The following is a 106,791-nucleotide window of genomic DNA, read 5'->3' as shown; positions in this document are numbered from 1 at the left end:
TTCACACAATTCTTCCCGTTTTGACACACACAAACACATGGACACACCATCCTTTCAGGGTAAAATCTCTCTCTGCCGACCACAGACACACACGTACACATATTCCCAGAGTCCTCTCTCCCCAGTGAAGTCCTAGCCTGTTTCTCACAGGTTCACAGGTGTACGTGCACAGTCCTCGCACACTCACAACTTCACAGACACACCCAACTCCCATGCTCCAAAAAGGCCACACACCTTAAGGCAACACATACCCCGGATTACACCCACCCTGCTCACCCCAAAGCCCCCTCCTTCCTTTTCCTATGAGGTCAGTGTGGTTATAGCACACCACACTGGCACTCAGAATGCTGCTTCAGGGTTTGTGGGCTGATTCCAGGTCCTAGAGAAGCCCTGGGACCCCTTTCCCTTGGGGAGGGGGCAGGACTCCCTCAGAGTTCAGAGTTTGCCCCAGGTGCCCAGCCTGGAGGTGGAGGTGAAGGAAGGTGCTGGCCAGACCTGCCCTGATCCCTTCCTTTGCTCTCCTTCCCTCCTTCCTCTCTTCTTAAGTTTCTTTCCGTCTATTTCTCCATCTCCCCATCCCACCCCCACCTCCCCAGTGGCCCTTGGCCCAGAACCAAGCCCTTCCTCGTCTTCTCTTCCAGGTTCTGCTGCTCTAGAGGGTATTTGAGGCCCTTGTGACTCGCAGACAGACTAACAGGCAAACAGACATACCACTTGGGACCAAATTAAGAACAAGCAAGAGGTAATTTTCATATTCTGAAGGCCCAGGAGGGAGAAAGCTAAATGGGCCAAGAGAAGGCAGAACTGATTGGCCCTTGAGCCAGTGTGCACAGCAGACAGCTGGGAGGGAGCCCTGCATTCTAGTCCTAGTTCTGCCCTGTGACCCTAGGTCAGTTGCTACCCATCTCTGAGCCTCTTTTGTCTCTGTACAAAGAGGAAGGTGCAGTCGGTGATTTTGAGGCAATGAGATTCTCAAGGACATTTCAGCAGTTGTACAAACAACAGGGATAGGGGCTGAGAGTCTTGGGAGCCTGGTTAAAGCAATCAAAGCCCCTCCCCAGAGGCCTTGCTCCCTTGAGCTTCCTCCACCTCCCAGCCTGGTCTCTAGTCTGGGTTGCACCAGCAGCCAGCAGCACCCCCTGCCCCCCAGCACATAAAAACACATGTGCTTCCCCAGCCTCAGGCACCTACTGTGCCCTCTCTGGACCTCAGCCTCCCTGCTTGTGCATTTAGGGGCTCACATTTGGGCACTGTGCCCATGAACCAGTCTATGTGTGCACTGTCTGTCTGTCTGTCCTTCTGCCAGCAGCCTTCAGGCGCCAGGAGGGGAGGCAGCAGTCGGGGAGGTGGGGGTGGGGAAGGAGTTAGCACTGACAAGTTCCAATGTCTGGCTTTCCCTCCTGGAAACCCCAAGCTAGGGCTGGCTCCCCCTTCCCTTCCTGTCTCTCTCGCTCAAGCACGTCCCCTCTAAGAGCCCCTCTCTGCAGACACCCCCAATGGAACCAAGCCCAGATTTGCTGCCAAGAAGGCCGACATTTCTTAGAGTTGCCACGTTAAAGGGGCCTGCACAGGCACGCAGTCAAACCCCCCTCCATGTCCCCCTCCTGTGCACATTCAGACGACCCAAAACACACAAAGACACGGTTGGACACAGCGGCCACCTGTGCACACAGGAGGTAGCACATGGAGTGCATCTGACCCTGGGCTCACAGACAAGTACAAACACAGCCATGTCCGCCCTCCCTCTTCCTATGCTCAGCTCACCACAGACTCTGAAGCACAAACAGTCTTCGGCACACGGTGTTCACAGACACGCACAAACACAGTCACACGCAAGGCCACGCCAAACAGAACAAGTGCAGACCCATCACACAATGTCCCCTGTCTAGCACCACCACCACCCCACTCCATGTAGATGTAAACACAGGAACACAGTGCATGTCCCTTCTGTCCCCTTGCACACGCGGTCAAGCAAATAAAGTCACTACGGTGTTCCCTGCAGCACCAGAGATAACCACACTTACAAAAGTCTCTGGGTACAGAGACACAACGTGCCTGCCCCGTGGATATTTGGCCTAGCCCAGGCGGTCACACAGTATCTTCCTGGGCACGAAATCACAGCATTCCCTTATGCACACATAATCACTGTCCCTTGTGCGCACACAGACAAGCTCAGGCTCAAGCTCAGTTATATCATTATCCTCTTGTACACAATACCAAGTTCACAGGGGGTCCGCCAGCACACACAGGCATTCACAAACCCAGGCACACATACTGACACTTTTGTGCACACACAGATTCCATGTCACTGACAGTCTACTTCTATGTGCACATACTGCTAAACCCAGCATCTTTCTGTACAGTGACACGAGCTCCAAACTCAGGACACGCACAGCTTTCCCTTGTGTTTACACAAACACACAATGGCCCCTGTGTGTGCACCAAACAGCACAAACTGTCACACACAGTATCACCTGTGCATATTGAGGCAAACACAGACTCACAAATTGCCCCAACACTCTCCTCCAGGCACACACATATGTGTGCATGCTCCCATGGACAGACCCAGCTATCTGAATCTCACACACAAACACCCCGGGTCTCTTGGTCCCTGGCAGGTGAGGGTGGGAAGGTTGGAGGTTGGCTCAGCCCTTGTTCCCTCCCTCTGCCGGCTGGCTCATTCCTTCCCCGTCTGGCGGAGTCAGCCAGCCCAGCCCCGGCTCCGGCTCCAGCTCCGGCAGCCCTGGCTGTTCTGGGCAAACTCTTGGCGGGTTGATCTCGGCTGATGCCGCATCAGGAGCAGCAGCAGCAGCAGCAGGAACGAGAAGGCTGCGGGCGGCTGCCAACGTGGCAGACGGCGGGCAGGGCGGCAGGAAGGAAGCTGGGCCCGTTCTGCGCCCACTCACTGGGGGAGACAAAACCCAGGGGGCTGGATGAGCAAGAGAGGCAGCTGGGCAGGGAGACCTCATGTCCAGTCTGGGCTCCGGGCCCACGTTGGCCCCAGACTCACTGTGTGACCTTGGGTAACTAGCTCCCCATCTCTGGTCCTGTTTCCTCCTTCAGCAAGTGAACAGTCTGGACTGGATGCTTCCTCCAGCTCCAAAACCTTGTATCCAACTCAGAGCAGGGAACTCACAGGAAAGAGATATGGATTCAGGCTGTGGCCTTGGGCTGGTCCTGTCCCCTCTCCAAGTCTCAGCCTTTCAGCTGAGCAATAAAAATTCCTCATATCTGTACAGCTACCACCATTGATGAAATGGTCCTCACTCAACAAAGGTAGCACCATTTTACAGATAAGAAAACCCAGGTTCAGAGAGTGAGTGGCAGAGCTGGGACAGGAATTCAGGGCTTCTGATATAGTCTCTAAAATCACTGTGGCCTCCTTCATCTTCCAGTCATCCCATGCCCCTGCTGGTACCGACTGCCCCTCAGAGTCCCCCCCATCCTGAGCCCAACCACAGCCACCTGGTTCTGCCCTGGGGAGTCAGGGTGCAAAGGCCAGACAGGCCTCCCACCAGCATTCCAGCTGCCACTGGGAACACAGCTGTCAGCAGGGCAGAGAGAGCCAAAAGCCGCCTCCCAAGCAGGCCCACATAATTGGTACATTGTCAGCTCAAAAATGGAGCTGCTGTGGGATCTGAGCAAGCCACAGCCCTTTCTGGGCCTCAGTTTCTTCATCTGGCTGTAGAATCAGTGGATAGAGCTAAATGATTTCCAGGGCCCTTTCAGCTTGGACAGTTGCCTAGGGAGTGAGCAAGGAAAAACACAGTGCGGGGAGGCAGCTGTGTCGAGGTTCCTGGCCAGCCATGGGTGTGCCTCGGGTCGCTGGGCCTAGGGAATCAGACCCCTGCCTCACCTGTAGACTGGGGTTACACCTGCGTCCTCTCTGAAGCCATGCAAAGGGAAGGGACTTGGGGGGTGTTAGCAGGATGGATGGATGGATGGATGGACAACAAATGGATAAACAAAAGTATGAAGGAGAGGAAGGAAGAGAGGCCCTTAGCCAGGGCTCCAGGGGCTGAGCAACCCCTAGAAGGAAAAACAACAAAAGGCAGAGAGGCTCCCCCTACCCACCTGCTTTATTTATTGGACAAACTTCTGATGCCCACTCTGCCCGGCCCTGAGCTACACATGGGGAATCCACTCTATCCCTATAGGGCTCAGTCTGTGGGGAGACAAATATGGGATGACAATTACAGGATGGTGGTAAATGCTGTGGGTCAGTCCATCGTGGAAAAGGCACCCAACTTGTCTGTGGGGTGGAGGGGGAGGTGAAGAAAGGCTTCCTGGAGGAGGAATGACAGTCATTGAGATCAGTCTTCTAGGATGAATCAGAATTCGTCTGGTGGACTGTACAGGCTCACGCGTGTGTGTGCGCACGTGTGTGCATGTTTTTATGTGCAATTGTTACCCCATTTTACAGATGGGAAAATCAACACCCGGAGGTAGAGAGACAGAGCCAGGTCTTGCACCCAGGCCTTCCTGACTGCAAACCCAGTGTTTTTTGCTATGCCATGCTGCCTCCTGAAGGAGTGAATTGCTAATGGTGGCAGACGTAGTGACAGTGAACTGGGGGCAGAGGTTCTGGACAGATGGTTCCCAATCGGGCCACTGCCTCAGGCTAGCAGAGCAGAGGGTTGTCAGGGCAGGCAAGCGCCCCCCTCCACTCTGCTCATGTGTGGGATGCGGGCAGGTCCCCTCCCGACTCTCCTCGGCATCCCCCTCCAGCCCTTTGGCCCTGCCTGGATGACCTGCATGAGCTCAGCTTCCCAGCATCCCTGCGGAGGAGTCACCCAGGCAGAGGCAGCCTCTGCCCTCACTGCTTGGCAGTGCCAAAGGAGGCGGGGCACGAAGGGGTGGGGGAGACTCCCAGCCACTGGCCTCCCTCCTGTCCCCCAACTTGGGTGCCCCTGGGTTTGCTGCTGAGGCCCAGGCTGGGATGGGGCAGTGCGGAGCTGGGGAATGCTGGTCAGGCCCGTCCCTTGTTGCTGCAGCCTTGTTGAGCTGCCATTAACAAGTGGCCGGAGGTTGCCGTGTCTCCATGGAGACCAGACAGTCAGTGCAGCTCCGGGGTGAGGGCCGTGATTAGTGAGTGTCAGCTTTGCCAGCCCTGCTCTTCCCACAGCCCGCCGCTGGGATCAGAGACAACAGGCCTGGCTGGGGGTGGGAAGAGATGGGAAGGGGGCTCAGGGCCCTCACAGGCAGGGGGGCTCACAGGCCCAGACCAGGTGCTGCGTCTTTATCTCCCCTAGTGGCTACTCAATCCTGTCCCCTATTCCCTCTCCCCGCCGGCCCCCACAAAATCCTGCCTACCCTCTTCAATCCATCTTCTACACGGGGTGAGTTTTCTAAAACACAGGTTAAATCCTGACACTGCCTTCCTTAAGAACTTTTCCATAGCTCCCCATACCCTTGAGGATAGGAGTCAAATTTCTTAATCATGGCATTCAAGGCCTTCATTCATTCATATGATGCCAACTATGTGCCAGGGAGCCTGCCAGATATATATGTTTAATAAAACAAGTGCCATCCCTCCCTTCATGGACCATCCAATCTAGTAAGGAAGATAAACTATAAACAAAATACAAATCAATGGATATACAAATCATAATAAGGCCTGGGAAGAAAATGAAGAGAGTGTACTGGAGGCAAATAATTTTTGGCATGGGGGGGGATGTGGCAACCTCTCTAAGGTGGTCAGGCTGGCTGCTCTGAGGAGGCAACATTTTGACAGAGTCACAAACATTGATAAGGATCCACCAGTGGCCAGATGGAGGGAAGAACATTCCAGGCAGAAGGAATGGCCTGTGCCAGGCTCCAGTCACCTGCCATGGGAAGGCTCTGCCCTGCTCCTTCCTCTGCCCTACCCTGCCTCCCACCCCAACCATCACTTTCCCATGATTCCTATCACTTGGTTATCCCAGTGAGAAACCTCTGAGTCATCTGTGCTCACCTCCCATCATTCCTGTATCCTGTCAATTCTATCACTGTCATAGATTGAATTGTGTCCCCCTAAAATATGTGTGAACTTGGTTAGGCCATGATTCCCAGTATTGTGTGGTTGTCCTTCATTTTATGATTGTAATTTTATGTTAAGGAGGATTAGGGGTTGCATCCCTGGTCCAATGTAAAGGGAGTTTCCCTGGAGTGTGGCCTGCACCTCCTTTTACCTTACAAGAGATAAAAGGAAAGGGAAGCAAGCAGAGAGGGGGGACCTCATGCCATGAAGAAAGAAGCACCGGGAGTACAGCACATCCTTTGGACCCAGGGTTCCTAGGAGGAGAAGGTTCTAGTCCAGGGGAAGACTGACGAGAAGGACCTTCCTCCAGAGCCTACAGAGAGAGAGAAAAAAAACTTCTCTTTGTTAAAGCCATCCACTTGTGGTATTTCTGTTACAGCAGCACTAGATGACTAAGACAGTTACCATCTCTTCCCTGCCATCCCAGCCAAAAGACCAAGCCCATTGCCATCAAGTCAATTCTGATTCATAGAGACCCCATGTATTTCAGAGTAGAACTGTGCTCTTCAGGGTTTTTAATGGCTGTAATTTTATGGAAGTAGATTGCCAGGCCTTTCTGCCATGGTGCCGCTGGGTGAATTTGAACTGTCAGTCTTTTGGTAAGCTGAAAAAACTCATTGCCGTTGAGTCAGTTCTGACTCATAACGACTCTCGAGTGCCAACTGTTTGCATCACCCAGTTCCCATCATTTTTGCTGGGACTATGGCACCAGCCCCCTAACCGTTTTATGCACTCTGTCGCTAGTTCATTCCTTCATCCAGTCACAGATTGAGGGCCCTGTATAGGCAGAGTACTGTGCTGGCCCATGTGGAGACAGCCATGAGCAGGAATCAGAGGGTCTCCTCGGCAGAGTCTAGTTCTGTTACAGAAACAGATGAGTACGCAAGTACAGAGAAGGGGCAGAAGAACCTAATCTAAGCTGGGATGTCTAGGAGGGCTTCCAGAAGGAAGTTCTGGCTAAGATGAGATCTGAAGGAGGACAAAGAATTAACCAGGCAAAGGGAGGAGGAAAAAGTTCCAAGAGCATGAGGAAAGGTGGGAAGGAAGAGAGGTCACAGCCTGATCCAGAGTCTGGTAGGGAACCAGTGGAGGATTTTAGCCCACAGGAAGCATGATCAGATTTGCTCCCCGACATCCAAGCTCTCCCCTTCTGGTTCACTCTCCACATTACAGTTAGAATCATCTTTCTAAAATAGGCACAATCATGTCCCTTCTCAGCTCTTAAAATCCTGCTCTGTCTCCCTAGTTCTTTAAAGTCTAAACTCAGCAGCAAGGCACTCAGGCCCTTCAAGTCTCATTTCCTACCACCCCTCCCAGCTAACTCTGCTCAGCCGCACCCAAATAGGGCATATCCTTCCACATCTCTGGGCCTTAGTTCACATCGTGCATTCCTCCTGAAGGGGCCTCCCCCACATCTCCAGGTGAGTTCTTCATCCTTCAGAGCCCAGTACAGACACCACCTCTTCCTAGAAGCCCCTCCTGATCCCTGTTCCCTAGCAAGAATAAGTTTCTCCTTTATGCTCCCATTATGCCTAAATTGTTGTTGTTGTTAGCTGCCGTCAGGTTGGCCCCCGACTCGTGATGACCCCATGCACAAGGGAACAAAAAACAGTCATATGCCATCCCCATGATTGGCTGAGGATCAGACCATTGTGAAAATTCATAAGGTTTTATATTTATTTATAATTTTTTGTTGTTATTGTTGAAATCCATAGGGTTTTCATTGGCTAATTTTTGGAAGTAGATCACCAGGCCTGTCTTCCTAGTCCATCTTCACCTAGAAGATCTACTGAAACTGGTTCAGCATCATAGCAACATGAAAGCCATCACTGACAGACATGTAGTAGCTCCACTTGGTTGGGATTCAAATTCAGGTCTCTCACATAGAAGGCAAAAATTTGACCACTGAACAACCAATGTCCCCCACACTTAAATCATGGATAGCTAATACTCATTGGGGGCCCTGGTGGCGCAGTGGTTAAGAGCTCAACTGCTAACCAAAAGGTCAGCAGTTCGAATTCACCAGCAGCTCCTTGGAAATCCTATTGGGCAGAAGAAGTACTCTGTTCTAAACCCCTGTCACGGTAGAGTTGATTCCCACTCATAGCAACCCTGTAGGACAGAGTAGAACTACCGCATAGAGTTTCCAAGGAGTGGCTGGTGGATTCAAAATGACAACTTTTTTGGTTAGCAGCTGTAGTTCTTAACCACTGCATCACCAGGGCTCCACTCTGTTCTGTAGGGTTGCTGTGAGTCGGAATCAACTCGACGGCAACGAGTTTGGTTTTGGGTTTTAATACTCATTGAATGCTTTTTTCTATGTACTAGGCTTTATATAAGCATTTCTTTTTTTTATTGTGCTTTAGGTGAAAGTTTACAGAGCAAATTAGTTTCTCATTAAACAATTAATACACATATTGGTTTGTGATATTGGTTGCCAACCCCATGGTGTGTCAACACTCTCCCCTTCTCGACCTCGGGTTCCCCATTTCCATTCATCCAGCTTTCCTGTTCCTTCCTGCCTTCTCATCTTTGCTTTTCGGCTGGTGTGCCCATTTAGTCTCGTATACATGGTTAACCTATGTGTGTAACTTCAGGAGTGACTTCAGTAGTGAGTTAAAAGAGTGTCTGGGGGCCATACTCTCAGCTTTCTCCTGTCTCTGTAGCATTTCATATTCGTGATTTTATTTAATCCTCATGACTATCTTATCAGGAAGTATCTTATCATCATCTCCATTTTATTCATGTGAAACAGGCTCAGAAAGGTTAAGTGACGGGCCCAGGTACCAAAGGTAATATGTGACAGACCTGAGATTTGAACCCAGGCAGTCTGTTGCCATAGTTCACATGCTTAATCCCTATTCTTACGCTAGTAAGATTTTCTAGCCATGTATCTGCCTCCCAAGGAGACCTGGTGGTACAATGGTTAAGCACTTGGCTGTTAACCAAAAGGTTAGTAGTTTGAACCCACTAGCCCATCCACGGGAGAAAGACGTGGCAGTTAGCTTCTGTAAAAATTTACAGCCTTGGAAACCCTATGGGGCACTTCTACTCTGTCATATAGGGTCACTATGAGTTGGAATAGACTCAGTGGGAATGGGTTTGGGTTTATCTGCGTCCCTCAACAGACTACAGCACATGGAGGACAAGGTCCAAATCTGATTCATCCAGGGCCGCCTGGGCCCAGTCTGTGGCTCGACATGAAAAAAAACAAAAAGGGTGTGCAAATGTGTGTGAAATGAATAAATAACTTTAGCTAGAACCCTGTAAGGTTCTACCCAGTAAAAACTCGACGGCACTGGGTTTTTACTGGGTGGAACCCTATAAGAGGGTTGAAAGATGGGTTCAGGGCAGGTTTCTGAGGGTGAATTAAACCCTATCTTGAGTGGGTCTGGTCACTGTCCTGGGACAGACACTATTCCTGGTCTAGTGCCTGGCTCCAGGCCAGATCTGACAAGGATCTGTTGGTGACCTTGAGATTCCCACCCTTGGCAAGAGCAATTCTTGTGGATCTGACAGCTTTGAATCTCAGCTCTCCCCTGAGGTACAGCATTGTGAACCTGAGCAAGTGACTTCAGCTCGTTGAGCCTCAGTTTCTTGATCTTCAAAATAAGCTCAATAGTTCCTGCCTTTCAGGGTTGTTGTGAAAATAATGATAGCCATTCTTACTATTTCTCCAGTGTCTACTATGTGCTATGCCAAGCTTTGTCACTTATTCTTACTCAGTACCATCCTTAACCCAGGTAACCAGGGCCCCACTCTAGGTGCCTGTATTTTAGAAGGCTCACTCTATCGCTCCTCCACTGGGCCTTTCCCCAGGTAGTAAGGGTTCAAAGAGGCCAAGGGGACTTGCCTACCTAGAGCCCAGACCAACCCCTTGTAGACCACCTCTGAGTACTCAGGATCTTAGAATCTTCTAAGCCAGCTTCCAAGGCCTGGGTGGGCCTCTTTTCTAGTCCAAACCACACTGCCGGAGTAGATTCCTAGGCCTGAGGAGTGGCCAAGGGGCAGCTGTTTACTGGGGGTGGGTGAACAGAGCTTGAACATGCAGTGATGGGGGAGGGAGGAGGATGTAGGAAGAGAAGGGCCTCTGGTCTACTCTTATTAGGGACCAGCTTACCCTTACTAATCTTCCCAAATGCCCTGAAAGTCGAAATTATTCATCCCATTTTAAAGATAAAGAAACTGAGGATCAGACTAGAGAAGTAACTCTAAAACTTGTTCATATTACTGACATTTGAGATGGCAGCACTTTATGTCTGTTGTCTCATTTAATCCTCACAACAACTCTAGAATATAAATAATATTATTATCCCGCTTTATAGATAAGGAAGCTGAGGCACAGAAAGGTTAAGGGACTTGCCTAAGGTCACATGGCTCCTAAGTGGAAGAGCTGGGAGTTGAACGCTAAACTCTGCTGCCTGTTTTCCCTGACATGGTTATAACTCAGTTCCTTAGCCCCTCTGCCTCAGTCATCTGCCTGAAGAATGGGATACAGTTAAGGTGCTCTGGGTGCACTCTGGAAACCCTGCTGGTGTAGTGGTTAAGTGCTAAGGCTGCTAACCAAAAGGTCTGCAGTTTGAATCCACCAGGCCCTCCTTGGAAACTCTATGGGGCAGTTCCACTCTGTCCTATAGGGTTGCTATGAGTTGGAATTGACTTGGCGGCAATGGGTTTTTATGGGTGCCCTCTAGTTGTAAGGCCAGAAACAGGAAGAAATGTGATCCATGCTAAAGGGGTCTGGGTGTGTCAAGTGGAAGGACCGGGACTGGGGCCATACCCTGCCCCTAGCTCTCTGTCCTGCAGCCCCATGACAGCCAGGTAGGGCCCTGGGGACTGCTCAGAGAGAGGTCCCTCTGGCCTGAGCTCACGACAATGTCCTCCTTCCTATACTGTGGCCTGAGAAGATGGCGCCTTCCCAGGGCTAAGGCAGGACTGCACCCCGCTCCCCTCCAAAGCCCAGCTGTGAGGCAGCTGCCCAAGCTCCCACCAGCCCCGCCTCTCCTACTCCCCGGGCCAAGCTACTGCTCTGTGGTCACCTGGACCCAATTTCCTCCTTCCTGCCTCCTCCCATCTCTGGGAAGCACCCCTTGACTGCTCTGCCAGTTTCCAAAGGCTTCTCCCCCAGGAAGCCATCCCTGCCTGCCCTCCACCTCCACCCCCGGGGTCTCCTACCCCGACTTGGCCAGATCTCCAGCCCCCTCCCTTCAGCCCCACACGTAGCGAATCACTTGGACCATTAGCCCATTTTCCATTTGGTTCCTGGCTGAACATTGGGTCCCCCTGGCCAGACTGCGAGTTCCCTTCCCCAGGGCGGTTATCACATAGTATGCTTCCCTCTCCCCCCACAGTGCCTGGCAGGGAGAAGCCCAGAACCAGAGCTGCCCCCACTCCAGGAAGTGAACCTTGGTGCTTAGGGGCCTACAGCCAGCATGGCTGTTCTTCAAGTTTCTGAGGTCAGCCTACCGCTCATTTGATAGGTGAAGAAACTCAGGAGGCTCAGGGAGGGGAAGAGACTTGCCTGAGGTCACCCAGAGGTGGGCCAGGACTCAAATCCAGGTCTTCTGACTGTCTGGTCCAGGCTTCTGACACTGTACGTAGAATAAATTTCTAATCTCAGGTCCTCATTTTCACACAGGAAACCAAAGTGGTTCCCGACAATGGAGTGCTAGAACCCCGGGGGTTAATTATGCCCCAAATGGCATATCTGGAAAAGCCCCAAAGAGATTATTAGTCCAACCTTCCTCCATCTGCCTCCATTTCATAGACAGAGAAACTGACACCCAGAAAACAGAAGGGACCTTCTCAAGGTCACACACAACTGGGACTAGAGCTGAGACAGGATTGTAATTTACACATCAACAATTAAGCACCACCAATTTATTCATTCATTCGACAGAGCTATTTTGAGACTCTACTAATGTCAGGCTCTGTGTTGGGTGCCAGGAATATAAGGGTTAAAAAAAAAAGTCATAACTGTAAGAGACTTCTAGATGCTGCTTCTTGATCTGGGTACTGGTTACATGGGTGTGTTTACTTTGTGAAAATCCATTGAGCTGTACATTTTGGCATGTGTACTTTTTGTATGTATATTTCAGTAAAAAGTTTTTTTAAAAAAAGATAGTCACAAGCATTGAGGTCATGGAACTACAGTATAGTGGGGAGATGAGACATTAAACAAGTAATTATACAAATAATTATGATTGCAACGAGTGCTATAATAAAGTAGAGGGTGCTATGGGCTGTGGAGTGGGAGGATCTGATCTAACTTGGGAGTAGTCAAGGAAGGCTTCTCAAAGGAGGTAAGGTTTAAGCTGAATGTAGAGAATGAGCAGAAATTAAGAGTGGGAATGATTCTCAACCCCTTCCTCACATCAAGCACAAGAGATTATATCCAGATGAATCATGGACCTAAATGCAAAAATTAATACTATAAAGCTTCTAGAAGAAAACATATGGGAGTATCTTGGTGACACTGGGATAGGCAAAGATTTCTTAGAACATAAAAAGCACTAGCCATAAAACAAAATTAACAGGGGATGGGGAAAAGCATTCAAGACAGAGAAAACAGTATGTCTGAAGACCTAGCAGAGGAAAGGGACAAGGTATCTTTGAAGAACGAGAAAAGGCCAGAAAGAATGAAGGCAAGAGGAGAGTGAAGTGAGAGCAAGTCTAAAACCGCAGGCAGGGGCCAGACCATCTAGGGCTTTGTGGGTTGAGTTAGGAGTTAGGACTTTATTCTGAGGGTACAGGCAGCCTGAGAAGGGGTTTTAGTACGGGGAGTGGCAGAAGTAGTGATTGAAGCAAAGGTTGGGGCTAATGTTACCTCAACCAGGGTTTGCAAAATCCAGTGTTACCTTCTTTGGTGTACTCAGGATTGCAAGGTGTTGCCTACAAAGAAAGGAGAATAAAAGGAAACACCCCCCACCCTCCCTGCTCAGCAACAAGACAAGGCCAGGCTGAGATTCTGCTTCCCTGCAAATCAAGACATAGTTTTACAACTTGAAAAGTCACTTAATCCAGGTGCCAGGGTGAGGTGGGGCATTGCAGGCGGGGACTCGGGCTGTGAGGCCCTGTCCTGCCTGGCCCAGCCCTGGTCTTAGAGGAGCTGGAGTCTGCCAGCTCCCTACCACCCCCCACTGCTGCTAAAGCCACACCTCACCCCTTCTCAGCACCTGGGCTTCCTCACCTCCCCTTCCCTTTCTCCCTTCCCTGGAGAGCTCAGGAGTCCCACAGGGAAGAAAGAGCCCAGAGGTCAGTTTTCTCCACCAACTCCCACACATGTACCAATATACCTGTACGAGATCTGCGGTGGGACGTGGACAACCAGGTCCCAGCAGACCCCAGCTGACTCACTGCTCAGTCAGGCCCCCTCCCTGCCGGGCACTCAGGGAAAGGCACTGTAAGTAGTGACTGTCCAATCCAACCAACATTTACTGAGCACCTGCTGTGTGCCGCACACTGTGCTAGAGTTGAGGGTGTTGTCCCTGCTCTTTGGGAACTCTCAGGGTAGTGGGGGAAGGAGACCATACGCAATCAGCGATATTATAAGTGTTTTATAGAGGTGCAAAGTGCAATTGGGTATAGCAAGTGAGACTGATTTCACTTGGGGAAGGAAGTGTGCACAGCAAGGAGAATTTCCTATACGAGGTGACATTTGAGCTGGGCCATAAGACTGATAGTAAGGAATGCTCTTTATGATAAAGTATAAGACTTGTAGTGACTTTTGAGAGTGTCAGGTACTTTATATATTGATTTAATCCTCACAATGACTCTATGAAGTATTATAATTATGCCCATTTTCCAGACAGGGAATTGATTTGTTTCAAACTCCCATACAGGTAAGTGGCAGAGCCAGTACTTGAACCTAGGTCTATCAGCTTCTATGCTCCTAACTTCTATTACATAGAGTGGCTTGGGCAAAGGGCATGTGGAGGAGAGGGGCAGGAGGTGAGGCTGGAGGGGTGGGTAGGCAGGAATTGCGTGGAGGAAGCATTGGTGAGGGCTTTCTCCAGAGAGCAATGGGGTGCCACGGCAGGTTCCTTAGTGAGGAAGGAGTGACAAGGGGTGACATCCATGATTAGCTTTCTGTATTCAGAGGCCCACCTTGAAGGAGGAGAAATCAAAGACAGAGAAACCTGCAGGAATTGCTATAAAAATCCAAGAGAACGATGGGGTAGAGGGATGGAGAGGAGGGGGTGCACTGGGGATATATTGAGTAGAACCTGGGGGCTGATTGATTTTTGGCAGATCAAGTGGAGAGAGGAGTCAAAGATGACGTCCGAGGCTTTTGGCCTACGTGCTCCTGAAGGAAGCCCAATAATGGTCACTGGGGACCCCTTTTCCATGGCTCAGCCCCACACATGGCACCTACAAAACTCACTCCTAGAAGGGTCTTTATTCTCCTTTAAACATTCATCTACATTCATCACCTACCCTCCATATATGGATATATATTGTGTGCCAGATGATGTGCCGGGAGCCAGAGCTATATTAGGGAACAAGCCAAGCCTGCCTCATTAGCGATAATAATGGTGAGAGCTGGGGTCTGGATTTGACTCCTGGTTCTGCAACTACTTGTGGTAAGTCTTGGCTCAACCTCCTGGTTTGCTAACTTCCAGTGAGTTACTGAAGCTCTCATTGTCTCAGTTTTCTCATCTGTAAAATGGGGATAATAACAATACCTACCACATGGATTAAATGGGTTAATACATGTAAAGCCCCTGGAGCCAGGTAAGCATTCGGGGTTAGCCGTTATTACTACAGAGTTCACATTTTAGTGGGGAGACAGATCCAGTTACAAAATTAATTATGTAATTACAACAACAATAAATACCCTGAAGGAGCAGTACAGTCTGGAGGGTGAAGGAAAGCTTCGCAAAGCCAGGGGTGGTACCACTGAGCTGAGCTGAGCGAGCTGGGGCTGGCCAGCTAAAGCAGGAGGGAGGGAAGATACTCGAGGCAGAGGGGATGTGAGTAGGCAAATCCTCAGGTGGAAGGAGGTGCTGAAAGGTCAATGTTTCTGTAACTTTACCTCTTTGGGGCCTCAAAACAGCACTGAGAAGAAAAAGCAGGTCAGGCGATACTCTGCCCCCATTTTACAGAAAGGACAATAAGGTCCAGAGAGAAACAGCAACTTCACTGGTCGATGACGGAGCCTCCTGGTCAAGGCTCTACCCACTGATCCAGGGTCTGGAGGGGACAAGGTTGAGAAGAGGCCTTTGTCCCTCTGCCTGCTGGGGCGGGAGCAATGTGGGAGCTGAGGCTGCGGCTGGCCACCAGCAGCTGTGGCGGCCAGAGCTACATTCTTTCCCCTGCCAGCAGAGCAAGTCCAGGCTCATGGCAGGGGCCGAGAACTTTCTGTCTTTAAAAAAAAGTACGTTTTCGTCAACATTAAGCTGTGACTTCAAACAGACATAACTCCCAACTGGCCTCCCCAGCCCTGAGTCTTTCTGACTCCCCAGGGTAAGCCCCCAGGCAGCCAAATTTCTGGGAAAGGCAATGAGGCTTGGACCTGGTGTCCAAAGACTTTGTGGTGACTCTCGGCTCAGCCTCCTATTTGCTGTGTGACCTCAGGCAGGTACCAGCCCTCTCTGGGCCTGAGTGTCCTCTGCAAAACATGGGAGGGGAGGTGGGATAACCTAAAGTAGAGTAGGGGGCGTAGCAACTGGCTCCAGCCAGCTGCAGCAGCTTTGCTGCCCTCTGAGTTTGAGGCTCTGGGACCTTGGGGGTCCGGAAGCTGGGGACAGGCAGCCTTTCATCTCTGCTGGCCCAGGGTCACTGCAGGTTGGCAGGCCCCACATCCCGAGATCATGTTTCAGGCTGGAAGGGGCCTTCCTGTGACCTCAGCTGGCCAGCCCTGCCCCTGCCTCCCTCTTCCCCATTCTCACCAGAGGGAAGCAGGCAGCAACCCGCCCAAGGTCACCGGCCAGCAAGTGGCTGTCCTTCGGCCTGCCCTTCCCTCCCACCAGGGCCAGCCGCCTCCCACCTCCCACTGTAAAGCCTCAGGTCTCCTGGGCCATTAGGAATCTGCCAGGCGAGGCGTGGTCTTTTTCCTCTCTCTCGTTTCTTGGCTTGTTTTCCTGGTTCTCCAACAGCCGCCTCCTGCAAAAGCCTCCGGGTGCCTGTACAGGAATATTTTTCTTAAAAAAAAAAAAAAGAGAGAGAAAATGTAGCCATAGTTTGGGTAAAAAAGCAACCAACTCCTTAATCCCTCCCTGTAACCTCTGGCTCCTCAGGCGGCTTGGCTCCAGCTGCTGGGAAGGAAGGCCTTGCTAGGGTGAGAGGCCTGCCTGGCTTGGCCCCCTAACCCACCCCGCTCCTCACCCGCCTCTGCTCTCCTTCAGGGTTTGGTCTGGCTTCTGGAGCCAGGAGAAGACAGGCTGCAAGGCCCAGCAGGGCTGAGACAGCATGGGGAGGGGCGACAGTGCTGAGGGGGTGGCTGGAGACTCTGCCCCTCTGCCCACTTGGCCACTTTCTAAGGAGGTTACAAGATCAGGATATTTCCCTTCTAACCCATCCTTTCTATTCCTACTTTCATTCCTTCATTCTTCGGTCTTATGAATCATTGGTCTCCCCACAGCCAGTTCCCTGCAAGTTCCCTGAATGGCATCTCCCATCTCTACCCCATTGCCCAGCACAGGCCTTGGTATATATCATACATTTTCACACTCCAAGAAGGGGTGGCACTCCACATCTTCCCCTCTGCCACCCACCATTGCACTGAGAAACTCAGCTCCTGGGTCAGTGCCTGGCATATAGTAGGCACACGGAAAATGCTTTTTTGCATGCATGTGTATGTGCATGAATGAATGAATGAATGAATTCAAGCTATAAATAGGTCTTCAGAAATATTCAGAGTGATCTTGCAAAAGGGACATTTCATTATGACATATCCCTGTTAAAATCCTTCTTTGCCTCCCAATCACTTTCATAATCTAGTCCAAACCCCTCCATTCCCACCTCTCCGTATTCACTAAACCCCAAAAACCAAACCCATTGCCATCGAGTCAATTCCAACTTAGAGCAACCCTATAGGACAGAGTAGAACTGTCCCATATGGTTTCCAAGGAGCAGCTGGTAGATTTGAACTCCCAAACTTTTGGTTAGCAGTTGTAGCTCTTCACCACTGTGCCACCAGGACTCCCCCCTACTCACTAGCTTTCATTAAAAGATTTGCTTTTCCTTCAGTGCACCATCTTTTTTCTTCTGGGCCTTTGCAAATGAAACCGCCTCTCCCTGAGTGGTGCAAATGATTAACGCGCTTGCTGCTAACTGAAAGCTTGGTGGCTTGAGTCCATCTTTGGAAGAAAGGCCTGGTGATCTACTTCCAGAAAAAAATCAGCCATTGAAAACCCTATGGAGCACAGTTCTTCTCTGACACACATGGGGTCGCCCATGAGTCGGAATCAGCTCAAAGGCATCTGGTGGTTTACTGCCTGCCCCACCCTTCCCCACCTCTCACCTGACTGACTCCCTCTGACCTATCACATCACCCAATGAGCAAAGCAAGCAGGTGTTTAGGACACTAGCAAAGCAGAGGCACAAAAACATATTTTTGCAAATAATTTGACATTTGATAATTTAAGAAAAACATTGAAGTAGTGTTCATGAAAAAAAAACATTGAAGTAGTGTTCACGTTTATCAGAGTTCCATACTTTTTTTTATGGGTTAATATTATTTTTATGTTGAATTTATACATGGGCTGGGGTGACGGTAGGTGATATAATCTGGTTCTGATCTTTTCAATTCTCAGTGTAGACATCAGCTTCTCCAGGAAACCTTCACTGACCCCTCCAGGCAGGTTTTGATTTCTCCTTGGTATTCTCAAAGCCCCTCTGGATTTTTTCTTTAAAATCTACATTTTAGCTTTAGTTGTTGGTTCCCCTCCCTCACCCCAAGTCGGTAAACTTCCTGAGGGTCTAGTTAATATTTATCCGTTTCTATACCCAATGTGCCCAGTATAGGGCCTAATAGAACTGACCTCAGACATTTTGCTCTCGGCCTTTATTCATTTAGTCCCCTTTGCAGAGTCTGCCCTACACAACATATTCTATGTCCCACTTCATAACTGGGTTTGAGGAACTCCTACTCACCTTTCAAGACCCTACCCCAGTGGTCTCTCAGCTGTGAACAGGCCCCAGTGCCCCAGTTGAATTAAGCTCTGCTTTTCCACTAAGCTCTGCTTTTCTCGCTCACAGCGCCTGCTACAATGGTGCCTCCCTCTTTTATTGTAATTTTTATGTGTCTTCTCTCTCATCAGATTGGGAGCTGCTGGCGGGCAGGCACTGGGTCCCCAGTGCCCTGCACAGACCTGGCCAGAGCAGGCAACAATATGCAGTTGTCAAATAAACAGATTGGAAGATGTCACAGAGGAGGTAAAATTCAGGCAGAATTTTGAAGGTGGGAGGATAAAGAATAACATGTACTTTGTGAGGACACAGAGTCACAGGACAGATAAAACCACATCATAATAACTATTGATGGCAACTGTCACTGAGTGCTCCACAGTGTGGTATATAAGAGCACAGATTAAGCTTTACCTCTTACTGACTGTGTGACCTTGGGCAAGTAATATAATCTCTCTGTGCCTCAGTTTTCCTCATCTGTGAAATGGGGATAGTATCTAACTCGCTAGGAATTAAATAGGTTAATACATGCAAAGTGCTGAGACTGTGCCAGGCATACATGGGCACTGTGCTTGTTTGCTATCATTGTTATTATCTCCAGTGCTGAGCACTTCAGTCATGCCAGGCCCTTTCATCTGGCATCTCATTTAGTCCTCACAGCAGCCTGAAAGGCAGGGATTGTTGTCCCCTTTTACAAATAAATGAGGTTAAGCAGGTAAAGCAGTTTGCTAAGGTCCCTCACTGGGTAAGTGTCAAGAGTGGGATTTGAACCCAGGCCTCTCTGGCCCCACCACCCATGTTCCCTCACTGTGGCATCTGTCTGCAGGAGAAGCGGGAGGAGAGAAGATGGCTCCATGGGAAGGCAGGGAGGTTTCACCAAGCTGGGGCCGCGGGAGCAGAGCGGCAGGCGTTTTTCCAGAGCTTTCATTTCTGCCTGCCTCTTCTGAGCAGGTGAAAAACCCCACAGAGGGCCCTTCACTGAATCCTCCACCCACTCCTCCCCCTCCCTGCACTGCCTTGGCCCCCACGCTGGGAAGGGGGAGGTCAGGCATGCAGTGTGGGGCTGTAGGGAAGGGGAATGAGGAGGTGGGGGAGCATCATTCCAGATCCTTCCCCTCCAGCAACCCCCTCTTCCCCATCAAAGGCACTCCACTCTGGGAGGAGAGAGCATTCCAGGTGGAAGGAATGGCAAATGCAAAGGCTGTGGATTAAGGATGTGGAGGCGGGGAAAGCCTGTGAGCTTGGCTGGAACTGAGGTTCAGGGCCTCCTGGGATTGCTCAGTGGAGAAGAACTTGTTTGACGAGAGAGGAGAGAGAGAGGGAAAGGGAGAGAGAGAGAGAGAGGGAGAAGCAGTGGCCCCAGCAAGAGCTGAGGACGGCAGAGGGAGGGTAGTGGGGCCTGGAGATGTGCTCTCCACCCTCTCCCCCTCAGATAGGGTGGGTGTCAGGGTGATTCTTCCTGGTCCCTCTGTTTTGTTTCTTCCCCTGGAATGTCTTAGCCTACTGCTCTGCCATCTCTGTACCAGGCACTGGCTCATGGCCTTCCATGTATCCTTTTATTGTGTTTTCTCTCCAGCTATACAAGATCAGTATTATTCACTCCATTGTATAGATGAGGAGACTGAGACTCAGCAGGTTATATAACTTGCCCACGGTCATAGTGGGCCAAAAAGGCAGAGCTGGGACTAGAACTCAGGTCTGTTTCCAAAGATGGGCAATCTTGCTTGCTATACTGCCTTAGGCTGCTTTCCCGGAAGTGAGTGCCATTCCCATAGCAACACTGAAAGGCACTCTTGTGCAGACTGTACTTTATATTTTATGCAGGCCCTATTTCTTCTGTTCCTTACAGCAGCCCTGTAGGCAGAGCTGTTATCATCCCTATTTCATAGACAAGGCTCAGAGAGGCTGTGTGACTTGGCCAAGGTTACAGAGCCATTAAGGGGCGAAGTTGGGATTCAGACCCAGTTCTGGTGACTCTAAATAAAGGCCTCTTGCTTTCTCTTTCAGAGGAAGAGGATCTGACCCCTGCTCCCATCAGCCTCAGGTGACAGGGGACAGGCAGGGGTTACTTTTTAGACTTGGTGGGAAAGAAACAGGGCTTGATCTTTGGAACCTGGGGACTTGATCTTGGTAGGGAGTGATTTTAGTACTCCAGGTGACACCTCTAACTCCTTGGATAGAAGAGAGAGGGCTTGCCCCTCAGGAGGAGCAATCCTTCTCAAGTTCCACGATTAGGTTTGAATCCCAGCTGTTCTGCTTCCAGACTGGGCCACTTCAGGAGAGTCACTTAATTTCTCTGTGCCTCCTTTACCTTGTTTGTAAAATGGGGATGATAGTAACAGGACCTAGTTTATAGAATTGTTGTGAGAAGTAAATGAGTTAATGCATGTAAAGCACTTAGCATATGCCTGGCACATAGTAAATACTCAATAAATGAGAGTGCTTAATATTACCATTTATATACAAAACATCACCCCATCTGAAAATAACTTGTGTACCTTCATTGCCTAAAAGGAGAAACCAAGACTCCTGTTGTCAGACAACCTTCAAACAAAGCTCCAGAGTCTTAATTTCCAGTGCAAGTAGTAACTGCTATTATTAATAATTACTATATTATTAGAGTTAACATTCAATAAATGCTTACTATGTGCCCATGCTAAAAGCTTCACATTTGTTATCTTATTTAATCTTCGTATCTCTGGGAAATAGAAATAATTATAATCCCCATCTTATGGATAAGACAACTGTGGCTCAGATAGACTATGCCACCTGCCCAAGGTCACACAGCTAGAAGACTTACTTGGCTCCAAAGTTTCCTATGACAATTAGGATCATGTGACAACTCACCAAGTGCCTAGCTGCCTGCAACAGCTCTCTCCCAACACATCCGCTGGATATCCTGCCTCAGGCTCACCTCTGTCCGTGCTGGGAAGACCAAGCACCATTTACAGAGGGCCTTCCATGGGCCAGGACACCTTATACACATTTTGCATTGAATTTTCATCCCAACATTTTGGCCCTCTATCATTATCCTCATTTCTCAGAAATACAGCTGAGGCAAAGAGAGGTGCTTCATACACTCAGAGGTGGCAGAGCCAAGATTCAAACCCTGCCTCACAGCTTGTATTCTCCCAGGGACTATAGGTACAGATGCCCTTGGAGAACAGTCACACTTTCAAGGCCAGGTTCCCACCCCTGTAACACCCTCATTCTTTCAGCAATAATCACAATACTCCCATGGTAGCCCATAAGGCCTGTGCGCTCTGCCTCCCTCCCCAGCGCCATCAACCATATTGGTCTAGATACCTTTTCTGTTGGCCCGTAACACTTCTCCCCAACTCCCTGCTGCCTGGTTCAGCCCTATTCATCCAACTCACCCAAGACATCACCTCTTTAGAGAAACCTCCTCTGACTCCACCCTATCCCCTGATATTCACACTCATAAACACACTGTACTTTGCCTTCTTGTTCCTTATCATAGTTTCTAACTATATTCTGATTCCTGTGTTTTGATTTGTGTAATCATTTGTTCAATGGCTTTCTTCCTCACCAGACTCTAAGCTCCATGAGGGTCTAAGTCTGTTTCACTCACCATTGTAGCTGCAGTATTGGCAGGCTGCCCTGCATGTGGTGGGTGCTTAATAATATTCTGTCATGGACTGAGTTGTGTCCCCCGAAAATATGTGTATCAATTTGGCTAGACCATGATTCCCGCTACTGTGTGATTGTCCACCATTTTGTCACCTGATGTAATTTTCCTGTGTGTTGTAAATCCTATCACTATGATGTTAACAAGATGGATTAGTGGCAGTTATATTGATGAGATCTACAAGATTAGACTGTGTCTTGAGCCAATCTTGCAATATAAAAGTGAGAAACAAGCAGAGAGTCGTGGGGACCTCAAACCACCAAGAAACAAGAGCCAGGAGACTAGCGCATCCTTTGGACCTGAGGTTCCTGAGTGAGAAACTTCTCAAACGGGAAGATTGATGACAAGGACCTTCCTCCAGAGCTGACGGAGAGAGAAAGCCTTCCCCTGAAGCTGACGCCTACTAGACTGTGAGATAATAAATTTCTCTTTGTTAAAGCCATTCACTTGTGGTATTTCTGTTAGAGCAGCACTAGATAACCAGGGCATATTCTATGTAACGAATGAATGGCTACTGGGCACGTTACACACATTGCTCATTAATTCCATAATTAACTCATTTAATCCTCTGAACTGCCCTATTGTCCCATTTTAGCGAAGAGGTAGGTGAGGGCTGATCCAAAAAAAAAATCAAACCCATTGCTGTCAAGTTGATTCTAATTCATAGTGACTCTACAGGACAGAGTAGAACTTCCCCATAGAGCTTCCAAGGCTGAAATCTTTATGAAAGTAGACTGCCATATTTTTCTTCCACAAAGCGGCTGGTGGGTTCGAACCTCCGACCTTTCGGTTAGGAGCCAAGCCCTTAACCACCATGTCACCAGGGCTCCTAAGTGAGGGTTAAAGAGCTAAAGAATGGCAGAGCTTGGATTCCATCACAAATCAGTCTGACCCCAAAGCAAGCCACTACCTTCTGCATAGCACCTGCTGCCTCCCAGCACCCTAAGGTCACAGTCAGGATTGAAATAGTTGCTGGCTGTCAATTTGAGCCAAGAGGTTAGAGACTCGGCTGGCACTGAGGCCCTTGTTGGTACCACACCCAGTAGGAAGGCTCTGCCCTTCTAAAATTTTAGGCTGCTCCGCCTCCTACTCCCTTTTTGGCCTCTTTTCTTTCCAGAGAAGGAAAAAGGCTAAGATTTACAGCCAAGGCAGCCCTTCTGGGAAAAACAATCTTGTGGTGAAAAGAGCCCTGTTCTGAGAAGGGTGAGACCTGGATTTCAGTCTTGGCATGGAGGCTGCCCTGCTGAAGGCCCACAATGGCATCACTGCCCCTCCTGGAGCTTCTGTGTCCTCATTGGGATTCTGCCTGGGCTGCTGACCCACCTGCTATCCCTTACCTCCTGATTCCTAGGGCCCCAGAAACAGCTCAGACACACACCAAGGGTCACTTTTTTTCCCAGGAACCTTAGTGATCGACAAGTAGCTGAGGGTTGGCCTGTACCCAAATCTATAATGACCAGAGATGTGGGATGCTATCCTAGAACCTTCAGGGCCTTTCCGAGAATGCTAAGGAGATGCAGGGGAAGTCTTCCTCGAGTGACACCTGGCCTGGAAGGGAGGAATACAGAAATGGAAGCCAAAAGACACAGGTTTGAGCCCCAGACCAAAAAAAAAAAAAACCAAACCCAGTGGCGTTGAGTCGATTCCAACTCATAGCGACCCTACAGGACAGAGTAGAACTGCCCCATAGAGTTTCCAAGGAGCGCCTGGTGGATTCAAACTGCCGACCCTTTGGTTAGCAGCCGTAGCTCTTAACCACTACGGCACCAGGGTTTCCATAGCTGTTTCAAATTCCCTGAGCAACTCTGGGCAAGTCACCGAACATCAGAGACTCAGTTTTCTCTTCTGCCTTACGGGGTTGTTCTGGAAAATCAAAATGAGATTAGCTTTGCTAATTTGGGAACTTGTTGCGCAGTTGTCCAGTCGCAGTCTTTTGTAATCAACAAGATGCACTCATGCACCTATTCTCAAACGACCCAGGACGTGAAGCAGGGTGAGGCGGTATAACTGAGAGAGAGATTCAGGTTGTTGTCTGAGGTCGCAGAGTCAAGTAGCGGCTGAACTAGGGTCCAGCTCACTTCACTCAATTATCAGAACCTGCTCCCCGTCCCAGGACCCCGGATCTCGCCCCAGGTGGATTCTTCAGGGCCAGGATGAAGCCTTATGACTCTCTCTCTCATCCCCCACCCTACTTTCGGCCGGGTCTGAGATCGAGCTGGGTGGGACAAAACTATCTGCAACTTGAGGGGTGTCCACAGAAAGTTTATGGGACTGGCCCCTTCCTTCCAACAAAAATACTGATTCTTTGAACTTTAAAAAGAATAATTTGTCTTTTAATACACTTGTATGAGTTTTTACACTTTCTTAGTTGGACTTTTCCTACCTTAAATTTAGGAGTTGATTTACCTTAATTTCCACTCCCACTTCACTTGGTTTGCCCCCTGCTGTTTACTCCGTTTGCGGAAATCGCTCGGGTGGAGCTCCCGGGACAGTATCCTTGAATACGTCTTTTGCGTAGTTATTTAACTGGCATTCCGCTCGAGCCAATGGAATACTCCGAAGCCCCGGGCGGGTGGGGCAGAGAGCCAATCAGAACTGTCGGCGGGGTGTGGCTGCGTCTCAGGGTGGGGAATCGCGTAATGGCGGATGCGGGCCGGCCGAGCGCGGCTGGGGGCGTTGTGTGCTGAGGGGGGTCCGGCTGGGGTGGCAGGCCGCGAGGCGGCCCGTGGGAGCAGACCCCTTGCTGAGACGAGGTGGCCGGCCGGCCGGCCCTTCTGTCGCTGAGGGCGCCCGCGCGAGGCCAGGTGAGCAACAAGTCCCCTCGGGCGGGCCCCGCCGCCCCGCCGTGAGGCGCTAGGCCGGGCCGGGCCGGGCCGGGCCGCCCCTCCCGAGTCGCGCAGGGTCCGCGGGGAGTGGGTGCAGCGTCTCCTATCGCGGACGGGCAGAGGCCTGGCGAGCCGTCAGCGCGAGGTGGCGTTCCTACCCCAAGGGGTGACCCGGAGACTTGGAGGGGCCTATAGTTCTGTGAGGCTGCGAGAGTGCCCCAGCTTGCCCTGGTTCCGCCACCAGCTCGCTATGTGACCTTGGGCAAGTCACTTCCTTCACTGGGCCTCACTTTTCCCATTTATAAAATGAAGGCTTTATGGACAGATACACATGAGTTGGATCCCAGCTGTTTGAGATTTTGGGCAAGTTCTTTCCCAGCTGAGCCACTGTTGCCACTTTCTGGACAGCTCAGGAGTTGAGGTGCTTTTTAAGCTCTTGGCCTGCTAAATTGTGGACTGGCAAGGCGAACACGGAGGGCTCTGTGTGTGTGTGTGTGTGTGTGTGTGTTCAGAGTGGTCTGCAAGAGTAAAGAGGAGAAGAGTTGGCTAAAGGTGCTGGGTGTTTCCTAGACCATGATGGGTGGGGTCGGGTTGTCCTGGTACTCTGAGAATCCTAGAGCCTTGGAGATGAGGAAGTTTTATACAGTTGCCCATAGAATCAGAGAAGAGGAAGGAATCCTTGGAGCCTCTCAGGGCTGTGACTGGAACTTAGGCCCAGCAGTCAGGAGGGTTAGGAGGAGGGAGAAGAACATTTATGGTGCTCCTGCTTTGTACTAATTTAATTTTTACAGAAACCGTTGAGAATTTACACATGAGAAAACTAAGTTTCAGAGGAGTTAAGTAACTTGCCCAAGGTCACACAGTAAGGTGCAGCACTCACCAATATTAAGGTGTTTCCTTTGATAATTACTGGGCAAGAGGAAGTCATTGTCCATTTAAAAGATAAACTAAAGCAAAACCAAATCATTGCCGTTCAGTCGATTTCGACTCATAGCGACCTTATAGGACAGAGTAGGTTTCCAAGGCTGCAAATCTTTACAGAAGCAGACTGCCAGCTCCACATCTTTTTCCCGCAGAGCAGCTGGTGAGTTTGAACCACTGACCTTTCGGTTAGCAGCCGAGTGCTTTAACCACTGTGCCAGCAAGGCTCCTATTTATTATATCTTATTTAGAAGATACCAGTGGGAGAGGGGGGCTGGCCCCAGATACTTAATTTCTTGCATGGAGACAGGCTGGGTCAAGATCCCTGCATGGTTAATTATAAGTCTGTCCCCTTTGTTCCCTCTCTGAGTTGGAAAGGACTATTTCTAAATTGTAAAAGTCACTTTGAAGTGTGTCAGAACTTCAGACCGCTCAGCTCGAATCCTGGCCAGGTGGCCTATGGAAGAAAGTTCAACCAGCTATTAACTTGACCCTTGGTTCGGGGTGGTGCCAGCCCAGTAAACTTGCTCTCCTCCCTAAGGAGGCCACGTTTTCTTGGGCTGGGAGAAAGTTTAGTTTAGGATTTCTTTGGATTCTAGGGGTGAAAGGTTCAACAGTTTGTCCCTGAATGTACTATTTCTTTGTGCTCTCTGTATCTGACTTCTAGATGAGCAAAGATTGTGGACCTGAGGAGGAGGTAGTTGGGTACTATAAATTACAACTCATACTTTTTCCAAACCTTGGCACTTTTGATTAATCAAAATGGTGGGACTGACCTTGGGTATTGTTCTCTTATGTTAATGGTAGGGAAGAAAATTGGAAGAGGAAGTTGCTGAGAAAGAAGGCGTTTCTTAGCAATGGAGCCAATATGTATTTTCTTTGTTTGAAATTCTAAAACCAGAAAAGCAGCAACTAAAGGAGGAAGGAAGGAAGGAAGGAACTGTGAAACTCTTCTTCCCATTCAAATATCCTTTAAGAGCTGTCCCTGTCAGAGGCTCTCCTTTCACAGAAAAAGTCAATTGTAATCAACTTTCAGAACTTCTACTCTAGAATGAAATAATTTTAAATCTTAAACCTCCTGAGATATTTTTTTTTAAAAAACCAAAACATTTTACCGAGCAAGCTATTTATCAGTGAATGGTTCTTTTTCTCAACATAATTTTTCTTAGCATAATTACCAATTCAGTCTTTGCCAATATTTTAACTGTGATTTAAGTGGATTTCAATCTAAGAGGAATTGATCTAGATATTGGATGATGCAAATGTCACCATCACTTGAAATACAACATAATTGATGTGTTTGGGTTTTTGACATTTGTTAAAAGTCCTTTTAATGCTTTAATTTCTAGGATTGTATGTGTGCGTGATAGTTGTTAAGACATTGAATTTATCACATGTGAAGATCTACATTCATTCTCAGTATTATATTTTATGTATGAGAAGACATAGCATTAATTAGTATACCAGTCCACAGTACCGTATTCAGAATCTTTGGGGGCAAAATAATTCTTGGGGCCAGATGTGATTCTGGATTTTAGAAAAGAAATATGGTACCTGTACCGGATATTATGTAACACTCCCAGAGAGGTTGGGGTCAGCACCTCGTAATCAAACACATAACTATTTCTATAGCAAAATGTCTGAATGTTCACACCAACTGGGATAAATAAATACTATGAATAACCTCATGTCAGTTCATGTCAGGTTTTGTATCCAAATGAATAATAATAAACTTGTTTTTCACAGCCTTTTGGATTTTGGAATTGAAGTTAAGGGATTGTGGACCTCTGTGGGTAAAACTTGTATGATGACAAGAATAATTACAGGGAACAATATTGTATAACCAATCTAATTTCAAAGTCATGGGTTTTAAAAACGATATTACATAGAAGACATTTTTGTTTCATTTGATTGTATCATGGAAACTCTGGTGGCATAGTGGTTAAGCACTACAGCTGCTAACCAAAGGATCAGCGGTTCGAATCTGCCAGGCGCTCCTTGGAAGCTCTATGGGGCAGTTCTGCTGTGTCCTATAGGGTCGCTATGAGTCGGAATCGACTCGATGGCCCTGGGTTTGGTTTTGGTTTTTTGGTTTGTGTCATGTAACAGTCTTGCTTTAATCAAAATATGCCAGATGTACATTTTCCCTTAACTACCAAAATTTACCTTTTAATACCCTCACTGGTTCCTCTTTTAGATGTTAGAATGACAGCCTCCTCTTTTTTTAAAATAGTACTTTATGGAATCTTGTGCTACTCTTTTTTGTGTAGCAATTAAGAGAACTTTGTCTTCTTCCATGTAATTCACAGAAAGACTAATCAGGTGAGGATCTGTAGGTTTGCTTTTGCAGAATTTCAAAGTGAATTTTCAAGGTGGTCTTTAGTATGCGGATTTGGGTAAAAATGTTGTTTATTTTTAACTACGAAGAAGCCTCCACAATTTGCTCAGCTTGGGAAGGAGTTTACCAAAATATATTTAATTTAGAGTATTTTTAAGTGTATGCTAGATGAGAAACCTGAGTTTATTAGCCATACAAATTTTTGTGGTTTATTTTAAATGGCAACAGGCCTCTAGGAACAGTTTTACAAAAGCTCAGGCCACTCTTTTCTTGGGCTCCTCTACTACAGAGTGAGGTTTTTCTTTTTTTAAATTGTGATTTAGGTGAATGTTTACAGAGCAAATTAATTTCTCATTAAACAGTTAATACACATACTGCTTTGTGACGTTGGTTGCCAACCCCACCATGTGTCAACACCTCGCCTTCTCCACCCAGGTTCTCTGTTTCCATTCCTCCCCGTTCCTGTCCCTTCTTGCATTCTCGTCTTTGCTTTTGGGCTGGTGTGCCCATTAGTCTCCTATGCATAATTGAACTATGAAGCTCGACTCTCACGTGTGTTATTGTTGGCACTATAAACCTGTCTAATCTTCATTTGAAGGATGAACCTCAGGAGTGCCTTCGTACTGAATTAAAAAGGTCCTGGGGCCAAACTCTTGGGGTTTCTCCAGTCTCTGTCAAACCAGCAAGCCTGGTCTTTTGTGTGTGTGTGTGAATTTGAATTTTGTTCTACATTTTTCTCCTCCTCTGTCAGGTACCCTCTATTGCGATCCTTGCCAGAGCAGTCGGTGGTGGTAACCAGGCACTATCTAGTGTTCTGGGCTCAGTCTGGTAGAGGTTGTGATAGTTGTGGTCCATTAGCCCTTTGGACTCATCTTTCCCTTGTGTCTTTGGTCTTCTTCATTCTCCTTTGCTCCAGCTGCGATAGGACCAGTAGATGTATCTTAGGTGGCTGCTCACAGGCTTTTAAGGCACCAGTCGCTGCTCACCACAGTCGGATGTAGAACATTTTCTTTATAGACTGTGTGTGCCAGTTGAGCTAGATGTCCCCTGAGACTGTGATCCCCATCCCTCAGCCCAGTAGCTCGGTCTCTCAGGGTGTTTGGATATGTCTGTGAAGCTTTTATGACTTTGCCTTGGTCAGGTTGTCCTGACTTCCCCTGTATTGTGTACTGTCTTACCCTTCACCAAAGTTACCGTTTATCTACTATCTATTAGGGGTTTTCCCTCCACCCCTCCCCTCCCTCCTAACCATCAAAGATTGTTTCTTTCTGTGTGGAAGCGTTTTCATATATTTTTGTAGTAGTTGCCCCACACAGGATTTGTCCCTATGTGATTGACTTATTTCATTCAGCATAATACCCTCTAGATTCATCCATGTTGTGAGATGTTTTGCAAATTCATCATTGTTCTTTATCGTTGTGTAGTTTTCCATGGTGTGTGTGTACCTTAGTTTGTTTATGCATTCATCTGTTCATGGGCATCTAGGTTGTTTGCACCTTTTTGCTATTGTGAATAATGCTGCAGTGAACATGGGTGTGCATATGTCTATTCCTGCGATGGCTCTTATTTCTCTAGGATATAGTCCTAGGTGTGGAATTGTTGGATTGTATGGTATTTCTATTTCTAGCTTTTTAAGGAAGCGCCATATCATTTTCCAAAATGGTTGTACCATTTTGCATTCCCACCAGCAGTCCATAAGAGTTCCAACCTTCCCCCAACCTCTCCAGCATTTGTTATTTTCTGTTTTTTTTGATCTGTGCCAGTAACGTCAGGATGAGATGGTATCTCATTGTAGTTTTGATTTGCGTTTCTCTAATGGTTAGTGATAGTATTTCCTCATGTGTCTGTTAGCTGCCTGAATGTCTTCTTTGGTGAAGTGTCTGTTCATATCCTTTGCCCATTTTTTAATTGGATTATTTGTCTTTTTATTGTAGAGGTGTTAGATTTCCCTATAGATTTTAGAGATTAGACCTATGTCATAGCGAAATTTTTTTTCCCAGTCTGTAGGTTCTCTTTTTACTATTTTGGTGAAGTCTTTTGATGAGCATAAGTGTTTAATTTTTAGGAAATTCCATTTATCTAGCATGTCTTCTGGTGTTTTGTATTGTTAATTATGGTTTTTATGCTGTTTATGCCATATATTAGGGCCCGGTAGATTGGTATTGTTGAAGGATGAAGAACTATTTCTTGTCTTTAGAGGACGCCCCACGACAGCATGGGTTTGAGGGATAACGTGTAGCCACGTGGTTTGAAGGCTTCAATTCATCTTCCCATTTGGAGCGGCTCCATCATTCCTGAGAATGGTACCTTTACTGTCTGGAAGATACAAGGGACGTAGAACAGTGTATCAGTGGGGTCAGTGTATGATTGGACTAGGGAAGAGGGATATTTTTCATCCGGACTACTCTGGTTTCTCCTCTTCTACTTCATAAATACTGATAATGTTATAAAAGGATTATAAATTAGTAGACTAGAATTTTATTCCAGGTTACCCTGTTATGACTGTGGGTAAATTCTTGAGGACAGAAACTGTCTTATATTTCTTTTTTATTCTGAAGTGCCTAAAGTCCTGGACATCAAACTTGCATCAGAATTACTTATGGATCTTTTAAATAATATGCAATTCTGGCCCAGGAGCTCTGATGTCAGTATATAGCCAGTGTGAGAACTGTTGGCACAAGCATGTTGTAGATGCTCAATAAATATTTGTTGATTAATTTGTTACTGGTCCTGGCATGGGTTGGGTAGGGTGGGAGAGGACCCAGGTTTTTCATAAAGTAAGATAGCTTTCCCCTTTTTTTTTTGTGACATCGGTTGCAATCCCCACAATGTGATAGCATGCTCCTCCTTTCCACCCTGGGTTCCCTGTGTCCATTTGTCCATGCCTGTCCCTTCCTGCCTTCTCATCCTGCTTTTGAACAGGAGCTGCCCATTTGGTCTCGTATATTTGATTGAACTAAGAAGCATGTTTCTCACGTATATTATTTTTTGTTTTATAGGCCTGTCTAATCTTTGTCTGAAGTGTAGGCTTCCAGAATGGTTTCAGTTCTGGGTTAACAGAGCATCTGGGGGCCATAGTTTCTGGGATTCTTCCAGTCTCTGTCAGACCATTAAGCCTGGTCTTTTTATGTGAATTTGAACCCTGTTCTATGTTTTTCTCCTGCCCTGTCCAGGACTCTATGTTGTGTTCCCTGTCAGGGCAATGATTGGTGGTAGCCGGGCATCATCTAGTTCTTCTGGTCTCAGGCTGGTGGAGTCTCTGGTTCAGTTGCTCCTTTAGTCCTTTGGGCTGGTATTTTCCTTCTGTCTTTGGCTTTCTTCATTTTCCTTTGTCCCGAGTGGGATGGGACCAGTAAAAAATAGTTTTCTAAGATAGTAATACACATTTAGTGGTTGGCAGACCTGGACCCATAGTCGGTTAATTGCTGGCTAGAGCTGTCAGCATCACGACCCTTGCTTTGTGACTTAGGCTGGAGTTTGGACTAAGTCTGTGGCCTTAACTGACTAAGGTTGATTGGGGTGGTAGTTCCTAAATTGGCAATTGGTAGAAATGCAAATATTCTTAGGGATTTGGGTAGGCTGGTAGGTAATTGTGATGTCAAGGGAAGAAATAGAAAGTTGTAATTTCACAGGATCTCCAACACATGTTGTGGTTGGTTGCCGTGGAGTCGTTTCTGACGCATGGCGACCCCATGTATATAGAGTAGAACTGTAGGATTTTCAAGACTCTGATCTTTTGGAAGCAGATCACCAGGTCTGTCTTCTGAGGTGACTCCGGATAGATTCAAACTGCCAACCTTTCCGCTAGTGGTCAAACGCTTAACTTTGCACAACCTAGGGATTTTCCAACACAGTGCATGGAACATAATTGGCACTCAGTAACTTTTTGTTGACTGAAGAAATGACTGGTTCTTTGGGGAAAGGAGTATAGACTGAAATAAGATGCTTCTTACTACTCATCCTTCAGAATTGGGCTAAGATATCATCTATTCCGCAAAGCCTTCCCTGGGAAACATTGAGTGACTCTTGTATATTTTCTTCTTTGTTAAAGCATTTAGAGACAAACTACAAAACCCTTTTGCCCTACCTGATTGTGAGCTCCTTAAGGGCAGTACTGTATTGTTCATTTTTTAATGATCAGTGCCCAGCACACACAACTGCTAATGCTGCTTAAATTATGGCCTCTCTATTTTTTTGCTTCATTCTTTTGGGCTTCTCTTTCTTCCATTTCACGGTCTTTCCTTTTCAGTTCAGACCAGCAAACATTCGTTGAGTGTCTTCTGAGAGATAGGTCTTTCTTGGCCCTTCAGGTAGGGTTTTTCAACCTTGGCACTACTGATACTTTGCTTCAGATAATTCTGTGTTGTTGGGAGTGTTCTGTGCATTGTAGGAGGTTTAGCAGCATTTTTGGTCTCTAGGTAAAAAAAAAAAAAAAAAATTTTTTTTTTTACCTACTAGATACCAATAGTGTCCCCTGCCCCTTCCTTGTGACAATCAAAAATTTCTCCAGAAAATAAGAGCCTTTACACGAACAGATACATGCACACCCATGTTTATTGCAGCACTGTTTACAATAGCAAAAACATGGAAGCAACCAAGGTACCCATCAACGGATGAATGGATAAATTATGGTATATTCACACAATGGAATATTAAGCATCGATAGAGAACAGTGGGGAATCTGTGAAACATTTCATAACATGGAGGAACCTGGAAGGCATTATGCTGAGTGAAATTAGTCAGTTGCAAAAGGACAAATATTGTATAAGACCACTATTACAAGAACTTGAGAAATAGTTTATACTGAGAAGAAAACATTCTTTTGTGGTTACAAGAAGGGGAAGGGAGAGTGGGTGGGAGAGGGGTATTCACTAATTGGATAGTAGATAAGAACCCTCTACTTTAGGTGAAGGGAAAGACAGCACACAATACAGGGGCGGTCAGGACAATTGAACTAAACCGAAAGCAAAGAAGTTTCCTCAATAAACTGAATGCTTTGAAGGCCAGCGTAGCAGGGGCAGGGGTCTGGGGACCATGGTTTCAGGGGACATCTAAGTCAATTGGCATAATAAAATCTATTAAGAAAACATTCTGCATCCCACTTTGAAGAGTGGCGTCTGGGGTCTTAAACGCTAGCAAGCAGCCATCTAAGATGCATCAACTGGTCTCAACCCACGTGGATCAAAGGAGGATGAAGAACACCAAGGTCAGAAGGTGATTACGAGCCCAAGAGACAGAAAGGGCCACATGAACCAGTGACTACATCATCCTGAGACCAGAAGAACTAGATGATGCCTGGCTACAACCAATGACTGCCCTGAGGGTAGCAGTGGGATGCAGACCCCAAATTCTCATAAGACCAGACTTAATGGTCTGACTGAGACTAGAAGGACCCCAGTGGTCATGGCCCCCAGACCTTCTGTTGGTCCAGGACAGGAACCATTCCCAAAGCCAACTCTTCAGACATGGATTGGACTGGACAATGGGTTGGAGAGGGATGCTGGTGAAGAGTGAGCTTCTTGGATCAAGTGGACACTTGAGACTATGTTGGCATCTCCTGCCTGGAGGGGAGATGAGAGGGTGGAGGGGGTTAGAAGCTGGCGAAATGGACACAAAAAAAGAGGGGACGGAGAGAGCGCGCTTTTTTTTTTTTTAGGGGGAGAGTAATTAGGAGTGTGTATAGCAAGGTGTATGTGGGTTTTTGCGTGAGACTGACTTGATTTGTAAACTTTCACTTAAAGCACAATAAAAATTATTCAAAAAAAAAAGAAAATACCAAAAAAAAAAAAAAAAGTCTCCAGACTTTGTCAAATATCCCCTGGAGGCAAAATCACCCCTTGTTGGGAACCACTGTATCAGGGGTTAATAGAGGGAAGTGAGCATAGGTACCCTCAGATGCTCTCTCTACTTTTATTCCTTCTTCCTGGTTATGTAGTCTCCTGCCTAAGAAAGGAACAAGAGGGAAATCAAGAGGTAATAACTTCAAAATAGTCCGTTTATTTTTATTCTGTTCAAATTTTCTTTTATTTAGTTTAAATAGATTAGTACAGGCAGCTGGATTATTTATGCAGATCTTTGTAAATTAAATTTTTGCCACTGATTAAGATTAGATGGAGTAAAGAACTACTAGAATATTATTACCTTGCATAACAGAATTTTTCTGGGAAAAGCTCATAGCTGAAGTTTAACACCTGAAAAATAGCCATCATTACTTTTGTAGAGAACTTGTCAGGATTCTTCCTTGCTAATTTTTGAGCTTCATGGCTATGATCTCTCTTTTGATGTTCCTGCATTGATACCTTATACTCCAAAAAACATGTTTAGCTAATGGACATGCTTTATAAGCTCAGTATGTTTTTTTTTGTATGATTGATTGTTCATGGTGGTGGTCCTTGGGTCCCTGTGAGCATTAATAATGATGAGTTAGTGTAACATTTGGGGACTTCTGCTCTCTTTTGGGGCCCTCGTGGCGCAGTGTTTAAGCATTTGGTTGCTACCAAAAGTTCGTCAGTTTGAATCCACCAGCCTCTCCTTGGAAACCCTATGGGGCTGTTCTCTGTTCTGTAGGGTTGCTATGTTGGAATTGACGGAACAGCAATGGGTTTTTTACTCTCCTTTGGGCCATCCTCCACAAAATAACATTGTAGTCATTCATGTCTTAGTCACTGTTAAAATAACGTTGAATGGGTTTTTTTTTTCCTGTGTTCCATTTGAAATTATGAATGGTACTCTAGAGAATTCAAATGTATAGTTATGAATGGTATCTCAGAATAGTTACCGTTTATGCAAATGAAACACACTTCTTAACTTAGAAATCAAACAGAATTGAATTAAAAAAGAGAAGAATAGAAATAAGAATTGTTGAATGCTTGCAGGGGAAATAATGTTCCAGTATAGAAGTATCTCAGAAAAAATTGCTTTCATTATAATTTCTACAGACTAATAAACAGTCTGAGGCTGATGGGAGAGGTTATTAAGCTATGGTGGTGCTATCACCTTACAAACTTCTATTTTCCTTTTCTGGTAAAATATAGAAAAGTCTGCAACATACTTTTTTAGTTTTAAGATTAATTCCATTTGAACAAAATTAAGTTTCTTATATTTAGGAGATAGTAGCCGTTTTGAGAAGGAGCAGTGGATGAAATATTCAGCTTAGTTCCAGTTTGAGGGAGTATGTGTATGTATATACACACACACACACACGCATACTTTCACACACATATATGATACCGGCTCATGATGAAGTTTTAACCTTGTGATGGACATAGTAAAGTAGCAAGAGTAGTTCTTCTCCTTTCAAGTAATCGGAATTGAAACCTTTTTTCCCTCCTGATAGATCCAGCAAGTACTCAGTCCAAAAGCTTTCTCTCAAAGCAGGTCTTGAGAAATAATGCTTAACTGTGTAGAAGGAGGCCTTAAAATTATTGAATCATGCCCATTGATGTCCCTTTGTATTTATGATTAAGAACTGTAAATAAATTTCCCTCTGTAGAATTTTTTTTTCTTTCTAAATTTTATTTATTTATTTTGTTGTTGAGAATATATGCAACAAAACAGACCAATTCAGCAGTTTCTCCATGTACAATTTAGGGACACTGGTTACATTCTTCAAGTTATGCAACCATTCTCACCCTCCTTTTTTGAATTGTCCCTCCCTCATTAACAAACTCACTGCCCCCTAAGGTTCCCATCTAATCTTTCACATTGCTGTTGTCAATTTGATCCCGTAAGATAGTTCTTAAGAATGTAATGCTCAAGGCAGACCTTTTTTTCTCTGTTGTCTGGTTTTAAGCTGACTTCAGGCTTTTTTTTTTTTTTTTTTTTGGTTTAAGGTTTAAAGATTATCTCAAGGCAGTATTTTCAGGGATTCACCCACCCTGCATAGCTCTAGAAATTATGGAGTCCATGAGAATTTGAGAATCTGTTCTACATTTCCCCCCTTTTGATTAGTATTTTTCTATGGAATCTTTGATCAAAATGTTGGGTAACAGTAGCTAGACAGCGTCCAGTTCTGGTCTGACAGCAGAGGAGGCAATTGTTCATGGAGGTACTTAGCCACACATTCCATTTCCTCCTCCTATTCCTGACTGTCCTTCTTCTGTTGCTCCAGGTGACTAGAAACCTATTGTTGCACCTTGGACAGCCACTTGCAAGCTTTTAAGACCCCAGGCACTACGAAGAAACCGAATTAGGAGGTAGAACAGAAGCACTAAACATGTTATCAACCAGTTAACTGGGATGTCCCATGAAACCATGACCTTAAACCTTTGAACTAAGGAGCCAAATTCCATGAGGTTGTATATAAGCACCCTCAGCAGCTACTCCTTTTTGTTGTTGTTGTAAATGTATCTATCACACAACTGTCGCCAATTCAACTTTTTACAGGTGTACAACTTATTAACAGCAGTTATAGTAATCGGCTGTGCAACCCTACCCTTAATGAGATTTTCAGCTCATCATTAACCCTGTTTCCCCCCTCCTTCCCAACCCTGGTAACCACTAATAATCGTTGTTCTCTGTACATTTGCCATTTCTCGTCTTTTTATATAAGCGAGGTCATACAGTACTTGTCCTTTTGTGATTGGCTTTTTTTGCTCAGCATAATGTCTTCAAGCTTCACCCATATTGTAGCATGTATCAAGTCAGCTCATCATTAACCCTGTTTCCCCCCTCCTTCCCAACCCTGGTAACCACTAATAATCGTTGTTCTCTGTACATTTGCCTTTTCTTGTCTTTTTATATAAGCGAGGTCATACAGTACTTGTCCTTTTGTGATTGGCTTTTTTCGCTCAGCATAATGTCTTCAAGCTTCACCCATACTGTAGCATGTATCAAGACTTCATTTCTCCTACTGGCTGAGTAGTATTCCATTGTATGTATGTACCACTTTCTGTTTATCCATACATCTGCTGATGGGCCTCTGTACAATATTGATAGTCTTTAAAGAATAGTATTCCTGATACCAAAGGCACCCGTGGGAACCATCCTTGCTCCCCTTTTTACTTATAAATTTCCTTCAGCATTCACTGAGTGACTTTGCAAAGGACAGTGCTCTCACTTTGGTCTCTCTCTATATATATCATTACATTCAGTCCCCAGCACTTGAGATAAATTATATTGTTTCTTGTTGTCATTAATTGCCATCAGGTCGGCCCATGTCTCATGCTGATCCCGTTTGGGAGTGGACTGTTGTGATGTGTAGGGTTTTTATTGGCTGATTTTCAGAAGTAGCCTGCCAGGCTTTTCTTTTTAGTCTCTCTTAGCCTGGAAGCTCTGCTGAAACCTGTTCAGCATCACAGCAACATGCAAGCCTCCACCGACATCCTCAAGCCGTGCTTGAGGTACACTGGCCTAGAATAGAACCCCGATCTCCTGCATGGAAGGTGAGAATTCTACCACTGAAGTAAACATGTTCGGAGAGATTACGTAACTTCCTCAAAGTCACTCAACTAATAAATGGAAGATTTGAGATTTGAAACCAGCCTTTTTTTTTAATAAGCTCTTTTAAAGCTAAAATTTACATACAGTGAAATGCATATATCTTAAGTGTATAATCAGATGAGTTTTGACAAATATAAACACTTGTGTAACTTATATCCCTATCATTTCCATAACCCTCCAGAGTTTCCTTGTGCAGCGCCTCCTTCCATTCAATCCCCACCCTTCGTAGACAACCAAAAAAACTAATTTTGCCTGTTCTCAGATCATATAGTATGTGCTCTTTTGTGTCTTGCTTCTTCTATTCGACAAAGTTTTTGAGATTCATCCATGTTGATGAGCGTATCAGTATGGAGCCAAGTGTTTTGATGCATATCTAGAGTTCTTTCCAGCAAACTGCAACTCCTAGCTTGCTTATTATATCACATCCATGTTGTTGCTTTGGTATTTACATGTAATTTACTTCCCTTTTCTAATATCCTAGATATATTTATTTTAAAAATCTCTTTGAAATTATTAAAGTAGTATACTGTCATTGCAACAAATTATACAATCAAAAGTAAATAGTGCAAGTTTCCTCAAATTTATTTTTTCCAATTATGAAAATGAATGCTTCTTGTGAAAAAAAAATTGCCCAATTAGAAAATATGAAGCAGAGAATAAGAATCACCTATAATCCCACCAGTTAGCATTTTGGTATATTTTCGTCTTTCTCTGCATTTTTTTTTTACCACAGTACTAGGGTCATAGCTTAGAGATTTTTAGGCTTTCCTTCTATGTTATATTTGTCACACCCTCTAATCGCTTCTTATTATGTCAGTGTTCATGCTTGTGGCTGCCATAAATCTTATTATCTAGCTGGCAGTGACCTTGACTGGGTTGGCCCTATCAGGCAACATTTTCTAATGTTTATTGTATACTGTACACCTTCAATCTCCCACCTCACTCTTGCATAGCCGGCACCCAACTTCTCTCATACAGCAGAGCGGGAGGCAGTATAGCACAGTGGCTAAGAGTAGATTCTTGAGCCAGTCCACCTGGGTTCACATCTAGGCTGCTCTGTTTATTTGTTCTACAGAGTGGGTAAGTGACATAACCTCTCTTAGCCTCAGTTTTCTTACCTGTAAAATGGAGACCAATCTCATTTTACTGTAAAATAATATAGCCTATCTCAGAGGTGTATTGGAAGGATTAAATAACATCATTACTTAGTCAAGTGTTCAGTAAATGTTTATAACTCATTATCATAACTGGAATGTCATATGGGATTGGCCACATCCCTTATCTAGCCCAGAATTCTACTTTTTTATTGCTTTCCAAAGGACACCTTGTAGGGGTGAAGGCATGAAAACGTTAACATCAAAATTTAGGGCTGCGTTTCCCAAAATTCCTAATTTTCCTTAGGGGTTTCTTATGAAAATGCCACCTCTGAATTTGTTTTTGTTTTTTTTTTTCAATCTTTGAATTATTTTTTTACAACATTCTGTACTTCTCACCTGAGTAATGAGTTTTTCTTTCTTTAAATACCGGATTGGGTAGTAAATTAGTACTTGTTACTGGTCCTAATAAAAGCAGTACCTCCTGTATAATAAGTATATACTGTGTGCCACACAATGTGCGTGTCTCCATCCTCACAGCAAATCTGCAGATTTGTCATTTACAGATGAGAAAAGTGAATCTTAAAGAAATCAAGTAACTTGGCCAAGGTCACACAGCTAAATTAGTGGGACTAGAATTCAAAGCCTTTGGCTTTCTGACTTTTAAACTTGGGCTTTAAAAAGGAAAAAAAAAAAATTATATTTTATTCTTTAGACTTCTGATTCCCTTGAAACATCTAAGCTTTGATGCAGAAGTCTCTGTTTACCATTTTGCATCTTATTTGTTTCATAATAAAGCACTTTTTGTATATCTGTATTTCTCTATTTTTTTTAACCTGTATTCATACAGAACTCTCTCTGTCCTTTGGTCTTTTTGAATACCTTTCTGAGCCTTCTCTATTTTACCTTTCCTGTGGTATGATGACCACAACTGCACAATCTATTCTAGGTATGGATACACTTTGGTTTGTTCAAGGGTAGGATAATGTGTTCTGTGTTTCCCGGGCTTTCATAATAACAGCCAGGGTTTTGTTGCCTTTTTGTAGCTGTGTTCAGGATACAGTCCAGGGACTCTGAAACCTCTTTCCTGTCTTTTAACAGGTAGCTTAGGGCTTGTCAGCTGATAGTTATAGTTTGGGCTATTTTTCCATGACTGCATTACCTTATTTCTGTCAACATAGAAGCTATTTTCCACATTTCTGGACACACACAACCTTATACCATCGTACTTCTATTCTATCACCGTAGAGTCACCCGTAAACTAGGATGATTTCATTAGATAGCTTTTTTTCTGGAAAATGTCTAAAAATGTTAATTGTGATTAGTTTAGCATCGAACCCTAGGGAACCACTTTGTTTATACATCTTTATCTAGAGAAGGGACTGTTTATCAGAATCTTCTTATTTCTGTTTCTAAATGAATTCTGTCCAGGAAAAAGTAGTCTTTTAAAATAATATTTATTTACTGTTTTCAGTACCCTTTGAAAGCGTGTTTTTGTTTTTGTTTTTTTTTGTTAAATTCTGTCCATTTAATTTTCTTTCTCCATACCATGAATCTTCTCATTTCAGGTGTGTATATGTGTTACCTGAAACCTTGCAAACAGATTCTCTGTAGTCTTTGTTATATTAAATATTCTACGATAGGGTAATGCCCAGGATTAGGTAATTAGTCTAACATTCAACACATTTATTTATTTTATTTTTTTCTATTTTTATTGTGCTTTAAGTCAAAGTTTACAGTTCAAGTTAGTTTCTCATATAAAAGTTTATACACACATTGTTATGTGACCCTAGTTGCTTTCCACCCCAGATTTCCTGTGTCCGTTCAACTAGCTCCTGCCCCTTTCTGCCTTCTCATCTCGCCTCCAGACAGAAGCTGCCCTTTTAGTCTCAGGTATCTACTTGAGCTAAGAAGCACATTCTTCACGAGTATCATTTTATGTCTTATAGTAGTTCAGTCTAATCTTTGAAGAGTTGGCTTTGGGAATGGTTTTAGTTTTGGGCTAATAGAGAGTTCAGGGCCCATGTCTTCCCAGGTCCCTCCAGTTTCAGTCAGACCGTTAAGTCTGGTGTTTTTACTGGAATTTGAGTTTTGCACCCCACTTTTCTCCTGCTCCATCAGGGAGTTTCTGTTGTGTTCCCTGTCAGGGCGATCATTGGCGGTAACTGGGCACCATTTAGTTCTTCTGGTCTCAGGCCGATGCAGTCTCTGGTCTATATGGCCCTTACTATCTCTTGGGCTCATATTTTCCTTGTGTCTTTGGTGTTCTTCATTTTCCTTTGCTCCAGGTGGGTTGGGACCAATAGATATATCTTAAATGGCCACTTGCTAGCTTTTAATCCACACATTTATTGCGTGCCTACTCAGTGGCACAAATGGTTAAGCACTTGACTACTAGCTAGGTTAGTGGTTTGAACTCACCTAGAGGCACTTCTAGAGACAGACCTGACCATCTGCTTCTGAGAGGTCATGGCCTGGAAAACCCTATGGAGCAGTTCTACTCTGCACACATGGGGTTGCCATGAGTTGGAATCACTCGACTGCAATTAATAACAATATGTGCCAAGTGCTGAGGATACAAGTCATAACCATGAGGGGCAAAGTCCCTGCACTTAGGCAGTTTAGGGAGGCTTGGGTAAACAAACATAAATAAAGTGTTGAAGATTGTGGTATCTTAGGAAGAGAATAACATAAAAAGCCTGGGCAGAGCAAGAGGTTTGTGATTGGCTGCTAACCTAAAGGTTGGTGGCTCAAACCCACCCAGTGGCTGTGCAGAAGAAAGGCCTGGTGATCTGCTTCTGTGGAGATTACAGCCAAGAAAACCCCATGGAGCAGTGTGGTCCCCCTGAGTCGGGCCAACTTGATGGCAGCTAACAACAAACATAGTAGAAAGTAATGGAGGAACTTGTATAAAGGATGGTCACGAAAGACTTCTGTGAGAAAGTGACAGACTGAAACTGGAGAATGAAAATGAACCAGCCAAATGAAGAGATGAAGGAACAGTTAGGGCAAAGGCCCTGGAGCAGGAAAATCCTTGATGTATTCTAAGACCTGATGAAAACCCAGTGTGACGGTAGGTTAGTGAGCAAGGGTGGCATGATACGTGATTGGAAGGAAAAATAGGTAGGAGCCAGATATTTCACAGCTTTGGAGGACTGTTAGGAGTTTTATTTTTAAGTAAAATGGGAAGCCTTGAAGAGGTTTTTTTTTTTAAAAAACAAACTTTTTAATGGAAAATTTCAAGCGTATATAGAAGTAAAGAGAATGGTATAATGAATTCTTATGTATCTTTCACCTCACTTAAACGGTGTAAAATTTGATACGTTTTGACATATATACACCAGTGAACCCACCATCACAGTTAAGATAATGAGCATCTCCAGTGTATGTAATAATCATACAGTATATACTCTTTTATTTTATTTTATTTTGGGGGGTCTGGCTTCTTTCACTCAATTATTTTCAGATTCATCTATGTTGTTGCCTGTATCAGTAGCTTGTTCCTTTTTATCTTTTTATTAAGCCCATTGCTGTCGAGTTGATTCCAACTCATACTGACCCTATTAAGAGAGATTAGAACTGCCCCATAGGGTTTCTAAGGAGCATCTGGTGGATTTGAACTGGTGACCTTTTGGTTAGCAGCCATAGCTCTTAACCATTGTGCCACCAGGGCTCCTTTTTATTGCTGAGTAATAACTCATTATATGAATATACCAGAATTTGTTTATTCACCTATTGGTGGACATTTGGGTTGTTTCCGGTTTTGGGTTATTACAAATAAAGCAACTGTGAACATTTGTTCACAAATCTTTGTATGGACATATACTTTTATTTTTCTTTCTCCTTTTTTTCATGTTTAAATTGAGATATCTCATACCATAAAGTTCACCTTTTTTTTTTTTAATTAATTTTTATTAAGCTTCAAGTGAACATTTACCATTCCAATCAGTCTGTCACATGTAAGTTTACATACATCTTACTCCCTTCTCCCACTTGCTCTCCCCGTATTGAGTCAGCCCTTTCAGTCTCTCGTTTCGTGCCAATTTTGCCGTCTTCCCTCTTTCTCTATCTTCCCATCCCCCCTCCAGTCAAGAGTTGCCAACACACTCTCCAGTGTCCACCTGATTTAATTAGCTCACTCTTCATCAGCATCTCTCTCCGCCCCACTGACCAGTCCTTTTCATGCCTGATGAGTTGTCTTCGGGGATGGTTCCTGTCCTGTGCCATCAGAAGGTCAGTTCACCTTTTTTAAAAATTTTTTTTATTGTGCTTTAAGTGAAAGTACAAATGAAGTGTCTCTCATACAAAAATGTATAAAGTTCACCTTTTTAGAGGTACGATTCAGTGGTTTTTAGTATGTTCACGAGGTTGTGCAACCATCACTGCTATTTAATTGCAGAACATTGTCATCACCCAAGAAGGAAACTCCATACCCGTTAGCAGTCACTCCCCATCTCCCCCTCCCCCCAGCCCTAGGCAAACACTAATCTACTTTCTATCTCTATGGATGCCTATCCTGGACATTTCCTACAAATGAAAGCATACAATATGTGGCCTTTTGTGTCTTGGCTTTTTTCACTTAGCGTAGTGTTTTCAAGGTTCATCCATGCCATATTACGTATCAGTACTTCATTCCCTTTTATATACCACATTTTGTTTATCCATTCATCTGTTGATGGACACTTGGGTTGTTTTTACGTTTTAGCTTTTGTGAATAATGCTGCTGTGAATATTGGTGTACAAGTGTCTGTTTGAGTCTGTGTTTTCAATTCTTTTGGGTATGAAATTGCTGGATGATATGGTAATTCTACCAATTTGTCAGTCTGTTGTGCTGTGATGGCTTACGTGTTGCTATGATGCTGGAAGCCATAGTGCTGGTATTTCAAGTACTAGTAGAGTTACAGAAACCCTGATGACATAGTGGTTAAGTGCTATGGCTGCTAACCAAAAGGTCGGCAGTTCAAATCCACCAGGCGCTCCTTGGAAACCCTGTGAGGCGGTTCTACTCTGTCCTGTAGGGTCAGTGTGAGTCGGAATTGACTCGGTGGCCGTGGGTTTGGTTTGGTTTTTGGTTTTAGTAGAGTTACATCACTCGTGGTCGACAGGTTTCAGTAGAGTCTCCAGACTGATAAACTAGGAAGACAGGCCTGGTAATCTACTTCTGAAAATCCGGCAATGAAAACCTTACGGATAACAACAGAACATTGTCTGATACAGTGCTGGAAGATGAGCCGCTCAGGTTGGAAAGGCTCGAACTTAACAGTGATTGTAAGGATGGCATAGGACCAGGCAACATTTCGTGTGGTTATACTGTACATAAAGGTTGCCATGAGTCGAAACTGGCTTGATGACAACTAATAACAACAGTGGTAATTCTATGTTTAACTTTTTGAGAAACCACCAAACTGTTTTTCACAGTGTCTACACCATTTTACATTCCCACTAGCAATGTATGAGGCTTCCAGTTTTTCCACGTTTTCCCCAACACTTATTTTCTTTTTCAATAATTGCCATCATAACGGGTGTGATGTAATATCTCATAGTGGTTTTGATTTGCATTTCTCTAATGACAAATCATGTAGGGTACCTTTTCATGTACTTATTTGACCATTAATAAATCTTCTTTCGATAAATTTCTGTTCAAGTCCTTTACCCATTTTTTAATTGGGTTAACTTTTTGTTGTTGAGTTGTAGGAGTTCTTTATATATTCTGGATATTAAACCTTTATCAACCAAAAAAAAAAACAAACTCATTGCCATGGAGTCGATTCGGACTCATAGTGACTCTGTAGGACAGAGTAGAACTGTTCCATAGGGTTTCCAGGGAGCAACTGGTGGGTTCAGACTGCTGACATTTTTTTTTTTAATAATTTTTATTGTGCTTTAAGTGAAAGTTTACAAATCAAGTCAGTCTCTCACACAAAAACCCATACACACCTTGCTACATACTCCCAATTACCCTCCCTCTAATGAGACAACCCACTCCCTTCCCCTACTCTCTTTTCGTGTCCATTTCGCCAGCTTCTAACGCCCTTTACCCTTTCATTTCCCCTCTAGGCAGGAGATGCCCACATAGTCTCAAGTGTCCACCTGATCCAAGAAGCTCACTCCTCACCAGCATCCCTCTCCAACTCATTGTCCAGTCCAATCCATGTCTGAAGAGTTGGCTTTGGAGTGGTTCCTGTCCTGGGCCAACAGAAGGTCTGGGGGCCATGACCACTGGGGTCCTTCTAGTCTCAATCAGACCATTAAGTCTGGTCTTATGAGAATTTGGGGTCTGCATCCCACTGCTACCCTGCGCCTTCAGGGGTTCTGTTGTGTTCCTGTGAGGGCAGTCATCAGTTGTAGCTGGGCACCATCTAGTTCTTCAGTCTCAGGCTAATGTAGTCTCAGGTTCATGTGGCCCTTTCTGTCTCTTGGGCTCGTAATTACCTTGTGTCCTTGGTGTTCTTCATTCTCCTTTGATCTAGGTGGGTTGAGACTCATTGATGCATCTTAGATGGCCGCTTGCTAGCCTTTAAGACCCTAGACGCCACTCTTCAAAGTGGGATGAGTGCTGACATTTTGATTAGCAGCCGAGCTCTTAACTAGTGTGCTACCAGGGCTCCAAACCTTTATCAGATATATAATTTCCAAATATTTTCTCCCATTCTACAGTCTGTCTTTTCACTTTCTTGGTAATATCCTTTGATATACAAAAGTTTTTAGTTTTGATGAAGCCCAACTTACTCTTTGTGTATGGGCATAATGCTGGCCTCATCAAATGAGTTGAAAAGTGTTTACCCTTGTTATTTTTGAAACAAATCCTAAACTTCATTTATCCTGTAAATATTTCAGCATATATCTTTTTAAAAGACAAATATTCTCCATTGAAACATAACTGTATGAGCATTTTCAAATCCCAATATCTTCAAATATCTAGTTACTTAAAGGATTTCTAACAAGGAAGTGTATGATCAGATTTCAATTTTTAAAAGATTAATCCAGTCGCTTCAAGGAGATTGGATTATCTGGGGGCAGGAATTGATTGAGGTGGGTAACAGGAAGGCTATTGTAGAAATCCAGGTAATGATGGAGGCTTGAATTAGCTTGGTGGCAAAAGCAGCGAAGAGAAGTAGGTGTATTTAGGATATATTTTGGAGGTAGAGCTAATAGGACTTGTGGATGGGTTGGGTATGTGAATCAAAGAAGACAAGGATTGAGCATGCCTTCCTTCTGGAAACTTCTCTCTTAGCTTTTATGACACAGCTAAGAGAAGTTCTCATTCTCCTTCTGCTTCCTGATACCTTCCGCTTTGTTAGTCTCTTTAGTTGTGCTCTGACTTCATTTCACTTTTTAAATGCTTTTGTATTGGGAAGTCATCCACTCTCATGTCTTTAACTTCATGTAATAACTCCCAAATCTAGTAATAACTCCCAAACCTGTATTTCCACCACTGAGCACCAGTCCCAGAATTTCACTTGGACCATTCCACCTTGGTATCCTGTCTGTACCGCTCACTTTTCATGGACTATCAGCTTTTGGGAACCAGTGATCAGGTTGTTATAACTTGTTGCCTCCTTGCTTGGGAGACATGTGTAGGCTTTAAGAGTGGATTTCATACCTTGGTTATGGAACCTTTGCTTTAGAGAGTGTATTTCTAAGTAAAATAGTTAGCACACTAGGATAAAAATGAGAAGATTAAGCGTACCTTCTGCTCTTCCCCCCATTCCCACCCACCAACTTACTACTCTTCATCCTGACTCAAATATTTCTGTTTGTTCATTCATTCAGTCAGTCACTTACTCAGCACATTTCGGGACTGGTATACATCTGCCAGAAGGAGCCCTGGTGGTGCAGTGGTTAATGCGCTTGGCTGCTAACCAAAAGTTCTGTGGTTCAAACCCACCAGCTGTTCTGCAGGAGAAAGATGTGACAGTTTGTTTCCATAAAGATTACAGCCTTGGAAACCCTATGGGGAAGTTCTCCTCTTGATGGCAGTGGGTTTGGGTTTTTTGGTATAGGCCTGCCACAAGCTGAACATTGACTCCGCCATTCTCCCAGTTCATCCAGATGTAAAACCTTAGTTACTATTTTTTTTTTTCTACCCTGACCTTCATATTTCTTTCCCTTCCAAGGCCTTCTCAGGTCCCTCCCTGTCTTTCTCCCACTGCTCTAGTTTCAGGTCTTTATTACCTTCTGCCTTGACTATTGTTCTTACTTCAGTCTCCCTTGCCAGCTCCATTCTATTCTACTCAGCTTAGATGAGATGTATAACATCTTCCTAAATATTTTATAGTCTATGACATGAATTGTGTGACCCCCATCGCTTACTGACTAAAGTGATATTCAGGATTCTGTGATCTGGCCCCAACTTGTCTTTCCAGCCTTGCTTCCCATTACTTTTGCAATAATATTCTATTCCCCAGATATGTCTCATTATTTTCTGCCTTTGTGCCTCTGCTCACACCGTTGGCCACTGATATAATACCCCTTGCCTCTGCGTGTCCAAATCCTGCCCATTTTTAATGCCCAGTTATAGGACACTCCTCTATGATGCCTTCTGTGAGTTCTTAACCAGAAGTGCGTTACTTACAATACTTAAATCATAGATTCATTACTTATTACTTTGTTTTATATTTATATACTTATCTCTCCTGTATGACTTAAGCACCAACTGTTTCTTGTATCTCTGCATCATCTACAATGCTAGGGCCTTTGCCCTTAGTATTTACTCAATAAATATTTGTTGGTGAGGTAATCTTTCAGTGTGTCCTAGAGGCAGAAAACTAAATTGACCTCTTCAGGTATTAACCAACCCCATGATTTATTTTCATAGATTTTTGTAGATTTAAGATCTGGAAGAGTCCTTATAGAAAAATGTGCCTGCTGTTCTCATTAAAAAAATTAGTATAGAAAATTTCAAACATAGATGTAGAGAGGATGATGTAATGAACCCCTCCATAGATGCCCATCACTCAGCTTCCTTCAACAATTATCAACTCGTAGTCAGTCTTGTTTCATCTTGTTTCACCACTCATTCCCTCACCCCCATTGGATTCTTTGAAACAAATCCCAGGCATCATATTATTTAAACTGCAAATCATTTCAGTATGTAGCTCTAAAAGATAAATACTCCTTTAAAAACAAAACTGAACCATAGTACATCATCAAACGCCGAGTTAATGTTCAAATTTCCACAATTGCTTTTTCTTTTTCTCTCCTTCCTGCCCTTCATCTCGCCCTTCTTTCTCTCTAAACATTTGGTTAGTTCACATTGGGGTCCAGATTTGGTTTTTTTGGCTCCTAAGTCTCTTTTAGAGCCCTGGTGGCGCAATGGCTACTAAGTGAAATGTTAGCAGTTGAAACCCAATCAACCACTACGTGGGAGAAAAGACCTGGAGCTCTGTGCTCGTGTAAAGATTTAAGCCTAGGAAGCCCGATGAGGCAGCTCTACTCTGTCCTATAGGGTTACTAGGAGTCAGAATCAACTCAATGGCACACAAGTCTCTTAATCTAGAGGTGCTCTCTTTTTCATTAAATTTTTTTTCTTTTTTATTTTTCGTTGCTGCTGTTTTTTAAGAAACCAACTTGTTTTGTAGTTTTCTCATTCCAGATTTTGCTAATTGAATTCCTGTGATTCATTTATATTCCTTTATCCTTGCATCCTATAAACTAGTCGTTAGGTCTAGAGCAGCGTTGTCTAATAAAAATATGCAAGTAGCAAATGAAATTTAAATTTTTTAGCAGGCACATTAAAAAGATAAGAAACAGGTGAAATTTATTTTAATATATTTTATTTAACTCAGTAGATCTGAATTATTATTTCAACATGTCATCAATATAAAAAATTATTAATGAAATATTTTATGTTCTTTTTTTCATACTAAGTCTTTGAAATCTGGTGTGTATTTTACACTTATCAGCATATAACAGTTTTGACTAGCCACACTTCAAGTTCTCGGTAGCCACATGTATCTAGTGGCTACCTATTGGACAGTACAGATCTGGAGGCTTGACCTGAATCAGGTTCCTTATTTTGGCAACAATACGCCACAAGTGGTGTTGCATACTTCCATGGTGTCTCTTTTTGTGTTGTAAGTGGTTATAGATAATCATGACCTAGATCCATTATTTCATTAGATGTTTGCAAAATGATATTATTCTAATTCTATCATTCTATCTTCGTTTGTTAGCTGAATGCTTCAGTCTTTCCCTCTTCATTACTTGCTTACCCTGAAGTTTGATTTATACAGAAAAGGCAGAATAAATATTTGACCCTTTTTCTTTATTCCTTCATTTACTGTTTTTCAAAATGATCGGTTGGTTCCCTCACATACTCTAAAGGGCACCAATGAGTTTTGTTTCTTTTCTTTTTTTTAAGCCTCGTTATGAACTTATAGATTTTAGCATATTTGATGTGTTTTGGTTCATTGCAGTTATTCTTACTGATGTTCAAGTTGTTCTATCTGGGATTGGCGAGGGCCTCTTCAAGTTCTGTCTGGGATCGGCGAGGGCCTCTTCAAGTTGTCCTGTCTGGGGTCGGTGAGGGCCTCTTCAAGTTCTGTCTGGGGTCGGTGAGGGCCTCTTCGAGTTGTTCTGTCTGGGATCTCTGAGGGCCTCTTCGAGTTGTTCTGTCTGGGATCGGTGAGGGCCTCTTCAAGTTGTTCTGTCTGGGATCTGCGAGGGCCTCTGCAAGTTGTTCTGTCTGGGATCGGTGAGGGCCTCTTCAAGTTGTTCTGTCTGGGATCTGCGAGGGCCTCTTCAAGTTGTTTTGTCTGGGATCGGCGAGGGCCTCTTCAAGTTGTTCTGTCTGGGATCGGCGAGGGCCTCTTCAAGTTGTTCTATCTGGGATCGGTGAGGGCCTCTACAAGTTCTATCTGGGATTGGCAAGGACCTCTACAAGTTGTTCTGTCTGGGATCGGTGAGGGCCTCTCCAAGTTGTTCTCCCTGGGATCGGTGAGGGCCTCTTCAAGTTGACTCCTGATTCCTTTTGACATAATAACTGCATTAATCGTTGATAATGTTCTTTGCTTTCTGAGATGTTCCAGACTCATCTTGTTCATTTCCTGCCCTTTCTGCAAGGAGCTCTGGGTCCTTTTAGTGGGATGTTGTATTTAGAGATCATGTTCTTTTTTGTGTGTGTGTTGAATATATTTATTATTTTTTTAATTTTGTGCTTTAAGTGAAAGTTTACAAATCAAGGCAGTCTCTCACACAAAAACTTACCTACACCTTGCTACCCACACACGTACTCCCAATTGCTCTCCCCCTAATGAGACAGCCCGCTCCCTCCCTCCACTCTCTCTTTTCATGTCCCTTTCGCCAGCTTCTAACCCCCTCCACCCTTTCAAGAGATCACATTCTTGGCTTCTTCGTTTTGTAGGTGAGGAAACCAAAGCCCAGAGTAGTAGAATGATTTAGCTAAGGTCACCTAGATTTAGCAGCGGAATCTGGCCTAGAACCCTGGCTGCCTGGCTCTTATATCTGTGCTATCGCCGTTCTCTACCTGTTTCTAGGGCAGGTGGCTTAACTACATTTGAACTCCTACTCTAGCCATCAGAGGAAAATAGGTTTTGAGGGTGATCATTGGAGGTGCACTCAAACCTCATTAATATTTGCTAATTGGGGGAAATCCTAATGAGAGTGCTGTATATTGTTTTTCTGTAGGAGCATCTGTTACTTCTGAGTTCATACAGTAGCTGAAACTAGTCTAATACTGTTACCAGGTTACTTTGCCAGGTAGAGGTCCTTGTACTTGGTTTAATGAATAGCTGAGAACGATGTGCAATTTAACTTTAATTGTATGTAAATTAGACTCCTGAAATACCCGAAAGCAGCTCAGTAAACATTTCTTTCTGCAATCTTATTTGCAGTGTTTCTTTAGCTAGACTTTTGTTTATTAGAGTGCCGAGGTAAACTTTAGCTCAGGTCTGAATTTATTTCAGGTTTCAAATGTGTGAGGGCTGACTATGTCTCCTACTGGCTCTGTGGTCCAGAGTAAGTCACTTGACTTCTCTGACCTTAATTTCCTCATCTATAGTGAGGTAGGAAACCCTGGTGGCGCAGTGGTTAAGTGCTACAGCTGCTAACCAAAGGGTCAGCAGTTCAGATCCACCAGGCGCTCCTTGGAAACTCTATGGGGCAGTTCTACTCTGTCCTATAGGGTTGCTATGAGTTGGAATGGACTTGATGGCACTGGGTTTGGTTTTTTGGTTTATAGTGAGGTAATTAAAATTGGGAATACCAGCAAAGGGAAGAGACATCCTACATATTGGAAGAAAATTTCGGGGAACCATATATGATAAGGGTTTAATATCTAGACTATATAAGAACTTCTACACAATTTAATAAGACAAACAACCCAGTCCAAATATGGGCAAAGGACTTGAATAGATTTTACCAAAGAGGTTATGCAAATAGCCAAAAAACACATGAAAAGGTGCTTTAAGTCATCAGTCATTAAACGAAAAACCAAATCCAGTGCTGTCAAGTTGATTCCAACTCATAACAACCCTATAGGACAGTGTAGAACTGCCCCACAGGGTTTCCAAGGAGCAGCTGGTGGATTCAAACTGCTGACCTCTTGGTTATCAGTGGGGTTGTTAACCACTGCGCCACCAGAGCTCTCTCATTAGTCATTAGGGAGATACAAATTAAAACCACTATAAGATAGTACCTCACTCCCACTAGAAAGGCTATGATAAAAAAGAAAATAACAGGTGTTGGTGAGGATGTGGAGAAATTGCAAACAAATAATCTCTTTAATAAGAATCTGCACAAAACTGGTTCCTATGAGGTGGAGGTTAAAGATAATCTCAAATGTCCAACTTCTCTAAGCAGCTGTACCACTCCATTATGTAACACCAACGACCCTTTCTCCTGTCCTTGGGCTCGATAATTCCCTGTAACACCTCACACACAGTTAAGTGATTTGTTGAGGAAGTAACAGGTTATAACTCGGAATCAGAATCAACTTAGAAATAACTGGATATAACTCAGGATCAGGATCAACTTGGAAGTAACAGGAACAATTCAGGAGACACAATACAGTTTGTCAGTCAGGACAGCTTCCAACCAAGACAGCTCTCAGCTCCTTCTTGGCATACCTGCAGATAGGCTGCACTTCTTGATTGTGCCTGCAGGTCAGCCCCCACCTGGGCCTGGCCTCTGCCGTGGGGCCTCACTTGGGCAAGTGTTACAGCTCTTTTGGCTCTGCCATCAAGTGCCTGGAGGTACGTCACTGCACCAGCAAACCCCTGCCTGAAGGAGCTCAGCTCTCTTGCTCTGTGGGTTGGGAAGCCCACTATAGCTGTCTCACACTGGTCTCTTGGTTCTCGCAGCTTGTACTATCTCATGCTGTTTCCAGTATCACGGCTTTCTTATCTCCTGGACCTAGAAGGTTCTCACCGCAGGAACCCCGAGTCCAAAGGATTCACTCTACTTCAGGTTCTTCTTCTTGGTGGTAATGAGGTGCCCCTCAACCTCTGTGGAATTAGTCCTTTTATAAACCTACTACTCCCATCAAGACCATAAACTGACCAATCCCCTTGATAGGCCACAGGTACCTTATCTGTAAAGTAAACTGTCCAATCCCTTTGCAAGATTGTGGCCTAGCAAATCATTTTGGCAGAACTATAAACCCAGGGCCAGAAAGGCCATATGTAAAGAGAAACTTGTTGCGCTGCAGATTGGAACTCTCATCTGTTGCTGGTGGGAATGTAAAATAGTGCAACTACTGTGGAAAACTTTTGTGGTTCCTCAAAAAGTTAAACATAGAACGGCCACATGACCCAGAAATCTCAGTCCTAGGTATACATTCAAAAGAATTGAAAGCAGAAATTTGTATACCAGTGTTCATTGCAGCACTGTTCACAATAGCCAAAAGGTGGAAGCAATCTAAACGTCTGTCCATAAGTGAATGAACAAAATGTGGTATGCTCATACAATGGAATATTACGCAGCCATAAAGAGAAATGAAGTCCTGATGTATGCCACAACATGGATGAACCTTGAAAACATTATGCTAAGTGAAATAAGTGAATCACAAAGGGACAAATATTTTAAGAGCTCACTTATATGAAATAGGCAAATGCCACTTATATGAAATAGGCAGATGCATAGAGACTGAAGTTTATTAGTGGTCACCGGGGTGGGGGGAGGGAGGAAGGAAGGGAGCTTTTGCTTAGGGGCAGTGAGTTTTTGTTACTGGTGATGGAATAATTTGGAAACAAGTAATGGTGATGATTGCACAATAGGATAAACTTAAGTGATGTCACTGAACTGTACATGTAAAAACTGTTGAATTGGCAGATGTTTTGTTATACATATTTTGACCACAGTAAAAAACTTGGAAATAATACATGTTCTTTTAATCTCACAGACTTGTGAGATTCAAATCAGCTAATTAATCAAATGATATACTTATTGAATTAATGAGAAATGATAAAAGTGCTTTTTAAACTAGAAGCTTTATATGATAAGCATTAGAGTAATATAGATTGGATGCACTCATACACACTCAGGATCAGAGGCGTGATAACAGAAGAAAGAGATTCAAGAACTTTGTGGCCATTTTACTGCAGGGGCGTATGGCTGTCACATCTTAGGCTATCACAGCTCAGCAACACAGCTTTTATAGCACAGTACCACTACTGATCTGAGTACCCTCAGTTACCAAGAAAGGTTAAATTATATTTAGTATGTTCTGTTTAAGAAGTAATGAATATACACAATATATTTTACAGAGATTTTCATAAAAATACAGTGTCTAAAGAGTTATTTTCATTATCTGACAATTCTCCTTTATGTGGAATGTGTCATTCTCTAAAAGAAGCTAATACCTGCACTAATGCCAGCTACTGTTCTAAATTTTTTATGTATATTTACTCCTTTATGTCTCTCATAATCCTGTGAGATTTACACTATTATTAATGTCCATTTTACAGATGGGAAAACTGATGTGACAGGATGTGATAATTGCTTCATTATAATTGAATTTTGTTCACAATGAGTTCTTGTTTACATAATGCAGAAACTTTTCCCTCCTGCCAGCAGACTTGGGGCTGCACCTGATGCACTTTCGTCTCTCGATTTTGGTGATACCTTTGTTTCCTTCCAGACCACTGGGGAAATAATCTTTGTCAAACTCCATTTCCTCCAAATCTGAAAAATACCAACAGGAATTTCTGAAAAACATGTCCAGCTTTTTAAAAAATACGGCATTTAAAACCATAAATACCAAAACATCTTTATTAACATGGTTCCTGCAAGGAGAGGAGCTGGTAGATGGATCTGAATTACTAAATTGGCAGAGAACTGTGAACTGTCATCAGCTGCCCATAGATATTTGGGATAGAACCTTATTGTATGGTACTGGAATTGTGTCGATGTTTGTTTAAAAAATGATGATACTGATCTAGAATCAAAAGGTATTATTTGGTGTCTCATTGTTCTGTTGGACAGGTAGTATCCATTGCCATTCTTCTAACTGTACTTATTTGCAATAACACTCTCCTAGAGTGGCGTCCAATTAAAAACCACAACCTTCACTGGTAGCAGACTAGTATTTTTTGATCAGTCTCTAAAAAACCAAAACTAAACCTGTTGCCATTGAGTTGATTCCAGCTCACAGCGACCGTATAGGACAAAGTAGAACCAGTCTCACAGGGCTTCCACAGCTGATGGATTTGAACCGCTGACCTTTTGATTAGAAGCTGAGCTCTTAACCACTGTGCCACCAGCGCTCCCAATCTTTAAGCAAGCTTTAAAAATTATTCCAGTACAATTTGCTGTGGATTTCTTTTTAATCAAATTGCCTCTTCGCTTCCTCATACAGTATATATTTAATCAATTACACATTCACTGGGGCAGGAGGGGGTGGGACAGGGCAAGGAAGCTGAAATTTAAATTAGGTAGTTTACTTCCAGTTAGCAAATGTGATCCCAGGTTTGGAGGAGTGAATTAAAACCAATGACTAGCATAAGTTTTGATTTTTTTTTTTTAAACCATTAAAATGGCTTTTTTCCCTTAAATCATGAAATGTGTTTTTATCGTAACAATAGCCTTAATAATAATTACATTTTTATTTTTTTAATTATATTTTATAGTTCAAAGCTGTTCAGTTTTTTATTCTTGTTGATTTTTTCTTAAATTCTGTGAATTGGTATATTTAAAAGTATAGGGTTTTTTTCTACATCTAATTTCGTGAATGAGACTGGCCTCTGAAATAGCCGATTTTTACTTAATTAAAAAAAATCTTTATTTTAAAGACAACTGCGGATGCCACTAAGGTCAATTGTGCATTAATCAAAATCAGTTATGAAAATAATAAAACACATGATTGGCTTGCATTATCAACTTTCTATTTGATTCAGGAAATGAACAAATACTTTTGAGAACACATTATGTGCAAAGGACTAAGATAAATACTACCCCATCCAAAAATAGCCTGTATTCTAGGAATATAAATACACATGAAAATCTTGCAATATTGTTGAATTCAAATATTTCTGGATCTTTATCTCTGCCATTGCTTTATTCATCTAGCCATTTTGCCTTAATAACAATACTTCTTGTTAATCAGTTTAGGAAATACTATGAATACTATGTCAGTTTATTTGAAAATTTAGATGAAAGGCCAAAAAATAACTTACCAATGTGACTTAAGAAGACATAGAAAACCTTGAGACCAGAAGAACTAGATGCTGCTCGGCTATAACCGATGACTGCCCTGACAGGGAACACAACAGAAAACCCCTGAGGGAGCCAGAGACCAGTGGGATACAGACCTCAAATTCTCTTAAAAAGACCAGACTTAATGGTCTGACTGAGACTAGAAGGACCCCAGAAGCCATGGCCCACAGACCTTCTGTTAGCCCAAGACAGGAACCATTCCCAAAGCCAACTCTTCAGACAGGGATTGGACTGGACTGTAGGATAGAAAATGCTAGTGGTGAGGACTGAGCTTCTTGGATCAAGTAGACACATGAGACTATGTGGGCAGCTCCTGTCTGGAGGGGAGATAAGAAGGCAGAGAGGATCAGAAGCTGGCTGAATGGACAAGAAAATAGAGGGTGGAGAGAAGGAGTGTGCTGTCTCATTAGTGGGAGAGCAACTAGGAGTGTATAGCAAGGTGTATACAAATTTTTGTATGAGAGACTGATTTGACTTGTAAACTTTCACTTAAAGCACAATAAAAAAAAAAGAAAAGAAAACCTGGTGCAATGGTTAAACACTTGACTGCTAACCAAAAGGTCGGTGGTTCGAACCCCCCACCAGCAGTTCTGAGGGAGAAAAGACCTGGCAGTCTGCTCCCATAAAGATTACAGCCTAGGAATTCCTATTGGGACAGTTCTACTCTGTCCTATAGGGTTGCTGTCATCCGTCAGAATGGACTGCACACAACACAACAGATAAATTGAAGCTATAGTTAAACAAATTCTCCCAAAGAAAACACCGTGCCCAAATAATTTTCCAGATGAATTCCATTGAACTTTCAAGATACAGCCTAAGGTTATAGATTCAGTTATAAGTTCCACTTTTCTATGCCATTGCCCCCCCATTAAGAAGGTGACCATATGATTTACATTTTCACATCCTGCCTTCCTGACATGGGTCTCTACCAAGGAGACCTAATTGTCACGTTTTTTTCTTCATTAGCTGTTACTCCTTTTGTCCTTCTTTGATTTTTCTCTGATTTTTTTCTTCATGGTCAGCAAGTATCAGAAAGAACCTTTCCATTGTTTAGAGATTTTTCCCCCGGTGAACTCTGTTCATCTTTCTCTCCACTTATCCAGTATCTTTTGAAGGGTCAGTGGATGTCAGAAGTGCTGCTCAGACCTCAGAATTTAAAAGATAGTATCTTTCCTCAAAGAGCTCACAATCTATTTCTGTTACAACTGTAATGTGGGAGGAATGCTATAAAACAGAATTAAGAGGGTTCTCTTGGAGCAGAGGAAACCTTGGTGGTGTAGTGGTTAAGAGCTACAGCTGCTAACCAAAAGGTCGGCAGTTTGAATCTACCAGGTACTCCTTGGAAACTCTGTGGGGCAGTTCTGCTCTGTCCTGTAGGGTCACTATGCGTCAGAATTGACTCGATGGCAATGGGTTTGGTTTTTTTTAATTGGAGCAGAAAGGAGCCCTGGTGGCACAGTGATTAAAGCGCTCAGCTGCTAACCTAAAGGTTGCTGGTTCAAACCCATCAGCTGCTTCTCAGGAGAAAGGTGTGGCAGTCTGCTTTTGTAAAGGTTTATGGCATTGGTGAATAAAATAAGTCAATCACTAAAGAACAAATATTGTATGAGATGAAAAAAAACCAAACCTGTTACGTAGGTAGATACGTAAACTGTGAACAGGTGTGGGAGGACATATGGGAGTACACCCAGGAACATATATAGGTTTGGCAAAGGTTATTTCTACATATACATTTATATGTACGGCAAATACACCCATGTATGTGGTAAAGCATGCAGGGGGCACAGTTATGAAAACTTCTTATCCAGAACCACACACCTTGAGGGACTGAGTCACTGGGCTTGAGGGTTTAGAACCATAGTTTTGGGGGACATCTAGGTCAATTGGCATAACATGATCCATAAATACAATGTTTTACATCCTACTTTGTTGAGTAGCAACTGGGGTCTTAAAAGCTTGCAAGCGGCCGTCTAGGATATAACTATTGGTCTCTTCCCATCCGGAGCAAAGAAGAGTGAAGTAAATCAAAGTTTCAAAGAAGTAATTAGTCCAGAGGACTAATGGACCACATGAACCACAGCCTCCACTAGCCTGAGACCAGAAGAACTAGATGGTGCCACAGTACCACTACTTACTGCTCCGAGTGGGATCGCAGTAGAAGGTCCTGGACAGAGTGGGAGAGAAATGTAGAACAAAATTCAAATTAATAAAAAAGACCAAACTTGATAGAGACTAGTGGAATCTCCGAGACTAAGGCCCTTGACACCCCTCAAATCTGGAACTGAACCCACTCCCAGAGGTCGCCTTTCAGCCAAACAATAGACAGGGCTGTAAAGTGAATAATAACATCTGTGAGGAATATGCTGCTGAGAACAATCACATGAGACCAAAAGGGCAGCATTTACCCAAAAACAAAGTTTCAAAGGCAGGAAGGGGTGGGAAAGATGGGCAAATGGAAATAGGGAACTCAGGGAGGAAGTGGGTAGAGTGATGTCATATTGAGGGGATTGCAACTAATGTCGTGAAACAAAATTTATATAAATTGTTGAACGGGAAACTAATTGCTCTATAGAGTTTCACCCAAATCACAATAAAACGTTACCCCAAAAAACAAAAAGATTTGCAGTCTTGGAAACTATGAGACAGTTCTCTTCTGTCCTGTAGGGTTGTTATGAGTTGGAATCAACATGATGGCAGTGCATTTGGTTTTGGGTGGTGGAGCAGAGGTGCAGTGGTGGTTCAGTGGTAGAATTCTCGCCTCCCATGCGGGAGACCAGGGTTCAATTCCCATCTAATGCACCTCATGTGCAGCCGCCACCACGTGACCACCCATCTGTCAGTGAAGGTTTGCAGGTTATTAGGATGCTGAACATATTTCAGTGGAGCTTCTAGACTAAGATGAGAAAGAAAGGTCTGATGACCTACTTCCGAAAATCTGCCAGTGAAAACCGTGTGCATCACAATAGTCCAGTCTGTAACCAGTTATGGGGATGATGCAGGACCAGCCAGGGACTTGTTCACTGGCACGTGGGGTCACCGTGAGTCAGTTGGAGGCAGACTCTGGGGCAGGTAACAACAAGAACAACAGTTGGATCAGAGGAGGCTTGATTAATTCTTTCTGGAGAGCAGAGTCAGGGTGGAGGCAATGACATTTGAACTGAGCAGGGAAGGATTAATAAAGTTCAAGAAGCAGAAAAAAAGAAAAAGTGGATGTTTCAGGAAGTGGGAAATACCTTGAGTGAGAAAAGAGGCAAGAGTGTGAAGGTCCTTTTTGGTGAACAGTGGCTGGAGTGTAGAGCATAGAGAGGGGACTAAAGAAGTCACTGGTGTCAGATAGTGTTTGCTTTAATCATTCTTTCTCAGTCTCAAACATTCTAACATCCCTAACTCATCCCCAATCCTCAGATGAAAACTTTCCAAGTCATCTTTGTGTCAAGTGTTGATATGACTGAAATTTGGTCACGCAGTTTTTACCTTACTGCTGGAGGAGACCTGTCTTCATATGGTTAATTAATGGGAGGCAGCTGCTGCCACATCCTTCAGCCCATTCCGGGATTTCAGAGAGGGGCTTGATGTCAATGTTTTAGAAAAATAAAAAGTAGCTCTTTCCTACGAAGAGAGTTGGGGATGCTCATTAGTAATCAGGGAAATGCAAATTAAAACTACAGTGATGTATTATTTTCTGTGCCTCAAATTGGCAAAAAGTAAAGTCTGACAAAAAATGTCGGCAACGAAATGAAGCATCCGGAACACTGCAACCAGGAGTGTAATGGGTACAACCATTTTGCAAGACAGTTTGGCGTTATCTCATGATTGATGATGTGCATACCCTATGACAGGAAACCCTGGAGGCATAGTGGTTAAGAGCTGTAGCTGCTAACTGTAAGGTTGCCAGTTCAAATCCACCAGGCACTCCTTGGAAACCCTGCGGGGCAGTTCTGCTCTGTCCTTTCAGGTCGCTATGAGTTAGAATCGACTTGATGGCAACAAGTTTGGTTGTTTTTTTTTGTTTTTTTGGGTACCCTATGACCCAGCAGTTCTATTCGTAGATATCTACCCTGCCATGCGGTGAATTACTTAATATGGCCCTTCTAGCCATTCATGGTCTTAATGACTCCCACAAAATGATTGAGGGAATTATGCAAATAAGGTGCTTGTGGCCCACCAAGGGTATTGAACAGCTTGCTAACAATGCAAATAAGGTGTATGGAACCCTTGCAGAGGCGGGACCATGCAAATAAACCCTCATGAGGGGATTGGTCAGTTTTGCCATCTCTCTAGGTTTAAAATGAGCCATCCCAAAGGCAGGAGGGGGGACCTCACTACCACCAAGAAGAGCCAGGAGCTGAGCATGTCCTTTGGACCCAGGGTCCCTATACTGAGAACCTCCTAGACCCAGGAGACAGAGTTGTAACACTGGAGATGGTGAGAAGTGGCAGCGACCATAGCAGCAGGCAACTGGCACGAGATGGTGGTAGCTTTTTGGCCCCTGGAGTGAGGTGGCTATAGTGACGTGCTGACCTATGGAGTGAGAGAGCCAATTGACTTCGGGCAAGAGGCTTGCTGACGGAGTGGGGTGCCTCTAGGCACTTATCAACAGAACTAAAAGAGCTTTTGTAGTACTTGTCTGAGGAGGGCAGAGGCCAGGCCAAGAGCCGAGGCCTGTCCTCAGGGGACCAAGAGGAGCCCTGCATGGTTGAGAGGAGCTGAGAGCTAACCTGCACTGAAGAAGGGAGACTTTGTTTACATGCTCCCTGATCCTGATCACAACTTGTAACCTGTTACTTCTCTAATAAATCCCATAACTGTGAGTATGGTCTGTGAGTTCTGTGTAGCCACTGCAGCGAATTATCGAATCTAGCACAAAAGTAGAGAGTGCTGTAGGAGGGACAGCTGGTGTCAGAATTGGTAAAAAAAAATTTGGAGAGAGGAGGTATGTCTGACCTCCACCTCATAGGAATCAGCTTTGGGCTGATGTTGATGGTGATTCTGTCTCCTCCGTTGAAGTCAGATGAGGCGTGTGCCATCATGCCATTTTTATATACTCTAAGGAACTTTTGCCCATGTGCACCAGGAGACATTCACATAAATGTGCATAGCAACACTGTTGGCAGTAGCGGAAACAAAAAATTCAAACTGGAAGAAATACCAGTGTGCATCAACTCTAGGTAAATAAATCATGGTATGTTCATATAGCAGAATACTCTGTAACAGTAAAATTGAGTAAATTGCATCTGTAGCAACATGGATGAACCTCAGTAATTGTCAAATGAAGAAGTCACAGAAGGATATATGCATTGTGATTAGATTCATTAAGTTCAGAAACATGAAACTAAAATAATATTTAGAGATACAAATGTGATAAAATTATGAAGAAAAAATAAGGAAACAGGAATAGTGGTTATCTCAGGGAGAAGGGAAGGATGTGGGTTTGGGGAGTCTTAGGGAGGGTTAGGGAGGAACTTTAAAGCTAATGGTAATAGTCTTCTTAAACTTGGTGGTAGGTACACTGCAATTTGCTGTGTCATGATTCTTGATACCTGAAAACCAAACCCATTGCCATCAAGTCGATCCCAACTCATAGTAATCCTATAGGGCAGAGTAGAACTGTCCCATATGGTTTCCAAGGCTGCAAATCTTTACAGAAGCAGACTGCCACATCTTTTCTCCCATGGTACAGCTGGTGGGTTCAAACCACCGACCTTTTTTGGTTCGCAGCCAAGAGCTTAACCACTGCGCTACCAGGGCTCCCTTATGGTTCTTAAAACCTTACATATATTAACTTTTTTTTGTATCTATAAATATTAGAAGCCGTGATGGCACAGTGGTTAAGACCTTGACTGCTAACCAAAAGATTGGTAGTTCAAACCTCAAGCCGCTCCACAGGGGAAAGATGTGGCAGTCTGCTTCCGTAAAGATTTACAGCCTTGGAAACTCTATGGGGCAGTTCTATCCTATTCTGTAGAATCACTATGAGTTGGAATCAACCTGACAGCAGTGGGTTTTTTTTGCATATAAATAATGTTAAAGCATTAAGAAAATTTGGGAATACCTGATCTATTCTGCTTTTATACATAAACATGTTTTTCAGAATGTAAAAACTGAGGCTCAGAGAGATTAAGTAATTTAATTGTTCTAGGGCGAAAGCTGATCAGTGACAGAGCCTCTTCCCAAGCCCAGTTTAAAGCACTTTCTATATCTTATATTGCAATTCTCCCATTATGTAGATTCTATCCATCAATTAGAAGTACCTCCACTTGGACTACTGCCTCAGCCTTTCACCTCTTCATGTGGTCCATTCTCCACACTGCTGCCAGAGAGAGCTTTCTAAATGCAAATCTGGACTTGTCACTCTCCAGCCTCAATCTTAAATAGCTCCCTACAGCTTTCAGCACACTCCAAGTGCTATAGCCCAGCATACATGGCTCTTTGTGTCTCACCTTCTGTGTGCCTTATTAGCCTCATCACTCATGACTTCCTGCACTCCTGCCACACCAAGCTATTTGCTGTTCCTGGGACACTATTTGCCTCTGCACACACTGCTCCCTCTACCTGGAACTTCTCCTCTTAACTGTATAACCTTATTTGTCCTTTAAGACACAGCTCAGGTGTCGCTTCTTCCAGGAACCCTTTCCTTAACTGACCACCTTGCTCCAGCCTGAGCTGGATGCCTCAATAACATACCTGTGACTGAACATCTGTGGTCATACTTATCACAGAATATTATTGTCCCCTTTATTTATTAGTCTCCTTCAGTGGCTTTTGAGCTCCGTAGGGACAGTGTTGAATTATATCCTCAGTACGTATGGTTTGTTAAATGAACGCATGAACAGATAACTGGATATCACTTTATGTAAGTCCCACATATATTTGAAGTTATTTGTTTGCCAGATTCTCACCAGTTGTATCCATATACCATTCCACTTGTCATTATTGGAGTCAGAGAAGGGTAGGCATAATTTCCAAAGGGATTTCTTTTCTCTGGCAGAGAAAAAGAAAGGCTGGGGGGTGTGAGAAAAAGTATTGAAGGGGGAGGAAGGCAAGAAACTGATTGAGAAGAAAAAGGAAAGGTTCAGAGGCTTATTAGCATTTTAGGCCAAGTGCTTAGAGTTTTTAATGACAGCCTGGATTTCTTTCAAGCTTTGGACATGTGCTAATTTTCATGACTTAACCCTATTCTGACCTTCCTTAGCCTTTTTGGAAAATTATCTCCTTTGGCTGATAGCTCTATCACTTTTCTCTCTTTACATTAGGGAGTAAGAGCTTTGAGATGCTTGAATAAAAGGTGGCAATGGCAGACAGCTTGTGTTGGGCAAGGGGGCCTTGGTTCTTAATTTTTAGCTTCTTACTTTGATGTCTCCTGGATTGGACCCCTAATCAGTTCCCTGGGCTTGAGAAGTATACATGAGTCCTGTCTTGTGACTGATAAGCCGTTAGGCGTTCTATTGCCAGGGTTGAACTTAGGCTGTTCATAGTAGGTACTTTTCCCTGAGGAAGCATTGGTGTAAGACTGGCGGCCCAGACACCCTTCCCATCTTCACCATAATGAGGGCCAAAGCACAAGAGCCACCATCTGTGGCTTCATTCATTTGGTAAATATTGAGGATTCTCTCTGTGTCTAGCACAGTGGTAAGCGCTAGGATCAAAGATGGCTGCTATCACCAGCCTCAAGGAACTATCTAGTGGGAGAGCAAATAAGAAAATCAGTCGTTTTAATGTATGATGATGGTACAGGCATGCATAAGGTGTTACGAAGGTTTAGACAACCAATATGGTATGTGTGAGAAGGCATGGGGGAGAAAGGGTACCAACCTCCTTTGAGGCGAGCCTAGTCAAGCAAGAGATGTTTCACTTGAGCTCAATCTTGGAAGACCTTTGTAGTTGATGGGCAATGTGGTGGGGGACTGACTTGAGCAGAGGTATGGAGGCAAGAAAACACAAGGTGTAATGGAGAACCATGGAAAAATAGTAGGACTGGGGTAGGGGGTGAAGTGAGGGGTGTAGTATGTATGTGAAAGGATGTCACGGGAGGTGAGGCTGGCCGTATCGTGAGTAACCTTTTTTCCTTCTCTAGGTAACAGAGATTATCCATAGAAGTGTTTTCGTTTATCCAGTGTTAGGTGTTTAGTGTTTCTCTTACTATTGTCTCTTGAGTAACTAAGTTTTATCTCTTTGATTTGTTCTTTTTCTGATATCTGAATTTGGAGCTTTTTTTTTTTTTTTTTTTTTTTTTTGAGCCTTCTTTTTTATGCTTTAGGTGACCCTGCTTTGAGTACTACCTAGTCAAACCCCACACTCAGGCTTTGCGGAATGGACGATGCATTGCTTTTAAGGCCATGTAGAAGGAGGAGAATTTAAATGGCCTCCAAAGGCTAATAATGTCAGACCCCATGTCACTGTCACTGCAGTTCATGCATGCTTGGAGAGTGGGAAAGGGAACTTAATTATGGAGGAGGGGAATCTTAACTCTGCTTGAATGGGTAGTTGAAAGTCCTGAGTCCACCTCTTAGCCTCAAAAAAGGACTTTTTTACATTTGCAGCCAAAGAGGTCATAGGGAGGGCCCATATAAATACCATCTTTCCGCTGGGGTGTATGAGCCAGTCTTATTCTTTTGCTTCCACAGGTGCAGAATAGGTACGCCAAAGAGTATTCTGAGCTCCATTGAACAGAATTTGGCATCTTATTGCCCTTTTCCAGAAAATCAGTCCCTTTAAAACATAGAACATAGCAATTTTAGGTCAGCAGGCATTTAAAGACACCTTTTTAACTTTCAAGGGCTGGCCTAATAAGATATATTTTGAACAAAAATACCGGTGTTACCAAGATGAGACTTGAATCATTTAAATTTTGAAAAGGACTTAGTTTTAGCTGCTGGTGCACTTCTTATGTGTGAAATTACATCTTGTTTTCTTTGAATGGCGCTGTCCTTCGGGAGGACTGTGATCATCATCAGGTATCAGACTCTATTGCTTTTACTAACCTTTAGTAACTATTCAGAATCCATTACAGTATCTGGGATTAGGGACCACACAGTGACCTATGTCACTGTCTTCTTAGACCACAAAATAACTTCTCATAGTTAGGCTGGATGACAGCAGAAACCAGCCTCATATAGTCAGGAACCACTCCAACGTGACTACAGTCCGAATGACCAAAGGAGTAAGTTACAGCCAGCCTCACCTGTTTCACTAATTTGTTTTAGGAAATAGTATCAGCGAGGCAGAGCTGTGCACCTTTGGCTCATTAATACAAGGTCTGAAAAGGAAAATCTATTTCAGTAAAATCCCTGAGAGTTAGTTAGAACTTTTCTACTTTGGAGGGAAAGCGCTGTACAAACATGGCCCCAGTTGTTACCTGTACAACACATATATTCATATAATTCTTGCTATTTCTAAAGTTTGGAAAAAGTCTAAAAATATAATTTTACTTTTTCTAAATATGTATTCATTTCCTAAAATAACTAATAGAATTTGGTAGGTTGTGGGAAAACAAAGCTCAATTTTCTTAGTTCCTCATCTGTGTACACCTCTTTCCTCCATTTTAATAGAAGGTCTTCAATGCACAGACCGTGGCAGAGCCCGTTTTCAAAGCAGTTCATAGAGATTTAGCCATGCAAGTTATTTACCCTTGGTCACAAAGAAAGAGTAAAAACCAAAAACCAGATGGTTGCTGAGGGAAAATGTTACAGCAACAAACTTGAGGGGCTAGAAACCAGAGAGCAAGAAGAATGTTAGGAGGTGGTTCCAGGGAGCTAGGATTTGTAGTAACCAAATAGAAATTAGATAATGGAAAATTTAGGCTACTAGCTGCTTCTTGGAAACCCTATGGGGCAGTCCTGTAAGGTTGCTATGAGTCGGAATCGACTCAATGGCACACAACAACGACAACATCAAAGCATGTATCTAACAAATTTTGTCCTGGAATTGTCTTCCCAAGTAAAGCTTTTATGCTGATGAGAATGTCACAGAATTCATCTCTTAGCTTTTTGTCCTACTAAAGCATTAGAATTTAAAACAGACCCTTTAACTTGATTTATGGCAGACAAGGAATACCAGTTCAGTTAGGGAGGTGGTATTTAATTACCCCTTTCTGTGGGAATGGGGCTATTCCCACTAAAATTGTTTGTGGGTGAAATCACAACAAAGGTCCATAGTGTACAGCTTTATATACTTTTTTTAAAAAAAAGAGACATCAGTTTCTTATGTTTTTCTGATGTCAAAGGTTAATTTAAAATATTAATGCTGAAAAGATTAAGATATTAAATCTACTAGGCAAGAATACATGTACATATTGTAATTACTTTTTACAATTAAAGTAATTGGATTATATTTAATGAGCTATTTACATTTAATAATTAAAAAAGACTTATCTTTTCAGTATTCCCCATATGCAGAAGAAGATGGGGGAAAACTCACTTCTGGTATAATTATCTTGACTTGGGCTAAATAGGGGAAACAACTGCTTTTTAGAAAAAAGTTCAGGAGGATATTATTTTAAAATATACATGTACAGTTTAGAAATTACCCATAGGAATGTGTTTTGCTTCATTGTAAAAGAAAATGAAAGATTACTTAAAAAAAAAAAGAAAAAAAGCCCCTGCTGACAAGATTTGATGAGCTGAACAATGTGCAGAGAATGAAGCTTAAAGTGATTCTCAGGGACCCTGTAGATAAAAGTAGCCCATCAGAAGTGACAGAACCCCCAATGCCTAGCTGTTTGAAAACAGGAGTTTGTTTGAAAAACAATAGCTTCTGAACATAATATCTGAGGCTGGCATTTTAAATGAGTGGGTGTTTATGTTGTTTAAAGTGAAAGATGTGAAGCCCCTGAGCAGCTGGCTAAAATTGGGTGCAGAGAGGAGAAAGCAGTGTGTTATTCTGATTAACACCATTTCAGTTCTAGGGTAAATATGTCAGGAGGGCTTTCTTGTGTTAGCATGCACAGTCTTTTTTGGGGGGGCAGGGGGAAAAATTAGTCTGGGGTTTGGCGACACTTGTATGAAGATGAGAAACACGGCATATTTGTCTAGCTTCTTGGTTTGGGTGTTTTGTGAAGAGTCATTGTGGTGTCATGAAAGCGTGAACTTTGGACAGAGATGGGTTTGAAAGCTGATTGATTATCTGTATGACCTAGAGAAAGTTACAGAACCACTCTGAGTTTTAGTTTTCTTATCTGTGAAATCAGACTACTACTTACTTGCAGAATTATTTTGAGGAACAGAGCCATTCAAGAAAATGTGAATAAATACCTGGCACATTTTGGGAATTCAAATATTTATTGAGCAGACACTATAGGATACGATGAAGTTTTAAGAATCCCACCCTTGGCTCCAGATAACTGCTGTTACTACTAATGTTTCTGTCAGGTTTTTTTTTTTTTTTTTTGGTTTCTATACTCACAGAGTTGTGCACCCTAAAAATATATGCTACAAATAGAATGCAATGACTGCCATAAAAGAGGTTCAGCATACCTCTTTGGCACTTTTGGGGAGGGAGAAATGACTTTAAAGAGTCAAGGGAGGCTTTTTGGTGACATTTGCCTTGGGCCTTGAAAAGATGAAAGGTGTTTTTTTTTTTTTAAGAAGTGCCACAACCCAGATAATAGTCGCTTTGAGACTATTTTTCTTTCAAAGAACCTAAAAAGAAAATACGGAATTGACTTTTGACTGACTATGATTTGGAAGAGTGATACCGTCTGTCTTAATTCTAAAAAAATGGCATAATGAAAGCAGCAGCCATCCTCTGTACACTTGTTTATAAGCATTTGTCTCCATACTTCTGGAAGAGCCTGTCTCAGAAGGTAAGAGGCCCACCTACCCTTTGGCCTCCACTGAGACCAAAGAAAGAAGGACCAATTAGGAGAGCCCTTTGTGTAGTGCTCAGTGTTGTTTAGTTTGACCTTCCCTTAGCTTATTTCATTAGCTCTAGGAGGTGAGTCCAAACAAACTCAGCATTCCTTTGAATTAGTAATAATGACAGCTTTCAGTTACTGAGTACCTACTGGGTGCTAGGCATCCCTCCAGGAGGCTTACATATGTTATCTGATCTTATCCTTAGAACCATCCTGCAAGGTGGGTTTTCTTTTCCCCGTTTTACAGATGAGGCTCAGAGAGATGAACCAGCCTAATGTCATAAAGCTAGTGGTTCAGAGAACTCTTGCTTGCCCTTGACTGAACATGCCTCTAGTTCACCAAGTCAAGCTATATAGATTTTTTAATGTGGTAAGCACCCAAAGAAATGTTAACTTAAAAAAAGTGGAAGTGAAGTTTTCTGTCATTGTTCTCAATTGTGATCATTAAAAAAAAAATTAACGTCATTATTCAAGTATACTATAGTCTCGTAATGATGGTAGCCTACCTATTTGCAGTTGCAGTGCCTTCTTGTTTGTTTGCTTTCAGGACATCTACTTTTCCTCTTCCAAAAAAACCAAACTCTTTGCTGTCGAGTCGATTCTGACTTAAAGCTACCCTGTAGGATAGAGTAAAACTGCCCCTTAAGGTTTCCAGGGAGCTGCTGGTGGATTCGAACTGCTGACCTTTTGGTTAGCAGCCTAAGCTCTTAAGCACTGTGCCACCAGGGCTCCTTTTTCCTCTTACTCTTCTAAAAGTACCACATGGTATATACTTACTAAACATAAATTAAAATTAATCAGACTTTAAGAATTTTACAATATCTCTTTATGATTGGGGGCCTTGCAGAACTAGAAGAGAGATTGTTATGGATGTGAATTGTGTCCCCCAAAAATGTGTGTCAACTTGGCTAGGCAGTGATTCCCAGTATTGTATGATTTGTCTACCATTTTGTCATCTGATGTAATTTTCCTATGTGTTTCTTCTATGATGTTAATGAGACAGGACTAGAGGCTGTTATGTTAATGAGGCAGGACACAATCTACAAGGTTAGATTTTGTCTTAAGTCAGTCTCTTTCGAGATATAAAAAAGAGAAGTGAGCAGAGACATGGGGGCCTCATACCACCAAGAAATAAGAGCCAGGAGAATAGCACAGCCTTTGGACCTGGAGTTCCCTGCATTGAGAAGCCCCTCGACTGGGGAAGATTGATGACAAGGACTTTCCCCCAGAACCAACAGAGAGAAAGCCTTCTCCTAGAGGTGGCACCCTAATTTCGGACTTCCAGCCTCCTAAACTGTGAGAAGAGAAATTTCTCTTTGTTAAAGCTATCCGCTTGTATTTCTGTTGTAGCAGCACTAGATGACTAAGACAGAAATCAGTCCTGACTTAAACAGGTAGCACAGGACTGTGATTCCTGGGAGAAGGGAAAAAAGAAGGTAAAACGGTGACTTTCTGCCTAGATGCATATTCTGGATACATATTCTGAACAGTGGAGTAAGGTGGGAATCCCAAGCAGAGCAGTATGGTTTTGCTGAGTTGAAGAGAAAGAAACTGTAGTTCAAAGGAAGGTGAGGCACCTGGAAACGGTGAGACAAAGTTCTGGAGAGCAGGGAGCTATACAAAAAATTGCTCTAGAAATCTGCACAGGGTTCCCTTGAGTCTTTGCTAAACATACCCACACATACCTAGGGTCAAACCCCAACAGGAGGTTAAGGGAAGAGTGACCAGGAAACTGTGAGCTAAACCAATTCGTAGAGGAGAGAGGTGTTTGAGTGGAGAGCCCACGGTGATCGCTGTGGACATTCAGTAGAAATCTTAGAAGGGCCACACCTTAGTACTGGGGCTAAAATATCCCTTGAATAAAGGCTACTCTAGACCTGCCCTAACAAAGCTTAAAAACAAGCATCAGAAGCACTAAACTAAACCACAGCTAGCTTAACTGCCTTCCAAAACAAAGCCCAAAGCCAAAAAACAAACCAAACCCATTGCTGTCGGGTCAATTCAGCCTCATAGTGACCCTGTAGGACAGAGTAGAACTGCCCATAGGGTTTCCAAGAAACAGCTGGTGGATTCAAACTACCGACCTTTTGGTTAGTAGCTGTAGCTCTTAACCATGGCACCACCAGGGCTCCAAACAAAGCTCAGTACTCTTGAAAGGAAGACAGTAGACACTCAGCAATGTAAAATTCATAATGGTCCAGCATCCAGTCAAATTTACTAGATGTGCCAAGAAGCAGGAAAATGTGACCCATAACTAAGAGAAAAATCAGTCACTAGAAACAGACTCAGATGACAGAGACGATGGAACTAGAAGACAAGGATATTAAAGCAGCTGTTACAAATACGTTCCAAGTATATAAAGGAAAACATGAACATACTAGTTGAGGAAATATTTTAGCCTTGCAAATAGTGGAATGTGGTCCCAGTCTCTTTTATTTTCATTATATTTGTTCTTCCGAGAATGTTGGTTTGGTAAAATTTGAATATTCTCTTGTAAGCCTGAGTTATGTAACATTTTAGGGTTGAAGAGAATGTTTAGAGATCATCTTGTCCAACCACCTTATGTTATAGAAAGAGGAGTATCCTGTTTCACTGATCCTGGGTGTACTTTTTTCTCATTGCCCTGGTGGTGCAATGGTTACAACATCTTTTAAATCGTGATACATCTTAAAATCAGTGGCATATTAAGACTTGATGAAATATGGTAGAGGCCCATTGGAATTCTGACTTTTCCATAAATACTTAGTGGTACAATTCAAGACATATTAACCCCCACTTAGAAAGCCTTCCCTTCTTTGTTCTTTATGTCCAAATTCCACCCAGCTTAGATCTCTCTTCCAGGAAGCCTATTCAGTCCCTTCAATTCAGTGACCTTTTCATTCTTTTTATTGTTATCGTTGACTGCACTGTTCATTTGATAATTAATCATGTTTTATCTTGTGGCATCTCTTGTATTTTATATTGAACTTATATTTATTTGCTATATTGTTGCCTAACTATGGTTTTATCTGTCTCCTCAATTAAATTTTAAGCTCTTGGAATCAAGGGAGGAATTGATACTTGTGTCTTCTAGTGTCTACTTGATAAATATCCATGGAATGATTGATAAGCGTATTATAATTACTAGTTAATAAAGTTAAATAAAACTAACATTAATATAACCTGAAACTTTTTTGGAGACAGTATCATGTAATGGTTAAGAGAAAGAACCACATATAGGACACAAGAGACTATGTGGGCAGCTCCTGTCTGGAGGGGAGATGAGAAGGCAGAGGGGGACAGAGGCTGGCTGAATGGACACAGGGAATACAGGGTGGAGAGGAGGAGTGTGCTATCTCATTAGCGGGAGAGCAACTAGGAATACATAGCAAGGTGTATACAAATTTTTATATGACAGACTGACTTGATTTGTAAACTTTCACTTAAAGCACAGTTTAAAAAAGAGAGAACCACGTATAAAACATTTGTAATAGTGTCTGGCGCATAGTTAAGTGCAAGGTAGATGCTGGCTGTTACTCCTGCTGCCACCACCACCACTGGAACTACTACTACTACGATTTTAATAATTTCTTCTGTGCCAGGCACTGTGCTAAGCATATGATAATGCATTATTTAATTTTTCTTCACAACCTTATGAACTAGGATTATTATACTAATTTGACAGGGGAAGATGCAGAGGAGGAGGTGAGTCTGCTTGCCGGAGTCTCCAAAGCCATAAAGTGGCAGTACTGTGTTGAAACTCACACCTCTGTCTCTTTAAACCCATACTCTTGCTGTTCTACCCCACAGTCTATTCAATTTTGGAGGCTTTGACGACTGCCTAGTAAACTGAGGGTAGAAAGAAGGGAATAGGTACTTATTTTCCCTTCTGCTCAAGAACTTTTCCTTAAAATCCCGTGTCTTGAGTGGTGAATAGACCTTGTGAGAGGAAGTAGATGTACAGCTGCCCTTTGCTGCTGACTCGTAGTCAGTTTCTGGCAGCTTGGCTGTAAGTGACAGATGAGTGTGTGACACTTTTTCAGGAATGAATTCTTGTTACAACTGGCAGAATAGAATAGTTGATGTGGGATTGCATGGCAGTTGGCTTCATAAATCCACTCCCTGTTGCTTAGTTGTAGCTGTGATTGCTAGGTTTCTCTCCTCACTTAAGTCCGTGTATTAACAGTCACATCTCAGGACTGCTGCTTCTGCCTGCTCCATGACCACATGGTGTGTTTGTATATTGCCCTGAACTGTCAGCAAAACATTTTGCTGAATTTCCTTTTTTGTTGTTGCTCTGCAACCTTCTTTTTCCTGGTCTTTCTCAGTTGTGTAAATTTGGTTTCTTCTTTCACTTTTCTATCCCAGAGAACCTTTTGGCCTTTCCATCCCAACCACTGCAGAGAGAAGCTTGAAATATGAAGTGAAGGCATCGTAGAGATTAAAATGAATAGTCAGACAGCTGGCTGGATGAAATGAGACTTATTCAGTGCCTGATGGGTGATTTGGCTCTAATTATCTGCTTTCCAAACCTGCCACTGTACCTAATCCACCAGTGGGTGCTCTAGTGCCTTGTTTGTAGGAAGCTTAACTCTAATGCAGTAACTCACTGGTATTTGTACAAGTCAGGAGAGAAAGGTTACAGCCAAGGCCTATCCCCTCCATCAGTGAGTAGGGTAGTAAAGTAGGATTAGATACCCTTCCATTAAGACCAGCTGTGTATTCCCTCATGGTATTGGTCTTTTGGCTCTCCATTTGTCTGGGAGTCTAGAAGGCACATGCTCTGTTTGGACTTCCTCCCACGGACCAAGAATCAGGCCCAGGTACTTGGAGAGGGGGGATGCATTTTACATCTATCCTCTTATCTCTCAAATTTTTGGTCACTACCAACGGGAGATCACTGTCTTCTGTCATTGGCTGTAAATAGGAGGAGGAAGTGTTTGACAGTGGAAGAGTACTTTATTAGGGCATGTGTGAGTTATTGACATATTTCTAGTAATTTTGTGAGCTGGTTTGTTGTTTTTTGTTTTGTGTGTGGGTGTTTGTTTTTCAGAGCAGCTTGGTGGTTGTTTTCATGTTAAACTGGGTGAATTTAACATTCAATTGATGACAATGACATCTTTGAAAAATTTTTTTTTTGAAAGAGATCTGGTATTTAACTTGAGTACCCACAAATGTTAGGGGTGAGATTTCTCCATTTAGAGTAAAATAATGCTCCTAAATTTATATTTATCCACTTAGTAAAAGTAAGCTCATTTCGATGGATAGTTTGAAGTATTTCAAACCATACTTTTGGTTTGGTTGTTGCTAGAAGTTGGTGTTAGATTAGGAAAGTTAAAATCGATGTCTGTCTGTGACTGAAAGTCATTAGTGGCAACGTTGTAGGTCTTGTGTAATTTAAGTGAATCTGTGAGAGGGAACTTAGGCCAAGATAGAGATATAAGAAATATTTTATGTGAATAAATCTTTTCTTAGGAGCTCAGAATGCTTTGCAAACAAAATCTCAGTTTCTATAGCATCTTTCAAGCATATTTTAGTGTACTAAAGGAATGAATTGAAAATTTTTTCCCAATTGCCAGTCATCATTAGATTAAAACCTAGAATCCAGGTTTCTGACTCACGGTATAAATGTATTTTCTTTTGGACAACCAGATCGATTCTACTAAAAGGAGGGCCTGATTTTGGCCAGTTAAAAGGCAGTTTTCTATGGAAAAGTTGATACTAGAAGAAACCAATTTTGAAGGTAAAAGTGATTCCCCAATTTTAGCTTTGAAAGCAAAGCTATGATTAGAGATTGCAAGTGATAAAGGTAAGAATAAAAGGTGGTATTGCCCCCAAAAGACAATAGGAAGTTATGGAATTACCAGATGTGAATGGTCCTTGATAGATGTACAGTATGCTTAAGGAGTAAGACACTAGAGTTTAGAAGTCCTGTTTCCTGGGCTACTGTCCCATGGCGATTCAAGATGGGAAGGAGCCTTACATTTATGGAATGTAGGTCCAGAACTGACGTCATTCCTTTGTGGAATTGGAAATTTCTCCTGGTTTTAGATAAGAGTAAGCTCTTTTTTTGGTTTTCCCAGTCAGATATTTTCTCTTTCCACCCCAGGAGTTCCACTTCTGTCTTGCCAGCTCTTTTGGACATTACTCCAGTAACCTAAACTGATTTGTCAGTAATTCCTGGTGTTTGAAGAGAGTCTGGTTATATTTGTAGGTTTAGCTCCACCCTGTATTTCAACAGGAAGTGGGTGGGTGCTTAAGTCTGTAATGAACCATTCCTCCTGGTGGTTGCTACATGGTAGTGAAGACTGCTGTATGCAACAGTAAATTCATACTTCTTTTAACATTTTAGTAGACATTACTATAGTATGAAGAGAGCCTGTGTGTCTTATATTTTTAAGTCAAATGCTTATTTGACTTTTCAGTTGAAATTCCTGAATGCCTGTGGAATGCATATTCTTTTTTTTTTTTATTGTGCTTTAGCTGAAAGTTTACACCTCAAGTTAGTTTCTCATGTAAAAATTTATGCACATATTGTTATGTGACCCTAGTTGCAATCCCTGTACTATGACAGCACTCCCCGCTTTCCATCCCAGGTTTCCCCATGTCCATTCAACCAGTTCCTATCCTTTTCTGCCTTCTCCTCCTGCATCCAGACAGGAGCTGCCCATTTAGTCTTGTGTATCTACTTGATCTAAGAAGCACACTCTTCATGAGTATCATTTTATGTTTTATAGTCCAGCCTAATCTTTGTCTAAAGAGTTGGCTTTGGGAATGGCTTTAGTTCTGGGTTAACAGAGAGTACAGGGACCATATATTTGAGGGTTCCTCTAGTCTCAGTCAAACTGTTAAGTTTGGTCTTCTTGCATGAATTTGAGTTCTGCACCACACTTTTCTCCTGCTCAGTCAGGGACTCTGTTGTGTTCCCTGTCACGGCAGTCATTGGTGGTAGCCAGGCACCATCTAATTCTTCTGGTCTCAGGTTGATGGGAGTGTCTGGTTTATGTGGCCCTTTTGTCTCTTGTTGTTGTTATTAGGTGCCGTCGAGTCGGTTCAGACTCATAGCCGCCCTGTGTACCACAGAACAAAACACTGCCCAGTCCTGCGCCATCCTTACAATCATTGTTATGCTTGAGCCCATTGTGGCAGCCACTGTGTCAGTCCATCTCGTTGAGGGTCTTCCTCTTTTCCGCTGACCCTATACTTGTTTGCAGCTGTTTTTCTTATTTCAAGTCATACCACATCAGCAAATGAAGGTCCTGAAAGCTTTACTCCATCCACGTCATTAAGGTTGACTCTATTTTGAGGAGGCAGCTCTCAGTTGTCTTTTGAGTGCCTTCCAACTTGGGGGGCTCATCTTCCGGCACTATATCAGACAATGTTTCGCTGCTGTTCATATGGTTTTCACTGGCTGATTCTTTTCAGAAGTAGACTGCTGGGTCCTTCTTCCTAGTCTGTCTTAGCCTGGAAGCTCAGCTGAAACCTGTCCTCCATGGGTGACCCTGCTGGTATCTGAATACTAGTGACATAGCTTCTAGCATCACAGTAACATGCAAGCCCCCACAGTACGACAAACTGACAGACATGTAGGGGTTTGTCTCTTGGGATAATATTTTCCTTTTGTCTTTGGTGTTCTTCATTCTCCTTTACTCCAGGTGGATTGGGACCGGTTGATGCATCTTAGATGGCTGCTTGCAAGCTCTTAAGACCCCAGACAACCACTCACGAAAGTGGGAGGAATGCATATTCTTTAACACAAAGAAACCTATCTCTTGAAATCGGAAACTGGTCTACAAGTAAACCTGTTTTCATATGCACCCATCCAAAGTGCTGTTCACAGTAGAAGAGTGGGAAATGCTGAAGTGAAAGCAGAAGTCCTAATTGCTGCACACACAACATCCCCACATGTTCTCATCCCCTGCTACTGCTGATCAGCATTTGGGGAGTATGTTTCAAAGAGGAACTGCCTTGAGAACCATTTCTGTTGTGGTTATTGCTGTAGCTTAGATATACTTGCTTTTTGGGTGTGACCATAGAATTCGCAAGTATCAGTGACTTTGGCTCTAAATGAAGCATTGTTTATTTATTAAACAACTAATAATAAACATCATTGCAAGAATGAACAGTCATCTTTCTTTTGTCTGATAATAGGAATTCAGAGTGTGGGGTACAGATAGCTGAGTGCTGTTTCCCTCTCTCTCACAAGCAGTCTTTTCTTATTATCTTCTTCTACCCTATAATCCCCCAGCCACACCCCCACCCCAGGCTGTTGGGATCGAGTTATGAGAGTTCCGAGAGTGGAGTGGATGTCAAAGTGCCCTTTTGACTTAACCCGTTGCCTTTGAGTCGACTCCAACTCATAGTGACCCTATAGGACATAGTAGAACTGCCTTACAGACTTTCTAAGGAGTGCCTGGTGGATTCCAGCTGCCGTAGCTCTTAACCACTACGCCACCAGGGTTTCCCCTTTTGACGTAACACTGACCAAAGACTTCAAGCTTTGGTAGAGTCATTTACCCAATGATTCTGCAGTGTGATGTAAATATTCCATGATAAACTTCAAATATAAGACTTGTAGAATCAGAATCTCAGTGTTTCAGGGGACCTGAAAGAGCACCTCATCCAGTCCCATTTCAAAGCATGGATCCCATCATGGCACTGACAGTCCAGACTGGTCAATATACTGCCAAGCCATGGCTAGGAAGTGATATCTTAAGACCTATATTTGTTCTCATGCTCATTCTTAAGCCCCTTGTGTTGAAAATAGCTAGGGGTGAAGATGGTCATTATTGTTTGGTACGGCCTGAATGTCTGAAGCAGGCCCCAAAAGCTAGTTTTTCCTTTGGACTTCTTTGGATAGCCAACTCCCAGCTCAATCTGAGAACCTCCCAGAGTATAAATAACTTAATCTCCTGGGCCTATCTGGAATATCCTTTGGGCTATTCTGAATTCCATAGTTCCTGGGAATCAGGTGAATGTAGGCCTGGAGAAGGGGCTTGATTCATAGTTATGATCCACCCCTTGCTACAGTCACTAGACCTGTTGTATTCAAATGCAAATGGATGTTAGCCAAGTGAGGAGGTGTAGCTTAGATATATAAGCAAATCCAGGAATTTTAGAGCTGGGATGCTTCTTAAAGATCTTCAAGTTTAGTCTCTTGATTTGGAGAGTGAGGAAACTGATGCCCAGAGTAAGAATTATACCTTTTTATCATCTACGAATTTCTCCCCCAACATGCCCTATAGCTGGTCATCCAGAGGATGGGGCTGGGGCACTCATAACCTCTAAAGAGAACCTATTCTAATGTAGGACAGTTCTAATTAAAATGAATTAACTAAATTGAAATCTACTTCCCTGAACTTTTATCTTCTTAGTGGTTCTGATTTAAATCCTCTCCTATGTAACATCCCCCAAGGTAGACTTTCTCAAATCCCCAAATAAGCAAATACCACTAAAGCATAAAATTTCCCTAACCAAAGTAAAGTATGACTGAAAAAGACCTTTATTGATTCTATAAAGACAGGGCATTCCACACATTCATGTATCCAGAACTTCTTTTTCTTGCTAAGAACTGCAATTTTCTTAGTATACTCTGCTTTTCATTTCTGTCATTGGCACTAGCATTTAGCTCTTTTCATGCTGCTTTTTATAAAGAAACATACATTTTATCATTTTTTAAGCATAATTGTATAAAACTATAAGGAAACAGCAGCAGATGGGGCTGAAGGACTGGACTTGCCTGCAACCATATCTCTGGTTTCTCAGTTCACATTTGCTAGCTCTGATGGGCCTCTCCATTTCCACTGTCTCAGCCCGTGAAGAACTTCCCAATTGGACCAAACTTCTACCCAAATATAACTTCTGTGCTTCTGTTAGAAAGACCTGTCCAGAATGCAAATTGGCCCATGTCACTTCCTCGCTCCATTCAGTTGTTCCCCAGCCCCAGTGCTGCACACATTTTCCACTAAAGTGCTACCTATTACAGAGGAGCCTCTCCCAACTGCAGTTCCTTGAGAGAATTAACATCCTAATGCCCTTAGGCATCCATTGTCTGTAATGGATTAACTTATCTCCTGTGCATCTAGAATGGTGCTAGTTGTGTATAGTCTTGAAGAGAATTGAGAAAATAATCACTCTAATCATTTGTTCTCTGGTTCAGATGAGCAATCAGGTTTGAAAGAATGGAAAAGAGAGACCTCCTTCAGGAGGTCCAGGAGTATAGATGGGAGCAGCCTCCAGAAACCACCAAATTTCACTGAAGCCTAGGGTTTCATCTTTAAGTTTTTTATGTCAGTATTGTATTCTACTAATACGTCCATGATTAAAAGTGTTTTAAATATTTATCAACGATTAAAACTGGTTCTACAGGAAGATTTGCCTAGTCTATAGAAGTGCAAATAACTACCTTTATTTTGTAAGCCCTATCGTGGGCATTTTATACATGTTATATTATTTAATATTTCTAGGGACTTTGCCCAAGATCACACAGCTAGTTGTGAGTCAGGGTTCTAACCCAAGTGTGTCTCAACTCCAAAGCCCACGTGTTTTCTCTAACTTGAAGTTGAAGTGAGAAATTCCAGAGCCTGAAAGTCTTTGTTGCCCAGTTCTGAGTTTATCTTTTCTGTCTAGAACATCGTAGAATATAGGATTTTTTTTTTCTTGGTCAAGTTACTGTTGTGTTTCAGTTCATGCGTAATTCAGACTACTTATGCAGGATACAACGCACCCTTGATCATCTAAAAAGAAAAATGAGCAGTGATGCAGGTATTTCCATATAACAGGGAATCTTCTCTCTTTGGTGCCTTTAAAACAAATTAGATCACATTTTTATAGTAGATTTACTTTTATAATTGTTTTAGAAGTTGATGAATATTGACATATTGTCATTTCTTGAGCCCTTTCCATCTGGTTATAGGAGCTGGCTTTTTTGGCAAGAGGAAGCCATTTTCGTTGTGAAAACTTGGTACAGAGTTTACTCCGTTTGTGTCTGCTTACCTAAGGCACGTGGGAAAGTGTGAATGCTAACATACCAAGATGTTAGAAATTGCCACTCCCCGCCCACCCAGATTTGACATTTACCTAACCATCTTGAATCCAGTTTCCATTAGATGTCCAGAGAAAAGTCTGTAGTGCTCTGGCAGTGGTCAAATCCAACCCAGAATTTCAAGGTGCTCTGGTTCCTTTAGTTCCCCTGAGAAGCTAGAACAACTGCTCAAATGATTGCTAATGAAGCCTGTCACAGCTATTTTTGGTCAAAGCTGACTCCACCCCTGAGTTTCTGGTTCTTCCAGAAAACCTGGTATTTGAAACTCTAGGGCATCCAGAGGATGATGTATGGAGGGAGCTCTGTGAGGTTCTTTTATTTTGTAGTTTCCTTTCCTGTTCTAAACTTCCTTTTCACCATGTATTACGTCTTAGTGCGTGATAGCCTTTACGTTATGTAAAAAAAGGGAAAGAGTTAAACTGGAAGGGAAAGTCCAGAATTTGGGTTAGAAAACCTGTTGAGTCAAAGGGGAACTTAGCAGAGGAGCGGAATGGAAATTATTTCCTTAGACAGTAGACAAATATTCAGGAAACACCTCTGCACCCCAAAGATAGGCACAGCTGCCACACAGTGACTATTAAAGGGAGGTTCAAAGTTATGAGCAAACAGCTGATTCTCTTGGTTCTTAGGCTGTTGCTGTTGGTGACAGGAAATCTTGTTCCCCAAGCTGCTGGCTTCCTGTTTTATTTTTACTCTTAGCAGGTCAGAATGTCCATAACAAGGAGCGGTCTGTTCCAAAGGGTTCTGCTCCCCTTTTGAGCCTGGAAGGTTTTTTCCCCCCTCTTAGTCAGACAATATGTTGTTCAGCTTTTAAAATCTGTGATGTTTAGCTTGTTTTAAGCATTTTGTATTCACAATCAACTTTTTTGGTGATGAGCTGGTGTTTTAAGATTCGATGTAAGTAAACCTCTGTTCTGCCTTTTTTGGAGGAGCTTGCAGTATTGGGTACGTTACCTTTATGCTTTACCTTTTCATTTGAAGAAAATTTGCCACTTTCCCCAGCACAAAAAACATTAGGCCATTTTAAATTTCTTTAGTTTCACAGGAGACAGAAACAAGACCAGTGCAATGTGCCTTGGCTGTGGTTATATTCATTTTGCTGAGACTAAAACCATCTCCTATTCTTGTCGAGCTAGGAATTTGGTAACCTGAATCTAAAACAATAGCTCAGCATGAACCTGAAGTGCTGGGGGATTTCCTAGGGAAAGGGGCTCAGCCGACAGGATAAGAAACAGTAACTGGAAGGTTTCCGGATCTGCTCCAGACACTTCCTGCTGTCTTAAGAGCCTTTTGGCCCAGGTGTATTGAACCGGATGGGAGGGAGAAAGCGAGCCGTTGGGTGGAAGAGAAAGAACCAGGGAATCTTACAGCACAGTTTGCTCAGCATCACGTTTGGCATATTGACCATGTAAAATTTTTCTTGATATTCTTTCATTCTGTCAATTTACAGACTAAATTTTAGTAGTGTTAATAGATACTGGCAGCGAGTATTTAGTTGTACATTAACAATCATCCGTCAAGGAAGAACTGGAGAGGTTATGTCCTGATGTATATCGGTGGAATCGCCATTGGCAGCCTGATTTCATTGTGGAGATTATCCGATGACAGAGCTTCTTTCTGATGCTTATAATTGGTGGCCTAGAGTCTGATTTGTCCTGGTTATGGACACCTCAAGGATAGGATCTGTACCATTCAGTGCCTGCTGTTGGGCTGTTCTCTGCCCATGCCTTCTTGCCCCTGGAGACTTGTTGGTTGGAGCAGCAGTTGTCATGTTAAGGTTTCTATGCTGCCTGTGTACCTCAGCCAGCAGTCACCAGCTCTAGACTTATCCAGCAAGCCTTCTAATAGCAAAGCTTTAAGAAAAAGGGCTTAAAAGAAAAGAAAAAAAAGTTGGGCCACAGAGAAGGGGAGAAAAGATTTTAAAGCTGTTTTAGATCTGAGCGAGACAAAAAAAAAAAAAAGGCTCACACAGCCCTAGTGTGCCTGGAATTTGTGGTTGAGTAATACTTTCCTGTTATTTCTTTTTTAGGTTGTTTTTCATCATTCAGAACATTGCCTGAAGCAGGTCCACCATGCCGTTAGTAACGAGGAACATCGAGCCAAGGCACCTGTGCCGTCAGACGTTGCCTAGCGTTAGAAGCGAGCTGGAATGCATGACCAACATCACCCTGGCAAATGTCATCCGACAGCTGGGCAGCCTGAGTGAGTGCCGCAGAGAGCCTGTGCTTTGCCCTCAGGGGTCGTTGGTGCTCTTTATTTAGTTGCCTTCTCCTCCCGTGTTCCTATTTCTCCCCCATCTGCCTACCCTAGGTAATGCGAAAACATATCCCACTCCTCTCCCCAAAGAGAGCTCCTTTTTGGTACAGATTCTTCCCCTCAACCCTTTCTTCATCCACCACCACCCTCTAGGTTCCCTCCACCTCCCCCTCCACCTGCTTCAAAAGAAATCTGTGGGAAGGGTGGCAGGAAGGGCTGCAGCAGAAACTGCAGATGGAATGACAGAGCAGAATTCTCCGTGTAAAGTGGGAGGTTCACAGAGCAGTAGCCCGGGTCGGGGAATGTGCCTCTAATTGCAGGAGCTGCTCGATGTGGCCTTACTTTGTTAAAGCCTCAGGTGTGCCAATAGTCTTTATCTACCCAACACCCCCCGCCCCCCCGCCTCCCCCCCGCCGGCTTTTCTTCCCAAAGAGGAGTAAAGCAAACACGCACTCAGAGAGATTCTGGCTGACTTGTCCACCTGGTACACATTTAATTGTGTTGCAAGTGCCCAGGTCCAAATTCAGGGTACAGATTACTTCTGCAGTCCCTGGGGTATTGGGAGTTTTGCAAGCTGCGTGAACATACAGTGACACGAATTGTAACCGGAGTCATTCTTCTCTAAGAGGAAGATGGGGGTTAACCCAGTAAGATGGGAGTTAACCCAGTCTGTTTTAGAGCTGAGGGAAAGCCAGCTCAACTGTAATTCTGGTGTTTGTTTTTAATTGGCAAGAATGAATGAGACCGCCTTGGGTGGGGTACATGCATGTGGTTTGGGTTTCATTCTGAATCAAGCTGACTTTGTTTGCTTGAAGCCAAGGTATGGGAAGGGCAGATGCTTGGGCAGGCTCTGCATTTGTCTAATGCCACTCCAGCTCCCAGAAGAACCTCCGTCAAAATGGCATTTTAGTGATCTTTTTTAGCAAAGGCATCTTGGTGTGAATCATTTCAGATGCTCACTCCTCCAGCACTTCACTGCCCTTAGTGAAGGCAGTGAAATATCAGGAAAGCCTGTATTCCCCCCATAGTAATAGGCCCTGTCTTTAAAATAGGAGCCTGAGGAGACAGAGCTCTGTGACCAGATGATATATGGGGTCTGAGATGTCTAAGCTTTCACCTAGCTCAGGGGCCATCTCAGATGATCCAGGGCTTAGAGAAGCCCGGATGGGGCGTCACAAAGAAATGAAACCCTGCCAGTGCCTCTCTTACACAAAGGAACATTGACAGCAGTGCAGCAGCAGTGCGGCTGACAGGGAAGCACATGAAGGCTGCACAGAGCCTCACTGCTGCGTAAAAGCATCGTTTCTGCTTCTGTCACTCCGTGAAGGCCAAATGGGTGGAAGTCAATCACACAGTGGTTCCTTCTCCAAAGGACAAAGGACATCTAGCTAATAGTGCTTCTTATTCTCACTCAGCAGGAGGTATGCTCTCTCTCAGGTGTTTTTCCAGGGTAGTGTTGATAGATACCATTGTTCACACACTCCCACTTGTGATCAGACCACTCCTATCTTGAGGAAGCCGATCTGGGGATCAGGGTTGGCTTGTGCCTAAGGAAACAAGATTTCCTCACATTGTGGGGCTAACTGACCCTTTAGTCATCCATTAAACGTATATGGAACATATTTTGTGTGCCAGAGGCCAAGGAGATATAGTGATAATAAGAAATGGTTCCTGTCTTCCAGGAGCTCATAATATACCAGGGAAGATGGAAATAAATAATTCTTAAGAGGAGATAGGAGGAAGGTGGGAAGGGAACTTATATTTGTTAGTTGCCTACTTTATGCCAGGTTTTGATAGGATCTCAGCATAGATTATCTCACTTAATCTGCTCAGTAACTTTATGAGGGTAGGTGGTAGCATTCCCATTTTACAGATGAAGAAATAGAGGCTCAGAAAAGTCAGGTAACTTGCTTAGAGAGATATAACCAGTAAGAGGCAAAGTCAATACTGTATTTAAAACTCAGACTTTTTAAGAATTTCTCGGCTCCCATCCCCTACTCTCTGTCTCTGCCAACACTTCCCTCGTTGTTAGGTGCTGTCGAGTCGATTCCATCTCATAGCGGTCCTGTGTACAACAAAAGGAAACACTGCCCCATCCTGCGCCAGTTGTTGCTATGCTGGAGCCCACTGTTATAGTCACTGTGTCGGCCCATCTTGTTGAGCGTCTTCCCCTCTTTCGCTGACCCTTTACTTTACCAAGCGTGATATCCTTCTTCAGGGACTGGCCCTTCCTGATAATATGCCCACAGTAAGTGAGACAAGGTCTCACCATCCTTTTTTTTTTTTTTTTTTATTGTGCTTTAAGTGAAAGTTTACAATTCAAGTTAGTTTCTCATAAAAAAATTTATACATACATTGTTAAGTGACCCTAGTGGCTCTCCCTATAATGCGGCGGCACACCCCTCCTTTCCACCCCAGATTTCCCGTGTCCATTCAACAGCTCCTGTCCCTTTTTGCCTTCTCATCTTGCCTCCAGACAGGAGCTGCCCATTTAGTCTCATATATCTACCTGAGCTAAGAAGCACTCTCTTCACGAGTATCATTTTACATCTTATAGTCCAGTCTAATCTTTGTCTGAAGAGTTGGCTTCAGGAATGGTTTCAGTTCTGAACTGACAGAGAGTCCGGGGGCCATATCTTCTAGCGTCTCTCCAGTCTCAGTCAAACCATTTTATTAAGTCTGGTCTTTTTTACTGGAGTTTGACTTCTGCACCCCACTTTTCTCCTGCTCCATCAGGACTGTCTGTTGTGTTCCCTGTCGGGGCGGTCATTGGTGGTAGCCAGGCACCGTCTAGTTCTTCTGGTCTCAGGCTGATGGACTCTCTGGTTTAGTGGCCCTTTCTGTCTTTTGGGGCTGATATTTTCCTTGTGTCTTTGGTGTTCTTCATTCTCCTTTGCTCCAGGTGTGGGTTGGGACTACTTGATGCAACTTAGATGGTGCTTGCTAGCTTTTAAGATTCCAGACGCCACTCATGTAAGTGGGATGGAGAACATTTTCTTAATAAACTTTGTTATGGCAATTGACCCAGAAGTCCCCTGAAACCATGGTCTCCAGACCCCTTCCCCTGCTACTCTGTCCCTCAAAGTGTTTGGTTGTATTCGGGAAACTTCTTAGCTTTTGGTTTAGTCCAGTTGTGCTGGAAGTCTCACCATCCTTGTTTCTAATGAGCATTCTGGCTGTACTTTTTCCAAGACAGATTGGTTTGTTTTTCTGGCAGTCCATGGTATATTCAGTATTCTTCACCAACACCATAATTCAAAGGCATCAATTCTTCTCAGGTCTTCCTTATTCATTGTCCACTTCCCTGATTCAGACCTTTGTTGGCTCTCACTTAAACTATGGCCCTACCCCTGGCTTCTCTTTTTCTGATCCAGCCCCCTTAGAATCTATCTATCCCCTATGCCCCTGCTAGAGTGATTCTGCCTAAAATGCAAATCTCACTTTTTACTTTTATAATTCTGAATTGTTCAAAATTTTTTAAATCTGTTAACTTTCATAACTTACAAAGTGTTTTTTAAGTAAGAGTGCAGATCTTTAACTATTTATCTCCCCTGTTCTTCACTATGGAATAATCTGAGTCCCTTGGCTTGGCATTCAAGACTCCGGGACCTGCCTTCTTTTCCAGTCTCATGTTCCGCAATACCTCTTTTTCTATTTTTATATATATATATGTATATATATATATTTTTTTTATTGTGCTTTAAGTCAAAGTTTACAAACCAAGTAAGTCTTTCGTACAAAAACTTATATACACCTTGCTATATGTTCCTAGTTGCTCTCCCTTATTTTATATATTTTTTGAAGATTCTTTTAAATGAAAAGAGGAAAAAGAAGAATGAATTATCAGCTCCTGGTAGTTCTCCTGAGACGAGCCACACTCTCTTATACCTCCATGCAATGTTCGTGCCGTTTCCTGCTTGGAGAGCCCTTGCCATCCTTGTTTGCCTGGCCATCTGTAACTGATCCTTCAAGGCCCACCTTAGGGATCACCTCCTCCAGATAGGGCTAAGTGCTTCTCTGAGCTCACATTATATGCCTAAATTATTGTATACCACATTATATTAGAAATTATCTACGTCTTTTATACCAAAAGTTCTTTGAAGGTAGAAATCGTGCATTGTTTATCCTTGAACCTCATGTCTATCTTGTATAGTACCTAGCACCCGGTAGAAGTTCAGTAAATGTTTGTTGAATGATTCATGCCTATATTCTCTCTACATTCCACGTTTTTGGTGCAGGGAATGCAAGGGAGGAAGGAATACTTTCTGTGGGGATAGGGAGGGTCAGAGAGGCTTCACAGGAGGGGTTACATTTGAACCTAGGCCTTGAAAGATGACTAGGATTTCACGTAGCAGAGACGGATGCGGGGATAGGCTCATGCGTGTTTCAAGCTCATGACCTTGGCCTCCCGTGCATTGTAGTCTAACCAAAACTGCTTGGTATAGTAAGGACTGTCTGATTATGGAATGGATAAAGCAAAAAACTAAAAATTCCACAGCCATGGATCACTCCATAATAACACACCCAGAGTTCTCATTTTCCCTTGGTGCAGTGAGTTTGGCATTTCACATATTAAGTTGCCATATTTTAGGAAATGTAAGTACAGCCAGCCAGCCAGCACTTTTGATAAGTCACTTGGTCACCTACGAGAATGTAAGCCCCATGTGGACCGTTAGGAAATCATGCTATGAGTACAGTAGAGGGACGGGGCATGCCACGGGTTGGGGGGCTCCACTCAGACTTCAACAAGAGCAACTTCACATTTTTTATAAAATCAGTTTTATCTATTCTATTTCCACATAAGATGATCATTTGAAGAGTTTTACTGGTAAGGAAAAAAAATCAAGACTGCTTCTCGAATCTTTTGCAAATTGTGGTGTGTGTTATGAGTTGCTGGTAGATATTGAGTCTATCTTGGCAATCTGAATAAATGAAATTTACCTCTGTACAAGGCACTTTGGTTTTCTCCTATTTAATTATCACACTTCCGTTTTCCAAGGTTGGAGTAATTTTTAACACTTGAAGAATACAGAGTATCAAATTACTGACTGGAATTATATTTTAAATTTCCTTTAGGTTTAATACTTAGGATATTTAGATATTGTACACTCTCCCAAGTCATATGATACAAAGAAGAATCTCATTTTAACAGCTTGTATCTTTAGCTTATTTAATCCTTTTGATAATTTAATGAGATAGACGTAGTTATCCCCGTTTTATAGATGAGGAAACTGAGACTGAGGGGTTGTGACTTCTTGGAGAGTACACAGGTATAAATTGGAAGAACTGAGACTTAAATTCAGGTTTTCTGATTTGAAGTTCACTCTGCCTTCCATGAAGCTTTGGTGGTTCAGTGGTTGAGAGCTCAACTGCTAACCAAAAGATTAGCAGTTCGAATCCACCAGCTGCTCCTTGGAAACCCTATGGGGCAGTTCTACTCCATCCTATAGGGTCGCTATGAGTTGGAATCAACTCAATGGCACAGGTTAGGTTTTTTGATTTTGGTGCCTTCCATGTATCATAGTTCTAAGAGTGTGTGCGTTACTGTGCCAGTGTCCCTCATGCCCTCTTAAAACCGAGTTCTCAACGTGACCAATTTTATACAGTGGGGTTCTTTGTAAGATTTAATGTCAAAAACCACTGTGCCACACTAAACTACTACTCCCATTATCACTGGGAGTACTACCCACTTCAATGAGGAGCAGGAAATCCTTGTATTCTCTTGATAACCTAAGAGTAAGTTGATTTGGGATTTTCTTTCCCTCCAGGACAGGTGAATGGTTAACAGGTATTTTTGAGCCTGGTTTATTTCCCACATATAATGCTGCAAGTTACTCTGCTTTAACCCTCTAATCACAATTTCCATTACCTGGTTGAACTTGATACAATATGGTTTTTATGGGAACTTAGCAATTTTATAGGAGCCCTGGCGGCGCAGCGATTGAACGCTGGGCTGCTAACTGAAAGATGGGTGGTTTGAACCCACCAGCAGCTCTGTGGGAGACAGATGTGTCAGTGTGCTCCCATAAAGGTTCACAGCCTTAGAAACTCTATGGGGCAGTTCTACTCTGTCCTATAGGGTCACTATGAGTAGGAATGAGAACTCTATTGCAGTGAGTTTTTTTTGGTTTAGGGATTTTATGGACAGGGATCAGACAGGTTCCCCACCTACAGAGTAGATGTATAGCCCCATAGCCAATTTGAGTCCTTTGGACCCAGGGGCATCCCATAGTTGTTTAGGTCATAAAACCATTCTGTATGCATGGACTTTCTCCTTCCTTAATTAGAAACTCCTTGTTGACTAAATTTATCAACAATTCAGAATTTGCATTTCATTGATCTTATCCTTACTCTCCAGGTTGTACTGGGAAGGTGAGTTTCAGTTCACCCTGAAAGTGCAGTTTTGACTTCTCAGACTAATTTTTTTTCTCCCAAATATGGACTACGCATAAATGTAGTTTAGAAGCTAAGAAGTAGGATCTACTTTAAATAGTTCTCAAAGAAGTTATCTCTTCATTGAGCATGGTCACTCGTACCAGCCTTCACCTTGCAAGTAAGAAGCTCAGATGATAAGTTTATTCATATGTACCATTTTTCATTCCTAGTAAGAATGTGCCTTGTGGCTTGGAATGACAATATGGAGGTAGTGTCAAATTGCTGTTATGTTTCTTTGGCAGCAAAGTCTCCCTGCATTCCAGGATTGAAAGTAAGGAACTCTTTCTTTTATTTGGAAAAAAAAAAAAAAAGACATGGTGAAAAGAGACCACTGGCATGTTGTTTTTCAGGGAGGGCTTAAAAGTTTCCTCTTTTTACTCGTTCCCTGAGATGCAGATTTGAAGGATTGTAACCTAGAGCAAAGACTTTGAAGTAGCTGGTTATAAAACATAAAATAACCTTTTCAACCCTTAGAAGAAGTTATACGTCTCTGCTGTGGGTTGTCGGTAAGTTCAGGGCCCCCCAAAGATACTGCAACTCATCGTCCTTCAATGTACTTTTGAGGCTCCATTGAGGAAGCAATTTCTTATTTTGCATGTTAATTGTAGACGCCTAAAAGGTTCTTTTAGTGCCCAATCTGTTTTCCAGAATGATTTTACAAGGTACTTTTACAGAGCAGCAAGGGGCTAAGGGCTAGGTGTCTGTGTAGACAAACTGTCCACTCTCCCAGGGTTAATCTTTTGCATTACACCTTTAGATTTTATTCATCCTGCTTTGAGTTTGATGACTGTTTCATGGGTTTGCCAAGAAGGTTCAATTGGTTATAGAACATACGCAGATTGCCCAAGCTATGGAGGGTGTCTGTCTCCAAGCGGTATCTGCTTATAGCCGAAACCATCTTAAGGTGTATATGGGGGGCGGGGAGTACAGTCTTTAGTTGCCAGTTGTTTTGTCCATATATGTCACTTTTATGCACGAGCGACTTGATTTCTTTGCTCATTCCAGGTAAATATGCAGAGGACATTTTTGGAGAGCTCTTTACTCAGGCAAATACCTTTGCCTCTCGGGTAAGCTCCCTTGCTGAGAGGGTCGACCGCCTACAAGTTAAAGTCACTCAGCTGGATCCCAAAGAAGAAGAAGGTAAGGAAGCTGAGCTCAGCATTCGCAGGCTCTGCTGAGCAGTTTCTTAGAATTTTTTTTTTCCTGATTTATAAAAAAGTGAGGGGAGAAATCACAGAGGCCTATGAAGTTCTGCTTTGAGGTGACATAAGCCTGGGTGGTGTGAAGAAACCTTTTTAGCTCCACCACACCCCCACACACTCCCTTTCTCCCATTCCCCCAATTCCCTCTTTTTCAAACTTCCCCTCCCCAATCCTATTTTGCTACCATAAAAGTACTTGGAAGATTCATTCCTCCTAAGGAGAGGCCTGCTAGATCTGGCCACATAGTAAACCTTTGTGTTGCCTCATTTTGTTCAGTCGTGAAATGGCTGGGCTGCTGACAGCCTTGTGGGGCTTCCCCACAGGGGGAGGAAAAAAAAAACCTGGCTGCAGACAGCCGCAGCCAAGAAATGCGGCAGCTGAGGCCTCTCTGACTGGTGTGACTCAGTGTTTGCTCAGATGGCCTGTCGTCCATTTTCTAACGCCTTCCATCTTCTGTCAGTGTCACTACAAGGAATCAACACCCGAAAGGCCTTCAGAAGCTCTACCATTCAAGACCAGAAGCTTTTTGACAGAAACTCTCTCCCAGTGCCTGTCTTGGAAACATACAACACCTGCGACACTCCTCCACCTCTCAACAATCTTTCCCCTTACAGGTAACAGCTGGCTAGTTCCTCCCTTTTTCCACCTAAAGTAAAAAAACACTAGATTGTCTTTTTACCTAAAGATGTTGTTTACATCAGAGGATTGTATCAAACAGCTCACTAACTACGCCAGAGTTGCTTGTGGCAGCAGAAGCTGAAGTTTACCATATAAACACTGTCACTTACTTGGTCTCTGAAATTCATAGTGAATGTATATGGAAAGTTTGCTATAGCATTATATGCTGCAGAGTTTTCATTTGGTATAAGCCAGGTCCTTCTTGGACTCCATCCAAGGAATTTAGTTATTAGTTATTATAGAACCAAAAGGACTTTGTTACAAGGCGGTCCTATAACATGGATCCCAGGGGCAACCTTCTAGCAAGGCTCCCACTTACTTGTAAACCACTAGATTACCAGATGTTGGAGTGTGTTGGTAGGGCCAGCCTCACGGACGGGTTGCTCTGGGTCTTGAGGGGTCCTTCCAAAGTTTAAGGAGTAATTGACATTCTTCCAGATGAGTACCGTTAACTTTGTTTTGTACACCATTTCAACATTCCCTTCTGAACCTACACTGCTGTGGCTGAACTTGAAAAGGAAGGTAGCCTTATAGACACCTTAAAGCCCCTCCCTTCTAGTGGTCTGATAGTATTGTCATACTGCAAAAAACCACTGAGCAGGGGCAGAAAGGGAATATTTATCTTGCTTGTTTCCATAAATATCTTTGGAACAGGTAAAAAGTAATTACAGATAGCTGGAGGCAGATGTCTTCTGTGAGGCATGGGTACACTGCAAAGTAGAGAGAGAGAGAGAGTGTGTGTGTGTGTGTGTGTGTGTGTGTGTGTACACCTGTGAAATTCAAGGACATCTGTCTGATTTAGGAAGCCTGGAATAGGAGCATGGTAGCCTCTCACACAGATACAGGGAAGGTGCATTGCATCTATCTTGTATTGCTGTGTGAAATTATGTTTATCCCTTCGCTTTCAAAGGGAATAGCCAGCAGAGCAGGACAGAGATTTAACTCTCTAGCCTTCATCATTTAGTCTAGTTGGGTTTGGGCGGGGGGGCTTGGAGGAAGGAAGGGATCACACCCTTGATAATATTGAAAAAAGTATGATACAGGGCTTGTGCGGTAGGATAATAAGAAAATTTTATTTTTCAGTTAATAATATTTTCTCTTTTAACATATAATATCAGAACTAGTATCTTCTCTCAATTATCTGGACTTGGCCTAACAGAAACAAGCAGTGGTATAGCTAACTCAGAACACGATTTAATATAAAAAATCGTTAGTGTTTGATTTGAAAGTGTTTTCTGTATGTTGCGATAGGATTGGAGGCCAGGGAATAGAGTTACCTTTTTGATTCTTTTTTTTTTCCTGAGAATGTACACGACAAAACATGCAGCCATTCAACAGTTTCTACATGTACAGTTCAGTGACATTGATTACATTCTCTGAATTATGCACCTATTCTCACCCTCCTGAGTTGTTCCTCCCATATTAACATAAAGTCATTGCCGCCTAAGTTTCCTACCTAATCTTTCGAGTTGCTCTTTGTTGTCCAGTTCTTTTTAGTTCAGAATAAGTTAAAATAAATGTCTGCTCTTAAGCACGCACTTTCTGGAAAGTGAGAGTGGCTTAGCCATGCAAAAGTGCAGGATTCCAGTGTGGATCATTGAGTCTGGCACAGATAACCCTGGCTCTAACCCTCAGAAGCTGACTCTGTACTACTGTCACAGCCGCTAGAGGTGTGATTAAATCTTGTGGTCATAAGGCAGCTGGCCATCTGTTCTCACTGGAGCCCCCTTGTGGTTGGTTGGTGGGGCAGATGCTGAGCTATTCTAGAAAGGAGCAAGAAGGTAGAGTGCTGGGCTCTCTGTATTTGCTGAGGAATAACAGCTGTACAGACATACACATTTGTGTATATTCATGTGTACATATTTGCACAAATACGAACACGTGTGCACAGGTTTCAGGTAGTTGGAATGCTGCCTAGAGAGCTGTGGGGAATTGGTAGGGGAAGGGGAACCAGTGGCGGGAACCAGTGGCAGAAACCACCTGTGATGTGCCAGAATGTGAGGATATCCTCAGGGAGGTGGTGGTGGTCATGCAGATCATTAGAAATAATCAAGATCCCTCCTCCAAAAGCACCTTTGTGGTCTGACCATGCAAATTCCTCTGCCTGGAGTTGAAAGTAAAGGCTAAGGTTCTTCAAAAGCCAGGCAAGTGAAGAGATGCCATTCAGAGGCATTGGAACACTGGTATGAGAGAGGAAACACGCAGTCAATTCGAGTGACTTCTTAACTCTTCAGTGTAAAAACTGCTAACTGGTAGGTGTTTGGAATATTGGATTTGGTTAGGAGCTCATCTGTCTCCTGACAGCTACTTGTCTTCATTTCTATCCCAGGGACGATGGGAAGGAGGCACTCAAATTCTACACAGACCCTTCGTACTTCTTTGATCTTTGGAAGGAGAAGATGCTGCAGGACACCAAGGATATCATGAAAGAGAAGAGAAAGCATAGGGTGAGGGGAAAGGGGCGTCTGTTCTACACATCAGTAGGCACGCTTGTGGAGGGGGAATGAAAAGGAAGCCGGTCTTATGTGAAGTAATCATTCCAAGTGCCTGCTTGTTTGAATGCCAGGTGAAACTCTAAAAAATTATGTCCACAGCAAGCACAACCAAGATGAAAGTATAAATCACACCAAAAATGTGTTTGTTCCCCCTAGCACTATTAACAATTGAGTATATTCAGGCTGAGTTTTAGAAATTGACTTTTCTGTTCAGCATTTATTTCTCCTGCAGTTTGCACATGACCCTGCTGGACACTCAGGCTAGGCTAGTGCCTTCCCTGCCAGTTTTGCAGCTCATTTCTCAGATCAGCACAAGGCTCTGCAGTGCTTGATTTGCAGTGAGCAGTTTAACACCTTCATTACTAGATGGGTGGGGTAGAAGGGATATCCCTATTTTTGGGAGTGGCTTCTCTCCCCTTAGACCTGCAGTGGCATGTGTATGTATGTGTCCTACCAGGGCAACCTCATAATCCCATTAACGTCACTGCCGGGAGGCCCAAGAGAGCACCAGGGGCTAGTGCAGCAGCACAGGCTGAAGAAGTCATTGGGGTTTTTTTTTTTTTTTTTTTTTTTTAACTGTTTCCTTATATCTGCCCCAGATATCTGCAGTTGTCATTACTTCTCATCTCTCTTGACTGACCTTTGTGGCAGAGCACATAACAAATAGCTGTTTACTGAATTCCTGACAATTAGAGCTGCTAAGAAACATGAACATGTTACCCAAAAAGGTAGTGGGTTTCCCATTGCTAGAGATGTTGAAGCATGAGATTGAGCAAATGTTTCCCCCGGGCTGGGATCAGATGACATTCTCGGTCACTCCAAAGCCAGTAATTCTGTAAATTCTGTAGTGCTACTGTATATTGTTTAGGCAAAATCATCTCTTGGGTTTGTGTCCATGAAGATGGGTAGAATTTTGATAAAGACCTTTGGAAAATGTTTTATAAAGGGTTTTCTGTTCCTTTCCATGTTAGAAAGAGAAGAAAGAGAATCCAAATCGAGGGAATGTGAACCCACGGAAAATCAAGACACGTAAAGAAGAGTGGGAGAAAATGAAGATGGGACAAGAATTTGTGGAGTCCAAAGAAAAACTGGGGCCTTCTGGGTAAGTGGTGCTTTTGTACTCTTCCTAGCATTCTCTGAAGGGGCTGGGGGCTTGGAGACAACAGTCTGATGACTCTGTCATGACACCTTTCACACCCCCTGCAGCCTGGCTGTGTGGATTAGATCAATGCTACTATTAATCAGCTACTTTTAAAGTGCATCTATCTGGTGATTAAAATTTGCTAAATAAATCAAGAAACTCAGCAGTTTCAATGAGGTGACTGGAATGGTCTTGAAAGCCCAGGGCCTCTAGTGCCCTTATTTTGCCAGACACTAGTATGTCTCAGGGCCTCAAAGGAAAGACTGGAAAGGGGAGAAAAGTGGTCTCACCAGCCCTTTGCCTCCAGAGCATTGATTTGAAGGCCGTGCCCAGAGCTGGGCATTTCAGGGGAGTGGGAAGGACCAGGCAGGGAATTTGTGCACATCACCAAAGCAGCTTTTCAGCCAGCCTTTGTCAGTCTCGAGAGAGAGGCTAGCCAAGGGACTGAATGCAGACCTCAAAAAGAGTGTGGGAAAGGTTGCTCGGCCAGTATTAAGGCTGTATATCTCCGTGGAGAAATAGTAGATGTCAGTCTGACCCCATTTCCCAATACGAAATTACAGTAAAGGCTTTAAGGGAAAAATGGTCTTAAAGCTTGAGTTTGATGCTTACCCTGGTGCCTGACCTGTGTGACATTCAAAGCCAAGTCACCACAACTGCTTGGCATGAAAGTTGCCCTTGTTTTTCCACTAAATGCATTGCATCTTGGCTTTTAGAGAACCATGTTATTAGCACATGCCAGCCCATGCCGGGTGTCTGGGAATGATAAAAGGAAAGAGTTGAGTTGTTCTTCCTTTTAGGGATAACTCTGCCATGAAAACCTTGACTTTAAAAATTCTTAACACTTCTGACACTTGTTTTTCCTGGATTAAGAAATTTGTTTTAAAGAGTGATGAAGATGGTGAGAGGAGAAAATGAACCTCTCTCTCTACTGGGAGATCAGCCCTGAGGTACCTTCATTAGTTTCACCTCCCAGTACGAGGGGCCATTTTGTTCCTTGGTTACATTCTCTTCAGACAGGCACTTGTCATAGGTTCAGTGACTCTAAGGCCAGAAGCTTACATGTCCAGGATGTCAACTATTGTGTGTTTATTTTCTTGTGGAATGAGGTTGGGGAGGCTGAGGACTCTCCTTCCCATTTTCCTGTTGTCCAAGAGGTTTGGGGTTGGGCTGCATCTGGACATGCTTGTTGGGTGAACCTATAAAGAAATGTCCTTAGCCTGCAGGGCTCCAGGCCTTGGGGATTTTCCTCATCAGAGCATCATTTGATTCACTTAGCTCCCTCCAACTCTGTTCTCCTTGGGGTGTTTTAGATAAGTTCTTTAGCAATCCAGCAGTGGTAGAAAGAAGGGTAAGGTTGAACAGAGCAGGTCAGATTTTGCGAGCTGTTGCTGGGTATATTTTTGCTTGTTTGGAGTTTTGTTGCTTGGTGCGTTTGTGCTTGTTTGGAAGTTTGTTGTCCACCCAGAGCAAATTCACCTAAATCCCAGTGCTCTCGGGGACAGGTTTCTATGAGGCAAGCCCAACCACCCTACTTTAATCAGCAGCTCATTTTGTTTGATGTGAGACCTGGCAGAGGGACCGAGTCTAACTACCACACAGCAACCTGCATTTGTCCTCAGCTTGGTTTTGCAATCAAATACCTCCTTGGCCTTTGAGCACTCGGGAGACTTGCCGACCTCAAAATCAGGCCTTGTGCCAGTCACGTGTTTGCAGCTCACTAGCCTGTGGAGCTTGGCTTCACCATTTGCCATGAGACAGACTTTGGGATTTAGGTATAGGCTGCACCTAACATTTGGGAGAGAATTTAAAAGGATTTCTGGGTTTGATAAGGCCAACACTGGGAAAGGAACAGCATGGTTTTAATAATCTGGATTGAATTCCATTACTACAACAGTCCAGTAGAAACATCTGTTTAACAATAGAATATTTAATCCTGAACTAAAATCTCGGTATAACAGAAAATATATATGGGGAATATGTTCACGTGTGTTATTGTTAGGTGCCATTGAGTGAGTTCCAACCCATAGCGACCCTATGTACAACAGAACAAACACTGCATGGTCATGTGCCGTCCTCACAATCATTATGCTTGAGCCCGTTGTTGCAGCTGCTGCATCAGTCCATCTCATTGAGGGTCTCCTTCTTCTTCACTGACCCTCTACTTTACCAAGCATGATGTCCTTCTCCAGGGACTGGTTCCTCCTGCTATCATGTCCAAAATACATGAGATGAAGTCTCTCCATCCTCGCTTCTAAGGAGCATTCTGGTTGTACTTCTTCCAAGACAGATTTGTTCATTCTTCTGGCAGTCCACAATACATTCAATATTCTTTGCCAGCACCACAGTTCAAATCCATCAGTTCTTCAGTCTTCCTTATTCATTGCCCAGCTTTCCCATGCATATGAGCTGATTGAAAACACCGTAGCTTGGGTCAGGCACACCTTAGTCCTCAAGGTAACATCTTTGCTTTTTAACACTTTAAAGGGGCCTTTCAGAGCAGATTCACCCAAAGCAGTAGTATGTCGTTTGAGTTCGTGACTGCTGCTTCCGTGGGCATGGGGAATATACTCACAGCATTTTATTTCTTCCTAATAGCTTTTGTAGCAATTTTTTTGTGTGTGTGTATGTGTGTGTGGTATCTTAAAAAAAAAAAATAGAGTACCACTCAGGTTCTATAAATGACACTGGGTTCATCATCAGGTATCCACCCAACTTGGTGTACCAGAATGGCAGCATTGGCTCTGTTGAAAACATGGACGCAGGCAGCTATCCACCACCACCACCACAGTCAGATTCCACTTCTCCACCTTCTCCTTCCTTCTCTGAGGACAACTTGCCTCCCCCACCAGCCGAGTTCAGGTAAATAGTGGTACCTCTTCTACCCACTCTGAGTGGTTAAACATTTAAGAACGGAGTGAGAAAATCTAGGCTACGGCCAATAAAGTAACTTCAGGTAAGTTTGTCTAAACAAACAAACAAGAAAAACAAACCCATTGCCACTGAGTCTATTCTGACTCATAGCGACCCTATAGGACAGAGTAGAACTGCCCCATAGGGTTCCAAGGAGCGCCTGGTGGATTTGAATTGCCATCCTTTTGGTTAGCAGCCATGCTTTTAACTACTGCACCATCAGGGCTCCAAGTTTGTCTCGATAATACAAATAATTACCATCAGGTACTTGGGAGATGCTAGGCATTATGCTAAACACTGTATATGTTACTTAATCCTCCTGTTATTATCCCCATTTTATAGATGAGTAAACCAAGAGGCACAGAGAGGTCAGAGAATTTACCTAAGCTCACACAGCCAGTAAGAGCTAGAGCCATGGTTGCAAAGCAGGTCCATCTTACTCCAGAGTCTGTATTGGTAACTGCTAGCCATTTGGCCCATGCCTGAACAGATACAAGTCACCCACTTATCTCTTGTTTTTTAGTTAGCTTTAACACAACATGAAATGAAACGGTAAGACCTGCTCTCCATAAAGTATTTAGCAAACACCTTGTCCAGTTATCTAGGAACCTAGTAGACAGTCACACCTTTCTCTCTTAATCCTCCTGGCCAGTTTCACTGCCGGATAGACTCTCCCCAGAAGGAACGAAAGAGAAAAGGGGAATGAAACTTAGACTCTGTCCATGTTTTATATTTGTCAGTATCCCTGGCAGAGGTTTACGGGGAAGAGTTAGTCAGTCGTGGATGAAAAGAGATCTGAGTATTATTTGGGTCTCAGTTTTTCCTCACAGTTACTCTTTCCTTTCTGATGCCTGACAAATGAGAGCTTTGAAAGGTGGACTTTTCTCTTTGGACACTGTTTAATTAGAGGTTGACTGTATTGAGAACCCCTCAGATGGAGATCTAAAGCAGTTATCCATCTCGTCCCCATTTCCCCTTCTTCCCCTACAATTCCTGGCTATGGCTTGAAGTTCCGTGAAAATTCCAAGATGGATACTTTTCTGAGTAGCTGTTAGTACAGGGCAGGTACACAAAGGTAGAAAAAGAAAAAAAGAAACCCCCTGCAGCTGCAGCCAGGCATATCTGATCCCAGGAACGTTGTAGTCTTAATCCTCTTTCAAACCGGGTCAGGAGTCTGGTGACCCTTTCATTTCCCGTCTCTGCAGATCCTCAGCCTGAGACTCCTTCTCAGGTTTTTCCCATCCAAACACTGCAGATTGCATCCACCTAAATCTATATCCCACTCAGGTTTGGTCAGCTTGGCTTGGGCTTTCTGACCTCACGAGATCTAGTGAATGTTAATGGATTGAAGACCAGAGCCCAGTGGGTGGGTGGTGTTTGAATTTTGATTCCAGCATGCTTTCTTAGTGCTTGCTTCAGGATTAAACTGACAGCTGTGCAGTGGACTGTTGAGGAGAGTGCTTTCCCTTGAATAGCCAGAAGGTTAGAGAAGGACCTAAGAGATGATCTCAGCTAGCTTTGACCTGATAGAAGAATCCCAAGTCCACATCTTCCGGGCAGTTTTTCTCAATTGCTGCTTATCCACCTCTGCTGATGGGAAGCTCATTACCTTACAAGGCTGCCGGTTCATTGTGGTCTGTTGTGACTGTTCCCAGGTTTTCCTTTCTATTTGAGCCAAAGTGAAATGGTATAGTCAACCAAAATGAACCTAGGCTTGTGGATAGGCCTAACTATAGGTGGATGGATGTTCGCATCATGAGAGTGACAGAGGATCGTTTTTCTTTTTCCTTTTAGCTACTCGGCAGACAACCAAAGAGGGCCTGGCTTGGCTGGACCCAAAAGATCCAGTGTGGTCAGTCCGAGCCATCCACCACCAGCTCCTCCCATGGGCTCTCCACCAGGTCCCAAACCTGGGTTTGCCCCACCACCTGCCCCTCCACCTCCGCCTCCAATGATTGGTGCCCCACCCCCACCCCCACCTGTAGGATTTGGGACTCCAGGGACCCCACCACCACCTTCACCCCCATCTTTTCCACCTCACCCCGATTTTGCTGCCCCTCCACCTCCTCCCCCACCTCCAGCAGTTGACTACCCAACTTTACCACCCCCTCCCTTGTCCCAGCCAGCAGGAGGAGCACCTCCCCCTCCACCACCTCCCCCTCCTCCTGGACCCCCTCCTCCCCCTTTCAGTGGTGCAGATGGCCAGCCTGCCATGCCACCACCACTTTCTGATGCCCCCAAACCCAAGTCTTCCTTGCCTCCTGTGAGCGATGCCCGCAGCGACCTGCTTTCAGCCATCCGTCAAGGTAAATCCCTGTTTTGGGTCTAGGACCATGGGGCCTTGTCTTTCTAACTGAGATGACTGATTAGGGAGTGTGTGAGGGGCTCTGTGCTCTTCCCAGAGAACAACTTTAGGTGGGTGGGAAGAGATTTGTACCTCAGGTCTCAGATAGATCACCATGAAGAAAGGCTTTACCCTATAACAGAGATTTAGATTTCTTTCCACCTTGGTTTAAAGTAAGAATTCTTAACCTGAGACCTTTGAACTCCTTGAAGATTAATGCTATATGTGTGTGAGTTTTTTTCTTGGGGAAGGATCCCCATTTTTTATCGGATTCCCAAGAAGAGTTCTACGTCCCAGAAAAAAATAATGAATCACTGTACTAGAGGGTCCTTCTTTAGCTGGCCTCAGTCACCTCCGGTCCTCCACCTTCCCACCTTTTATAGCCTTCCTCCTCCCCTCCTTGCCTCTCTCACTCTTCCTTCTCCCCATTTCCTCCTACTCCTTTCCTCTTTTGACTCCTGCCCTCCCTCCCTCAGCTCACCCTCATGGAGCATTTATTCTCTGTCTGCCAGGGTCCAGGTCTGGTCCCAGAAGTTATAGTGGTTGTTTCTGTCTGTGATCTTCAGGGAACTTCTGGTCTAGAAGAGACAGTCCAGAACAGCTGGCCTTCTTTATAATCAGTGGTATTGGGCAGGCTGAGTGCCTGCTAGTTGAGGCCACTCCCTACACAAAACCTCAGGAGAAGGTACCCTCCTCACCAGCCTGAAGGTATAAGCCTGGAAGAATGGTAGACTTCCTTTTAGGCATACCTCCAGCACCAGTTTCATACAACCTCATCTTTCCTGCTTCCTCCTTTCCCTCTGGTTTCCCAGAGGGTGCTTCTTTTTCTCTCTTCTTGCCAGTACTTCTCCCATCAGTTGCTACTCCCACTTACTTAGTTCTGGAGGGATTTTGAGGCTGAGAACACACCTTCTAAACCCTTTTCCCTCTGTCTCCCACCAGGCTTTCAGCTGCGCAGGGTTGAGGAGCAGCAGGAGCAAGAGAAGCGGGATGTTGTGGGCAACGACGTGGCTACCATCTTGTCACGTCGCATTGCTGTTGAGTACAGCGACTCAGAGGATGACTCCTCTGAGTTTGATGAGGACGACTGGTCAGATTAACTCTTCCTGCCTGCTGCCCACCTTTTTTTTCTTTCCTTCCTACCTGCCTTCTTTGATGTCTACTGCAACAATACCATGGAAGAAAAAAGGGAGAAACAAAGAATTTCAAGGGGCCAAAGCCTTCCCTGAAGCAACCAAAGATATATCCAAGGGCTTCTTCCAAATCAGCATGTATTTCCCCTCCACCCACAGTCAAGCCCCATAGGGCTCCTGAGATTGAGTAGCTAAAATGTTTCCTCCACCCTTCAACTGCCTGTTGCATGTTGAAGGGAGGGAAAAAATCCCAAAGCAGATCCCTTTGATTGGGTTGAAATTGGAGATGGTGTCTTCTCATAGGAGCCATTTCCAAACTGGTCTTCTTCCAGTCCTTGCCCTCAGCTGCTTTGAATAATGCCAGCCATCTTCTGTCCTAAAGCAGTGAGAGTGGCCTGCATGGACGCAGCTGGCCCCTTCCTGTGCACTGAGAGGGCAGAGCAGGCAGCATGCCCCAGCAGCCAGACTGCCGTGCCCTTCTGCCACACCCTTCTGCCCTGATCTTCTGGGTGTGGCTGCCTTTCACTAAGCCATCTCTATGCCTGGGATGCCCTCTATTCCAGGAGGTTTCAAGTCCCTAAAGAATGTCTCACGCCCCTCGCCCAGAAATGATGCCTTTCTGAAGACTTGAGATTGTTCAGTGCCTCCTTTCCAGCTTCCCTCTTGGTGAATGTGGTGTTCGGGTATCCCTTAAGTGCCCCTTCCTCGCCCCCAGGTGCCTGTGGGTACCACAGCCGAGTTAGCTTTAGCCCAGTCCTAACCTCTTAATACCCATGACCAAACAAGTCCTGACACACAGGGATCTGGGCCTCTGCTGGCTGTCAGGAGCAAAGCTGAGAGATTTGGAACTGCAGGACTGGAAGGACGGTGGAAGTCCTCAGGTCCCTCCCTCTTGAGGACCCTGAGGCCTAGAGACGGAAAGTGACTTGCTCAAGGTCACACCGTTGGACGGTGACAGAGCTAGAGCCCAGAATTCCTCATTCCAAGTTACTTGTGCTTTCTGGGACCAAATACTGGGTACCTGCTGGAGGCTGGGCAGAGCCTTCTTGGCTTGTTGTTACTCCAGACCTCGCCATAGGTGGGGGTCCCAGCAGGAGGGCTCAGGGCCTGTGCCAGCCCTGTCATTGCTGCTCAAACCCTAAGGGTCTCTCCTGTAATTCTTTGCTGCTCCCCTCCCCCACATCACTAGCCAACCACATGGCCTTGGGAGCTGCCTTTCTGGGGACCAGAGGTAGTGAGAGAAGGAAGAGGGTAGGCAGCTTTGACAGGTGCTGTTTTCAATTCCTCTGCAACTCGTCCCTCTTTTATTTCCCCAATTTACGCATAGGTTCCGCCAACTGTAGAAACTTCAGTCCCTCAAGGTGGCAGCCGCTGTAGGTACCTGCCTGGGGGGGCCTGGCAGCCATGAGGAGGGCTGAAAGGCAGAAGGACTCTGGGCCTTGTTTCCAGCTGCCCCCCTCACCACACATGGTGATGTCCCTTCTCCCTCCTCCCCCTGTTTCTCAGAGCTAATACACAGGTGCTATTATTTGGAAAAAACTGGTCAGCTCTGGCCAACATTGAGGTTTCTTCTCTTCTGTCCTAACTATTGTGTAGCCTCTTAGCTGAAATCGGCTTCTACTGGCTTCTCTGGCTTTCAGAGCCCTGAAACAAAGAGAAACAGGATCTGTCTCGACCCAGCACAGCAAATGGTTGTAGTAATTGCCAAAGCCCTCGCAAAACCCTCCGGCTTGAGAAGTGTGTGTATAATCATGGGTACTGCTGCTGTGCCCTGCTGAATGCTTCCCCTCTGCCTTTGTTCCTTGAACTTGGGGTGTGGGGACTGAGCCTGTAGGTGCCAGCTTGCCCTCCTGCTGTGGCTCTCCAGAGTGTGCCCCCCTTCCACTCCTCAGATCGGGTCTCTGGCACACCACAGGCACCAGGCTCCATTGCAGAGCAAACCAGCTCTGTGTGCCCCCACTTTGCTTCCCACCCTGCACTTTGGAAGCTGAAGGTACTCTCACCAGAACCCTAAAATGGCCGCTGAAGGTGCCCCTGGCTGCAGCCCAAGAGTGACTAGAGAGACAGGCAGGGCAGTGGTTCTCCCAAATAGGAGCCCTGGGGCCTGGCCAGGCCAGGGTTTTGGCCTGATGGCTTTGACTAAATTACCCCATCTCCTCCTTTCCGGAAAGGGGGGAGCCAGCGCCACTTTCTGTCCTTCTGCTCTGACCTTGAAGGGGCGGTGTTGGCCTGGCTTCTGGAATGGACAGAGTCCACGGTGGAAAGGGCTGGGGGCAGGAGGAGGTGGGGAGGGGCACTGCCTGCGGAAGGTAGGATTAGATCATTAGCTCAGTGACCTCCTAGGGTTTCGATGTGCTGTGTTCTCATCCTACAGCTGGTTTAGTAATGATCTGCAAGTCCCGGAGAGCAACAGCACAGCTCTGCCTGATGCTCTCATTAAAATCTATGCAGCCAAGCTCGGCGCTTTGTAGCAGGCGGCATTGCGAAGCCGCCTCAGCTCGGGGGCTGGGGACCCAGTCAGCCGAGAGGCCCTCTGGGCTCTATTTATGCATATGTGCACCAAAAAAAAAAAAAAATTCTTTAAACCCTTTAAGATGAGAAAGGACCCACTGCAGCTAATTGTGTTTTTGGAATCCTGTAATTGTAGAATGCAAAGTTTAGTGATTATTTAAACTGGGCCCACGTTGGTAAGAGTAGGAAACAATGGCCTGTAAGAACCCTTAAGAGCTAAAGCCAAGGGGCCACCTTCCTTCCTGGTCTGCCCAGCCCAGGGCACCTGCCCCCATTCCTGTGGCCCAGGGGGCCAGCATTCAACCGGCAGTGTCAGATAGTGACTTGTGGCTTTGCCTTGGTTGAGAGATGAGTACATTCCAAAGGAGCAGCCGGGGGTGGGGGCAGGCTCAGCCATCCCTTGGAGGCTCAGAGCAGCTGGCCCAAGCTCCAGCTCACCTCCGATGGAAGCTCGAGTGCCCTCAGAAACGACCCTGGCCAATGTCACCGCTGAGCCGAGGTGGTGTTGTCAGGGCTAATGTGAAATCTCTTCCCGTGGCGCCGACCCTTTGGCTCTGCAGCGCCAGCATGGACAGATTGAGGTCTCTGTGGCTGCGGTGACCCCGCTTAGCATTCCCATTGTGTTCCAGCTCTGGTCTCCGGCTGTCTCCCACCACAGCCCCCCTCACGTGACCTCCGGGTGGGGAGAGGGACGGTACCCCAAAGCCAGGGGGGCTTTTGCTCATGAGAGATGTCAGGTTTCCTGGGGGGCATCAGGCTTTGAGCTCTGCTGGGGTCCTGCAGACCTGGGAGCTGTGCCTCTTGCCATATTCACTTTCAGTGCCTCCACGAGGACTAGGGAACAATTTTTTTATTGTATTAACTTTATTCAGTTCATTCACTTGAGAAACTAACCAATTTTTGCTTTCTGTCTAGAATGATGTACATGTAGGAGAGTGAGCTGTAATGCTCCCAAAGTGCCTTTTTTTCTCTGATATAAATATATTTATAAGGACATATTCCAGTGGGTTCTTGGGTGAGTTTGCCACCTCAATATTTTAGGGAGTGGGCATGTATGTAGTGGGGATACAAGCCGAAAACAGCTCGCTTTCCGCGGAGGATGGGAAAGGAGTTTCAGTTGGGGATCTGAACAGTGGGGGTGAGCCAAGGCCCTAAAGTGACCCTGAGGTTGCTGCCTTTCCTCTTCTCCCTTTGTTCTCAGGCCCTTAGAAGCACACCCAACTTTTTTAAAAGCCCTGTGGCTCCGAGCCTGGTCTGATTCCCTGCCAGGCTTGTGTATACCGCATTTGTACCCTAGCGTTCTTAAGGTTCTGTGTAACTATTTTATGTGTACACATGAATACTTAAATGCCAACATTTTAAACAGTTTGATAAAGTATTTTTAGTCGTGTAGCCACCTCTTGTTTTTAGTGGAAGAAGAAGCGAAAAGGGGGCAACATTGGTGGCCACAGGTGGTGGTCAGGGCCTGAAGGTCCTGTGTGGGTGGGACCGAGGGCAGAGGCCTGTGGGTCTGGATGGGGCAACGTGTGCAGGAGGTGGAAACCCTTTGGGTTTAGGAAGAGGTGGGAGACCCAGAGGCCCAGGTCCCCAGGCGTTCTCAGCTGGCTGAGGACAGGGTGTGGTGGGGTGAGGGGGGGAGCGGGAGACAAGCTGCTGGCAAGTCCTTGCATCAGGCAGCAGAGGCGCATAGGCTGAATACTGATGCTGTCTCCCAACATCTGGCCGGCATCTTGTCTGCTTCTCAGACCCAGGCAACTTACCTTAAATAGAAGGACTTACAGTGGAATCCGATAAAGCATTTAGGCTGCTGTACGCCCCCTCTCCTGCCTGGGGAAGACTGAGGAGGCTGGGTTTATACCCTGACCCGAAAAAATGACCTACCCAGGAAGCAACGGTTGTTCCAAGCACAGCTGCTGCGGGTAACTCTCCCTGGGGGTAATTTATGAGCAGACACCCAGTTCCAGACCCAGCAGACGCCGTGGGGTGGCCCCCGGGAGAGGACGGGAGCAGGGTTGGTGACTCTGCCAGTCACGCCTGCTGTTCAGAGAGTCACCCACTGGCATCCCAGGAGAGGGGGCAGAAGTTTTGAATTGTCAGCAACTGCTGCGCCAGCCGCTCTGAGCTCATCACTGGAGGTGGGGGTGCAGGGGAGGGGAGGGGGGCGCGGAGCCGGCTTGCCCCAGCGGAGCCCCTCTGCTCCACCCTCCTGTGTTTAGTCAGCACTTGGCTTCCCGAGGCCGGTGACTGACAGTGAGCCAGACACCCGCCCTGGAAGAAGACAAAATGGTGGTGTCGGGAGCCGCCCTTACTGGGGAATTGGAGGGAAGGAATGTGGTTCTGGGAAGCACAAGGCCTGAGCTTGAATTCCTGCTCTGCCACTTGAGAGCTGTGACCCTGTGCAAGTCACTTTACCTCTTTGGGCTGACCTAAGAAGAATGAGCGTTTATTGAGCACCCACTACCTGCCAAAGACTGCATATACCGTATCCTAGTTCCCTATTTGACAAACGGGAAAACAGGTTCAGAGAGGTTACTTGAGTTTCCTAGGATCACATAGCTGACTAGGAGCAGAGCCATGATTCCAACGGGTTTCTCAAGCCGGAGTGTGCTATTTCCACCGTGCAATTTAAACAGCTGAGTATCTCCATCTAGAATCCTGGTCTGTAGTGCCATAGGGGATATGTTAAAGGTTTGCGATTCTTGTCTACCCCACCCCCTGGTGCCCCGTTTTACGGGTACAGTAATGGGTGATGGTTATTTTTGCTCTGGAATCAGACCAGCTCAACAGAGGACCCAGGTATCCTAGACCTTTAGACGTGTGCCTGCACACATGTGAGCAGCATGGGAACAAAATGGGTTCCCTAGATTCGGGCTGGGACTTAGCACAGTAACCGGCACACGCACGCACACATGTATGTGTACACAGCCATGCACAGACATGTATACATGCAAAAAAGACCTACACATGTGAGTGGGAACACATGACCCAGACCTGAGGTCAGATGCACACACTACACGGACCTCCGTCCTGTGCAAACAAGGACACCAGCCAGCACACTGTTAGGGGAACCCGCACAGTCACAGGCAAACATCTCACACAAAGTCCTCAGAAGCCACCCCTCCCTCTGCCCTGCTTCCTCAGTATCAGTTCCTCACTGCCCCCTCCTGGCCACCCAGTGGCCAGAACACCCTGGCATTATTTCCCTGTAAGGCCTGCTCTGGGGTCAGCTAGTTCCCTCCTAGACCATGAGGCTGGGAGCAGTCTCCTGTACTCCCCATATGCTGCCACTCAGCCCCAGGAAATGTGAGTGTCTAGAGGGGGTTCTGAAGTCCCTGGGTGGCCCCAAAATGGTTAAGCACTCAGCTGCTAAGTGAAAAGTTGGTGGCTTGAATCCACCCACATGCACCTCAAAAAAAGGCCTGGCCATCTATTTGCAAATTAAACAGCCATTGAAAACCCTGTGAAGCACAGCTGTGCTCTGACACACATGGGTCACGATGAGCTGGGATCGACAGCAACTGGTTTATTTTAAGAGAAAGTTTGGAAGCTTGAAGGTAAAAAAAAAAAAAAAAAACACCCAAAGGAATCCGTGTTGGAATTGTCAGTCCCATGATAACAGGGGGCAGGTGATACTTGGGGCAAGGGCTCCTACACAGACACCATCTCACCTCCGCAGGCAGCCACCCTTGCCCTTACCTAAGGAACTGGTACACACCCACCAGTGTGCACACAGATGCTCACATTCTGCACGCGCACTTAAAGAGGAGCAGGCTTCCTGGCTGAGAAGTCACTGGGTAGGTCTCCTAGCTCCCACCTTACTACTATCTCTCTGGCCTCAGTTTTCTCATCTATACGATAAAGACGTGACTACAAAGATGTATGCAGCTCCTCCACTCTTGATATCGCATCTCGGGAACTAGCACCTCTTTCCAGATGTGTGTGCCTGAGTAAAGCACATCCATAAGCGTGACCCCATGGATTCCTCAGGACAGTCCTGGGAGGGCTTCCAAGACAAAACTTTATTCCTATTTTACAGATGAGGAAATAAGGCACAGAGAGGCACAACAACTCTCCAAAAGTCACACGGCAAATTGGCAGCAAGCATAGAGATAGAAACCTTTTCTTGCCAATGCCCCAGGCTGCCTACCAGACTGTGGACCCTGTGGGCTTTGGTCCAGAGCTGAGGAGACTGGAACTGCAGGGGCTAAAGTCAGAAGCTCTGCCCTTTTGTCCAGGAGCTCCTATGGCTGCCTGAAGGCTTGGGGGGAACCCAAAGGAGATCCCATGGGTAGGCATTGGCATGGAGCCTGGAAAAGGGCAACTTGGAACTTGGATGGGTCCCCCACCACCACCAGTAGACTGAGCAGACCTCAGGCTTCATTATGCAAAGCCAGAGGCAGGCTAAAGGGGGTTCTCTCTAGCCTGTGGGTACTTGGGAGCTTGTTCAACAGGGCGTGTACACACATGAGTGGTGTGTGTATGGCTGTCTGAGTCCACATGTATGCACTCACATGTAGACTTGTCCATGCATGCCTACAAGCACACTTAGGAATATTCGTAGGCATGTATATAGTATGCAAGTGTAGGCATGTATAGTATACAAGTGTGTGCGTTTGCAAACCTGCATATATGTGGCTGCATTTGTGTGTTTAGATGAGGAGGGTTTGCACGTTGAATACGTGTATGAATGGTGTCTGCATATCTGGCAGGCGCATTTATACACGTGTAAGATTTTGCATGCATGATGGGTATGTTCATGAGTGTACTTGGGAATGTGCAGATGTTCACGTGCATTTGTGTGCAGAGGTGGGATGGAGCATGTCCACACACATGACTGGTGAGTGTATATAGATGGGTGTGCAGAGATGGCTTCATGTGACTGTGTACACACAGTTGCAGGAATGCCCTGCCAAGAGAATATGGCACCAGTGTTCTTCCGCCAGCCCTGGTATAAGGGGCGCCCTGCCTGCTTCCAGCCACGCTGCTACCCAGGCTGGGCTCACAGCACCCCCATCCCCACCGCCCACTGCACACACTATTCCCCAGACCCATCCTGCTTGGCCAATTTGCAGCCTTTCGCTCCCAGCTCCCGAGAAGGCCTGCAGCAAAGTCAAGGGGCTGGTGGCCAATTAGCGAGGGGGTTAATCAGGGATCTAGGGACCCCCCAGGGGGGTGGGAAGCCAAAGGCAGAAGCTGGGGTTGGCAGGAACATGAGCTGCCTGTCACGAGGCAGGGAGGGGGCGGGGGACAGGCAGAGGAGGCTGAGCCAGCCTGTTAGTGCTGGAAGCCAAGGGTCTACCTATGAATTCATGATTGCTGAGCACTGACTGCAGTGGGGAGCATGTGTGAGTGCTGTACACTGTGTGAAAGGTACCTATGTGAAGTTCTGTGGTCATGTATCTGTGCGTGTGCAGTGGTGTGCAGATGGGCCTGGATATGCAAGCATGTCTGTATCTGTATGCACAGATGCATATACAAGGGGACCTTAGTTATCTGTTGCCGCCATAACAGAAATACCACAAAGGGGAAGCCTTAACAAATGGAGTTTATTTTCTCACAGTTTAGGAGGTTGGAAGTCTGAATTCAGGGTGCCGACTCTAAGGGAAGGCGCTCTCTGTCGGCTCTGGATGAAGGTCCTTGTCTCTTTGAGCTTCTGCTCCTGGGTGATCTTCATGTGGCTTGTCATCTCTCTTCCCCCATCTCAGCTTGTTTAATCTCT

At 44.3% G+C, this 106,791-nt stretch overlaps 1 protein-coding gene across 4 annotated transcripts; it reads left to right on the top strand.

The window, feature by feature from the left end:
* Nucleotides 1–24,470: 24,470 nt before the first annotated feature.
* WASF2 (WASP family member 2) lies at nt 24,471–101,163 on the top strand. Of its 4 annotated transcripts, none has more exons than XM_064281552.1 (9): nt 24,471–24,601; nt 79,994–80,166; nt 87,661–87,795; nt 88,318–88,471; nt 90,865–90,982; nt 92,002–92,132; nt 94,875–95,033; nt 96,879–97,390; nt 98,371–101,163. In XM_064281552.1, exons 2-9 carry the CDS (start codon nt 80,037–80,039, stop codon nt 98,526–98,528), a joined length of 1,497 nt encoding a protein of 498 aa, XP_064137622.1. In that variant the 5' UTR covers nt 24,471–24,601; nt 79,994–80,036; the 3' UTR covers nt 98,529–101,163. The 4 variants fall into 4 exon arrangements, with proteins under 4 accessions (XP_064137622.1, XP_064137623.1, XP_064137625.1 ...); XM_064281553.1 differs by lacking the exon at nt 24,471–24,601 and adding an exon at nt 44,474–44,617; XM_064281555.1 differs by lacking the exon at nt 24,471–24,601 and adding an exon at nt 66,475–78,861.
* The last annotated feature ends 5,628 nt before the right edge of the window (nt 101,164–106,791 follow it).

This window comes from Loxodonta africana, chromosome 3 (genome assembly GCF_030014295.1).
Source record: "Loxodonta africana isolate mLoxAfr1 chromosome 3, mLoxAfr1.hap2, whole genome shotgun sequence".
In the NCBI taxonomy this organism is placed as follows: domain Eukaryota; kingdom Metazoa; phylum Chordata; class Mammalia; order Proboscidea; family Elephantidae; genus Loxodonta; species Loxodonta africana.
Note: the sequence above shows the minus strand (reverse complement) of the source record. Positions and strands in the feature narration are given on the sequence as shown.

Bases quoted from the DNA above. Each gene is read 5' to 3' on its own strand.
- WASF2 (XM_064281552.1), top strand. From the start codon at position 80,037: ATGCCGTTAGTAACGAGGAACATCGAGCCAAGGCACCTGTGCCGTCAG. The intron at 80,167-87,660 runs GTGAGTGCCGCA...TGCTCATTCCAG, and splicing joins CCGACAGCTGGGCAGCCTGA to GTAAATATGCAGAGGACATT. The intron at 95,034-96,878 runs GTAAATAGTGGT...TTTTCCTTTTAG, and splicing joins CCCCCACCAGCCGAGTTCAG to CTACTCGGCAGACAACCAAA.